At 45.0% G+C, this 144,179-nt stretch overlaps 1 protein-coding gene and 1 long non-coding RNA gene across 2 annotated transcripts; one reads left to right on the plus strand and one right to left on the minus strand.

The window, feature by feature from the left end:
* Window positions 1-27,011: 27,011 nt before the first annotated feature.
* LOC146805445 (uncharacterized) lies at window positions 27,012-76,963 on the plus strand. Its single transcript, XR_014967461.1, has 3 exons — window positions 27,012-27,057; window positions 32,333-32,382; window positions 76,499-76,963. It is a non-coding gene; the product is annotated as an uncharacterized LOC146805445 (long non-coding RNA).
* Window positions 76,964-107,785: 30,822 nt separating this feature from the next.
* Window positions 107,786-109,333, minus strand: LOC146805446 (endogenous retrovirus group PABLB member 1 Env polyprotein-like). Its single transcript, XM_085620506.1, has one exon. The coding sequence runs from the start codon at window positions 109,331-109,333 to the stop codon at window positions 107,786-107,788; it is 1,548 nt and encodes a 515-aa protein (XP_085476632.1).
* Window positions 109,334-144,179: the final 34,846 nt, after the last annotated feature.

Raw genomic sequence — 144,179 nt, forward strand, 5'->3', positions numbered from 1 at the left:
TGCGCGCACACATGGTGGCATGCTTTCACTTTCAACTGCGTTTAACATGAAAGCACGCCGTGTTTAAAGTGCACGCGACCGCGTGGCGGCGTGCTTTCACTTTAAACTGCATTTAAAGTGAAAGCACGTGTGTTTAACAAGACGGCGGCGGACTGTCCACTGTCCTTACATGCACGCGCATGCTGTTAGGTTTGGACAAATGGCGAGAGCAGCCATCTTTGTCCATCCCTGCGCGTACATGTAAGGCTTTCGGAGAATCGATTCCAAAAGGTACTCGCAATAGCGAGAGCAACGCATGCGCTGCTTTCGCTAGGCGAGCCCTAAAAAGTGGACCGCCTGTGCCAGGGCACAAAACAGAGCCTGATAGAGACCCGTTTTGAGGCCCCCTTTAAAAAACTGCTGGTGCTCAGCACCAGTGAGACCCCGCCCACTTAAAGCCCTGCAATCGGTCTATGCACGAGCGGTTGCAGCTAGGGTTGCCACCTAGCAGGTGTTAAAACGTTGTGACCAATATTTCAATATAACTCCCGGTAGAAAAATTTATAAAATCACATGAAGCCGGTATTTTCTCCTTATCAGAATATACTTCAAACAGTAAATACAATAATAAAGCACTTTAAAATGTGTTCTAGAGCTGCCATAATGATCCCCGATCGATAATTAAAGTAAGCAAAGACGGGGAACTACCATCTGAAAAGTAAATGCCGATGATTTTCTATAAAGTTCTATTTAAGTATCATGTCTGGGCCTTTGCAGAATTTTAAATCGTGAATGGCTGGTATTCTTCTCTGGGAAAGGTGACAACTCTAGTGTCACCTTTGACATCCACCTTGCTTTAGTCCCTCTGCCTTTGTTGGGCGTGGGGGAAGTCTTGATGCCACTGATGCAGCACCAAACATGGAACGATTTGGAATTGATTAGTGGCTTTCAGAGGTAAGAGCAGGTCCAGCTTACTCTGATTCTTCATCTCTTACAGTCATGGTTATTGTGTTGTTGCTCTGTGCCTCTTCAGGTTTTCACCTGCGAGTTCTCGCGCAGACCACAGGGGTTTCTTCCGGCCTTTGCGCGTGTGCGGAAGTATTTTCTAACACATTGCACTCCTCTCATGCGCAGGAGCATCTATGGTTCTTCTGCTCTCCGTGCCAGCGTGAGAGTTGGGATTTTCAAACTTCATGCATACGTGGTACTGTTTTGGAGGTATTTATACAGAATGTGGAAAAGAAAAATATTGTGGGACAAAATATTGTGGCAAATATATCGAGGACAAAATTATTGGGTAGATAAGTTTCTATAGGTAGTAACGTTTTATTATATATAACTCCACGTATACGTACCATGATATATATATCTTCAAGATACGTAGAGGTGGAGTTAAGAATAGTAAATCTATACTTACCTGTTTGGACTTACCTTCTCTATATTTTGGTCCTCGATATTTTTGACACGATATTTGTGATTTCGATATTCTGTCAATGATCCATTTTGGATGTTGGCTCATTCTCCATGCATGGTTCAAACTCATAGCTGTTTCCAATTAGGTTCAGCTCTTTTATATAATATTTTTGTCCCAAAAAGGGAAAGTAGTAAAGGCATAGAGAATGCTGATGCTAGGCTCCTATGGCTGCTTCCCGCTTTCCGATCTTAGGGATAGCCTCAAAATAGTGAAATACTCATTCAAAAAGATGCATTTTTTCCTTTCTCTTTCCTCTTCTTCTCGCACTGATTCCCTTCTCTTAAAAAACGTAAAGCTGTAAGTGAGGTTTAGGAAGAAAGCATAAAAGGACTGAGTTTCTGTGATGAAGGGGAAAGAAAAGAAGGGAGTGAGTTAAGACTCTTCTTTACATGATGACATTTGTACTGATATTTCTGACTCTGATTGTAGTGAGGGGAATTTATCTTTTTCTGATCAGAAAGGGAAATACATCTCCAAGGACTTACATGCCGTACTATAGCCCATGGCAGTGACAACACAGAATTTCCTTCAGCAGAAACTCCAAGCACTTCTGTGGAACCATTGCTTAGACAATTCAAGAAGGCTCCTAATGTGGGGCTGCCTATTCATCAATATGTTATTGATGTCATTCTGAATAAGTGTACATATCCTGATAGGATTAATTTGCCTTGATTCATGACTAAGCCGTATACTACAGAGGAAATGGATAAAAAATTGCCTGATGTGATTCATGTTGATTCTACTGTGGTTGGTTCTATCATAGGAGAAACCTATGACCGAGGAGAATATCATCAAGGACCCTCAGACGAAAAAGGTTGGTTCAGCCTTTAAGAAAGTTTATGCTGGTTCTCAGTTAGCCCTCCGAGCAGGTATTTATGAGGCCTGCACTGCCCAGTCAAAGATTTCTGACTTCAAATTCCTTTTTAAGGCTGTTCAGGAGAAACAATGTGCAGATCTAGTGGAGATATTGGAGCGCTAGGTAGCGTTTCAGTCTGACATCTCTTTTGATGTAGTCAGATCCTCTGCTTTGTCTACATGGGCATCAATTGCTTCTGGTCCTGAAGTATTCGAATACGGATTCAGCAACAAGGCCTGTGGCACTGAGAATGTCTTTCGAGGGAGTTTGTCTTTTTGGTTCGGAGATGGAAGACAAGTAAAAAAAATATTCAAGGAAAGAAAGCATTCATTTTTATCCAGTAAAAATCAGAAAACATATTACAGTTCCTCAAAGAGATCAAGCTTTTTCTTCCATCAACCATCCGGGAGGCAGCAAAATGTTGATCAAGGTTCAAGTTTCCGACTGGCCTCTTACTAGGAAAATTTCAAAAGAGACAAAAATCACATGTCAGAACCAAGGATCCTCGCTCCTGACAATAATGGTCCTCAGACAGACACTGGGCAAGACTTGCAGGTGGAAGAAATCATTTACCATTTTCTTCCACAATGGAAGAAATCCACTTCAAACTGTTGGATCTTGGACATAGCCAGCAGACGTTCCAAGATAGAGTTCAACTCTTCTCCACTAGAATCTGGTATCATTCGTATGCCTTACGCCTTACCCAAAATTTCCAATAAAAAGAGAGGCTTTGGAAGAAGCAGTGGCAGCTTTGATCTCCAAAGTGTCAATAACTCCAGTCCTTGAATTGGAGAAGGGTCAAGCAGCTAATTCCACTGTGTTCTTAGTTCCGAAAGAGAAAGGGAGGCTCTGAGATTTGCATAAACCTAAAGAGTCTGAACAAGTTAATCAAAGACATTCCTTTAAAAATGGAGACTCTTCGAAGGATAGTACCATTTATTCCCAAAAATCCCTTCATGTCAAAATAGACCTGGTTGATGTTTTCCTTTATATACTAATTGTATTGAACTTTCAGAAGTTCTTGAGATTTGCTTTCCAGAACAATGGTAGGAAGTTTCAGGTTCTTCCCTTCAGTTTAAATATATAAGGGGAAACAACGGTTCCTGTGGACTCATAAAAAATGATTCAAGCAATATAATTTGCACAATCGCAATAAAAAGAGGGTAGAATAATGTCAGAGGGCAAGGAACCACCAACAGATTTATACAATTATGACTTGTTTTATAAACAAAACAGACTTATTATATACATTGTTTAAATTTACAATAGAACAGATATTTGTGCACTGTGTCCCAAAGTGAAAAATGGAACCTAATCGTAAGTGACAGGGTGTATATTTATATACAAGGTTTCCATAAATCTTAAAAGGCGACCATTCTTGTATAACTTCTTTGTAAACAGCAACTGTATATAATAATACGCGCTGGGCAATGGTTCGCTCTTTCAGCTTGTCGGCGGCGTTTCGACCCTCTATCAGTACGGGGTCTCCTCAGGACTAGTGATGCAGGGACATCTATAATGAAATAATAAGAGCATAAGGCCCATGTACCGGCACAAATGCGAGAAGATAAAAAAGGGGGACATGGAGTGTGAATTACCTGGATTGCTTAATGCGCAGCCTTGTGAACTAGTGATGTGCCACAAGTGAGAAGTGAAAGGGTATTACTCACAAGAGGACCCGTCCGGGTACTGCCGGGGGGAAATGGGAGAGAAGGAGAGTATGGTTAAGGGAAAGCGGTGAGACAGGGCAGGATATGTGATGCACTTTGATTCAAAAGGTGCTCTTACCTCAGTGTGAGGAAAGGCTGGCAGTCAGGGGTACGGTTTGGCCGACCGGCTCTTTACATCAACTCGCTATAGCCATAGCGGTATGGTTAATCCCTGGTAAGTTCTGGAAACAGTGACAATGCACTGTGTCGGTCTATGGATTTAATAAAAGGGGAGGTTGGTTTCTAGAGAAGGCGGTGAGAGTAAGGTATTACGCTCTTCAGTCATAGTTATTCTTACCTGGATGATATTCTGTGCGCGATGAATCACAGCATCTGTATTCCCAAGCTGCGTGAGTCAGCTTCAAGGACGGTGCAATGACAGTGATCGCTTTGGAAGACTGCTCCTTTATGCAGGGTTTCCCGCCTTTCTGCATTGAGAACCGGCAGGCCTTGCTAGGGATAGGGGAAAACACCGTTCAATCCAGTGCTCGGTATCTGTGAAGGATAGAAAGTAAAGAAAGACCTCCGTGTTCTTGTGGCACAAGTGTAAATGCTGCGCTGCTCTTAAATGCAAGTGATATTGTGAGGCATGTAATATTGTGAGGCATTAACTAAATTCTTATGCAAAGGGAACAGACACAGGAATTTTGTGAATATTGGCAAGGTGGGACATGATCATGATCAAGGACAGTATCATAATTATTAGTCATCATTTACAAAAATCATATTTTTGAGAGAACTTCATATTACATTACATATGATTTGGTATAAATAAACCATTTGTTAGGAATAGTGTGAGAGATAAAATTAAACAGTGAACATTAAAATACTTCATATTTCATACCAAAATGGCATTTCACCTTTGGTCTTGGAATAGTACCCAAATAATCAATATTGAGTTCTAATTGGAGGGTGGTGACATACCCCCTCCATTCCTCAGCAGAGTTAAGGCCATCATCTATTGAGTTGACCCTGTCAATCCAACGACACTCATTGCGTTGTAGTATGTGTGTAATGTCACCTCCCCTCTCTGGTAGAGTAGCGACATCAATTACTTGCCATCTTAGTTCGTCTGCAGTGTAATTTTTCTCATTGTAGTGCGACCCCAGAGGGCATTGGGAACCGATCTACGTATGCGACTACGGTGTTGACTAATACGTGCTTTGACCGGTTGTTGCGTTTGTCCAATGTATGGGCGTCCGCAGGGACACCAAATACAGTACACTACATTTCGTATGTTACAGTTGGAAAAGGTTAATAGATCGCCATGTTCAAATGTGGCAGTGTTAAACGTGAGATCACAGGAGACACAATTGCCGCATTTGTGATGCGCTTTGATTTTGGGAAGGCCCCAAGCGCTGATACGTGTATTGGTATTGTTAATCTTGATATCTGTGGCAGATCTGACAAGATGATCTTTGATATTTTTCCCTCTCTTGTATGCAAGTGGCGTCTCTATTGTGGGGTCAACACTTTGGATTATGTTCCAATTTTTTGTGATCAGGTTGCACACTTGATTGGTGTGAGTGCCAAAGGTCGTAACGCATACAATCTTTTCAAGATTTGGTTTTGTTTTTGTTTTTAGCAGTTCCTCTCTAGGGCAATGCCAAGCCCGTTTAAGCCCGTTTAAGTGACTTCTTCACTAGTCTATTTGGATAACCTCTCTTGACTAGTTTCATTCTTAATATTTCAGCTTCTCGCATATAGTCAGCTTTATATGTGCAGTTACGCCGCACCCTCAAAAATTGGCCAAATGGTATGCCATCTCTTAAGGCACGGGGGTGTTGGCTGCGATAAGATAGAAGGGTGTTTCTTTCAGTAGTCTTTCTGTGGAGGGAGGTGTAAAGTGTGTCACTGTCATGGTTGATATTTAAGTCTAGAAATGCTATACTGGATTCATGTACCGTGTACATGAATGAAAGATGAGTTTGGATAGTGTTGAGGTATGTGATGAAGTTATGGAGGGGGTATGTCACCACCCTCCAATAAGAACTCAATATTGATTATTTGTGTACTAATCCAAGACCAAAGGTGAAATGCCATTTTGGTATGAAATATGAAGTATTTTATTGTTCACTGTTTAATTTTATCGCTCACACTATTCTTAACAAATGGTTTATGTATACCAAATCATATGCAATGTAATATGAAGTTCTCTCAAAAATATGATTTTTGTAAATGATGACTAATAATTACCTCGCCAATATTCACAAAATTCCTGTATCTGTTCCCTTTGCATAAGAATTTAGTTAATGCCTCACAATATTACATGCCTCACAATATCACTTGCATTTAACAGCAGCGCAGCATTTACACTTGTGCCACAAGAACACGGAAGTCTTTCTTTACTTTCTATCCTTCACGGATACCAAGCACCGGATTGAACGGTGTTTTCCCCTATCCCTAGCAAGGCCTGCCGGTTCTCAATGCAGAAAGGCGGGAAACCCTGCATAAAGGAGCAGTCTTCCAAAGCGATCACTGATATTGCACCGTCCTTGAAGCTGACCCACGCAGCTTGGGAATACAGATGCTGTGATTCATCGTGCACAGAATGTCATCCAGGTAAGAATAACTATAACTTAAGAGCGTAATACCTTACGCTCACCGCCTTCTCTAGAAACCAACCTCCCCTTTTATTAAATCCATAGACCGACACAGTGCATTGTCACTGTTTCCAGAACTTACCAGGGATTTACCATACCGCTATGGCTATAGCGAGCTGATGTAAAGAGCCGGTCGGCCAAACCGTACCCCTGACTGCCAGCCTTTCCTCACACTGAGGTAAGAGCACCTTTTGAATCCAAGTGCATCACATATCCTGCCCTGTCTCACCGCTTTCCCTTAACCATACTCTCCTTCTCTCCCATTTCCCCCCGGCAGTACTCGGATGGGTCCTCTTGTGAGTAATACCCTTTCACTTCTCACTCGTGGCACATCACTAGTTCACAAGGCTGCGCATTAAGCAATCCAGGTAATTCACACTCCATGTCCCCCTTTTTTATTTTCTCGCATTTGTGCCGGTACATGGGCCTTATGCTCTTATTATTTCATTATAGATGTCCCTGCATCACTAGTCCTGAGAAGACCCCGTACTGATAGAGGGTCGAAACGCCGTCGACAAGCTGACAGAGCGAACCATTGCCCAGCGCGTATTATTATATACAGTTGCTGTTTACAAAGAAATTATACAAGAATGGTCGCCTTTTAAGATTTATGGAAACCTTTTATATAAATATACACCCTGTCACTTAAGATTAGGTTCCATTTTTCACTTTGGGACACAGTGCACAAATATCTGTTCTATTGTAAATTTAAACAATGTATATAATAAGTCTGTTGTGTTTATAAAACAAGTCATAATTGTACAAATGTGTTGGTGGTTCCTTGCCCTCTGACATTATTCTACCCTCTTTTTATTGCGATTGTGCAAATTATATTGCTTGAATCATTTTTTGTGAGTCCACAGGAACCATTGTTTCCTCTTATATAACCATTACCCTGGTTCCGTTAGTGAGTAGGGTTCCCCTGTCCTTTCTCTTTTCCCTTCAGTCTAAAGCTTTGAGTCTTTACAAAAGTGGATGCTCCATTGGCTGCATCTCTTCATCTAAAGGGAGCGCACATTTTCCCTTACATCAATGACTGGCTGGTTAATGCTGTATCAGAAGCACCTCTACTTCAGTTTCTGGGAACCCTGAAGTTAACCTTAAACCTGCATTGACCTTATCTCGATGTACTGCAATACCAATTGATTCCATCAAAATAAATTACATTTATCAGAGCAACATTCAGGAATAACAGGGACACAGTCTTCCTTCCCACAGAAAGGGCAATTTGCCTTAGCAGTTTTGTCTTGAAACTAATATCCTGCCATCCTCAGCAAGGAAGTGGTTATAGGTTCAGTAGCATATGGCCTTGTGTGCATTTACAGTATAGTGGGCAAGACTGCACCTCTGTTCGATTATTTGGCATCTTTAGAAATTTTGGACTCAGAAATCCCTGTCGTTGAAAGTGATGGTGTCAGTGATGGAGGAAGTGAGATCTCACCTTCAGTTATGGTTGTGTCCAGGGAATCTGACAAAGAAAATTACAATGCAGTCGGATCCTCCAATGGTGCTTGTAATGAATGACAGCTCAATCGGATGGTGAACAAAGCTGAACTCCCTGGCAGTCCAAACCAAGTGGACCAGGATGAAGTTTTACAAATCATCCAACTGGAGAGAGCTGACTGCAGGGCTCAGAGCCTAATACTATTTTCAGCAAAAACTACAGGGAAACAATGTGTTGGCCAAATCAGACAGTACTGTGACAGAGGCTTATAAACGTCACAAGGCATCACTCACTGAAGAACACTCAACAAAGTGGCAGATGCTCTGGGATTATGATCAGAGATGCATCTGCTCTCCAAATCAGCAGTCCATATCGAAGGCTTGGATAATGGCAAAGCAGACAAACTGAGCAGAATTTGTTGTCTCTCACAGAAGATGTCACTGTCAAAAACAACCTTCCAGACAGAGTGCAAAATATTTGGTCAATATTATCTGGATTTGTTTGCCTCCAAGAACACCTTCCTTCTTTCCAGATTTTATTCCTGCTATCCAGAGGAGGGAGCGTGTGGGTGAATGCTCTTATAACAAAATGGCCAAAGAAGTAACTGTTTGCATTCCTTCCATTTCCTTTAATTCTGAAAATCCTTCTCAAGATTCAGAGATGGAAGGCAGAGGTGATTGCATTAATCCCATATTGGCCATGCAGATATTGCTTTCCTCTACTCAAAGCTCTGTCAGTCTCTCCTCCTTTGATCCTCTCTCTAGTTCCTTCACCTCTGAATCCATCAACCTTTCTTATTTCTCTCAGGTTATGCATCTCTTTCTGGAGGTTGAAAAGATGAAATGTAAAAGAAAGGGCTTCCGATACATCTAGCTGAAGCCACTCACAGTTTAAGGAGGTAATCTAACCATAAAGAGTACTCTAGGAACTGAGGTCTTCTCTTAAATGTTGTTCCTTACATAAGATGCTGGCACTATCTGCTTTTAAGGTACAGTGTTTTGTAATGAAACATTTCAGGGAGTTCGATAATACCTTCCCTGAGGCTGACCCTTTAGTTACTCTTCTATTCAGGAGTTTTAATATTTCACAACCTTTTTCTCATTTCCAAGATCATCATTAGAATCGCCCTTTGGTTCTTCTGACTTTGCAACATTCCCCCTTTGAACCTCTTGACTATACTGATTTGAAATTTCTGCCCTAAAAGGTGGGTTTCCTAGTAGCCATTACCTAGGCTCACAGGACTTGTGAATTATCTGTATAATTATGCCATCCTCCTTTTCTTCGCTTTCTAGAAGATAGGGTGATTTTAGACAAGACTCATCTTTTCTACTCAAAGTCAATCACATTTTTCACATTTCTCAAGAGATTTTCATAAGTGTCTTCTACCCTTTTCTGTCATCTGATGAGAAAAGATTGTTGTATTATTAAGATGTTAAATTGGCGTTATGAATTTATCTTAACAGATCCAGCTCTTTCAAGAAAATAACTAGTTTGTTTGCCACCTTTGGCAAATGCCAGCAGAGTTACAAAGGCTTCAAAAATGGCTCTGATTAGGTGGATAAAGGAGACAATTTTGTTGACCTATTTTGGGCAAGAAGACATCGCCCTTCTTAGTGTTCAGGGAAGAATGACTAGGGGGGTTTTGGCATCTTAGTCAGAGTTTCAAAAGTTCCTTAACATGATATTTGCAGAGCTGGGACTTGGTCTTCAAATCACACATGTATTAGAGATTACTGTCTTCAGAGTATTGGTTGCTTGATGATCTTTTCGGGTCTGGTGTTTTGTGGTCCTTAGCATTATAAAGTCCTGTTGTATGAAATAAATAAAAATAAAGATTTTCGTAAAGCGAAATCACTAATATATATTAAAGCTGAGATGTTACATTACTTATTATGTACGATTTCTTTTGAAATTAAAGACCTTTTGGCATTGGTATGCCTCATGTTGTAATGACTGGGACGACGCAGAGAGACGTAGAGGTAATGGCCTGATTACCGACTGGTAATGTTCATTACTCTTAATCATACTTGTTCTCACTCCAGTGATCAAACATCTTCCTTCTATATGTCTTCAGGCCTTTGATAAATGATTAAGGATAAACGTATGTGGCTGTGGAAGCTATGTCCTTTCTAGAGCCCATCTTAGGACGGGAGTACGGGATATTGTGATTCCTATTCTTTCCTTCCCGTCTTGAAGGTTGCATTTACCTCATGTTGTAATGACTGGGACAAAGACGAGTAGGACTTTGAGTAATGAAGAATATAAGTAAGTTAAAGGTCTTCGCCCTCCTGGGCACCCATCCAGCCCCCTTGCGGGGGCTGGATGGGTGCCCACGGGGGCGCAAACGCCTCTACGGCCTGGAAGTGCGGCGATTTTTATTTCCTGCATTTCCAGGCTGTCTTCATTTACTCCGAGCCCTTGAAGTGAGAACTGTGATGGAGTTCTGTGGATGTGGAGGTCAAAGAGGTTGCTAAAAAAAGTAAAAAGTAAGTGTTCTGTGTTTTCACAGTCATGTAAGTGTGTATAAAATAATGTAGTATCAACTTAATTGAATAATAAACTCAAGTTAAATTACCTGGTGATACATGTACTCTTTTAGGTTATGAAACTCCAGTTAGAGACTACCATCACTGCAGATGTCTGTGTGTGCTAAAGCTGAGCAACACATAATTGAACCCTAGTTAGTGCAGAGGAATAGTGACCTTTGTATTTATAGTCAGGGCCACTGGAATTATGTTTTTTGTGGCTTTGGCTTTTTGCACAGTTATGGATTTCCTGCATTTGGCACACAATCCACCATCTGCTGTATAGTTTGCAGATTTTAACAAAAGAAATTGTTTCTAGCCCAAACGGTTCAAAAGTTAGTAAAAATGCAGCAACACATGTTACCCAAAAGTGGAAAGCCCTTTGTAAAGGTTGACTGGTCACCTTTCTGTTGCTTATTGCTATATGGGGTGTTAAACTGGTACCTATGATTGGCAATATATGCCAGGACAGTGTTAACAAGTGTAAAAATAACAAAATAACACCGTAATGCTATCACAAAATATGCAGCATAATTCGTCTTTGCTTACTACATAATTTAGTCAACCCTTGTTAGAAATGGTGATTTCTGGTTGGCTAGGGCTTGCGCCAAAGCCAGGCAGAAACCACTACTCTAGTCAGGGCTGGGGAGTTACACGCCAAAGATAACCCCTGCTCACCCCCTTGGTAGCTTGGCACGAGCAGTCAGGCTTATCCCGGAGGCAATGTGTAAAGCGTTTGCGCGCGCACCCAGCAACAACATCCAAGGCCCACCACAAAGGAAACTCCACACAAGGTATTATATAAAAATAGCCTTTGTATTATACCAAAACACATTAGATAAAAACACACACTTTACAATGTGCCAACAGGCACGGGCAGAATTTTACAAGGGATTATATGTACAGGGGACAGGGCCACATGGACCACTGTCAGGAATTAGCACTTTTAGAACTTAGGATATAAAATTACTGTAGCACAAAATAACACATGTAGCACACAACCAGTAACTACTGGTAACAGGTAAGTACCACCTACGCAACCCTAACCACCTTAGGAAAATATTACGCAGGGAATCATGAACACATCAGCATAACCTATACCAGGAAAAATCCTCTCCTATGCATAGGCACAGCTAGAAAGAAACATAGCCTCCAGGCATTGCGCAGGCGCAAAAGTACACAGGTAACAATAATCCGGTACCCTAGGTTTGGGCACCACACAAGATAACTGTCCCTAGGCCAACCTGGCCTTGCAGGGGGCTCAAACACCCTGTGTCCAGCAGAGTCAGGGCAAGACTGCGCACGCAGTCCAGGCAGGCGCAAACGCCACAACCTAAACGTTGCAGCTGCCCACTAAGTGCTGGGCAGCTGGAGAAATGAGCCTGGGCACCACTGTGCCTTTTAAATCAACTGTCCCGCCCTGGAGCCACCTAGGCTCTCTCTGGGAGTGAATTATGCCGCACCTTGGAGCCTCACTGGGCTCTGAGAAAACACTGCCCCCCAAGACAGCGTGGGAGCTTCGTGGGCTCTAGACAACACTGTGCCCTGCTTGGGAGCGACCTCGCGCTCTTAACAAACGCTGCCCCTTCGTTGGAGCCTTCTCGGGGCTCAGGAAACAACTGATGCTGCGTTGGAGCCTTCTCGGCTCGTAAACAATTAGGCCCCGTTGTTGGATTCCCTCTGGACTCTTAAGTACCAATGCCCCCAATCGTTGGAGCGCACTCGGGCTCTTAGAAAACAATGTCCCCCTACGTTGGAGCGGCCCACTGTCTTCCGGGGCCACTCTTGTTATTAACAGTATGCCCCCGTGCGACGGAGCCCTCTAGGCTCGGAAGAGTTGTGCCCCAGACCGTTGGAGCGCCCCTAGCGCTCTACGAACCTCTGGCCTCTCCGGGAGCGACGGGGCACTTGCTTCGATGCTGCCCCCGTCGGAGCGACCCGCAACAGCGGCGCTGCCGTGGAGGACAGGGGGGGCAGAGATCACAACCCCCCCCCGGAGTCCCGCTTACCTGAGGCTCCCGGCCTCCGCTGCAGCACGTCCCTGTGCGGGGTGAGCTCCCGCCGGGGTCTTTGGATGCGGCGTTTCTTCTCGGTCCCGGCGTGGACTCTCCCTTCACCCGGGCCCCCTCCTGGGACCCGGGACTTGGATCGGAGCCGGCCGAGTTCCGGAGTCTTGCTTCTTCTTCCAGGTGCAGGAGCGCGGGGTAGGCTCCCGTCCGCTTCCTGTTAACATCCCGCCCACGTCCCAACAAAGGCCGCCTGACTTCCTGAGAGCCCGGCCGCGGCGGTGATTCGATACTACGGCAATAAGATGGGTAGGCTCCCTCGTTATAAGCAATATACGGCGGGGTGGGCACCCGCCGTGGGATACAATGAATAAGCGGGGTGGGCACCCGCCAACGGGCACAATAATGCAGGGTGGGCACCCGCTAGGAATCCAGGGCAAAGCGGGGGAATCCCTACGTCGGGGTTCCCTCCCTGGGTATCGTAGCGCCGCGCTGCTGGCCACAGATGCAGGCGCTTCTTCAGCAAAAAGGGCAGCGCTTCCCAGGCGCTTGCAGGCAAGGTCCCAGAACAAAGTCCTGGTAAGGTTCAGGCAGATAGGCAGGGGGCAAGGCTGGGCCAGGGGCCAGCTCACTGGGCCCTACAGGCAGGAAGGCAGTCACAAGTGGCGGTTCCTCCTGGCCTCCAGCAGCAGCAGCCCCCCTCAGATAGGATCCTAGAAGAGAACATTTTACTTGGGGTCACAGCCCCATTTTATACACAGGTTTACCTTGGTTTCAAGGTGCAGGGGAGGGGCGAACCAGTTACAACTGGTTCCTGAGCACTTTGTTTTGCTCAGCCCCTTTCCCTATTCACAGAGCAGGCCAGGGTCATCAGTCGCACCACAGGGGGCGGAGCCAGCATTGTGTTGGGAAAGCTCAGCCCTATTCAGGTCCTAGGTGTACTCCTCCCACCCATCTGGCTGCTGATCTCCCCATTCACCACTGGGTGACTCCTCATGACCCTGGGGATTCCCTAGCCCATCACATGACCTCAGCCAGCCAATCACGCGACAGGCAGCCACTGCACATTTATGCCAGCGTCTAGAAGTGGCACTTCCATACTAGCTACATGGACACCGCACACATCATCGCGCAGCATTTCATCACACGAGTCTGCACATACCAAACTCGGACCTGTACTCCCCACGCATCAGGAACCACCAGGGACACATACATTCCCCCATGCATTCCTATGGGAGGGCAGGCCAACCTCACTACACGCAAGCACTTTACCCTGGGACACAGCGGTAAAGTGCGCAGAAACCAAAAATCCCTAACACCAGGTCACCAGTAAAAGCAAAACGTTTTAGGGGTGAACCTGCCAGAAGGGCCAAGTCCAACAACCCTGCTGCACAATTTGGCCTTCTCCTGCCGCATGATTCTAGTGGCCCTCTTTATAGTGCTATGAGGTCCCAGCCTGTGGCAGAAAGCACTGTGAATATGTAAGTCATTATTTTAAAATAGTATTTACATAGTCTAAACTAGGCTGCTGCAAAATGATGCAGTGATTGAGATAAGCAAGTTCTTACAAAATGTGTTTTTTTAGTAATAAGTAATCAAATTATCTAATGCAGACACTTTTGTAAGTGTCTCCATTTTTCCAGATATCAGATAACACCCCTATATTACATCTCAAAAAGAATACGTCTTTGCCACCATGAAGCTTTAAGCAGAGCCACTGGTATTATTCAGCAGGAGAGAACCCTATTATGAGGCAGGATTGACTAAATTATGCAGCAAGAAAAGGTAAATTTTGCTGCACAATGCAAAACATTTTGTGGTTAGCATTACCTCATCATTTTATCATTTTAACCCATGGTAACGCTGTCAGGGGAAATATTTCACCTCATTAGTACCAGTTTAACATCCAAATACAGCAGTAAGCAACTACAAGATTACCAGTGAATGTTTTCAAAGGGCCTTCCACTGCTCTGGAACAGGGCCGGACCGGGAACCAAAACCGGCCCTGGCATAGTGCTCGGCTATGCTGCAAAAACGACCCTGTAACAAAGCGGCCCTCAGGGGCCCAAAACCGGCCCCAACCCCTGCGTTGCACCAGGTATTTCCCGGTGCCCGCTACGACCAGTCCGGCCCTGCTCCGGAACACTTTGCCACATTTTAAGTAACTTTTGCTTCGTTTGAGCTAGAATCAAGTTTTTTGTTGTTGAAATCTGCAGATTATGCAGCAGATTATGGATTATGTAGAAAATGTGGTAAACTCATAATTATGTGGAAAATCTGCTGCTGCAGAAATTCATAATTCCAGTGGCCCTGGCTTTATGTGACTTAATCAGTTAACAGCTGGTTAGAAGCTTGGTTTATTTTCTAACTTTCTGCACTACCACCACACCCTTCGCTTTCAGGCAGAGGCACCTCAAAGTCAGCATTAACCATTCAGGGGCAGTTTTTTGTGTGAAAGCTGAGTCCATGGGGTGGAAGGTAGAAGGCCAGCAGGGTTGCATTAAGATGCACAGCCCTAATCATCTTGACCCCTGGGGCCTCACAGTAATGGTCTAAGAGACAAAGGAAAGGAGTGAGATTCATAGATATTGTCAAAGAGATGGCCCAGAATAGGGAGCACTGTATGGGGACTCATTTTTATTTTTATAATGGCCATAAACAACTTCTTCAGAGAGATATCCCATTGTGGGGGACAAAATAAGTGGCCTTAAAAAAAAAAAGAAAAAAAGGACAATTCATCAGTGCAGCAGGTACTGCTGCCAGGTGTGTAAGTGGCCACTGCTGGTTATCATTAAGGAAGCTGATGCAACAGGATTGGGGCCCAGGAGATTCAGGGGCCCACTGCATCACAATTGTGACTGTCTACCTTTAAAAAAGGGGCATGAGAGCTTATTTTCCTTTCTAGCATTAGGACCGAGGTGATGGTCTGTCATGGTGGGGAAGAGGTAAAAAGATGCAGAGGAGATAGCCTGCTACTCAGGACTGGAGTTATCATTAGTGCAGGAGTTGTAGGTGCATTGGGGTCCAAGAGTGTGAGGGGCTCACATCACCCCAATTATAGGGAGCAGTTTTTTTTGGGATAATACTTGTTTTTGTTTGATGCAGTTGCTGTTTTATAAGTCTCATATTTAGTGCGGTTTATGAGCTACAGAAAAAGTACTCCTGAAATCATCTCATAAGTCCTGAACGTAGCCATGTCCCTCCCACTACCCCAATCCTTGCCATAAAGTTTTGGAAGAGGGCGCGACCTCAAAACATTTTGCTTAGGGGGGCTCAGAGCAAACAAGTTTGAAGACCTCTGCAGTAAGTAATTGGACCATTCCATGAAACAGGAGTCTTCCCCCATCTCTAGGTGGGTTCTTGCATCTTTAACTTTCCCTTTCTGACATAGTTTCTTTCATCCGCTATTGGCGTGTATAGCACTGAGCTGTGCTCTGGATAGGCTCATCGCATATAAACAATAGTGCATTTTTAGCAAATATACATACAATTGAATTTGTTAATATTAGCGCTTCTTTTTAGAGTGATTCAGAATTAAAATTCTGATGCAGTAAAAATAATCAGTTTGTTTCATTAATTGGAAGGCACCCTGAATACAAAACACAGAGGAATTCTTATCGATATAAAAGCATTACATGATTTATTTCTATTTGAATTATTAGGTTTGTAACAAAAAGTGACTGTTACACACATGATTATATTCTATGCTTCTAGCAAACCAAACCATCTAGAACTCGGCAGCCAGATTTATGCTCAATTTCCCACACATAACTCACATCATAACACACATCAGGGAGCTCAACTGACTCCTGATACAGAAACATGCTCATTTCAAAGATCTCACACCCACATTCAAGGCACTAAACAACATATGCCTCATCTACCTGAACAGTCGCATCTCCTTCCACCAACATCCCAAACATCTCGGCACTGCAGGACTCCTACTTGCACACATCCCATGAATACACAGAACCAGATCAGGAGGGCGCGCATTCTCTTACATCGCTCCTAAAGCATGGAATGACCTCCCACTCCACATCCGAGCATCTCCTTTCTTCTTGAATTCCACAAGATGCTGAAGACCTGACTTTTCAATTAATTCCCCTATCCTAAGAAGGGATAGGCACACACCTGCTCAGCACCAGGATATCATCACAGGTGATAGGGCACTTTACAAATACACATAACCTAACAATGTTCATCCAGTTCATTTTGTCCCATTTCAGTAATGGGAAACCATTTAATAACTTATCAAAGTCTCAATTTCCTTGCCACAAAATATATTCATTTTCCCAGTGATCCTTTCAAAATCCCCTCCTATGTTAGGACTATATCCTCAGTTTTTAATTTTTTTTATCCATCTTTATTAGCATTTTCAACATACAGTTTACAGCGTCTTTACCGTCACATGCCAGTTGGATAAACATCTTAACCTGAATAATATTGACTACATAATCTCTGCTATCACATTGCACTGTTACAGCGCATTCTAGAGTTTCATGCCCATAAGATGTTGAAGAAAAAACAGAGGAGAGTAAAAACAATAAGCCAAGATTGCGGTTGTCGTATTCTGTATAGCATTTGATGACGGGAGCGTCACAGCCAATTTGTGATTTACAACTCCCCTGCTCATTAGCATTTATCGCCTGTTTAAATCAAGCCAACAACCTGTATTCACGTCGGGTTACCCCAACAGCTCCGTACGTGACTAACTGGGAAGGTGCCCCAGTCTCTTCGTCAGCGCAGGATACCCACATATGCAGTGCTTAATTTGAGCCAGTGGTTTCCACTGCACCAGCATTTAGGGGCATATCATCAAGGGATTTATCTCTGCTTTTCTGGCTTTAAAAGCCAGAAAAGCGGAGATAAAACCAACGCCCTATCAGCAAGAGGGTGCTCACATGCATATTCGAATGTTAGCACCCTTTTACACTACGCCTACCTTTGTATCTCTAATGAGATGCAAAGTGGGCGTTCCTGACATACACTACATGTCAGGAGAGCAATAACGCATCTTTGAGCTATCAGCAAGGATGCCCTTGCATTTTAGCAGATGTTAGTTTTTGGAGAAAACCACTGTTTTCTCCAAAAACTAACGTCTGCTAAAATCCTGACTAAGTCACCCCTAACATTGGGGGTGGATTATGCTGATACGACCACAGGGTTGTATCAGCAAGGTTATCGCCCTTTTGCAGGGATCATCGCTGGGAAACCAGCGATGTTCCCAGCAAAACGGCGATAACATCGCTATCTCTGGAATTTTTATCGCCCTGGAGCAGCGCATTGATGATAACGCGCTACCAGGGCGATAAAAAGCAGAGATAGCCAGCGATAAGAAAATTATCGCTAAGCACGGCCAGCCATAATTATCGCTGGCCGTTGCTGATATGGCCCTTAATTGTCAACACCGGTGCTTATAGCCCGAACTCCGGTGCTTACAGCCCGAACTCCAGTGTTTATAGCCCAAACTCGAAGGTATTGAAGCGCTTTTCATGAGCACCAGTTAAGGACACATTCATTTTTTGTAGGCACAGAGAGATTTAGGGGCATATCATCAAGGGCTTTATCTCTTTAAAAGCCAGAAAAGCGGAGATAAAACCAACGCCCTATCAGGAAGAGGGTGCTAACATGCATATTCAGGAGTTAGCACCCTTTTACACTATGTCTGCTAAAATCCTGACTAAGCCACCCCTAACATTGGGGGAGGATTATGCTGATACGACCACAGGGTCGTATCAGCTAGGTTATCGCCCTTTTGCAGGGAACATCACTGGGAAACCAGCGATGTTCCCTGCAAAATGGCGATAACATCGCTATCTCTGGAATTTTTATCGTCCTGGAGCAGCACGTTGATGATAACGCGCTACCAGGGCGATAAAAAGCAGAGATAGCCAGCGATAAGAAAACTATCGCTAAGCACGGGCAGTGATAATTATCGCTGGCCGTTGCTGATATGACCCTAAGTGATTTGCCCAGGAACACAGGATGCTGGGATTACTCCGAGACTTGGACCTGGTTCCCCAGCTCCAAAGTCGGCACCTCTGGCTGTTATGCCACATCCTCTGCCCACTTGCAGGGCTTCATGGTTAGTGGTTAGTTCTGGTATAGTCGGCGCTAATAGGATCAATGGGCTGGTGCAACTTGCCTTCTGATGAGAGCCCCGTCACGTATTTTTTCACAAATTAACCACTGCGAGTCTCGACTATCTGTGGGTGCCTTCAGTTAATCTAATAGCCCTTCCCAATCCACTGCTATGGGTCAGGACTATAACTCATATTGAGATAGTTTAATTAAATCCTTCCAAACTTGATGGGAAAGCAAAGCTCTGTTATGGGTTGCAGTGCATGAACATTTTTTTATACACATTGCAATAATGTTGCATTTTATTGTGCATGGATGTTATCTATTTTGTTTTGAGAGCCCACTTTTCCATTTCAAACATTCCTATTTTTTAAACGTTTGCTTGCTGACTCATAACAGCCCTCCCAAGATTTCATTGTTTAGATATATTTTAAGTGGCCTTCATATCTCGAATCCGCCTTTGTTTTGAGATATTGATCTCAAAAGAGAACAAAGGACCAGACGTTTGAATGCATCAAACAGTGATTCCTTATCTATTAATTGAATTGAATTGTACATTTCTGTGTACGTAGCACTGTCATTTTCAAATGGTGAATGCTTTAAAATCGCTTTTTTAAAAGTTGTGGTTTCCTAACTGCAAATTTATAAAAAAAACCTCCAGCAATTCACATTTAGAAAATCACAATTTTAGCGAAAGTCACACTGGACCCACCTAGTGACATCACATCCAGGAAGATACCAATCCTTTCCACAGGGCAGGTCAGAGGAGCGCTCAGGAGAAGAGCTGAGTCACACAGGACTGGAGAGGCTGAGCAGATATGGCCTTTGAGCAGCCTGAAAGAGTGAAGTGTACCAGGAAGAGGAAAAAGTAAGGGGCATATTTAGTGACTTTGTGGTGGTGACGGGAGCTTCGCATTATTTACAAGGCAGCGTTAAGCCACTTAACGTGGCATAATGCTGCCATGTAGATAAGGCCCCCTTTCACGCTACATTTAGCGCGAAAGGGGCGGGCAATGGGTGTTGTTGGTGGGCGTTCCACCCAACACCCATTGATTTTGACGCTGCCACCTATTTACAAGGAAAATAAATGAAGGGCGAACCCAATATACCCTTGAGGGCTTGGGCAGATAAATTGGAAAGGTAAAAAATGCCAACAAGGGGTTTTGTTTGAGACAAACTATTTCCATGTATTTTTCAAAAACTTAATTAGTAGGTGTATGTGAGTAAATTAACACCAAAAAGGAAATCAATCAACTGATCTAATCATCGAATATAAACAACAAACACGGGGATTCTGTTTTGTGAATTAAACACAAGTCTTTTATATATATCAATCAAAGATAGAAAGGACTACAAGCGAAATAATGGTTTGAGCAATATTTCATGAGCAAAGGGTTCAATCAGATCCACATATCTTCAAAAAAACATCTATTCCATCGTGGTTTGGACAGAGACCAATCTCGTTATTGAGAAAATAATCAACTGTACATAATAAATAATCTGAAAATAGATGATATAGTCGACGTTTCGGTCTTGGGTGGTGTCAATCCGTCAGACCATCTTCAGGACAATTATTGCATAGCAAAGACTCTTTCTGAATCTTTAGCAATATCACGATGTATGTTCAAAATCGTGATCTAGACGTTTTACGTTGATGCGGATAGTCTTCAAAATATCTGTCCACCAGATTGTCTAAGCGCGAGGAAGGTTTTTTCCGTGTGATTTCACAGATGTCTTTCGTGTCAATCGAGAAATGCAAGGGGGTCCGTCCAAAACTGGACAGATATTTTGAAGACTATCCAATAAGTGTCCTGAAGATGGTCTGACGGATTGACACCACCCAAGACCAAAACGTCGACTATTTCCTTTTTGGTGTTAATTTACTCACATACACCTACTAATTAAGTTTTTGAAAAATACATGGAAATAGTTTGTCTCAAACAAAACCCCTTGTTGGCATTTTTTACCTTTCCAACCTATTTACAAGGGCAGCATAAATAAGAGACAGGCCCAAAATTAAGACCAGGGAAAACCTGGTCTTAACATGGCGAAACGAGGAGAAATGCTTTATTTTTACTCGTTGTTGCTGTTTCAATGTGTGCTGCGTTGAGCAGCACACATAGAAACAGCAAAATACCAATGATTGTCTATGTGCAGGAAGGTTCCCCTTCCTGCACATAAACCATCATTTTAAAAAAATCCAGTTTTGCAACTTCTATGTGTGCTGCATTAAGCAGCACCCATAGAAGTTACAAAACGGCATTTAACAATTGTTTATGTGCAGGAAGGGGGACCTTCCTGCACATAAATAATCTTCCCTTCAACACAGGCAGCCTTGTACTATGGTGCAAAGGTGCCTGCATTGGCGCTAGGCTGCTACATTGAGGAGCCAGCAAAGGGGAAAAGCAGGGCTGCACCATATTCTAGTAAATATGGTGCAGCCTTGCGTTTCTAAAGTGATGAAGTGTGTTGTTAGCCTTCTTTGCTTAACGACACACTTCGCCACTTTCTTGTAAATATGCCCCTAAGTTTGGGGAATGGACCCTGAGACTGAGAGAGGACCTACACTATTTAGAAAATCATCCCTCACTGTCCCAGAGGCCACATCACATAAAGCAAAAGATTCAGGAGTGAATAAATGCAGTAGGAGTCAGCACCCGTAGCACTGAGCAAAGTCTTAAACTGTACAATATTCACAATAAAACAAAGGAAAAAGTCGCCAGGAGATATCTGGCACGAGAAATGGGCATTCTACACAGTCACCACCTACACAATTGCAGAAGGCAATTTAATCCAGTGACTGACACCTCTGCAGCAGTACCATTAGATCAATCAATCAAACAGCATTTGTAAAGTGCAGCACTGTCACCCCTAGGGTATGTGGGCGCTGTGTCTCCATCGAAGAGCTAGGTCTTAAATCTCTTTCTGAAGTCTGCCAGCGAGGGGGTTGTACGGAGCTGGAGAAGAAGGTTGTTCCAGGTCTTGGCAGCGATGTATGTGAAGGAATGGCCACCAACGCACAGTGTCCCAATACATCCACAGGCATATGTAGCAGCAAGCAGGTAGCACAGGGAGATACCACAAGCACAAGCTGCTACAAGGGTACGCCTAACCCTATCTTGAGCACAAGGTGGGATCGGGTAATACTTAGAAGTTGTGCACATGTCCATCACGAGGCAGGAGGAGGGATCCCTATTAGAGGAGAATGTAGATTCTCCAAGTTCGTGTAGAGAGAATCTGGATTTTGTAAATGGCATGATGGAGGCTATCATTATGCATGTTAATTTAATTCCCAGCTACTTGCAGAACTTCAAAGTATTACATCACCAACATAAAAATTCCAGAACTTAGAATGTCCCATCTTCCTCTTTTAAGCTGCTCTGGTCCCATAACTCGTAACCTTTAACTTATCCAACCGATTAACATTATCCTCGTGTCCTCCTTTATTGGTTATCTAAAACAAACAATAAACTATAATTTAAACTGTTCTACAATGAGTCTTTGTATATATACAAGATACCTCGTAAACCCAACTCCCCCTCCAAACTCTTAGCTGGGAGGGTGGGTGGGATAATGCTAGCTTCTGTGTCTTTAATGAAATCCAGATTCTCTCTACACGAACTTGGAGAATCTACATTTCATGACAAGACCAGAGGCTACCATTATGCATGTTCAAAGCTGTGATAACACCACAGACGACACATGACTCATAGATTTCAAATAAAATTTTGCAAACACATCAGCATTTGACCAATCAGCCGCATGTAAAATCTCCTCCAAACATCCCCCTGACATGAAAACCTCACTTGCCATTGCTCCTCTCACTGAATGAGCACCATGCTCCTGCAGACTTACACCTGTCTCAAGCATACAACACCTCACCCATCTAGCAACTGACGCTGAAGTGACTGGCCTAAAAGGCTTCACATACGAAATCAACAACTGATTATCACCATACCTTCTGAACTTGCATGATCTATTCTCATACTCTCTCAAACATGTTACCAGACACAACTTTGGATGTTCCTCAAATTTCGGATAAACAATCGAAGAAGACATGCACTTCGTTCTCTTAGTAATTCTAAAATTTACCCCGTCTGGATTATAACATCTGTTTACTAACATCTAACACTTTAACATCAGAAACTCTCCTGAACAAAATCAGACACAGTAAAGTTGCCAACTTCCCTGACAACTGCTTCAGACTCAAAAACGTATTCATTGGCCACCCCTCAAACAAATGAAGAAGCCTATTGACATCCCACAAGCAACTGTATCTTGGCCTTGGCGGTCTCGTCAACTTAACGTCTTTCATGACCCTACAAATTAGCAGTTCTCAACCTATGGAACAACCTCCCACCAAATTATGACCTGCAGCAATTGCAGACCTATAACAATTAATAGTTCTGCAACTCAAGCCTTTCTGAAACAATGAAGATAAAAAATGTGACAATTCTATGGCAGATGCTTCCACGGGATCCAAACCCCTTTCCATGCACCAACAAACCCATTTCTCCCATGCTCCAAAATACTTCTTCCTAGTTCCTGGTGCCCAAGACTCCCTGAGTAACTCCTGAGCCTGCTCCGAAAGTCCTCTGAACTGCAGTCCTCTCCTGAAATCTTCCAAACAAGAAGGCTCAATGCTCCTTCCAAAACCAAAGGATGAAAAACTCCTTCTGCCCCTAGAAGAATGTCTTCTGACTCCGGTACTAGGAATGGCCCCTCTATCGCCATTTCCAACAGGCCTGGGAACCATGCCTGTCCTGCCCAAAAAGGTGTCACAAGAACCAGCTGATATCTCTGTCTCCTTACCATCAACAACACCCTCTGTATCATCGCAAATGAGGGAAATGCATACCCCCGAATCCTCCTCCAATCCTGCTGAAACACATCCACCACTTCAGCCTTGACACAAACAAATCCACCTCCAGCAGACCCCAAACGTGAAATATCCTCTGACAGTTTTGAACATTCAGCTTCCAATCGCTTAAATCTCTCAGATACCTCGAATCCCAGTCTGCCACAACATTCTCCTGACCTGGAAAATATTCTGCTTGTAACCCTATCTTCTACCCTTGAGAAAAACTCCAAATTCTCTTTGCTAACTGAGTTAGATTCCTTGACCTGCTTTTACCTAAGTGGTTTATGTAACAAACTGCCGAAACATTGTCCATTTTCAACAAAACATTGAAATTCATTAACTTTTTCCTAAAACTCCGCAAAGCATAAAGACCTGCTCTCATCTCCAAACCATTTATGTGTTCTGACTTCTCTTCCAAGGACCATTTACCACCTGTTTCCTGATCCTCCAAACATGCCTCCCATCCAAAGAGGCTTACGTCTGTCTCCAATACAAAATCTGGACATATTTCAAATATTGCCCGGCCATTCCTGGCCTCCAAGTTCTCCAACCACCAAATCAGCTCTGCCCGAGCTTCTATTGAAAGTAAAACGCGATCTCCATACCAGAAACCTTTTCTCACTGCTTCTGCCTTTAATCTCTGAAGCGGCCCAGGAAAAAACACCTGAATAGAAGAGGAAAGCAAGCCAATCACCCTTGCCAAACCCCTCAGAGTGACCAGCTCTTTCTTCAACACTCCTTTCATTTCTGACCTTATCTTTACCACTTTCTTCTCTGGTAAACTCAGTGTCTTCTCTACCTTGTTCACCACAAATCCCAAGAACTCTAAACATTGACTGGGCTTAAAAACGGACTTCTCCCTGTTGATCAAGAAACCCAATCCTTCCAAAAGATGCATAGTCAAAAGCAGCTGCTTCTCCAACTCCTCTTGACTCTGAGACATTATCAAAAAATCGTCCAAGTACATTGTCATGCGTATTCCTTTCTCCCTGAGAAACCTGGCAACTGGCCTCAACATCTTTATAAACACCATGGTGCCGACGTCAGTCCAAACGGGAGACATGAAAACTGATACAGCTCTCCCAACCAACTGAACTGAACAAATCTGTGACTCTTCCGCTATAGGAATAGTGAAATAAGCGTCCTCCTGCAAAATATTCCTCAAAAGATGTATACCCTCCATCTTGAAGTGTCTGTAAACAACATAATGATTCAACCCTCTCAAATTTATCACGGGTCTCCAACCCTTGGCCTTCTTCTTCACCAAAAATATAGTACTCACAAATCCCCGATCTTTCTCCACTACTTTCTCCATTGCTCCCTTCTGCAACATTTCCATCACTTCTTTTCCTACCACCTTCTGCACTTTTTGTTGAAAAACCAACTGACCTGGTTCGTTCAACTGCTTTGGCTCTTCTTCGAACTCCAAAACATAACCTTTTACTGTGAGAATAACCTATCTGTCCTTAGTTACTTTCTCCCGAATATCCCCCTACCTTGCTTGGGGTAGAACCAAAAACAGTCTTCGTACTCACTGTGTGATCCTTGAGTGAACTGAGCTCATCCCCTTGCTTGGAGCATCCTGCCTGCTCTTCCTCTCTGGGGGTAAAACCCTGTCTCGGACTGAAACCCCTTGAACGCTGCACGTCCCTGGGACTAATATTGAGCCCTCGTGTATGACCGGCCAGGGAAATGGGCCCTTACCCCAATCAAAAACACCCCTTCCAAAGACCCTTCGTAAAGACGACTGGGTCTTGTCCAGACTGGTGAAAGTTGAAACATACTTTCCAACCCCCTTCACCAGTCCTTCACCGAACAAGTACCCATTAGGGTCCTCTGAAGGCTCCTTTTTCGCAAAGTCCCCTAACTTAGTACTTATCCTCATTAGAATTGCTTTGCATCTTTTCGCCGGTAAAGCTGCGTTCGCGTTCCCAAGGAAACAAATCGTCCTCTGCAACAAACCTCTCAATAGCTCATTGTCTATCTGGACACTTTTCATTCCGGCCTCTTCTGCCATGTCCAAAATTCTAGCCAATGGCCCCAACACATCTAGCAAATGATCATGGCACTGCTTAAGTGCCCTCTCCAAGCCCTTCCTAGGGTCACGCCCCATTTTAAATAGAAACATGATTAAATCTGGATCCAGATGTGGCGTCATACAGGATTTACCATCCACCACAGGACAAGAGAACTATGCTCTCATGACAACTCTGGCCTCCTTTTCTAAAGGCCTCCTTATCCATAGATACAAAAAGTCAGCCAAATGAGGCAACGGCCACCAGTCATCACTTCTGGGGGGCCTAATCATTTCAGGACTGAACATGTACTCTCCTTGAGGATCCTTAACAATCCCTTTCTCCTTCCTTTCCTTCTCTACTTTGCCTTTATCCATATCCCATCCATCATCAAAATAATCATCCAAAATAAACTCATCTTCCTCATCCTCAAATTCCTGCTCCAAGACGCCCTGTTGTGATTTCTCACCAACTTTTGTGCCGCTGTGGGCATCCTCTTTTGTGCCTTGTTGGACACCTTTATCATATGTGGCGCAAGGCTCACCCTTATTTCCTGCCACAAATCCGACTACAACTTCAATATTCTTTGTCTTCCTAAGTCTCTTATCATAGCCTTTCACATCACTTCCCTCTTCTTCTTTCATAGACCAATACTCATCCTCTGAACACTCCACTGCTCTTCTTTTCCTTCTTAAAACGCTCTGCAAAACTTTTTTCACAGAGCTCTTCACCTCTTCCGGCACTATTTTCCTCAGATTGGCAACCCCCGAACCTGAGGACTGCGCTACCTCAAAAACACTACCGAGTTGAGCGCGCAGCCTCCCTTGCTCCCGGCTCACTGAATCAGCTGTATGGCAGTTGGGATACTAACACTCGTTTTTACCTTACAGTGATAGCGAGCACATGCTGTAGGCAACCAGTTTTGCACAACTTAACTTTCTCAAAATTGCCCTTCTGCATCGTCACGCACGTAAGCGCGCCAATGCCTCCCAGCCCAGTGGCGGTGCGTCCATTAAGGGCGCTGGGGCGTTGCCCCACAAGCCGCCCGCACCGGCAGCTCCCTCGAAATTTCTGACAATCATGTCAGTCACAGTCAGCATGAACTCGGACTGCCCACCCCCTTCAGATTCTGAAGGGGGAGGGCGGTCCGACGTCATGCTGCTGAGTGACTGACATGTAGCAGACCAGGGGTGGCGCAGAGCGCACAGCAGGCAGCAGTGCGCATGCTGGGTGAAGGAGGCGAATTTTCGCTCCGTGCCCAGTCATGCGCACTACTGTCTGCCGTGGCTGGCGCATGCCCATTAGGAGAGCGAGGGTTGAGCAAAGGCTCAAACCTCGGTCTCCTAATGGGCAGGCGGGCGGTGAGTCACCCTGCTCTAAGCCAATGCTGGCGCTGCTGGAGCAGCGTCTATTGGCTTAGAGGGGTTGCCAACCAGACCAGTGCAGAAGAGGCGCCAACGGGACCCGGCCGAGAAGCAGAGAGGCGCCGCGCGGACCTGGCCTGGTAAGTTTAGCTTAATTTTTTAAATTGTAATCCCCCCCCCACCACCCCCGGCGACCTCCTCCCCTCTCCCGCTAGTATTGCGAGTATATGTTTGACAACTTCCAGAAATTCTGCGCGTGAACTCCACTGCCTTAGAGTGCTGCAGTCTATTCCTCCTGCAAGGGTTCCCAGTTCCCTGCTCTAAAAGACAATCTATTTTCAGCCGAAATGAGCGTGCCTCTTTGCACAGGGTTCAAATGCGGATGCTTACATCAGGTGACGAAAGACGAAGCAGCAGATCAAATTGTATTATGTGCAGTACAGAAAACAATGATTGCTTCTAAGCAGGCCATTAACTAAAGTGGAGGTCAGCAACCCCTTTTAAAAAAAATTGCGACATAGACGATCTACAAAACATGGTATGAAATGTATAAAGACATAGCATGGGACAATACATTATGCGTGTACTGAGAAAAAAAGAGTGACGCAGAACAATTGTAGAAATGACCACTGTCCAGCGCAGTTTTGACAACTAGAAGTGTCTATTTTATCTACGTGAAGATATGCTTTACTATATCTGACCAATAGACTCGTTTACAACAATAACAGATACAACATAACAGACATCGTGTTGGACTGGCCTTTCAGGCAGTCTGGCGCTGAAAAGGGCAATTTGTAGGAACCGTTCTGGCCTCTTGAGCCGTTAAAGGAGCAGGACCAAAGAAACAGCCCACACACTGGCCCTTTCAACGGGCCACCGTGGCAGAGCCAGAGTGCCTGAAAGGCCAGTCCTACACTGAACAGAAATAACGAGTCCGCGTAACGTTAGAAAGAGAGTTCTCCTGTCAGCTTTATAATTTGCAACCCAAAGACACATATTGTGTACGGCAGGCACACTTTATTTATTTTCGATGAATAAGCACAACAACTTGAAACAGTGAACAAACAATGCGCGAGGCCTCATTGATGGGTTTTTATCAGTGTTTACTTTGATATAGCGCTAAGAAACCCTCGGGGCCCGAGGCAGCAGAGCGCTTAACAACAATGATTCACTTAGTGAGAGAGAAGGGATTTTTGTGCAACGTTTGCAGGAGATGATGTAAATACAACAGTGAGTACAAGGCAAGCGAGGGTTACATACACTCGTAGTCCACACCACTACAGCATTAAGGCTCGTAGCCGAGATGTACTTCAGCGAATAGAAGCACTCCGGAGTGACGCACGCACTATGAATGGGAAAATGAGTGAAACAGAAAGGCTTGAAAAGGATATATGCATGTGTGGTGAGCTATCCAGTCATAGGCATGGAAAAGGTACACAGAAGAGTGAACGGCAGCAATGAAGAGTATGTAGTCATTACAAGAAGTACAAGAGGGTGACACGTGTGAACCCTTCATCCTTTTGAGGGAGGTCAATGCCAGGAGATATTGTTTCTAGCCGCAGTGCAGTTAGAAACATATAGTCAGCAGCAACACGTGATAAGGCTGCAAAGCTGAACTATATCGTCGGCTCGTCACATGATCAGTGTTTGGGACGGTTGAGTGTCTTGGACTTGAATATTTGAAGTGCGGGGGCAGGAGTGTGGGAAGGGAATTTCAGGTTCAGAGGGCATTTCCTTAGAAGGTGCTGTCGAGGAGACTTTTTTATTAATGCAAGCGGTGTGAGAGGGAGGGTAGGCTTGCTTTTTAAAGTGCAGTTTTTATCCAATAGTTCCAGTTTGTGTGTGAGGTGGATGGTTGGATTTAGGTCCTTGGTTTATATGTGAGACAGTCTGAGGCTTATTCACAAGCCCCTTGCGCCGCCAAGGCGTCACTTTTTCCCATATAAAAAAGTGAGGAACCGGCGGCGCAAGGCGCTTCTCTTATAAGATGATTGACTTCTTGTGCTAATGATTTAAGGGTGTTAAAAATGGAAGAGATTCGGTCACATTTTCTCGTAGGAGTGATCAGCCCGGTTGTAGAGAGGGTTTAGCAGGACATAGGTAGGCCTGCCAATAGATTTCGCAGCCTTAGGTAGGTTGTTTACTGCATGTAGTTTATCTGTGGGAAGGATCGTTAAACTGGTTGGCAATAGGAAGAGCGCATTCTTTTGTATGTTACGTTTTATCCAGGGTGTGTTGGTTTAATATATATATGAAACCATTTCATATGCAATGATGTGTGAGAACGTTATTTTTGTTTATAGGTCTTTAAGCCTAAACAAATGTTTGTGACTCGTGCTTTATGTGTGTACTTGAAAGAGTTTGAGTGTGTGTTTGTACTTGTGTTGGGGTAAAGTTGATGGATATAAGGATGTTATTACAGATCCTGTCATAATACTTTCGCAAGTGCTTTATCAACCTTTCTGCTTCCTCAAATTTGCTTGAAAATGCTCCATTTATCCGCTCTTTTTTCAAAATTTTCTCGGAGGTGTTGTTAGGGCTCGCTCGCTCACCTCAGTGCATTACCATGATAACTTTACGCCTCACCACTTTCAAATGTCACCAGCCGCCACTGTCCCAGCCTACGGGCGCCCTCAAGGTAAACAGTTCCCGAGGCGCCCATCAGCTACAATGCGCTTGGAAAGTGCACGGCTCGTGCTGCAAGCACGAGACCCTTCAAAGTACGCTGCGACCCAAAGCTCAACACGCTCGCTCGCGGCTCAACAGTATTTCACTTTTACCTGCTTAAACTGTTTTTAACCTATAAAGAAACCTAATTCTCACTCCAACACCAGCCTAAGCCCGCAACACTGCCTAACTACATATTACCCATAAATTAGGTAATCCACATCCAGTCTCACATAACGTTTAAAAATTATCGAGAAACATCATTTAAGCAAACATTAATTATTAACAGCTGTTGTTTTAAACATTTCCTTAATAACTACTATACCTTAATGACACTTAAAATACATCACTTGCAAAACGATACTTGTCTGTAAAGGAGCAGCAGATAAAAGAGGAAGATGGCTGCTGTGACAGAGTTTATATATATAATTGGGACATTCTAAGTTCTGCAATTTTTGTGTTGGTGATGTAATACTTTGAAGTGCTGAAAGGAGCTGGCAATAAAAGTAATATGCATAATGCTAGCCTCTGGGCTTGTCATGAAATTCCTCTTGTTAGAAAAATCTACAGTGGCAGTACAGCAGAAACAACTGCTTGCCGTGGAGACATTAGAGAGTAAGGAGCATCTTCTATGCCGTGCGATCAGTGATGGCTTCTGTAGCATACCAACCAGCATTGACCCTCTCACGGAAGCTGCTACAGCACTTTGTAATTCTCTCAATAATGAGGGCATCACACAGATACAGCAACAGAGGCACATGCTTGCAAGTATCAAGGGATGTGGGAGACTGGTGAAGCGACTGGCAACAGCCACCAGTGTCCTTTCATGCCACACAATTAACATCAAGCGTGAGATGGCACACTGCAGCAGTGATGTTGCCAAGGGATTGGACAGGTATCACTTGCCATGGTATTAATGAAGACCTTACAAATGCCTTCTGGATAACTTATCACTGCGCAGGAGAGCAAGTGAATATCTCACATAAGCAGTCCATTAGTAGCTGAGCACCATACATGGCAGCGCACTAGTGGTTGCAGTGGGAACGCAGCTGAGATGAGGGCAGGGTCGTAATGTCCTATAAAAAAGATAAAGCATGAGGAATTCAGAGTGCTAAATACAGATTGCACAAGTATTGCCTCATTTGCAAGTTACAAATTTGGAATAGGAGCTATTTACCACACGTGGTAAATATCACAGTTCTGGGTAATAGTATTTACCACATGTGGCAAATACCTAATGTAGTCTGCCCAACATGTAATGAGGGCCTAAATAGGAGCTGCTTTTATGTTCTGCGTGATGACCACCCAGGGACGGTCATTGTGTTATGGGACACAGTGCCTAGTGGTGTGATGGGTGAGACAGATGTTCAAATTATAACTAGAATAAGGAATAACCAGTTTTGCAGCTGGGCAGCGGGGTGCTGAGTGCCTACACACCAAAAATGAGAGTACTCAGGAAGGCCCAGTAATCCATATGTTGACATGCGCCAGGTAAAGATGCTGTGGAATGAGTAAAAAGATACCAAAAGAGCAAGAATGAGGATGGGTGACATATGCAGTAGCCATGAACCATTTTATTTGATTTATTTATATATGCAATTATTTTATTCACTTAATTATTTTCATTTGTTATATATTTAACACAGATACAATGCCTATTGCTGAATAAATACGCCCTAATAAAGGCAGAAGAAAGTTAAAGAGCAAACAAGGCTGGCAACTTGAGCAGAAACTACACAATCTTTAAAAGGCCCATATTGCACCTACTCCCGCTAGGCTTGAGCAGCCAGAATTGCAGCTGGAGCTCATGTCCCAAGCACTTGTTCAAGCTCTCAACTCTCAAAGTTCTCAAAAGTGGATGAACATCAGTCAGGCAAGCCTTAGTTGGGTTGCAACTCCGACCCCAGCCAGACAGGCATCCTGCCCATAGGTTGCTACCTTGACAGCACCAGAGTGAATCAGCCTGCCTTGTGTTACCCTGCTGTCGTCATACCCCCATTCAAGCCTAATAATTTCTTAGACCCCAGAGACCCTTGTTCTTTCTAGTGTACATTAGGAGACATCCTCTTATCCTTCTGGAATTTCCTCCAGGAACAACTTCCACTTTAATTAGTAGTAGTGAATGCCATTTCTGGGTAAAAAGGAGACAATGTAATGACAGGACTCTATTCTACTTCCATTGTTTTGCCTAGAACAGCAGCATGGCATCCATTTTGCAGTTCTAAATTTGATCAGTCTCAGCCAAGCTCTTCTGTGACCTGTGAGTCTTGTGAAACACTCTTTTGTATATGAGGATTACAATGTAACACCCGTTCCATCTCCTGTGTCTGGTCTCTTCCCACTCTTCCTCAGCCCCACCATTAACTCTGTTCTCACCTCTACCAAAAGGCCTTTGAACTAAAACAATAGTAGCCTATAGGTATTATGCTCTATGCTGGGGCAGCTCCTAATTCAACCTCTCTGAATGCCAGATCTGGCCAGGAGAGTATGTGTATATTGTATTTTGATTGTGTTAACCTAGCCAGAAGGCACAGAGTACTGTACAGGGTCAAAGACAAGCATATAGACAACGAGTGATAGGAGAGGTAGCTGGGTTGTGGACAGTTAATGCATTCAGATGCAGTGTTCTTTAAAGATGTGAGTCTTCAACTCGTTGTAAATTGGAGCAGTGTCAAGGCAGAATGTTGTTCCAGATACTGGGTGCAGTGATGGAAAATGCCTGCTGTCTTGTTTTTTTCTTTTTTTTAGTCTGATGGTGTCCTGGTTGCATGCAATTGGACTGAGAACCAGCAGAGATGGTGAGCTTGTCTACATTATAAATGTTGCTTCTGGTCATGATGGCTTTGTAAATGATACTACTTCTATTTGCTTCTGGTCATGATGGCTTTGTAAATGATACCGCTTCTTTTAAAGTGGTGTGGGCTTGCAGTGGGAGCTGATGAAGTTCCATCAGGATAGGGGTGAGGTGATCATATTTCTTCAGGCCCTGGTTGGGTTGCACTGTGGTGTGGAGGACACCCTTAAGGGATGCCAATGTCGAGTTTGGGATGCCATGAGCAGAGCATTTCCACCATCCAGATGCGAAAATACGAGGGCTTGAACATAAGTCGTGAAGTCACTTTATGGAAGAAATTGTTTCACTTTTTTTTACAAGAGAGAACCAGTGACAAGAGGTCTTTGTTTGTTTGGCAGTGTGTTTCTTGATGGTGAGTCTGGTGTTGAGAGTGAATCGAAGTGACTTGACATTTGGTGAAAGTTGGGGTTCCAACCCTTCAAGGCTCATGTTATTGAGCTAGGTTTCTACTCTTTCTTGTTTGTTTTTCTTTGCAAATAATGCAAATTCTGACTTAGTATGGTTGAGCTTCAAGCAGGTGCTGACATCTAGGTCTGCATGATGTATAGTCAGGGTTTGAGGCGTTGAATGTCTGAAGCAGAGTAGGTTGATTGAGTCTCCTGGATACTTCAGCTTAGGTCTGCTCTGATGTTATGTTAAAATATTTATATAGCGCATGGCTGCCCCTGCAACGAGGCGTCCCAACGCTGAGGTAGAACACTGAGTTGGGGAGGGGGGGCAGAGCGAAAATTAGAACTCGGAAAAGAGCCAAGTCTTCACCAACCTTCTGACGGTCAGGAGATCAGGGCTGCTACGAATATGTAGAGGGAGGGAGTTCCATAAGGTGGGAGCCAGCCGTTTAACAGATCGACCCCCCGATCTGACCCTCCGTATTCGTGGGATTCTGGCAAGGAGCAAGTCTGCCGAGTGAAGAGCTTGTGTGGGTACATAGTAGGAGCATAGATCACTCAGAATTTCTGGGCCGCTGCCTGAGAGAATCTTTTGAGTGATACATAGCGTTTGGAAAATAACTCTTTGTTCAAGGGGTAGCCAGTGTAGGCGGTGGAGGAGGTTGGAAACATGACAGTGTTTAGGGAGGCCAAAGATAGCACGAGAAGCAGCGTTCTGAACACGCTGCAATCTTTTTATCACTGATTTGTTGGAACCCAGAAGTAGCATGTTACAGTAGTCCAATCTGGACAGGATGGAGGCTTGAATAATCTGCTGACGCGTTTGAGAATCAAAAATACCAAGTATAGGCTTTAGACCTCACAGCAGTCCGAAACATTTCCCAGCCAAAGATTTAGCGTGCACCTCAAAAGTGAGTTCTTTATCCATCATAATAGCCAAGTTCTTCACCACAGGTTTGGGTGCAGGGGGTACTCCAAGAGCGGGAGGCCATCATTCATCTCTCCAGAGATGGGAATCCATGACTACCAGGAGGATAGTGGATTTGGCTGAATTTAACTGAAAAAAATTAGCAGTCATCCACTCCGAGATGGCCTTAAAATCTTCTTTGAATTTTGCCATGTCCTGGCTGGGATTGTTGGACACCAGGGAGATGTCCCGGGCTTTGGCCATCAGCGCCAGTGGTCTCATGTAGACGTTAAATAAGGTAGGGCTTAAAGCTGACTCCTGGGGACCACCGCAACCTTATGGGTGTGTGCGGGAGGAAAAAGGAGGGAAAATTACTTGAAATGTCCGATCAGCCAGGAAGGACATGAACCAAGAAAGGGCTGTACTATTGACCCCGATCTCCTCCAGACGATGGAGCAGGATTTCATGGGAGACCGTGTCGAAGGCCGCACTCAGATCCAACAGAACCAACGCTGTAGTTCTGCTGGCATCTGAGGTGGTCCGTAGCTGTTCTATGACCGTCATCATAGCAGACTCAGTGCTATGCCGGGTTCGGAACCCATTCTGGGATGCGTCTAATATTGAATTTATTCCAAATAATGGGTTAGGATCGAATTAACATGTGATTCCATGATTTTAGTTAGGAACGGGAGCAGCGAGATCGGGCGGAAGTTTTCCGGACTTGGGGACCGCCCCCAAGGATAGGGATAGATTAATCAACTCCAAGCACTCAGTCAGGAGACACTGTTGGCATGTCCGAAAAACATCCATTCTCAAAGGGTCATCAGGTGACCCTGATTTTATTTCGAAAAACAGTGCTTCCATATCTGAAGGAGAAATAGAAGGGAGTGAGGCGAGAGAGTAGGTCTCAGGGCCCGCGGACACATTCCTCCCTACGGCACTGGAGGTGCTACCTGGATGAAAGCTACTGTAGATACGTTCCTCCTTCTCCAAAAAGAATTTGGCCAACACTTTGCATTGTGAAGTAGAGGAAATGATACTACCCGCAGCAGAGGGGGGTTTGACCAGGTCCTTCAAAAGAGAGAATATGGTTTTACTAGGATTTGTACTTGTAGTGATGTGTTAAATAATTTAATTACCGGGACTTAATTTGATACAGAAACATAATAAAAAATAGCTCAGTAAATAAGAGGCAGAATCCGTGGTATTAGAGGTTCGGAATGGGCTTTATTCCAATGGTCGATTCGAATCGGTTGCTCCAAGTTCCATCACCACGAAGGTTCAGGAAGTGAAGTACATACATTATTGATAATTAATCACTTTTATACAATAGGCATTACAGTGAAGCAAATGCGAGAGGCGTAACAATTGATAGTGTGGATAATATATTCATGCGTAGCAAAAAATAGGCGTAACTGGGTGTGACTTAAAGAACATCATCAGGTGTGATGTCATAATAGGGTGGTTACATGAAAGAATTTCGCAATGTCAGCAGAAATACTTGGCAGAAATGCGCGCGCATCAGCATGACGTGTGATTGACGTGCAACTAGGGGGTGAAGGGGACTTGACATTTAGCTCTACATGTGGCGACAGAAGTCTGGAGGGTCAAGTCAACCTAATCCCAAATCATATCTAACATCCTATGTTTAAAGAACTATGTTATCCAAAAGAGAGGTCTTCTTAGAGTAGAATCTTATTCTATACTGACTATACTGACTGTTAGTGCGTGTACAAGCGTCTAAGTGTCTACACTAGATGCGTGGGTAGAAATCTTCCATAGTAATAGGGCTATGAATTACTTGCATAAAGACAGAGAAGCCGGGCCTTTGCTCGGTAGCTGGAAGAATGTTTACTTAAACTACTAGACAGGAATGCATTGGGCAGGGAACGGAGCAGATAATTTCGAAGGTGAAATACAGTTTTTTTGGCAGGCAACAGGCTGATGTCAGGCTTCGTGAGCCGCGCAGAGAATGAGACAAAGTTCATGGTCACAGATGCAGGCTCAGACTGGAGCTTTCAGAGGCAGAAGGCAAGAAAAGTTTGATGACAGAATCAGGGCCTACTTGCCTGGACTGTAAAATGGCATAAGTGAACCATATAAAGCCGGTGGCCTTTCATACTTAGGAATGGAATATCCGGCCTATTCATGGCGGATCTGAAAGAGGACATGTTGACGGTGGACGCACATGTGTTTGCGTCTTCATAACTGGAACTGGAGGGAAACATACATGTACTTGTGATTCATACATGAAACCGTTGGGGTCCAAGATAGGGGACATAACTGATCAGAAAAATCCATATTTCCACATTCCCTCCTTGTCCCCTACTTGCCCGTTAAGAGATATCAATCTTCATCAATCCATTGATCTGTTCATATAGCATCATTTGTTCTTCTTTCTTCTTCCGGGATGAATGAAATCTTGGTGGTGGAATACACGATGTGGCACACAGACCACAGATCGCTGGTCCACATTGTAGACATAGACAGCAACTGAATAGTATGAGAAGGCCAATACCTAGGAAAGATAGGACCTTCCATCCAAAGGTAGATAATACACTCCAAAACCAACCGGACCAAGTCCAGGTGCCTGGGTTCTGGTGTATCTGGCTTACAATCTTATGAAGGCGAGTTATGGCTTTATATACAGATGGCGAATTTTCTGGTATGAAAATGCAACAGCTTGATCCGATGACCCTACAAGCTCCGCCCCTATCGGCCAGGATGACGTCAAGGACAAGACGATTTTGAAGCACAACAATCCGCATAGCAGACTGCTCTTCTGTTAAATTGCCTAAGGCGGAAATAGTTTCGTTCACTACTGCTTCAAGGGTTCTAGTTAATCTACGTATCAGCTTACTATTAGTAACTGTACCTATATAGGGAAAGAGACCTTTATTGAAATCTGTGTATTTTTCCCATGCTGTTTCAGTGTAATCGACTATTGGGAGATCTCTCCTTACTCTATTATATACTAAATGAGTATTTCTGTGATAATCAGGAGGAGCTAGGAAAACAGGTGGCAAAAGGAATCCAATGTAGCAAGTACCATCCCAATCTAGAGGCAAACGTACATAGGCCGTCTGACCACATATGAAATAGGAATGGCGGGAAGCTCTAAATGTAGACTTGCCTTGATCACTAAATTCTACTACAGTGGTGCATCTACTATGGCCCATATGTATGGAACCATTCTTTCTTACACATAATTCACCTTTTACTGGAAATATTGACATAGCGGGCAAAATTGGAGTAGCTTCAGATTCGACATTTAGGATCATAAGATTAAGCGTAAAATTACCTAATCCATACACTTCATTTTCTAGATCAGTTCCTGTTCTTGTGGGAAGTCCCTCCTTGTTAGGATAGCAGACTTTAAGTAAAACTAAGTTCAAATTTCCCCATACCCAGTTGTCTTGATAAACTGCAGAATTCGAATCTAGGGAATTAATTAAGCTAAACCATGCTCCACAGGAGCCGTTGTGTGTGAACGGGTATGGAAAGAGAGGTAAAATTCCTTTATAATTCTGATAGGGAGGGAGTTGGCCACATATCCAACAATTTGTAGCATTGCTAACCTGATGGGAATGATGTAACATACTAATAAACGTGTTATTGCGCAGCGCAAATCTATAAGACAACTCAAGCGGAGGTAATTCACTAAAAGAATGTTCAGCAGTAACATTGTAAACATGTCTAGAAATAGGATAATATATGTGCAACAATATACTTGCAGTAATTATTAAAAGACTTAAGGAAAACAAAATTAATAACGTCACTGTGCAATGACTACGCAGTGATTTACAGTACGCATGTCGTTTCAACATTTTTCGGGTGTGTTCTCTATTCAGGTCTAAGGGATACATGTCAGAGACAATTCAACCGCTTCACCTTGGAGAGGACTTAAACAATCAAATTGCTTGACTGATTAGACCTGAGTTTTAGTTTATAAAGTTCGGAATTACTCTTTTCAACAAAAGGAAGTTTTGAGTCAATGGGTGAAGACACACGAGGTGTGGTATTCACATCCGATGGTAGTCCATGAAATTTCTTGATATGACTTGAATGAATCCAGCCTTTCCTGCCCTCGATCTTCACGGCTGTCCTTGTGGTGAGCAAGACCAGCTGCGGCGACTTCCACCTAGGATCCAGCTGAGTCTTTCGATCAAAGTTCCTCACCAGGACCAGGTCTCCCGGAACTACGTCATGGGGTTTCACCTCAGTGTTGTCAGGAAAAGCTGCAGCTACCTGTGAACGACAAGATTGTAGTGCAGACATCAAGGAAGCCAAGTAATCTGTCAGAATATTACAGTCAATATCAGTTATTTTGCGTGGTATGGGCGTCCCCCACATATTTGGTGGTCTGCCAAAGATCACCTCATACGGGGATAGCCCTGTTCGAGAGTGTGCTACCATTCTCATGTAAAAGAGTGCAACTGGTAATGCTACTACCCAGTCGACACCTTTCTCTCTGCATATTTTGGACAATCTAATTTTCAGAGTTTGATTATGTCTTTCTACGAGACCTGCTGCCTCGGGGTGTCGGACACAGTGGAATTTCCACTGATAGCCTAACAAAAGTGAAACGTGTTTCATTAATTCGGATGAGAACGGCTGGCCGTTATCAGGGTAGACAACACGTGGTAAACCGTATCGTGGGAAGAATTCTCGAACCAACTGTTTGGCAGTAGTCGGGGCAGTGTAATCTGAAACCGGGTATGCCTCCGTCCAACGGGAAAGAGCACAGACAACTACGAGAACATATTTGAATCCTCGACATCGTTCCATCTGGATATAATCCATCTGGAGGACTTCAAAAGGGTGATCAGGAGGCTGAAATCCACCCTGTTCTACGGGAACGCTTTTTCCTGGGTTGAACTGGCAACAGATCATACAGGTACGAACTTTTTGTTTAGCTGCTGCTCGTAAATGTTTATTGAACCAAATGTGTTGAATGCTATCTAGCATAGCTTTTTCTCCTAGGTGCGCTGGACTATGTATGGTGTTAATAACGACTTGGACCATTGAATCAGGAAGGAACCACACAGATTTTTCCTTCATCATCCATCCTTGATCCGTTTGGATCCCTCCTAATTCAGTCCATTTCTTTATTTCGTCTGGTGTAGCATGTGTCTGAATATCAATTACGTCAAGAGTAGGATCTTTAATCGTCATGCAATGTGTTGGCGTCAGGACTATTGTCTTTGTCATGTCGGATGTTTGAGTTTGAGCAGTCTGTTTAGCTGTTCTGTCAGCTAGATCATTGCCTTGAGAAATGATATCAGTAACTTTCGTATGAGCTTTACATTTCATAATTGATATTGCAGTGGGTAGATGTATTGCATCTAATAAGGCATGAATGAGGGGTCCGTGCTGAATGTGGGCACCGTGAGAAGTTAAATAACCTCTCTCTCGCCACAGCACGCCGAAGTCATGTACAACTCCGAATGCATAACGTGAATCAGTGTATATGTTGACTTTTTTATTTGTGGCTTGAATACAGGCTTGTGTCAGAGCGATGAGCTCTGCGGCTTGAGCTGACAAGGTATTTATGCAATTTGTTTCAATGATTTCAGTATCTGTTGTGACTGCGTAAGCGGCCACTAACTCTCCTGTACCTGGTCTCATACATGAACCATCTACATACAACGTCAGGTCTGGGTCTGACAATGGGACATCGGTTAAGTCTTGTCTGGGTTTCGTCGTGATTGTAATAACTTCAATACAGTCATGGGCCAGTGGGTCTGTTCCGATCACAGGTAAAAGTGTGGCAGGATTCAATGTGTTACAACGTCTGATTTCTATATGTGGCTGAAACAATGTTAATTCATACCCTGTAAGTCGCGCTATAGTCAAGTGTTGTGTTTGCGTTCTATTTACAAGAACCTCTACTGCATGTGGTACTTGAACTGTCAATGGATGTCCTAACACTATGGCATCGCTTTGTCTGATTGCTAAAGCGGTTGCTGCCACTGATTTCAGGCATGCAGGCAAAGCCTGGGCTACTGGATCTAATGTACTAGAAAAATAAGCACATGGTTTGTGTGCTCCTGTTTGTTCCTGTGTGAGTACTGACAAGGCAGTACCTTCACGTTCTGTAACAAAGAGTGTAAACTGTTTACTGTAACATGGTGTTGCTAAAACAGGTGCTTGGCATAAGGCTGTCTTTAAGCTTTCAAAAGCTTGTGTATGTTCCTGAGTCCAAGGGAGAACAGTCGATGTGGCTGCCTCCTGTGTTGTCAACTGAATGAGTGGTTTTGCTAGAAATGCATACTGAGGGATCCACTGCCTACAATATGAAGTGAGGCCTATGAAAGCCCGTACCTCCTTTTGTGTCTTGGGTATTGGCATGTTAGCTATTAACTGAATGCGGTCGGGTGTAAGCTGCCTTCCCTCCTTGGACAGCGAGTGTCCAAGATAAACAACTCGCTGGACACAGAATTGCAGCTTAGAAGGGGACACCTTGTGCCCCTTTTCGGCTAGAAATTGTAAAACTGTCAGTGATGCTTTCTCACATTCGGGTTCGCTTCTAGCGGTGATCAGCAGATCGTCGACATATTGAAGCAAGGCAGTGTTAACTGGCATGTGGATACTGTCGAGTTCTCGTTTCAGTGCTTGGCTATAGATGCTGGGGCTTTCTGTAAATCCTTGAGGTGCGCGTGAGAATTTAAAGCTACGTCCATTTAAACTAAATCCGAACAAGTATTGGCTTTCTGGATCTATTGGGACGCTGAAAAAGGCATTTTTGAGATCAATTACAGTAAAGAATGTTGCTTCGGAATCAATAGCTGTCAGTAATGATGAGATATCTGGGACCACAGGGAATTGTGGCACAATGCATTTGTTTAATTCGCGCAGATCAATAACCAATCGATATACTGGCGGGGCCTTAGGATCTGTTCGTTTAAGAATCGGAATTATCGGGGAATTGCATACATTGGAGTCTGTTTCCACAACCACTCCTTGGGCAATGAGCTCGTCAATGATTTGCAGTAAAGCCACTACAGCATCTGGTGGTAACTTGTATTGTCGCATTCGTGGTAGTACCACTCCTGCCTTTAGTGTAACTCGATATGGTGTAATATTCATGCAACCAACATCAGTAGGGCCTTGTGCCCATAGATGTGTAGGTAAAGTCTGCAATCGGGGATCCATGTCTCTAGACACATAGTGACCTTTAAAATCACGTAAAAACAATCTTACTCCTTCCGGAGAACAACATATTATAGCTCCTAGAGCTTTCAGTGTTTTTATACCTAACAAGTTTTCTGGACATGATTTAGTAAGCAATAAATCTGTAGTTCGGGTCAAAGGTCCTATCGTAAGTGGAAGAGGCTGTGATACTTCATTAACAATAGGTTTTCCTGAAAAACCAAGGGAAATATTCTGTGAGCCTGAGAGGGGTGCCCCTGGAACTTCACTACGTTTTATGGTTGTTCGACTTGCCCCTGTATCGAGTAAACATTTTCTATCTTGGCCTAATAATTCACTGTGTACATAAGGTCCTTCTTGGTCTACAGGGACCTCAATAAGGGGTAAGTCAACTTCCCTCTCTAGGCTAGTTCATGCGTATCGTTGATAATCAGGATAGTCGTACTGTGCGGTCTGGTACAGCTGTCATGTCGTGGTTTGTGTGGCAGCAACAGGCAGCGCTGGTGCAGCTGGCACAAACTGTATAGACTGTGGTGGAACTGGCATGGACTGTGCATGCTGCGGGGCTCCTTGTTCATTCTGATCCTGTCTAGGTGGCCGTGGTCTTTCTTTTGTATTACCTATGGCGATATTATGTTTTAAAACTGGACAATCGTGTACGTAATGACCTGGCTGTTTACAATAGTTGCATGTCCCTTTTACAGGACCTGCTGAAACACTGGACTGTGTCATACCCTTTTTATGACCTTCAGCTGGAACTGTCTGGGAGACTAGCATTTTCATTTTCGTGTCTTTCATGCGTCTTTGTTCATGTTCTTGTTCCTCTCTAATTCTATTGTGATGGTACTGTAACATTTGTAACATTTGTGATGGGGTGTTTCCTTGCCAGGTACTCTCGAATTTTAATACTCTATTCTTTACTTGAGGCAAGGAATTTTCAACTAATTTTGTCACAAACAGATGTGGGTATGATTCGCTACTTGCTTTTATGCCACTATTTATACCAAAACATTTTTCAAATCGGGCATAGAAATCACTAGTATCTTCATCTTGCTTTTGTTTACAGGCTGAAATTGTACCCCAGTCTTCCTTTTTCGTAGTTAATAAACGTGGCAGTACCTGTACTAGTAAACCTGGTAGTGCTTTAGTTTTATCCCCAAGCCCTGCTCCTGCAGTTCGGGCCTTTTCTTCTGCTTCTAATGCTGACCATTCTATCTTTTGGTCTCCCACCTCCCACTCTTTTTCCTTGAGTTTTTCATAAATGCCAGCAGGCATTAATACCTTTAATATTGTCATAATGTCGGGATAGGTATACTCTCCCATGAGTAACATGTCTTTAATTTCTCGGTGGAAACCCGCTGGGTCTTTGTCATGACTGGGTACCACTTTCTTCATTTGTAACAATTCTATTTTCGATATGGGCGTGTATCTTGGCGTTGAACCTCCCTGGCAGGCGGTCTATGTGGGGCGGGATTAGCATACTCGGGAGCTGCGTCATCTAAATATGAGGAAAGAAAAACATCTTCTGCGGTTCTAGGATGCCCCTTAGGATGTACTTTTATTGGAAACAATGGGGGTGGCAAGTCTTTTGGTATTTCCGGAGTAGCCTTAGGTAATCCCTCGGCCAGGAGGGGATACATACCATTCATAAGGGCATTTCTTTGTCTGTCTATTTGTTCTGATTTCACTCGTGTACCTTCTTCAATTAATAGATTTTCTCGGACTCTATTTGAATTCTCTTTATTTTTCTCTTCCTGTCGGAGCGCCTTTTCTGTACGTCTATGAGATTCTTTACGCCATAACTCAACAGCGTCTTTCTGTGACTGTCTGACTTTCCTTTTCCATAACTCTTCCTCTACTTTCATAATGCACTCTGCATCCCAGGTCCCAGCTGCGGGCCACCTCTGACTTTCTGGTAATTCCTTAGTGTAGTCTACCCATAAATCAAGAAATAATATAGCGTCTAAGCCATGTTTATGATACATGAAGTACCCTGGAGTGTCCCTAGGAGGAATAGGAACAGCTTCTTCGAGTACCCCTTTTCTTGTTGTGATCTGTCTTAATTTCGAAAAGAGCGGCATATTGAGAACTGATCTGATACTTGATTTTGAACAAACTTAATACAGTAAACACAATAATGAACAGTCATTCACACCACAATATGCAGAACGTACTTAAAACATTTAACGTTTAACATTTAACTGAGCAACAATGATGATGACGATCTAAGGAAAACTTAATCACTAAACATAATACTCGACTTTAACTGAATTATTCTGAATTTATATACTTGATATACTAGATATACTGCTAAACAGTACAGATACACTGCTGAAACAGTGCAGACCGGATTTGTGTACCCAAACCCGTCTTGACCGGCACAACCTATGTGCACGTCAGAACGCCTCCCCAGTAATGGTACTCACCGGGTAGCTCGGAAACAGAAGGCCTCGGAAACCGAACTGAACTTGAACCGGACTGGACTCGACTCGAACACTTCGGAAACTGGACTCGACTCGGGACTTCGGAAACTGGTGGGCCTCTGTATACCTCGGATCTTGCTCTCTCAGCTAGGCTCTGGTCGGGATACTTCGCACTTCTCACCGCCTCGTCTGGGTGTTGATCGCAGCCTCAGTCGCCCCCGCTTGACCGGAGGGAGATACAGGAAATCCTGCTGGTACGCGTTATTGTCCGTCCAGCTGTGGCAGGAGACCGGGCCTGCAACGCACCACCGGCGCGTGAGATGAGAAAGTGTCCCTATTCGGGCGCCATTCATGTGGTAAATAATTTAATTACCGGGACTTAATTTGATACAGAAACATAATAAAAAATAGCTCAGTAAATAAGAGGCAGAATCCGTGGTATTAGAGGTTCGGAATGGGCTTTATTCCAATGGTCGATTCGAATCGGTTGCTCCAAGTTCCATCACCACGAAGGTTCAGGAAGTGAAGTACATACATTATTGATAATTAATCACTTTTATACAATAGGCATTACAGTGAAGCAAATGCGAGAGGCGTAACAATTGATAGTGTGGATAATATATTCATGCGTAGCAAAAAATAGGCGTAACTGGGTGTGACTTAAAGAACATCATCAGGTGTGATGTCATAATAGGGTGGTTACATGAAAGAATTTCGCAATGTCAGCAGAAATACTTGGCAGAAATGCGCGCGCATCAGCATGACGTGTGATTGACGTGCAACTAGGGGGTGAAGGGGACTTGACATTTAGCTCTACATGTGGCGACAGAAGTCTGGAGGGTCAAGTCAACCTAATCCCAAATCATATCTAACATCCTATGTTTAAAGAACTATGTTATCCAAAAGAGAGGTCTTCTTAGAGTAGAATCTTATTCTATACTGACTATACTGACTGTTAATGCGTGTACAAGCGTCTAAGTGTCTACACTAGATGCGTGGGTAGAAATCTTCCATAGTAATAGGGCTATGAATTACTTGCATAAAGACAGAGAATCCGGGCCTTTGCTCGGTAGCTGGAAGAATGTTTACTTAAACTACTAGACAGGAATGCATTGGGCAGGGAACGGAGCAGATAATTTCGAAGGTGAAATACAGTTTTTTTGGCAGGCAACAGGCTGATGTCAGGCTTCGTGAGCCGCGCAGAGAATGAGACAAAGTTCATGGTCACAGATGCAGGCTCAGACTGGAGCTTTCAGAGGCAGAAGGCAAGAAAAGTTTGATGACAGAATCAGGGCCTACTTGCCTGGACTGTAAAATGGCATAAGTGAACCATATAAAGCCGGTGGCCTTTCATACTTAGGAATGGAATATCCGGCCTATTCATGGCGGATCTGAAAGAGGACATGTTGACGGTGGACGCACATGTGTTTGCGTCTTCATAACTGGAACTGGAGGGAAACATACATGTACTTGTGATTCATACATGAAACCGTTGGGGTCCAAGATAGGGGACATAACTGATCAGAAAAATCCATATTTCCACAGTGATCAGGTTAGAGTAGTAAGCTGCCCTAGTCTTGTGGACCAATTTATGATATGCCTTGATTGCACTTCTATACTGCGATTTAGCCTGAGAATCATAGAATTGCCTCCAGGCTCACTCCAGGACGTTGCAGTTCTTCCTCGCTAGGGTCAGAGACTCATTAAACCATACATTAGCCTGTGCGCATTTAGAGGGTGTGAGTTTGAGCAGGACACAAGTATCCAAGGCTTGGGTAACCCACCCCTGAAAGAGCATACCGGCCGCTTCCATATTCGTGGACTTTTCAGGAGGCTTAGCGCTCAAGGCCGCAAAGAAAGCCGTCTGGTCCAGTTTATGCCAGGGGCGTTTAAGAGAGGGGTTGTGGTGTGACTGTAGTTTGGGGCTGGCTAGAGCTAGCCGCATGGAAATGAGAAAATGGTCTATCCAGGGCATAGGATGGGGTGCCTGAACTTCCAAAGACTGGAGATTGGAGAAAATCAGGTCCAGGAGATGCCCTGCAATGTGTGTTGATCCCAGGACCAATTGAGCGAATTGGCAGGCTGCCATGTCCCCGAGAAAACTGAAAACGTAAGGGGACTCCTGCAACTCTAAATGAAGATTCAGGTCACCTATAACATTAAAGTTAGCTGTCTGGAGGGCTAGTACGCTAATAGCATTCGCCAGGGCTTCTCTAAATATTTTTGAAGGTCCCGGTGGACGGTAGATAAGTAGCCCAGAGAAAGTGAAGTTCGCTGTCAGCGTGATTTTAAAGAGCGTGCTCTCACAGTCCAGAATGTCTTGGGGGACGAGGCTACACATATGGACTGCTTTGTGTATGATTGCGGTCCCTCCCCCTTTCCCCACTGTTCTATTCAGACTACTCATCACATATCCAGCGGGGAGGGCCAGGGCTGGTATGGCCACAGAAACCTCAGAGAGCCAAGTTTCCGTTGAAAATAGGACCTCAGGGGACTGTTCCTGTAGGAGGTCGAACACCTCAGTGAGGTGTTTGTTCAAGGATCGGCAGTTTAGACTGAAAATAGTGCAGGTCTGGACCCTGGGACATGCGTCTGTTGGGTGCATGAGAGGGTTGATCCCAAAGATGCACTGTCTGCACAAAATAGGGCAGACCTCCGGGGCCCAGCTGTGATCCCCATATACAGCCTCACCTTGCAGAGCGACTAGCGCTTCACATGAGTAAACTCGTCTATGCAACCCAGAAGGAGCAGAGAGCCTGGCTCCTGGCGACGTCCCGGCGCAGACGGGTGCCGATGGTCTTGCCTTTGGCGCACCAGCGGCGTTCCCGCTGCGCGTGTCCACTGTGCGCACGCGCTGCGGTGTGCATCAAATGCCTGGGGGATACAATTGGCTCCTCTCGGGCTGATCTCTGATTGGCTTGGAACTGGCCAATCAGAGCGAGGCACTGCCGGTGATAGAGCAAAGTCATTGCCTGGCCAGAAAGTTGTTGTGTCTACAGTGCTGTAATATATAAGAATCATGGGTATTCCCAAGGTACCTTGCCACAAAGTCAGTAAACAGGTTCCTGACATTACACAAACCTGTATGCTTGAGGAGTGCTGATTTTGTGATTCGGGTACAGATGTTCTGTGGGAGAGAGGGCAAAAAAGTTATTTCCCGTTCATACATCCAATCATTTGGGGGAACTGTGCGCTTTTATGAAAATCAAGCTTTGTTTCTTGAGTTTCCTGTGGTATATTTGGAGTCTATTAGTGTGGGGGCAGAGGCTGAAAATAGGAAATCTTATATAACTATTTTACATTATTAGTTCACCTTGAAGTAACAGCGTATGAAATATTTGGTACAGTTGTACACTGAAAGGATAGTTAAACATAACATGTTTTAATTTGATTTTAAAGCATAGATTAAACCCGCTTTAAATATATCAGTAGAATGTCAGAATCTTGCAATATTTATTCACTGGTCATATATATTCCACACAGTCTGGATACAGACCTATTAACTTTGTGCATGAACACACATATATTTCACTATGTTCGGAACCTGTGATCAGTCTGTCATTCATAAATCTCTTTAGTAGGTGCATTAACCCACTGAGCTTTCTCTTTGGGAACAAAGCATCCAGCTCCCAGCACATACAAAAATCACTGTAGTAGGTACATTTACCGGCTTGAAGTAGAATCTGTGACCTACAAACTGCAGCATGCTTCCACATCTCAGTCTATAAACACACTGTCACTAAAGGATTGCATCCACTGAAGTGTGGATTACATGTAAAACTATAGCATCAAGAGCCAGATTTCTCACAGTATTGTGTTGCCCTTGCGTCAGGCATGGCATTGCAAGAGCAAGGCAATACCAGAGTCAGATTTACCAAGCAAGGCTACCTTGGGTGGTCCTGTGGTGCTTGGTAAATCTGGAGTGACGCAAGGCAGTGCAGTTTTTTCTGCTTTGCATTAATCTACCCTGGGAAGCCGTTCCATGAGGAGAGCTGGGTGTCCGCACACATCCATCCATGGATTTTGGCGCATCCCTGGGGGGGGGCATACAAACATAATCTCCTCCTCAGGTACACAATTCCCTTCTCGTGGAGGGGTTTATGTGCCATGACCAATATCTTAAAATGAATCCTCTTTTTAATGGGCATCCAGTGAAGCCCTCAAGTGTGGAATCATGTGTGTTCTTGCAGCAAGATTGAGAATTAATCTGGCTGCCTCATTCTAGACTACCTGTACACAACTGAGAAGATAGTCTGGGAGGCCTAGATAGAGAGCATTCCCATAGTTAAGCCTTGATGTGATCTAATCTTGGGCCACCATTTTCCTGATTTCTACTGACAGAAAAGGAAAACATTTTTTTCAGAGAGCATGGGACCCCAAAGCAGAATCCCACCAGTGTCTGAATTTGGGGTTGGAAAGACAGGGCACTGTCAATTTTAATTCCCAGTTTTTTTACCGCACTTTGTTGTGTACCTGGGGAGGAATGTCTTGCGGTCACCAAGTTCTCCATGTCTCGGATGAAGAGTTTCCAAAAAACACAATCTCAGTTTTATCTGGATTGCTTTTTAGTTGGTTTGTTAAAAGCCAATTAACACATCGAAAAGACAGGACGTAATGACCCATCCATCGAAATCCTTCCCCTTTTCACATATAAAAAGCAACTGAGTGTCATCAGCGCATGTTATTACTTTTGCTCCCAGTGCCGCTACTAACACGGCTAGGAGACTAATGTACACATTGATTAGTGTACGACTCAGTTCCGACCCCTGAGGGACTCCCCAATTCAGGAATTGGGGAGGAGCATGGAGGAATCCACACTTTTGACACCTATTGTTTAGAAGGGAGGACAACCACTTCAGGGATAGGCCTTCAATCCCACTACTGCTATCCACGGGTGGCAATGGAGCGTGCTCCACCGGCACCGAGGGGTAAGAGAGGAATATTAAGGAAGTGGATACACCCTCCCAGTTAAACTATGATGACCATAAAGTATCCAGAACCATGAAGCTCAAATTGAATCCTACGTGGCGTACTCCACTGGATGCGGGATACGAGGCAACTCCTTTTTGTTATTTAACCCTCACACACCCTATTGGTGTCATGCTTCATCATCGGGTTCACCCTGACTCCGAAAGGTCAGGGTGGGCTCGACCATATTTCAGGGAGCACTTAAGAGATATAGGCCAGGGGGTCTAAAGATAAAAATCCTACTGTGTTCCCCAGGTATCCCTTTATTCGCGGGGACGTAGTGGATATTAAAATAAAGGTAAAAATAGGGTCATACGGAGGTTATGGTCCTATGACCCTAAAGACGTGCCAACATGTTTCAACCCTTGTCGATGTCCTGTAAGGTACTGGGCTTTCTTCAGGGCAAGACAGAGTTCCCTCCCTGGTGTTGGTAAAGGATTTTTCCTGTATATTTTTTTTGACGGAACAGAAGGCTGTTCCCTCGTGAAAATAATGAAGGTTTATACTTATCTCTACATCTGGATTTGAGCGCAAAAATTCTGCCTGTAAGAAGAATTGTGAAAGGAAACAAAGAGCAAACCATTTTTGCAATGCATTTTATCACAACTATCAACAGCCGCACTCCCATCGTGCCTGGTGTGCTTGCGTTCTCATCACACTGTGATCCGTGACTGTGTGAAGGAGCCGTTCATGGGTCTATTTGACCTAAACATGCCATTATGCTGTATGCGTCCCTTAGGCGCAATCAACTTTACTCGTGCATTGTGAATACCAAATTCATGCATGACTCACACATCATTAAACACACTCTTAACCTGTCCATCTCCATTGAATGATCGTGCCAACAGACCCTAGTCTGTGTATATCTATATATATATATCTCCCACAAAATGCCCATGCATTTGGATACGCACTCCTCCAGCCGGTGATTCAGTCAAAATCATTAATTCAAAAGGAACAGGCATTTTCACTCCGATTATTTCGTCCTTTTGCCTGACGCGTTTCTGAGCCTTCAAGCTCTTTCATCAGAGGCAGTTTGCTGCATCAAAAATGTTCGACTCCCACAGTTCCCTGCATTTCACTGAAACTTAAATAGCCTCCGGTGTGCCATTCATAGTAGAGATCTTAACAGTGCATGCCGGGGCTTGTGGTTCAATCAGAGGGAAGGTCGCACCGCCCTTCATGAAGATTAGAGGGGCCCGTCTCACCTGAATTGTTCGGTGAGAATATGGCGCAGCTGGTTCCTTATACTACATGTTGGAAGGCGGACCTCGGGGCAGTCGGAGAGACCACCCAGAGGGGCCCCCCCACTGTACGAAGTAGCCGAGCGCTGCTGAGAAGCCTCCTAGGAGAGGTCCTTCTCTTATACCGTACTAGCACAGTAACACCACCACACAGGACTCGAGGATGTTTATCAAGACGAGCAATTCTTTATCAGCATTTAGGAAGTTACGGTTATCGATATATACAAGGGGGGATCGAGGGATCCGCAAGAGTCTCAAAGTCTTTGGTAGGGACGGGGTAGCGGGACAGTCTTTAGTAGCAGCGGGGTACGAGGGTACCTTGGCCCAGTTCTTGATCCTCAAGCTGGGGGGACTCCGGGTCTCGGAGTGGTCGAGCCGCGACGGCGTCAGCAGGGCTCTGGCGATCAGTTCGTGGAGCTTGAGCCGCGACTAGGTGAGCAGGGCTCTTAAGGTGTTTCAGTTCAGCTCGAGCCGCGACGACGTCAGCAGGGCTCTGGTGAAGGTTTCAGCGAGGTTGGGCCGCGACAGCGTCAGCAGGGCCCCGATGTTCCGTGAGGTTCCTGGTCTCAATAAGGTGGAGCCGCGACGCAGTCAGCAGGGCTCGTAGTATAGTATCAAGCAAGAGTTCTTCTCCGTGGGGTCAGCCGCGATTCCATCAGCAGGGCTCTTGACTCCGGGATACAACTACCGTCCCTTTGCGGGGTTGCCCCAGATATAGGTCTGGAGCCCTTTGATGTCCGGACCCTTGCGCCTGGGGTGGACGGAGAGGCCGGGCTGGGAGAGGCCAGACGCCCAGCGGGAGAGGCGCCAGGCCCGGGGAGGCCGGAGGACGATCGCACCTAGGTGTTGAGGGACGGTGGGAATCCCATCGAAACTCTCCTCCTCCGGGAGTGGTGAAGTGGCCATGCAGTGCCCCCTGGCCAGATCTTGGTGCCTCGATGTCGGGGCTTCGCTGGGGCTGAGGCCGGAGGGAGCCGGGCTGCGTGGGCTGGTGCTTTTTGAGAGCCCACACTACAGCGAAGGCCTCCCGCTCGATGGTGCTCCACCGCTGCTCCCGGGGCAGCAGCCGTCGGCTGATGAAGGCCACGGGTCTGTCGAGTCCCTCCGAATCTATCTGGGACAGGATGGCCCCAATTCCATATTCGGAGGCGTCCGTCTGCACCACAAACTCCTTGCTGTAGTCAGGGGCCTGTAGCACGGGGGCAGTGCACATCGCCGTTTTGAGAGTCTCGAAGGCCGTCTGGCAGCGGGGGGTCCAGTGTACCTTCTTGGGCTGCTTTTTTGACGTGAGCTCTGTGAGGGGGCCGACAATGCTCCCATAGTCTCTGATGAATCGCCGGTAGTACCCGGTGAGGCCCAGGAAGGCCCGGACAGCTGTCTGGGTGGTGGGGGGCTCCCACGCCTGGATGGCATCAACTTTCGGTTGGAGGGAAGCCACCTGACCGCTCCCTACTTGATGGCCCAGATAGGTCACCGATCCTTGGCCTATCTGGTATTTGCTGGCCTTGATCGTGAGCCCGGCCCTTTGGAGGGTGGCCAGGACTGCTTTGAGGTGCCCCAGGTGCTCAGCCCAGTGGCTGCTGTATACGGCAATGTCATCTAAATAAGCCACGCTGAAGGCCTCTAGCCCGGCCAGGACCTTGTTCACTAGCCTCTGGAAGATGGCCGGGGCGTTCTTCATGCCGAAGGGCATCACCAGAAAGTGGTAGTGCCGATCAGGGGTGGAGAAAGCGGATCTCTCTTGGGCACCGGGGGTGAGCTGGATCTGCCAGTACCCGACGGTGAGGTCAAAAGTGCTTAGGTAGCGGGCTGCCCCTAAGCGGTCGATGAGCTCGTCGGCCCGGGGAAGAGGATGGGCATCGGTCTTGGTAACAGCGTTCAGGGCCCGGTAGTCCACACAAAATCGTAGCTCCGGGGGGGTGCCTGGGGCGGCGGCCTTTGGCACCAGGACGACGGGACTGGCCCACGGGCTGTCGGAGGGCTCGATGACCCCGATGGCCAGCATCTTCGCCACCTCAGCCTGGATGCAGGCCCGCACCCGGTCGGGTACTCTGTAGGCTCTGTGTCACACGGGGGGACTGTTCCCAGTGTCGACGTCGTGGACACACCATGGAGTCACCCCCAGAGTGAGGGAGAAGAGGGCCGCAAAGGGCTGCAACAGTTGCTGACAGTCGTGGTGCTGTTCCGGGGTCAGGGAGGAGGCGAGTTGGACGCCTTCGATGGTCCCGTCGTGGTCGCTGGTCCGCAGGAGGCCAGGTAGGGGCTCGGAGTCGCCTTCGCCACCATCGTCGGTCGCTAGCAGTAGGCTTAGTTCGGTCCGGGCAAAGTGGGGTTTGAGCCGGTTAGCGTGTAGAACCCGGAGGGGGTTCCGGGGAGACTCCATGTCGATCAGGTAGGTGACAGGGCTCTTCTTTTCCACCACCTTGAAGGGCCCGGTCCATTTGTCCTGGAGGGCGCAGGGGTCAACCGGTGACATGACCCAGACTTGCTGGCCCGGCTCAAACTCGATGGTAGAGGCGTTTTGATCGTACCATCTTTTCATGTCCTCTTGGCTGGCCTCGAGGTTGGCTTCGGCCAGGGCTCGGAACCTTCGTGTCTTGTTTCGTAGGGTCAGGAGGTATCTGTAGACGTCAGGAGGGGCATCTCGGGGCTTCGTCTCCCAGCCCTCCTTGACCAGGCTGAGGAGTCCTCGGACTGGATGCCCGTACAACAATTCGAAAGGGCTGAATCCCAGGGACTTCTGCGGGACCTTCCGATAGGCAAACAGGAGGCACGGCAGCAGGACATCCCATTTCCGCCGTAGGGGTTCTTCCAGGCCCTTGATCATGCCTTTTAAGGTTCTGTTGAACCGCTCGACCAGTCCATTCCCCTGAGGGTGGTATGGGGTGGTGAACTTGTACGTGACCCCGCAAAGCTGCCACAGGGACCGCATGTATTTAGAGATGAAGTTCGTACCTCGGTCGCTCACCACTTCTCGGGGGAACACCACTCTCGAGAAGATCCCCATTAAGGCCCGGCCCACTACGGGGGCTGTCACAGTTCGAAGCGGGATGGCCTCAGGGTACCTGGTTGCGTGGTCCACGAGGACCAGGATGAAGCGGTGACCCAGGGCGGTCTGGGGGTCCAGGGGTCCTACGATGTCTATTCCGACCCGTTCGAACGGGGTGTTGACTGCTGGGAAGGGCTGGAGAGGGGCTTTGACCCGTCCCCCCGTCTTGCCGCTGGCTTGGCAGGTCTGGCAGGACCGGCAGTGGTTGTCCATGTCCCTCCGCATCCGGGGCCAGTAGAAGTGGGTCACCAGGCGGCTGTAGGTTTTGTCCTGCCCCAGGTGCCCGGCGAGGGGCACATCATGTGCCAGGTTAAGGAGGAACTCCCGGAATCGGAGGGGGACCACCAGCACTCGACTGGCCCCCAGTTCTGCAATCTTCTGCTCGCTGTACAGTAGTCCTTCGGCCCAATAGACCCAGTGGGTTCCGGTCGGGTCACCGTTGGCCTGCGCGGCCGCTTGCTGCCGGACTTCTTCAAGGGAGGGGAGGGTCTTCTGTTCCTGCAAGAACTGTTCTCTGGTGGGGCCCCCGTCGTGGCGCCATTGGGCAAGCTCCGGGAGTGTGCCGAGAGAGGCGATCTCGTCCGGGGGGGGCACCGTGGATCTGGCATCGGTGTCTGCTTCTTCCTCGCTGGAGGCAGGTGGTGGCACGGGCCCCTCGGGCTCGACGGTGTCGGCGGCCATGGACGAACGGGGGGCCTGGGCGGCCATGGACCGGGTGGTGGCGCAGGCCCATTCGGGTAGTCCTAGCATTCGGAGATGCTCTCGCCGCTCCACTTGAGCCCAGGGGGAATTCTCGAGGTCGTTCCCCAGGAGGCAGTCCACCGGAGCGTCGTCGCGGACAGTCACCTTCAGCATGCCCGTCACCCCTCCCCATTCGAAGGGAATTTGGGCCATCTGGCACATGCTCTCGCTGTTGTCGGCCATCCGGACGGGGCATAGCACATTCGGCAGGATCTGTTCGGGGGCCACCAGGTGGCAGCGGACAGCGGTGACACTGACTCCGGTGTCACGGAGGGCTTCGGCCCGTCGTCCATTGATAGTGACCCACTGTTGGTACTTCTGGGTGTTGCTCGGGATGGGTGTTCGGGGCACCATTTCTCGGCTGCCCAGGCAGACCAGGGACATGGCCGCCGGCTCCCACTCAGTGGACCCCCCGTCGAGGGGTTCTTCCTCTTCCTCCCCTTCTCCCAGGGCGGCAGCCGCTAGTTGTCGTGGCGGGGGCCCGCTGGTCCCACTTCGTCGGTTCCGGGGGCAGGCAGGGTCGCTGGCATAGTGTCCTGGTTGTTGGCAGCCATAGCAGGTTATCGTGGGCCGGGGTCCGGTTTTGGCTGGCGTCGTCCCTCTTCGGGCTAGGTTCGGGGAGGTGTGTTGCTGAGGCGGCCCCCGAGGCGGACTCCGGGGCGACCCGGCTGGGATGTCCCGATTCCTGTTCGACCCTCCTCCCCCGCCGCGCTGGCGGGGGGGGTCCGGTGGGGTTTCGCTGGTACTCCCCCATCGAGCTCCGAGGGACTCGGGTGTTGACCCATCAATCGGCCTCGGCGGCGAGCTTCCACGGCTCGGTCAGCTTGCTGTCGAGGAGGTGTTGTCTTAGCTCCACGAAGCAGTTGTTGGAGAGGTGTTCCCAAATAATGAGGTCGACCAGCTGCCCGTAGGTGGTGACCTTGCTCCCCTTGATCCAACCTTCTAGGGCCCTGCTGAAAAAGTCAACATACTCTACCCACGTGGTACCGGGGATTTTCTGGCAGTCTCTGAAACGCTGGCGGTACATTTCCGCGGTTAGTCCATAGCGGGTGAGCAGGGCCTCCTTCATATGGTCGTACGAGGTCATCACCTCTTCCGGGAGCTGGAGTAGGGTGTCTCGGCCCTCGCTAAGGAACCAACCCCATAGGCCGGCACCCCAATCCTTCCGGGGTACCCGATCGGAGGTCATGGCCACCTCGTACGCCTTAAACCACTGCTGGATGTTGTCGTTTTTATAGTACTCCTTGACGACATCTTTGGGAATATGGACCTTGGCTTCGGTGGGCGGCAGACCGTCTTTATTGCTGGGGGTGCCGGTCTCCCCCTTCTGGGCCTTGAGCTCGAGTTCTTTGAGGCCCCGCTCGTGTTCGAGGGTCAGCCTTTTCTCCTCCAGCTCTCGATGCCGCTTCTTCTCCTCTATCTCCTCTTGTAGCCGTAGCTGTTCCATGGCCAATTTCTTTTCGGCCAGCAGGAGTTCGCCGTCCAGCCGAAGTCGTGCAAGCTCTAGCTCATGGGTCCGGACCTTCTCCCGCTCTCGTATTTCTTCCGCGGAGAGGCCGGTTTCCAGGCTGTTTCTCCCTCCGTTCGCTGGGGTCGGTGCTGGTGGCGTGGCTGCATTCAGGGGCAGGGGACCTTCACTCTGGGAGGGACCCGCCTCGGACTCTATCCAGGTTCTCAGGGCTTTCTGCATCTCTTCCTTGGTACCTAGGCCGGTGGTCGCAATGCCCTTGTCCTTGCAGAACTGTTTTAACTCTTTGGGCGTGTACTCTTCCAATCGTTCTGGTTGGAACTCCATGGTCGCGGTGGTTTCCTAGTTGCTCATGGTCTCTGTTCGTCTGGATGGATAGCGAGTGGGTTACTTGCTTGTACGATCTGCGTTCGGCTCGGATCCCGTCGCTGGCCACCAAATGTTGGAAGGCGGACCTCGGGGGAGTCGGAGAGACCACCCAGAGGGGCCCCCACACTGTACGAAGTAGCCGAGTGCTGCTGAGAAGCCTCCTAGGAGAGGTCCTTCTCTTATACCGTACTAGCACAGTAACACCACCACACAGGACTCGAGGATGTTTATCAAGACGAGCAATTCTTTATCAGCATGTAGGAAGTTACGGTTATCGATATATACAAGGGGGGATCGAGGGATCCGCAAGAGTCTCAAAGTCTTTGGTAGGGACGGGGTAGTGGGACAGTCTTTAGTAGCAGCGGGGTACGAGGGTACCATGGCCCAGTTCTTGATCCTCAAGCTGGGGGGACTCCGGGTCTCGGAGTGGTCGAGCCGCGACGGCGTCAGCAGGGCTCTGGCGATCAGTTCGTGGAGCTTGAGCCGCGACTAGGTCAGCAGGGCTCTTAAGGTGTTTCAGTTCAGCTCGAGCCGCGACGACGTCAGCAGGGCTCTGGTGGAGGTTTCAGCGAGGTTGGGCCGCGACAGCGTCAGCAGGGCCCCGATGTTCCGTGAGGTTCCTGGTCTCAATAAGGTGGAGCCGCAACGCAGTCAGCAGGGCTCGTAGTATAGTATCAAGCAAGAGTTCTTCTCCGTGGGGTCAGCCGCGATTCCATCAGCAGGGCTCTTGACTCCGGGATACAACTACCGTCCCATTGCGGGGTTGCCCCAGATATAGGTCTGGAGCCCTTTGATGTCCGGACCCTTGCGCCTGGGGGGGGGGCGGAGAGGCCGGGCTGGGAGAGGCCAGACGCCCAGCGGGAGAGGCGCCAGGCCCGGGGAGGCTGGAGGACGATCGCACCTAGGTGTTGAGGGACGGTGGGGGTCCCATCGAAACTCTCCTCCTCCGGGAGTGGTGAAGTGGCCATGCGGTGCCCCCTGGCCAGATCTTGGTGCCTCGATGTCGGGGCTTCGCTGGGGCCGAGGCCAGAGGGAGCCGGGCTGCGTGGGCTGGTGCGTGGAGCAAGCATGGGGGGGGACCCCGAAGGGATGAGGGGTCCCTGTGCGGCCTGGAAAAGGGGGCCGCTGAGGCAGGTGTAGGAAAACGGGTACAATCCAAAGGGGACCTCGAAGGAAGGAGGGGTCCCAGGCGGCCTGAAAGGGCGGCCCCTGTAGGCCGGTGCGGGGGACGAGCACAATCCAAGAGGGTTAAGACCACGCCACGAGGCCGGGTCCAACACTACAGGAACAGGATTTTTACCCTGAGGCCCACTGGAGGGTTTTCATTGAGTCCTCGAAAAAGGTTTGGAAGTGCACATAAATCCACTGGAGGTAAATAATTAACTCTGATTGAACCACAAGCCCCGGCATGCACTGTTAAGATCTCTACTATGAATGGCACACCGGAGGCTATTTAAGTTTCAGTGAAATGCAGGGAACTGTGGGAGCCGAACATTTTTGATGCAGCAAACTGCCTCTGATGAAAGAGCTCGAAGGCTCAGAAACACACAGGCAAAAGGACGAAATAATCGGAGTGAAAATGCCTGTTCCTTTTGAATAAATGATTTTGACTAAATCACCGGCTGGAGGAGTGCGTATCCAAATGCATGGGCATTTTGTGGGAGATTTATACACGGCGAGTCCAGGCCGTGGGAAGGTCGCACCGCCCTTCATGAAGATTAGAGGGGCCCGTCTCACCTGAATTGTTCGGTGAGAATATGGCGCAGCTGGTTCCTTATACTACAGGAACAGGATTTTTACCCTGAGGCCCACTGGAGGGTTTTCATTGAGTCCTCGAAAAAGGTTTGGAAGTGCACATAAATCCACTGGAGGTAAATAATTAACTCTGATTGAACCACAAGCCCCGGCATGCACTGTTAAGATCTCTAATATGAATGGCACACCGGAGGCTATTTAAGTTTCAGTGAAATGCAGGGAACTGTGGGAGTCGAACATTTTTGATGCAGCAAACTGCCTCTGATGAAAGAGCTCGAAGGCTCAGAAACGCGTCAGGCAAAACGCGTCAGGCAAAAGGACGAAATAATCGGAGTGAAAATGCCTGTTCCTTTTGAATAAATGATTTTGACTAAATCACCGGCTGGAGGAGTGCATATCCAAATGCATGGGCATTTTGTGGGAGCTATATATATATATATATATATATATATATATATATATATATATATATATATATATATATATCGGAAAATAGCTGGTGCATGGAAGACGTAGTCGACATCCAGATTTCCAAAAAACACTCGCTGACACGGACCTGTGGTAAGTGCTTGATTTAATTAAATCGTGAGGCTGTCGTCATAACGTTTCAGCTCCGTGTAGCCTTGATCACATGACAACGTCAGTACATTACAAAGACCAATAAATAGCCAGAATTCAGGGTTCAAAGTGCATCAGTTGATACCAGGTGACTTGCGTCTTTCATAGAGATAAAGAAAACACTGTTACATTTACATGTTCATGTGCAATATAATGCTAATGGCTTAATCCCCATAAAAAGAATAGGATGTAAGAATGTGCAAATTGTCGCAATATTACATGATAATAAATATATAAGACAATAAATAGATAAATAGGTTCTAAAAAATTATTTAAAACATATACAATCTATTAAAATTCATTGCTTGAACATCCCCCGTGTTGGTGAAGGTGTATTCAACAATTGTGGCTTAAATGCCTGAACATGATATGCCTCTAGTCCCAACAGTAAGCAGACTATTTCGACCATATAATAAAATATAATATTATAGTATGATCTTGATATTGACATAAATGCCTATTATATCATTAGGCTAAAAATGTAAACTTCCAATTGAGTGTAAGTTGGGGCTATCTTGTCTCTATTACAATGGGGAAGCGCCTAGTGTATATAGATCCATTCGTATCAACTACACATGTGTCAGACGGTCTCACTTGGTATACATCAGGGTTGAACTGGTATCATAGGTAAAACAAGAAATATGTGTGTGCACAAGTGGTGAAGAAATTAAATTGAAAAGTGACCAAACAAGATGTGCCTCATCCAACGAATCTGTGTGTCTATAAATAGTTGGATAAGAATCACTAAAGATAAAGCTAAAGCTAAAGCTAAAAGCACAAGGAAAATCATGATCGTAGATCTTAATAAATCTCATAGATAAAATGATCAAATGATATATCAGAGTACACTGTGGCAAATCTAAGAATAGTAAAAGGTTACAGCTGGTATTGACATAAAATCTACAATAATATTAAATATTAAACATTAAATATTAAATATTAAATATTAAATATTAAACATTAAAAAAGATCATGATGAGCCATCACAACACAAAATCACGGTAAGCAAGTGTAAAGGTCCTCGGTTGTGTTGAGCCCCTTAGGATGTTTAGTATCGAGGCGTAGTATGTATTGGGTTTCTAATCTACGCAGTTTAGCCTCCCTGTTGCCACCCCGTCTGCTTGCAATAATCGCATCAATGACGTAAAAACTAAGTTGGCGACTGTCACAATTATGGGTCTCCCTGAAATGTCTTGCCACTGGGTATGTATTATCTTGATTATTGATTGCCCTCAGGTGTTGGAGGATGCGTTTATGTACTGGTAGCTTGGTGCTTCCAACATACCTTAACGGACATGGGCAAGTTAGGATATAAACTGCGAATTCTGTTTTACATGTGAGTAGTTTGGTGATCAGATGATCCCTGTCACTGAATCCATCATGATAATTTTTGGTGTTAACACCTTGGAGACAGGACTTACATGTTTTGCATTTGTAAAACCCTGAATTAGACTGTAGCCAAGAAGTTTTTTCAATGATTTCTGGGTTTGTGTCAACAAGAAAATCACTCATTGAGGGAGCTCTGCTAAATGTAAGTGATGCCCGTGCAGGTAGAGACGCACCAATGACTGGGTCATTGAGCACTATGGGCCAATTACTGTTGATGATCTTGTAGATGTCCCTATGTTGCTTACTATATCCTGTGATAACCCTGAATGTGTTCTGTTTTTCTTCATCAGGAATGTGCATTGAGATTGCAATCTGGCTATCTTGAGTGATCGCATAGGAGCTTAGTAATTCCTCCCTAGTGTGCTGCATAGACTTGCTGATGGCACTGTCAATGACTTTTTTAGAGTAACCTCTCTCTTGGAATCTCAAGCTACTGGATAGTTGAGCCTTTGTTAAATCTGCTGGATTACTACAAACTCTTCTGATGCGTAGCATTTCCCCATAGGGGATGCTAGCTATCAGATGGGCCGGATGTGAACTCTTGGCATGTAGTAATGTGTTACCTGCTGTTTTTTTGCGGAAAAGTTTGGTTTCCAATTTACCTTTATAGACATATACTTCTGTGTCTAGGAACGTGACTGACGACTGACTCATAGTAGCTGTGAAGCTTAGATTGTAATCATTACTGCTGATGTCATCAATGAATTTTTTAGCTACTTCTGCGTCACCCCGCCAGACAATGAATAAATCATCGATAAATCGATGCCAAGCTACCACATTTCTGTTCATTACTTCTTTGAATTGGGTCATGAGGACCAGTTCCTCCCAAGCCCCCATGACCAAACAGGCATAGCTTGGTGAAAAACTGGCCCCCATCGCTACACCTTGTAATTGACGGTAGAGAAGGTTGTTGAACATGAACACATTGTTGGTTAAACAGTACTGTAGCATCTGCAATAACATGGTATTATGGTCCTTTTCCTGGTCACCTCTTTGTTGCAGGAAATGCAAAATTGCTGTAAGACCAGTCTCATGGATAATGCTCGTATAGAGAGCTGTGACATCCAGTGCTAACATCCAGTAGCCTTCTTCCCATTTGATTTGCTGTATTTTGTACAAGAAATCCCCAGTGTCCTGAATATAAGAGGGTAGTTGTTTGACAAAGGGCTGAAGGAAATAGTCAATATATACTGATGTCTTCTCCAGAATATATATATATATATTACCTACTGGCGGTCACCAGTAGGTAGTTATAGTTAGGACCCCTTTTCCATAGGAAATCCACAACATTCTATTTTGAATAACTTTGGCGCCGGTCGATGAATCCTCGCGAATTTCTCAAAATAGGTGGGGCGCTACGCTCCGCTCCTACCCTGAAAGTCTCGGGGGGATTCGTCAAGCGGGGGCTGAGATAAAAGGGGGGTCCCAAAACGCGTTTTTCCCATGCATTTTTCCATAGGACCTTTAGACAGAGCTACAGCCCGAACGGCTGAACAGAATTACTAGAAATTTGGCAGAGAGGTAGTCCCTATGTCAAGGAAGTGCCTTTTGTAGGTTTGGTGTAAATCTGTTCAGTAGATTCTGAGAAAATAGCTTTTAAATCAATATATATATCTGAGCCCGCTTACGGTACGCTTACCGTACGCTTACCGTACGCGTACGGTGGCGTGCGCGAGCGCGATTCTGATTGGCTCTTAGATCTTAGTAAACATTCGAATCGGCCGAAACCAGGAAGCGGCGTCCGCCATTTTGTCTCTCGCACTGAGTGTTATTTATCAAACATGATGCCCAAAAACATGTTACGGGGCTGTTTTGACAACTCCCTCCCACATAGTCATGTTGAGGGAGTCCCCAAACATCCCCCAAGAGCAAAAACGGTTTTATTTTTTTTTCGGCAATTTCGGCGAGTACGCTTACCGTACGCTTACCGTAAGCGTACGGTAAAAAATAGAAATAAAAAAACCACTATCCACACTTACCCCACCCCCTGTGCTTTTGGTGGCCGTATGCCACCAAATGTACAGGGCTTATTACATCAGTAAAAAAACTATATTTTGGCAACATGAAATTATAAAATCGAAATAAAAAAAACACTATCCACATTGACCCCACCCCCTGTGCTTTTGGTGGCCGAAGGCCACCAAATGTACAGGGCTTATTAAAGTTGATAAAAACCGTGCACGGAACGCACTGCGTTAAGTGGGCGCGCACGCCTCGAATGGCGTAAAGTAACTTAGCATTTAAAAAACCGTACAAATTCACTGAAAAAACCATAGGTTTCACACACGTTATAGTTAGGAATTAGCATTTAAAAAACCTTGCAAATTCACTGAAAAAACCATAGGTTTCACACATGTTATAGTTAGCGGAAATTTTACTGATAAAAAACCAATGAAATTGCCCCGTTATAGTTAGTGCTGGCAACTATAACTCACGCGACCGCAATCTTCTGCTGATGACATATGTGTCTTTATAAAAAAAAAATATTTGTAATATATGTATAGCTAAAAATGTATGGAAGAAGACATGGGCAAATAAGTGTCTAAATACAGTATTAGCATCAGCAGAGGATTGCGGTCGCGTGAGTTATAGTTGCCAGCACTAACTATAACGGGGCAATTTCATTGGTTTTTTATCAGTAAAATTTCCGTAACATGTGTGAAACCTATGGTTTTTTCAGTGAATATATATATGCGTAGGGGTGATGTCCTGCCCTTTCTAAAAAGAATAAAGCCAGTGAAATACTCAGTCGGGCTTCGCAGTTTTCTTTGTGTGCTGTGGTGAAAGCCAAATTACGGGAAGCTCCATACCCGTTTGCGAAGCCGCCCTGAAGGGTTGGGGGCTCCCGTCAATTGGAGAAATGTGATGGATTTAAACTGGGAGCATGTCCCACGCGCCTATGTGCTGACAGAGTGGATTTCCCGAAGATTCTGCACAGTGCGTGGAAGGGAGTACAGGAGGAGGGAATTCTCCTCTTGCCGATTTGGGACTCACTGGCCTGAATTTTTTGAGTGTGAGAGACCGTGTGGGCAGCACATCTTGTGGATTCCATTTTGGAAGGTAACTGCTGCGCTTTCATTATGTGACAATTCCTTTGTGAACAACAGAGTGCACCCGGATATGTACTGTGAGCAAGGACGCTATGCAGCTGTAATATTACCATCATATCACAGAACACAGTATTCAACTAAGGTTTCATTCAAACTGCGGGATGCAACACTATTGGCAACATTTCACAACCACCGTAGTCTGCAATTGTAACCAAGGTGCACTATGGGACTGGTAGTATCGTACCAGGTCACGTGACTGTAATGTGTTGAAATGTGAAAAACGATTTATTGTGATGCACCTCACCTGTGACCAAGGCCACAACCAACGGCCGAAACGCGTAGGCGTGATGTCCAGCCCTTTCTAAAAAGAATAAAGCCAGTGAAATACTCAGTCGGGCTTCGCAGTTCTTTGTGTGCTGTGGTGAAAGCCAAATCACGGGAAGGTCCATGCCTGTTTGTGAAGCCGCCCTGAAGGGATGGGGGCTCCCGTCAATTGGAGAAATGTGATGGATTTAAATGGGGAGCATGTCCCACGCGCCTATGTGCTGACAGAGTGGATTTCCCGAAGATTCTGCACAGTGCGCGGAAGGGAGTACAGGAGGAGGGAAGTCTCCTCTTGCCGATTTGGGACTCACTGGCCTGAATTGTTTGTGTGTGCGAGACAGTGTGGGCAGCACATTTTGTGGATTCCATTTTCGAAGGTAATTGCTAAGCATTCATCACGTGACAATTCCTTTATGAACAACAGAGTGCACCCGGATATGTGCTGTGAGCAAGGACACTATGCAGCTGTATTATTACTATCATATCATAGTACACAGTATTCAACTAAGGTTTCATTCAAACTGCAGGATGCAACGCTATTGGCAACATTTCACAACCACCGTAGTCTGCAATTGTAACCAAGTTGCACTATGGGACTGATGGTATCTTACAAGGTCACGTGACTGTAATGTGTTTAAATGTGAAAAGCGATTTATTGTGATGCACCTCAACTGTGAAGAAGGCCACACCCAACGGCTGAAACGCGTAGGGGTGATGTCCTGCCCTTTCTAAAAAGAATAAAGCCAGTGAAGTACTCAGTCGGGCTTCGCAGTTTTCTTTGTGTGTTGTGGTGAAAGCCAAATAACAGGAATCTCTATGCCCGTTTGCGAAGCCGCCCTGAAGGGATGGGGGCTCCCGTCAATTGGAGAAATGTGATGGATATATATATATATATATATAACCTTAGAAATTCACTTAAAAAACCATAGGTTTCAGGGGTGTTATAATTAGTTGGACATTTCACTTGTACAAAACCAATGAAATTCCCCCGTTATAGTTAGTTCAGCTAACTATAACTCGCGCCCCCGCAATGCACTGCTGATGACGTCACATATTACATCACTCATGACATGGTCAGTGACATCACTGATGACATCACCGATGACATCTCAAATGACATCACTGATGACATCATCCAGTGACTGTGTGTTTCTGTAAAGTTTAAATATGTTTAATATATATAGGGAAAGGTGTATTGAAGAATGAGTGGGTGTATAAGTGTCTGAATGGATGATTTAGTAGGTGCATGACTGACTCTATAAGTGAGTGATTAAACGTATATTACTGAATGCATGTGTTAGTGACTAAACTGTGTGAATGTCTGTATCCATCTGTCTGTTGGTGTGTAAGCGGCTGCATGGGTTTGTGAATAGCTACATGAGTGTCTATATGAGTTATTGCTTGGTTGTCTGAGTATCTGTATGGGTGCCTGAGTGTTTATGTGGGTGGGGTGTGTGTGACTCTGTGCATAGATGTGTGAGTGGGTGATTCACTGGGTGCATGGTTTCAAGAGTGCATCTGTGATAGACTGTATGGGTGGGTGAGTGTGTGTATGGGTGTGTTAGCGAGTGAATGTATATCTCAGTGGTACATTTGTGAGTAACTACATATGTGAAAGGCAGTATATGTGTTAGAGTAAATGGCTATAAGTGAGAGTGTGTGATTGTGAGAGTGGCTGTATGGATGAGTGTGTGTTTGTAACAGTGATTGTATAAGAGCATAAGAATGTGCTAGTATTTGTATCAGTAAGTGAGCTGGTGTGTGTATAACTGTATAGGTGAGTAAATGGGAGTGTGATTAATTATTTGCATGAGCATGACTGACTAGGTGTGTGAGTACCTCTATGGATGAGAGGCGATGTGTGAGTGTATGAGTGCATATGATAGTCCTGTACTGAGTGACCGTAAGTATGAGTGACTGTACGGGTGAGTGAGTGGATGTGTGTGTAGAGCTAAGAATCAGTGAGTGGGTATGTAGTTATTGGTGTTGGAGTGTCTATGGTTTTGAGAATGGGAGTCTGTAATTTAGAGTGAGTGTATCAAAAGTTATATTAGGGTGTGAGAAGATGCATGAAATTATCACATGGATGATGTCATCAGTGATGTCATCAGTGATGTCACTTGAGATGTCATGAGTGATGTCACTGACCATGTCATGAGTGATGTAATATGTGACGTCATCAGCAGTGCATTGTGGGGGCGCGAGTTATAGTTAGCTGAACTAACTAGAACGGGGGAATTTCACTGGTTTTGTATGAGTGAAATGTCCAACTAACCATAACGCCCCTGAAACCTATGGTTTTTTCAGTGAATTTCTAAGGTTTTTGAAATGTGAATTTCTAACTATAACGTGCCTGAAACGTTTGGGTTTTTCAGTGAATTTCAAAGGTTTTTTAAATGCTAATTTCTAACTATAACGTGCCTGAAACCTATGGTTTTTTCAGTGAATTTCAAAGGTTTTTTAAATGCTAATTTCTAACTCTAATGTTCCTGAAACCTATGGTTTTTTAAGTGAATTTCTAAGGTTTTTTAAATGCTAGTTTCTAACTATGCCTACAGAGGTAGGACATGTGAAGAAAGAAGAAAAAACGCACAGAAAGAAGCAAAAGAAATGCAGAAAGAAGCAACAGAAGTCCACAAAGACGAAGAAAAGTGCAGGAAGAAGCAAGGCATGTGCAGAAAGAACCAACAGAGGAGCAGAAAGAGGCCTTGTTGCAAAATCATCCTGGGCCCACAACTTTTTGCTGACTGACTAACTAGGCCTAGAGCCAGTGCTATGCTAAAAGACACTTTTAGCATAGCAAGCAGGCCCGCCTCCTCCCTTTACCACTGTGCAAACGCGCCCTGTGGCGCGTTTTAAGTTGGGGGATTAAGTCCCCTTGAATCCTGAGGGTCCCTGGGGTCGAACTAGCCCACCAGGTACCTCTAGTAAGTGCCACAGAGCTGCGTTGCAGAGAGGTGTAAAAAGGGGCATGGCCAGGGCCACCTCTCTGCAACGCAGGCCTCTGGCGCTTACTGGAGGTACCTGGTGGGCTAGTTGGCCCCCAGGGGCCCTCAGGATTGAAGGGGAATTAATTCCCCAACTTAAAACGCGTCACAGGGCGTGTTTGCACACATGTCACCTCAGGCCACGCCCCCTCCCTTTACCACTGAGCAAACGTTCCCTGTGGCGCGTTTTAAATTGGGGGATTAAGTCCCCTTGAATCCTGAGGGTCCCTGGGGTCCAACTAGCCCACCAGGTACCTCCAGTAAGCACCACAGAGCTGCATTGCAGAGAGGTGTAAAAAGGGGCGTGGCCTGGGCCACCTCTCTGCAATGCAGACCTGTGGTGCTTATTGGAGGCACCTGGTGGGCTAGTTGGCCCCCAGGCGCCCTCAGGATTGAAGGGGAATTACTTCCCTAACTTAAAACATGCCACGGGGTGCATTTGTACACATGTCTCCTCAGGCCCCGCCCCCTCCCGTCACCACTGTGCAAACGCACCCCGTGGCGTGTTTAAAGTTGGGGGATTAAGTCCCCTTGAATCCTGAGGGTCCCTGGGGTCCAACTAGCCCACCAGGCACCTCCAGTAAGCGCCAGAGAGCTGCGTTGCAGAGAGGTGTAAAAAGGGGCATGGCCTGGACCACCTTTCTGCATCGCAGCCCTGTGGCGCTTACTGGAGGTATCTGGTGGGCTAGTTGACCCCCAGGGACCCCCGGTATTGAAGGGGATTTAGTTCCCCGTTGTAAAACGCACCACATGGAGCGTTTGCAGAGTGTTGCTGGGAGAGGGCAGGGCCTCCGGCACGATCGCGGTGTTTTGTATTATTATGTTTTTTAGAAGGGGGGCTGTGTGGCCCCCCTTCTTTTTTTTTTTTTTGGGCCCTGGGGACCCATCGCCCAGGGCCTTACCCCCATTTAAAAATAAATAAAAATTGGAACACGAAGGGGACCGCGTGGGCCCCCCTCCCGTGGCCAATTCCAGCCCCGGGGACCCCATCCCCCGGGGTATTGCCACATAAATATATTTTTTTATGGAGGGGGCTGTGTGGCTCCCGTCCTGAGGCCTCTATTAGCCATGGGGACCCCCTTCCAGGCCACTTCTAGCCCCGGTGGCCCCATCCACCGGAGCTGGCCCTCTCCATTGGGGACCGTGGGGGGAGCCTCAATGCCCCCACGGTCCCGCCAGCTCCCCACATCCTGCAGGAGCCGGCATTGCTTTTCCACATGTGGAAAAGCAATTCTGCTTTGCTTCATTGAAGCAAGAGCAGGTTTCCCTGCTCTTGCTTCAATGAAGCAAAGCAGTTTGCACTGAGCTGCGCGGCTCCCGCCCTGTCATTGCAGACAGCAGTGTACCCGGGGTGCCCTGCAGGAGCCGGCCCTGGGGGGTGGCGGTCCTCAGGGCCATCAAGGGCTCCAGGAGGGGGGCCGCGCGGCCCCCTTCCACCTAATTCACAGCCCCGGAGAGGTGGTGGTCCCCGGGGCTCGGGGTCCGTAACGGACCCCCGCATTTGAATATTAGTGCCCCGGGGAGGTGGCGGTCCCCGGGGCGTGTGGGGGGGCTCGAGCCCCCACACAGGTGTATGGTTTTTTAAATAAAAAAAGCCCTGGGGGGTGGCGGTCCCCGGGGCAGCGGGGGGCCATGTGCCCCCGCAAAATAATTAATAAAAGCCCGGGGGTGGCGGTCCCCAGGGCTTGGGGGGGCCTTGTAGGCCCCCCACACATAAAAAAACAAAGCCCCGGGGGGGGGCGGTCCCTGGGGCTGCAGGGGCCTGCCTGGGCCCCCGCAATTTCAATTTTGCATGCCCCGGGAACTTTGCCCACCCGCGGGCTAAATAATAACGAAGCGCAGGAGCCCACGCTTCGTTTTTTTATTTTCGCCCAAAATTCGCGCTGGGTGAGCGAATCTCACTGATTTTTGTGTAAAAAAAATGCTTTTTGTGGTCCTGGGGGTCCTTGTGGGACCCCCTGAGCAAGCCTAGGGGGTCAGGGTGTTTCTACCCTGGTCCCTTTTCTTGTTTTTCGCATTTGTTTTTCTGTTGTATTGTGACTCGGTTCTACAGAGTCACAAGATGGCTGCCAACACTTCCTGGTTTGGAGTATTGCCAGCCAATTAGAATAAAGCTCGTGGTCGGGAGGGTCAGCGGATCCACCGCGGCCATAGATATCGAAACATTTCTTTTTTGATTTTCTCAGCAACTACTGAACGGATTTACACCATTTAACAAAAAGAGTTCTTTCTCAAACAAGGGCTACCTTTTTGCCAAATTTGGTGTAATTCCGTTCAGCAGTTCGGGCTGTAGCCGTGTCTAAAGTTTCCTATGGAAAATAACATGGAGAAAACACGTTTTGTGACCCCCATTTTTTCTCAGCCCCCTTTTACCGAATCACCCCAATACTTTCAGGATAGGAGCTGACCGGAGAGCCCCACAACTTTTGAAATTTTCGCGAAGATTCGTCATCTGGCGTCAAAGTTATTGGGAAAACCAAAAACGCTTTTCCTATGGAAACTAGGTCCTAAATATAAGTACCTACTGGCGACTGCCAGTAGGAAATATATATATATATATATATATATATATATATATATATATATATATATATATATATATATATATATATATATATATATATATATATATATATATTCACCAACGGAGAAGAAATGTCGCACTCCAAGGAGTTCAGTAAAAGCAATTATTTATTGAAGACACCAGCTTCATTTCAACTTAGTAGCAGAGCCCCATAATGCATTTCGACTTCCATCTTCTTCGGATGGTAATTGCTCACAGCTGTTGCACACATTGTGCTTTTGTGTCTATGTTGCTGAGCATTCTGGTAATTATAGTTTTCGCTCAGTGTGTTTCAAAAATGCCCCTTTCATTATTAAGATTATTAAGTTGCTTACTCCTAGGCCCTTTCTCCCCTCTTGTGTCCTAGGCCGCATCGGTGCTTTGCAACCAAAGGTGATAGCCTCATCTGTATGATGAAGTTGTCCTTTTAAAATAAAGTCTCGCTAGGCGGAATTGGAAGTCCCAGACACTCCGGTCCGATCGTCTCTAAGCGCTGAGTGCACTCCGCTGGAGATTGGTATCTCCCCGACCACTTCGTAAGTATTCAGACACCGGGCGCTGCCGTCTGTTAAATTTATTTACCGCAAAAGTGGTCCCAACTGTGACGCGCTCTTGCTTCTGGTGCAACATGTAGGGGGCCCGCCCTTACCCGATCTGGTGGAAAATTCACTTCCCTCGGAGACCGGGCAAAGGGGTAGCCTTGTAGTTAAACGCTGTTGGGAAGTAAACAGGTTTTTAGCGTTATGACTACATGCCACCTTCTAGCCTAGCAATTTTTCACCTTGTGTCTCTGCATTCCCACTGTTGTCTCACTTACTACTTCAAAAGTCCTGCCCCACCTTCAGCCTATTCAGCGCCCGTGTCTCCCGGCATTTGCATTTAACATGTTCGGCTCCTCGGGTTAAATACCCCGGTATTTCCTCGAGATCGAGTATTCTAGGCGTGGTTTTCGCACGGTCGTAGCGATACGAAGGGTCTGTTGGCATGATCATACAATGGAGATAGACAGGTTAAGAGTGTGTGTAACGATGTGTGAGTTACGCATGAATTTGGTATTCACAATGCACGAGTGAAAGTTGATTGCGCGGAAGGGACGCATACAGCATAATGGCTTGTTTAGGTCAAATAGACCCATGAACGGCTCATGTACACAGTCACAGATCACGGATCACGGTGTGATGAGAACGCAAGCACACCAGGCTCAATGGGAGTGCGGCTGTTGATAATTGAGATAAAATGCATTGCAAAAATGGTTTGCTTTTTGTTTCCTTTCACAATTCTTCTCACAGGCGGAATTTTTGCGCTCAAATCCAGATGGAGAGATAAGTATCAACCTCAATTAGTTTCACGAGGGAACAGCTTTCTGTTCCATCAAAAAAAATATATAGGAATAATTCCTTTACCAACACCAGGAAGGGAACTCTGTCTTGCCCTGAAGAAAGCCCAGTACCTTACAGGACAGCGACAAGGGCTGAAACATGTTGGCACGTCTTTAGGGTCATAGGACCATAAGCTCCATATGACCCTATTTTTACCTTTATTTTAATATCCATTAAGTCCCCGCAAATAAAGGGATACCTGGGGAACGCAGTAGGATTTTTTATCTTTAGACCCCCCCTGGCCTATATCTCTTAAGTGCTCCCTGAAACATGATCGAGCCCACCCTGACCTTTCGGAGTCAGGGTGAACCTGATGATAAAACATGACACCAGTAGGGTGTGTGAGGGATAAATAACAAAAAGGAGTTGCCTCCTTTCCCGCATCCAGCGGGGTACGCCACAAAGGATTCAATTTGAGCTTCATGGTTCTGGCTATTTTATAGTCATCATACTTCAATCCCACTAGCCTGAAGGCAGGTCTTTCACTGAGGACAGTGTCAAAAGCCACAGTTAGGCCTAGCAAAATCAAAACGGCTATGTCCTCATTGTCTAGCGTGCCTTTGAGGTGGTTGATTATTTCTAACAGAGCTGTTTCAGTGATACAGTTGGCTGTGAAACCTTTTTACATTTTTGAGAATGCTGGGAGAAGGGAAATAGGCCTATAGTTTGCTTGAACTTTGGGATCGGCCGTAGGTTTTTTAAGTAAGAGTAAGATTTTATTTCGTTTCCATCTAGTGGGTACAGTTCCGGACGACAGTGATTCATTAAGTGAAGGACGGGGCCCTCTAGGGCCACGCGGGTACTTATGACCACCTGCTATGCCTTCCCAAAATGAAGAGTCGGTCAGACAGTAGATAATAGAAACTTACGTTTATTACAGGTATATTCTCTGCAGAGGAGCCTATTCAGACCTGCACCCTTAGATGTCTGTCGAGGGGACTGACTCTCCAACGTTCGCTAATAGATGATAATCCCTTCAGGAGACTTCGGCCACGCCTCTGGTGCAAAAGTACCGGTCTAAGCCGGGCACGAACAAAGGAGGCACAGAGAGATGAGATAACACCTGCCAGATGGACTCACCATCAGCGGCCCAAGGCCGCTGTGCAGAGTCTCAGCATCTCCTAACGTGGGAGCAGAGCTACATGTATACAATGGAATGCAAAAGCAAAATAATTGTCTTGTTAGCAAGTAAAGTTGCAGCCTTGAACAGAGAAATATAACAAAATACAGTGTTCTGCTGAGGCAAGCGAATCTGATTCTAAGGCCTAACACGGGCACAGTAGAGGCAGTCTAATAAGGGTTACGAAATACAAAATGGAGTCACAGTGGCAAACGAAAACTTGCATGTTACCGGGATAACTCAGCGGGCTGCATAATGTAATCATAATTACATGTATTTTAGTCACACATTGCTCACCTAATATAACATGGTGAGTGCAATATGGAAACGGGGAATGTTGAATCTAACAGACCCTCCTTTTAGCATGTGTGGCTAAAAGCTTTATTGCTATCCGGTAGGGTCTGTACAATTCTAGTGGGGAGGAGATAGTACATAGTCATCTATTGGTCAGAGTGAGTTGAAAGCAAAGGCAAGCATTTCTGTAATCAAACAGACCTTCATCAATGAGCATAATTGACTGAATTTCCTGAAACATCATTTTGGAGACTTTATTATCATGACCGGAAATTCTAGGAGTTGGTGTAAGCTTAGTCATGCAATAATTGCAGCATACTGGAAGGCAGTGAATACACAGGCAACAAGTAAAGATAATACCTGCAATACCTATCAAGATAAGTAGAATCTTCCAACCCCAGGACGCTAATAGACCCCAGAGCCATCCTGTGAGGGACCAAGAGCCATTGTCCTCATGAATTTCTGAGGCAAGTGAATGCAATTTCTGTATTGCCGAATAGACAGTCGGGGCACTATCTGGTATGTATACACAGCAGCTGCTCCCTATGACGTGACAGGCTCCACCCCTATCGGCTAAGATAACATCTAAAACCATTCGATTTTGAAGCGAGAGAAGTCTCGTAGCCTGGAGCTCAACTGTAATATTAGTCAATATACCTGCAGTAGTATTAATGACACCCTTGACTACTCTGGCTAAACATAGACAGGGCCGGACTGGCCGTAGTGGGCACCGGGCAATCCCCCAGTGCGCCGCACGGGTGAGGGACGGTTTTGGGCCCCTGGGGCCATTTTTGTTATAGGGCCCTGTAACAAAATCGGCTGAAAACCGTCCCTGGCAAAGAGCTTGGTGGCACCCCCAACCCCCCGCGGGGGGGGGGGGCGGCCAAGCACTTTGCCAGGGCCGGTTTGGGTTCCCAGTCCAGCCCTGAACGTAGAATGTTACGGCTATTGAACATGGGGCCCCAGAACGGTACAATACCATTCATTATATCAGTGAATTGTTGTAGGGAGGTATCTCTCTGATCAATTTCATCTGGATCAACAACTCTCTAAACTCGATGCAAATGAAGATCCCTACGATGTAACTTATGATCTTCGTGATAATTGGACGGTGCAATATAAACGGGAGGCAGGAGGAAGCCACGTGTAAGCTTGCTCCCCACAGATGAAATATATATTCGGGGGTGGTAGCAAGGGTGGACTACTGGTAGTATTCAATTGATATGTGTAGTTACAATGACTGTGTCCTACTGAAACATTCCCTAACCCTTGAACACAAAAAATAGCTGTTGCATTTTTCACGGGGAAGGGCATAGCTTTCTCTTCAGTGATATTACGCTCCTGGAAACATTTAAAATATTGAGTGACATTGAATCCTTGGAAGTCTAGTACTTCATTTTGCAACCAAGTGACATTTTCATGAGTTGTAAATACATTCATACATGCGTCAGGATGCAGGGTACCCTCCTTTCCATTTATCCCAGGCGTATATCCCTGATGTATCACTATATAATCTAAAACCGCCTCATAATCAGCCTATGTCACTTTCATCGTATCTGCATAGTAATGCATGTATACCATAGAAAGCAGTTGAAACCCTGCTTCCCAGCTACCTAAATTTGATAAGGGCAACGGCACCAGTAAGTCATTTTTATGCATAACTGAGGGGAGTAGCCCACACACCCGACACTTCATGGCATTAGTGGTGCTGTGTGCCTGATGGAGCATCTGGATAAATGTATTCTGGGTATAAGTCTGTCTATGTCTTTCTTTATGCGGGGCCAATGTAATAAACAAATGCTCAACTGGAACCGGGGTAGTCTCTAGCAGAGTATGCACAGGGTGTTGTTCCACTAAGTACCAGAGTACCCCAAACAGTGTTATCATCACCAAGAGAATGAACACTACCACCACTACCCTACTTCCAGTGTACCAACTAGACCACCCAGGACTACTGTGCTGCATTGGAGAAGCCACCAAAGGCTGCTTCTCCCTCATCATTGTACGACCAAACGGGTACCTAGAAAGTACTTTAGGAATTGGTGCCACTGTACAACCAGCCAGAGGGGTATTCTTCTTTCCTGTGTCCTTCAAGAGCCTCACAGGCAGGCTCCTATCGTTCATCAAACGTTGTCTCTCTCACAGTGGAGCTGCACAATTGCAACCTGACTGAAAACAATCTCGGCCCTTACTAAAACAATCCTTCTTCGCTCAGGATAGGGTAACCTCCCTTCGGGGCAAAAACCCTCTCCGATCCTCTCCAGTGTCTCAGGCAGTGCACCAGTATTCTTTACTCTAATCTAAACAGACACCAGAGGCTCAGCACCTGCACCCTAAACTCAAGTCCTTCCCTAACTCCTGCGTTGCCCTGCAGGTGCACTGTCCTTCCGTCGGAGCCGCAGATTTTACCTTGTGGGCCGAGGCACTTCTTCATCAACAAACAAAGATAAGGGCTCCCATTCAGTTGGGGATCGAGACTCAGGTGCTTGTGCTCCAGGGAGTGGGGTATCCGAGCGGCCCTTAACTCAGGGGGAATCGCCTCGAATATGGCCTCGTCGCTCTCCTTGTCGGTCTGTGCCCCTCTCAGCTGGGCGTCGGAGAAGGGAACAAAGCGGGGGACCAGCTCCCTTTCCTGGTCAGCAATCCTGTCCTTCACCCAAGAATCGTATGGAAGCGGAAGACGCACCCTATTCCGGCCATCCACTTTTACAGCTGTCCGAGTGGCCAGGAGCACCTGGGTAGGGCCTCTCCACCTCGTCTCCAATCAGGATTTGAGCTGGAACTGTCAGATGAGCACAACATCTCCAGGCTGGATCTGATGTCCGGGACCCTCTGGCAGTGGTTGTAGGGCAGCAGATGTCTGCTGGTGGACAGAACGCATATTTTTAGACAAGGCATATAAATAGTCAATCAAAAGAGGATATTCTATTTCAGAAAAGCGCTTTGGTCTTGGGATACCCCATACATTAGCAGGGTGCCCGAAGACCACCTCATAGGGTGACAATCCAGTCCTAGAATGCGCAGGCACCCTTGCAGACATTAATGCTAGGGGCAACGCATCTGGCCATTGCAATCCTGTACTTTCATGTATCTTTGCTAGTTTCAGTTTGAGAATACCGTTCTACTTCTCTACAAGGCCTACTGCCTAAGGGTGATTTGCTGCATGGAATTTCTGCGTAATTTACAGGCCCTAGCACACCAGATCAATAGCTTTGGCACTGAAGTGGGTCCCATTGTCACTTCAGATCACGCGTGGCAATCCTTAGCGTGGGAAGTACTCCTTTAACAGTGCCTTTGCTGTTGCTATAGCCATATTCTCCTTAGGTGGGTAGGCCTCAACCCACTTACTGAAAGTACAAACTACCACTAGTAAATACTTCAAGTTATTTACTCAAACCATTTCGATGAAATCCATCTGGAGAACCTCGAAAGGGAAGGAAGGTGGTGCAAAATTATCAGCAGGTGTAGGGGTGCCTTTTCCAGGATTGTGCTTGAGACAAATGATACAGTGTCTCACCAAGTATGCTGCAACCTTAGGAATGTTCTCATTCTGCCATTCTGGGTCTAACAGCTTGCAAATGCCCTTAGCACTAATGTGCACTGGGCCATGGGCCATGGTGACTACAGGAAAGACAAAGGCATCCGGCAACAACCATCTTTGTTTGCCTGACAAATCAGTCCAACACCCGTCCTCATCCAAGCGTCCTGTTCTCTCATCCCACATTACCAATTCATCTGCAGTCCCCTCTCTTTGTATTTCTCTTACGCTTTCCACAGTGTTCTCAAACATCCCATTGTCTAGAACCCATCTAGCAGGACCTTCCACAAACATTTTACTCATCTTTGACCTAGCTGTCTCCTTAGCTGTCTGGTCCGCAAACGCATTCCCCCTCCCAACATCGTCCACAACAGCTTTATGTGCGCTGCATTTTTTTATAGCCAGTTTGTCAGGGAGTGTCAGTGCTGATAACAATCTGAGTATTAGGGGGCCGTGCTGTATTTTCTGTCCATGAGATGTCAGGAACTCCCTCTCTGCCCTGAGACGCCCGAAATTATGTGCTACCCCGAAAGCGTACTGGCTGTCAGTGTAGACATTAACAGCCAGTCCTTCACTCCACTCACAGGCCCTTAGGAGAGCAACCGATTCAGCAGCTTGGGCCGACTGATATGGGATACGAGATGTCTCAATTACAGTATGTAATGTGGTGATTGCATAGGCTGCATTAGTAGTGCCATCCGTCAGCTTTAAACAAGAGCCATCAACATATAGTTCCCCTTGGGGGTCAGATAAGGGAACATCAGTCAGGTCTACCCATCCGTTCGTCTCTTCTTCGGTCCGAAACAAACAATCATGGACATCATTGACCTTTTGTTCCGAAGGGAGGGGTAGTAACGTGGCTGGATTCAAGGTAGCGCATCTTTTTATGGTAATGTGCGGAGCAAATAGAGTCAGCTCATATCCAGTAAGACGTGCACTAGTGAGGTGCTGTGTCTTTGTCTTGTTCAATAGCGTGTCCACAGCGTGAGGTACCATCACTGTGAGGTCAGTATCAAGGACGAGCCATGCCGATCGTCTGATAGATACCGCTGCAGCAGCTCTCACACAGCTCGTAGGCGCTCTGGCAACATTATCCAAAAGGCCTGAAAAGTAGGCGCAGGGTCTCTGCTTACCACCGAAACCCTGTGTTAGTACAGAAAGCGCGCAACCATCGGCCTCGTGTACATAGAGCACAAAAGGGTACCAAGCACAGGAGCAGAGCAGAGCGCAGTCTTCAATTGTTCAAAAGATTGCTGGCATGCAGGTGTCCAGGGCAAAGGCTCATGTACGTCTTTGGTGGTGAGGTAAAGAAGGGGTTTTGATAGTAGGGAGAAATTTGGGATCCAGTGCTGACAATACGAAGTTATCCCCAGGAACGCGCGTACCTCGCGTTGGATCTTAGGAACAGACAAGTTAGTTATAGCAGGTGTTATTCTGCGACCTCCTGTCGACAATATTGAAATTTCGATAGGGACACCTTGTCTCAGTGATGTGCCAAATGGAGCAGTAATTTAATTGTGGCCTCTTTACAGCCCTGCTCAGTGTCTGAGGCCACTAAAAGATCGTCAACATATTGCAGCAATACATTACCAGATGGAAATTTCTGTGAATCCAATTGACTTTTCAAAGCCTGGCTGTAAATACTAGGGCTTTCCATAAAGCCTAGTGAAGCACGACAGAATCTAAAACGCCGACCGGCTATTGCAAACCCAAAAAGATGGTGGCTATCGCGATGGATGGGGATGCTAAAGAAAGCATTCTTTAAATCAATCACTGAGAAAATGTGATGGTGGGGAAATCATAGTCAAGATCGTCGTGATGTCAGGCACCACAGGATATTGGAGAACCACAATTTTGTTTACCTCTTGCAGGTCCATCACAAAACGGTAAACATCAGGATGGGTGTCTGGACATTCCGAAGGGGCCTTTTTAAGAATAGGCAGAATGGGGCTATTGTATACATTTGCTGCTGTCTCTGCTGGAGCAGGGTTTTCTGTTTAAACCCGAACATCAGCTTATATTTTTGTATGTCTTAATTAAAATTACTAAAGAATAATTACTAGATATTAATTTTGTCGAGTGTTCTGACTAATCAACTTTACTAATGAAAGAATTACACGTAAATACGTGAACTAAGTTGGTGAGCAAATTAATTAAATACGTGTGGCTAAAGTGCTATTTGTTATGTGTTTGCGCTTTAAAATAATATGCTTTAACGCTTCTTTATGTCGCAAATGGCTAGAAAAATACATACACAGAAGGGTATTAGTGGGAATTAACACTGTATAATCAATATGATGTAGTAACGTTGTTTTGTGTTTCTTTTAATTAAGATTGTCCATTTTGGCCTATTGGAAAATGGCCGACATTTACAGCCTGCATTTGAGTAGATGAAATATGAAGAGAGGCCTCGCTGAATATGGTTGAACATGACCTCGGCCTCTGTCTGAGCTAAAAGTTTCCGAAAGGACAGCAGCTCTGGGCTCATCGCCAGATATCCTTGGAAGAGAACAATTGTCACAATGAACATTTTGATAAACTTGCGGTGGCTTCACAATAATTCCGGAGAAGAGCATCCATGAATGTTGCGGATTTAGTTTGTGCTTCTTTCTTCCGTGTTTTTATTTTTGAGATATTCGAGAGCGGAGATTTTTCTAAATGTTGCGAGCCAACATCCTTTCCTGCTCGCTCTGCTCAACGGACGTTAAGAGCTTGTTTGTAACTTTTAATGTGTAAGTTTTAGTATAAATATTGTTAGACTAGAGAGGGTCTAAGGCCACTTCTTCTTGAACCTATGCTCGAGATGATCGATGCAGATTGAGAGGACGGCGACTCGGGAGACTTTACTGAGAGACCTGTCCTGACCTAAATACGATATTTAGCTAGAATAGGTAACTATGAGAATAATGATTTTGCTATTGAATGACTTTTCATTTGAACTAATTTAGATAAAATAACCTTTTGTTTGAATTATAGTGTCGGGTGGTTATTTCTTTGTCAATTTATTGAGATCTCAAATGTGTTCTTATTGTTTAAATCATGACTCGAGACAAATCAATTAGGTTGCATTGACCTCAGATTAGATGCAGATTGATTTAGGAATTCTCTCGTATATTCAGTGTGGATAGAGTAATAGAATGAATATTGGTGTGATGGGCCCCAGCGTATGGTGAGTGTATGTGCGTATGACTGTGAAATTACTCTGTCCGTGGAAGTAGGGAGAATTTATAAGCTCTGATCTGCAGCAGTTTCCTGGTAGCAGTATGATGGTTTTGATTATTGTCTTGATCTGATAGATTGCTTGTACATAGGCTTTTGGATTTATTGATTTATTGATTGATGTTGATACATGTACTAACACTAAATGTTGAAGTCGTCGTATTGAGTTCTATGTAGTGAGTACGGCTTCTGGGACGTAGGGAGTCGGTGACGGTTCCGTAGTAGGGCATAGGGAAGTGAGTGCTGCTCTTGAGAAAGACGGGATTGTTGGCCCTGTACGTATGCAGGGAAAAGCGTGTGACACTTGAAGTTGCGCGTCACATTGTCTGAGTTCGATTCAGTGACATCGTCGTGTGTTACTATTAGAGACATATTTTCTGTATAAGGGGAGTGTGTATGGTAGCGAAAGGTTATCTGTGAAACTCTGGTCTTAAGTCCCAGGGATCTGTAAGGTTTGCCGTTAAAGCTTACCGCTGGAGAAGTAATAGGTATTCTCTGAGCTTGTTTGAAGGACTGGGCAGAGGTAAGCACTGCTTGGTTAACGTGTGTTATAATTCTGTAGTGGGACAGACTGTTCGCTGTTCTCGGGAAAGGCAGGATTCTGTGTAAATGTGCTACATTTTCTAGTGTGAAAGTGCGTGAATGTATGAGCATTTAGTTGATTGAGAGACTCTTTGAAACATTCCGAGAGGAAACAGTTAATGAATGCATGTTAGAAGGGCAGAGTAGAGGGATGTGCTACTGTGTCAACGAAAGTAATAATTTCGTGGTAGAGCAGAGGTAAGCGCTGTTCTAGAGACAAGCGGGATTCTTGTGAGAAAGGTCTTTACTATTCTATGGTTAGCGAAGCAGACAATGGAGATGTTTATATGTTGTAACTAATAGATTTTGTAAAAATCTGAAACGGAGTCTACTGAGAAGGCTTTGTAAAGGAGGGGTAGACGAGTGACAGGAGACAGGAGTAGAAGCGACTGCAGCGACTACTGACGTCAGAAAGACCGCGCTGTGATTGGACAGTGGATTAGAACAGTGCTCGCGCTGTGATTGGTGCGTTGGTGTGAGCCGCGCAGGGATTGGAAGAGGTACAGGGTGACGTAGACGCTCCAGGATTGGTGCGTTGGTGTGAGTCGCGCTGTTATTGGTCAAAAGATCGTACAGTTGCGGAAAGGACTAGAGGGTTGTGATAAACGCAAAAATGTATTACCAAACGGAGGAAAAGAAGAAGAAATCCTTGTTCGGTAAAATTAAAAAGTGGTTCGACAAGGATAAGGACATAATAACTAGAGAAGGTGAATTACTACCTCCGACAAGAACCCCTGCATCCTTCATGGTTGCGAAATATGGGTATCATACCTGTATTTGGTTAGACAATTGGGCTAAGTACACTAAAGAAGATGGTGTTTTAGCATTCCCGGAACATGGTTCATTTAATTTGGCCGTGTTGAGAAATTTAAGGGAAAAGATGATGTGTCTAGAGCCAAGACCAAGGCGACACAGTTCGAGGCATTAGTAGAATGGGAAGATGAGGTGCATGAGCGAGAAAAGCAGAGGAGTGGAGGTAATTATAGGTATATTTTTGGGAGGAAATATGATCGTGAAACTCATCATGATCGAATGAGGAGATGGCGAGATGCTAGTATGTCAGAGTGATTGTATCCTATGAGAACTGTTGAAGAGACGGAAGGGAGGAAAGGTACGGAAAAGGTACAGGATGCAGAATTGAGGAGGTATGGGGCTAATGATTATGAGGATAAAGTCTTAGATGACATGATTTACAAGAGACCACCTCCATATAGACCAGAACCAGAAGTGAGAACACCAGTTGCTACTCCAATAAGAGATACTTTGCAGATCATTAAAACAGAAGTTGCGACACCTGATTTGAAAAGTGGTAGCTCTTTCACGGAAAGGGAAAGAGAGAGAGAGCGAGAGAGAGAGAATACAATCGGGGATGAGAAAACGAGAGAATTAGCAAGAACCACATCCGAGTTGACAGAGAAGATTAGGGAATTGACAAAGAATTTAGAAGCTGATACAGTGCCTGTAACCATAGGTCCGGTTATGCCTATTTTTGATAAGCAAAGAATGGGTGAAAATGGTTTGACAGTTCCATATGTGGGAAATGGACAAGTTAGTTCAGGGTCAGGAATGAGGACAGAAGAGAATCATTTGAGACAGTTGAGACATGATACATGTGGTAGAGAGTTAAATGTACAGCCTTATTCAGGATTGAATACTGGTTGTGTGGAAGGATCAATTTTGGAACCACAGAGGATGGCAGAACGAGTGAATACAGTGAAAAGGTCTACAGAAATAACGGCTGAGGATTTGAATGATTGGTTGAAAGTTCTTCAAAGGAAGGATAAAGATTCTCAGGCAATTGATGTGGCCAGGTTGCGCATAGAATTGGAGGAACTTATAGCAGGAACAATTCCTACAGAAATGTTAAAAAATCATCATGATGGAGAGTTGTTATTCATGTGCAAGAGTATTACATGGAGGGCTAAGAATACACATGACAGGTTGAAAGGAATAGCGAGTGAAATGGGAGTTGACATGGATAAGGTGAAAGCTTTGCAGAAGCCTTACCGAGTGGATTTTTCTGATAAAGATATCGAGAATCTAAATGATGTTGGCAGAACAGGGCAGATTAAGGAAATGATTTCCTTATTGCGAAAATGGGGTGATGTGGAAAAGTGGAAGGATAGGTGGTACAAGAAAAGAGAAGATTCAGTGGACAGAACTTACTCAGCATTTCCCATGAGAGAAAGGGAAAAAACAGTGGATGCTTATCCTATGAGAGAGATTCCTGGAGGAGGATATGCACATGTCCCATGGACTAGACAGGATATTTTGTCATTTACGAATGATTTCCCTCGACTGAGAGAAAAGCCTGTCGAGTGGTATAGGCAGGTAGATAGGTTTGTGAAATTGTCAAAAGTGCTGTGGATTGACTTGAATAGTCTGTTTGATATAATTGTTCCAGCAGACTTGTGGGCAGAGTGTAAAATAGTTGTAGATTGGCCTGCTAAGGAATACCCGAGAGATCAGAAAACAGGAGCTCCAGACCCGGAGGTAATGAAGAAGTACGAGCAGGTTATTGTGTTCCTGAAGAATAAGGTACCCCCTAAAGAGACAGACTGGGTTAAGATAGATTGAACACATCAGGAAGCAAAAGAATCAGTTCATGCTTTTTAAGAAAGGCTGATACTGGCTTTTAAACAGTTCAGTGGAGATGAACACCTGGGTGATAAGGATTTGAGTCATTTTGTATACAGATTTGTATATGGCTTGAGACCTGAAATCAGTGAGATGATTCGAGAGCATACAGTTGATTGGCAGAGTAAAAAGATTGATGAAATCTTGAGACATGCGAAATACTTCAGTGATGAAATTGAGGCGAAGCAAAGAAAGCTGAAGGAGAAAGCAATGTGGGCACAGGTGAAGGTTGCAGAAAGACAAGAAGCACAGCTGGTTGAACAAGCAAATAATCCAGGAAATAGGCCCAGATATGGTACAGGGAAGGGAAAGGGGAATCTAGAAGAGGCCAAAAAGAAGCTCCCGTGTCACAACTGTGGACAATTGGGGCATTGGAGATCCGAGTGTACGAATCCACCATTAGTGCGTAATGAGAATAAATCCTTGAATCAACAGGTGCAGAACGAGGGGTGTAATCATCAGCAGCAACAGCAGAAGGTTGTCAAACAGCAGAATCAAGAGCCAAAACCGCCCTTGCCGCAGAATAGAGGGTCCCAGAAATATAACCAGGACTCAGGATTCTACAATGATGAGCAGGTAAACAAACCGAGACGTTCAAACCCGGTACAACAGTACTGGTTAAAGAATGAGGGGAGTGAGTCTGAAGGGGACTACTGACGGTGCCGAAGAGAGGAGGAAGAGTGCATACTTGGAGCAACTCTAGAAATAGACCAGGCAGGACCATTTGTAGATGGGAAAATAAATGGGGAAAGTGTTACTTTTTTAGTAGACACAGGAGCGACGAGGTCAACTGTCAGGTCAGCAGATATAAGAAATCTTGCTCTCTCGGACGAAGCAATCCAAGTGGTTGGTGTAGCTAATACACAGATTAAGACTCGTCTTACTGAACCAGTAAGGGTAAGGATAGGGAAATTTTCAGATATGCACAGATTTGTGGTGTGCGATACTAGTCCAGTGAACTTGTTAGGTAGGGACTTATTGTGTAAAATGAATTGCACAATTTTTTGTACTCCGGATGGAATAGCTTTTGAGACACCGGATGAGGATGTCTTATACAGGATGACTCTAGATAATAGAGAAAGTGAGATTGTTGGAACATATGCTGTATTTAATCCAGATGATTTGCCTCAAGAGTTGAGAAACACAGTAAAAGCAGCAGTTTGGGATTTTACCGGAGAGGATGTAGGATTGATGAATAATGTAGATCCAGTAAAGATTACAGTGAAAGAGGGAATCACTTACCCTAATATCCCACAGTACAGATTGACACCAGAGATAATTGAAGGAATAACTCCTATAATTGACAAGATGATTCAGCAGGGTGTTTTGAGAGAGTTATTGAGCAGCCCATGTAATTCGCCGATAATGGGGCTGAAGAAACCTAATGGGAAGTTCAGGATTGTACAAGATTTGAGAAAGATTAATAAAATTGTGGTATCATGCTGTCCCATTGTGCCAAACCCATCAGTGATTTTGTATCAGATTCCTCATGATGCTGAATGGTACACAGTAATTGTTTTGTGCCATGCTTTCTTTTCAATTCCATTGCATCATGACAGCCAGCCGATTTTTGCATTTCGGTTTGGACAGCGTATTTTGGCATGGTGCCGTATCCCACAGGGGTACACAGAGAGTCCTTCAATATTCAATCAGTTGCTGAAGAAATCATTGGAAAGTCTGATCATGCCTGAAAGTTCAGTACTAGTACAGTATATTGATGACCTACTTGTGGCGTCAAAGACACGTGAAGCTTGTGAAGTAGATACCATAGCTTTACTGAATCATCTGGCTGATGGAGGGTTAAAGGTATCTCCAGCAAAATTGCAGTTTTGCAAGAAAGAAGTACATTATCTTGGACACAATATTGAAAAGGGTCTGAGAAAAGTGACCAATGACAGGATCAAAATTATCAGAGGAATGAGAGCCCCAATGACCCAGAGAGAAGTGAGAATTTTTCTGGGAATGGTGGGTTATTGTCGTCAGTGGATAAGTAATTTTTCCCTGATAGCAAAGCCGTTGATTAAATTGACCAAAAGTGAAGTAAAAGACCCATTGGAACTGAATGCAGAACAAATGGCAGCATGTGAAGAATTAAAGAGCAGATTGTGTGAAGCTCCTGCTCTGGGAATGCCAGATTATGAGAAGGAGTTTGAACTGTACTGTAGTGAGAGAAATGGATGTGCACTTTCAGTGTTAATCCAGAAACATGGACGTCTGAGAAGGCCGATTGCGTACTTCTCATCAACACTTGACCCAGTAGCTGTGGGTTTACCAGGTTGCCTGAAAGCAGTAGCTGCTACATGCAGAAGCTTGGAACAGAGTGAGGGTATAATAATGGGATATCCTGTACGGGTATTCGTACCTCATGATGTGGCAATTCTTTTGACAAGAAGCAGAACTCAATATATGTCACATAGTCGGCTGACTAAATATGAGAAAATCATTCTGGGAGCATCAAATGTGACTCTTGAGAGGTGTGTGAATGTGAATCCAGCAACACTCTTGCCAGATGCTGAAAATGTGAGTGTGAGAGATGATGTTGATCATGATTGTTTGGATGTGCTTGATTACTGTACAAAACCAAGACCAGACATAAGAGATCTGCCACTGCCTGAGAGTGATCATGTGCTGTTTGTGGATGGATCGTGTTTGAGAACAGAAGAAGGTGCGCTGAGTGCAGCATATGCGGTGTGTAAAGTTTCAGAAGTTATGGAAGCTTCATCTTTGAAAGGAGTTAGATCTGCTCAAGTAGCTGAATTGGTAGCATTGACAAAAGCTTGCAAGATTGGGAAGAATTTGAGAGTGACTGTAATGACTGATAGTCAGTACGGATTTGGAGTGGTTCATGACTTTGGCCAGCTTTGGCTACAGAGAGGTTTCTTGACTTCAAGTGGAACTCCTATAAAGAATGCTGAAGTGATTGGGAAATTGCTTGAGGCGATACAGCTGCCTAAAGAACTAGCAGTTGTAAAATGTGCTGCTCATGGACAGGGTGATGATTTTGTTACTCTTGGTAATCGCTTTGCAAATGACATAGCACAGTATTGTGCAAAGAACAATCATTCGATTAACAAGGGAAGAGAGAAGGAAATGTCTTTTTGTTCTGTGATGTTTACTAATGTCCTGGAAACATGGGATGAGGTGAAGCAGTTGCAGGATGAAGCAGGAGATGAGGAAATGAGAGATTGGATCAAAGCAGGTTGTGCTCCAAGAGAAAAGGATCATGTTTGGATCTATAGGGATGGAAGACCAGTCATGCCAAATTCCATGTTGTCAACAATGGCAAGAATGTATCATGGCCAGGGACACCTGGGGAGGGATGCTAAGATTAGGTCTTTCAAACAAACCGGGTATAATGCAAAGTTCAGGCTGATTGCAGAGAGCATCTGTCAAAGATGTTTGATTTGTCAGCAGTTCAATACTGGAAAGAAAACAGTGGTGAGCCTAGGAACAATAGGCAGAGAAGGAGGTCCTTTTACCAGAATGCAAATAGATTTCATTGAAATGCCTCAGGTCAATAGATTGAGGTATGTTCTAGTGATAGTCTGTTTGTTTTCAAGGTGGGTGGAAGCATATCCGACTAGGAGAAATGATGGAATAACAGTGTCTAAGTTGCTGTTAAGGGAGTTGATTCCTAGGTACGGGTTCCCAGTGACAATTGAGTCAGACAGAGGGGGACACTTTTACAATGAGCTCATGAGTTTAATTTGTGAAGCATTGAGCATACAGCAGAAGCTACATTGTGCATACAGGCCAGAGGCTTCTGGCGTTGTTGAGCAAATGAATGGCACAATAAAGAACAGAATTGGCAAGATGTGTTTAGCCACTGGAATGAAATGGCCTGATGTCTTGCCTCTAGTGCTAATGACTATTAGATCTACTCCAGACAGAACTACAGGGTTGAGTCCACATGAGATATTGATGGGACGTGCAATGAGACATGCATTTGTGCCTGTCAATAAGCTGATGACTATAACTGATGACATGATTTTGGATTACTGTAAAGGCCTGGCTGACGCAGTTCATTCTGTGTTTCACCAGGTTGGAGGAGACGCCACTACACTTGAAAAGAAGCAGGCCCATGATCTGAGTCCAGGGGACTGGGTGAGAATAAAAGTGCACAGAAGAAGGAATTGCTTGGTTCCAAGGTGGGGAAGGCCAAGACAAGTAATTCTGACTACGACAACTGCTGTGAAGTGTGCTGGAGTGAAGAACTGGGTTCATGCAAGTCATACTCTGAGAGTTCCAAATCCAAAGGATGAGTATTTTGAAGAGTCAGATTCCAGTGATGATGCAGACACGGAAACAGTGAGAAGAAAAAAGAATCCTGAAAGGGGGGAAGGAGAGTCAGAAAGAGAGTCAGGTGATTCTTTTTTCTTACCAAGAGAAGCTTCAAGAGGAACATTGAGAACCTCAGAGGAGAGTTCGGATTCTGTAAGAGTGCCTGAAGTTCCAACAAGCAGTGGAGAAAATAAAGAGAAAGAGAGAAAAGAAAAGAGCAATTCCACAGAGACTACACCGGAGTCAGATGAAGAGATTGAGGATCCACCTGAGATTACTCCTGAAGAAGTAGGGTCAGAAGAAGATAGAGAGGGACAGATTGCGGAAGACCCCCGAGGAGGTGTAGGGAACATTCCTGAAAAGCTAGGTGAAGGGACAAGTAGACAGCAAGAAGATTGCGTGTCGGAGACCCGAGGAGGGACAGTAGTAGGGAAATCTCAATTGGTGGAGAAGAAGACGGCGGAGCAAAAGAGGATCGTTGATGAACAAGAGGCAAATGAGACAGAATCGGATGAGAGTGAGAATGAGAAACCAGAGGGTCGAGTTCTGAGAAAGAGAACTTGGATCGGAGAAAGAAACAATAGAGAAGTGAAACAGAAAAGGAGTGTAAAAGGAGATCTTTGGCCTAATAAGATAAAGAGGCTGAGGTATCGACTGACACGAGCGAATTCATCGAAAGCTGAACAGGTGAACGAGGTGTCAAGTCAAAATCAAGCAAAAGAGGAAGAACAGAAGAAATCAAAGGAACCAGAGGAGATCAAGAGAATCAGGAAGCCCAACCAGAAGTATAGGTCACCGGAATGGACGTATGTGGCACTGTCTGAAGAAGAAGAGGCAGAAAGTCAGGGAAATCCAGAGGGGACCTTACGGAGAGTGGTTGAGGAGGAGAAAACTGTTGGAATCCTGAAAGTTTTCTTGACTGACATTGGAGAAGAGTCAGATGCTCAGGATATTGAAGATCTGATACAATTTGATGTTGCTGAAGAAGAAGTGAAAAGTGATGAAAATCCAAATTGAGTGAACTGAGGGAGTCACTTGGAGAAGAGTGAAAAAGAAGAAATCGAAAATTAACAGATTGAAATAATCTAGTGTTCTAGAGATTCAGTAGTGGAGTAGTAGAGGCTAAGTCAAAAGACACAGCCAAAGTAGTAAAATGGCTAACACAGAGAATAATCAAAGTAGATGTACCTGTCTGAAAAGATGGTGCAGAATGTGCTGCTGTTGTACAGGATTATTAATGCTACTATGGAGTGTACTTGCTTTATTAGTTACTTTTAGAGTTACAATAGACACTTTTGGAATACATACTGAGAATATGACTAACATAGAGAAGAGTTCACAAAAAGTAGTTCCAACTAGAATTAGTAATATATACATACATAAGGATAGGTCAATTAATGATTTTTCTAGCAATGTTTTTTCAAAATTGTTGTATGAATACGTAAAGACAATGGAAGTAAGGGATTGCTACATCTGTATGCAATTGCCTGCATCCGTTTCAGAGGGAGTTACTTATCATCATCTTCCAGCTACGTATGGAATTTCATGTAGTGTGTTAAGTAGTGTTTTTTATTTGTTAGGGAAAATAGATTATGGGATGTCTAATAAAGATAACATTTTTGGGCAATTGCCTATGAATAAGAAATTGAATCCTGCTTAAGAAGCTAACATTTTTGGTGAGATTTTTATTGAAACAGAAGAATTAACATTAGATTAAATTTTTAGAAACAATTTAACTTGTAGTTTGAAAGAAGAAGAAAAAGCTTTCCTGGACATGGTAGAGAAAAGGAGAATGAGTATGCATGAAAAGGCAGGAAGATATAAAATGAGTGAGACAATGTGGGACATTGAGATGGGAAAGGAGTTGAAGAATGGGGCCAGTCCAACTTTGGCTTTAGATGCACCACAGAAGGGTAAACTATGCATTACTAGAAGGAAATCCCAATATGATAGTTATTTTGTTGGGACTAGTGAGTGTCATGATACATACTTTATTGCAACAGGATGGGGATTTAAAGGTGGAGAAGATCCAGTTTTCCCGGGAGTGTATTATATTTGTGGGAATAAGGCTTATTACAGGTTGCCTGACCATTAGTATGGCACATGTTATGTTGGCCTGGTCTTTCCAAAGATTTTTCATATGGATAGAATAGAAGATGCAGAACAGAATAATCTACTAACACGCTTTAAGAGAGAAACTTGGTCAGAAATTGTAGGAGATATTTTTGGAGCTTTGATTCCAGCAGTGGGAATTTCATTAAATGCATATGGAATTCGGAAGCTGTCAACAGTAGTGGATCGCTTATCGACAAGCACCGCTGGAGGGTTTCTTTTGGTAAATACGGAGATGGTTGCCTTACACGCCATGTCTATGCAGAATCGACTTGCCCTTGATATTCTATTGGCCAAAGAGGGTGGAGTCTAAAGATCTAAAGATCTAAACATCTAAAGGTCTATATCAAAAATATTACTGATTTGCATGAAGAATTAGTACCACTGGAAGCTGAAAGTATCTGGACTAAAATGGCTAATAAGATGATTGCTGTTAAGAATTTTATTGCTAAGATAGGTAGTACCGTTTTTGGTAAGATATTGTTTCCATTGACATGTGTGATTGTTGCTTTATTAATTCTTAGATTAGGATGTATATGCTGTAGATATAGGAGGAATAAAAAGAAAATAGTAAAAGAAAATGTTGAAAAGAGACAAAAGAGGTCAAAAAGAGACCCACAAGAAATAGAATTAGAAGAATTTAGAGAGAGCATGTACTTAGAGACGAAAAGAGATGATGAAAGAGAAACTGGAGTGTAGTATAAATGCAAAAAGACATTTGAATTTCTCCTAAGAAATGGGGACTACATTTTTTGGGTTGGTTTTTTGTGGTGATGATGTATCACCAAAGGGGGATTGCTGGAGCAGGGTTTTCTGTTTAAACCCGAACATCCGCTTATATTTTTGTATGTCTTAGTTAAAATTACTAAAGAATAATTACTAGATATTAATTTTGTCGAGTGTTCTGACTAATCAACTTTACTAATGAAAGAATTACACGTGGGAATGCAATTGCATGGCTTAATTAAATACGTGAACTAAGTTGGTGAGCAAATTAATTAAATACGTGTGGCTAAAGTGCTATTTGTTATGTGTTTGCGCTTTAAAATAATATGCTTTAACGCTTCTTTATGTCGCAAATGGCTAGATAAATACATACACATAAGGGTATTAGTGGGAATTAACACTGTATAATCAATATGATGTAGTAACGTTGTTTTGTGTTTCTTTTAATTAAGATTGTCCATTTTGGCCTATTGGAAAATGGCCGACATTTACAGCCTGCATTTGAGTAGATGAAATATGAAGAGAGGCCTCGCTGAATATGGTTGAACATGACCTCGGCCTCTGTCTGAGCTAAAAGTTTCCGAAAGGACAGCAGCTCTGGGCTCATCGCCAGATATCCTTGGAAGAGAACAATTGTCACAATGAACATTTTGATAAACTTGCGGTGGCTTCACTATAATTCCAGAGAAGAGCATCCATGAATGTTGCTGATTTAGTTTGTGCTTCCTTCTTCCGTGTTTTTATTTTTGAGATATTCGAGAGCGGAGATTTTTCTAAATGTTGCGAGCCAACATCCTTTCCTGCTCGCTCTGCTCAACGAACGTTTAGAGCTTGTTTGTAACTTTTAATGTGTAAGTTTTAGTATAAATATTGTTAGACGAGAGAGGGTCTAAGGCCACTTCTTCTTGAACCTATGCTCGAGAGGATCGATGCAGATTGAGAGGACGGCGACTCGGGAGACTTTACTGAGAGACCTGTCCTGACCTAAATACGATATTTAGCTAGAATAGGTAACTATGAGAATAATGATTTTGCTATTGAATGACTTTTCATTTGAACTAATTTAGATAAAATAACCTTTTGTTTGAATTATAGTGTCGGGTGGTTATTTCTTTGTCAATTTATTGAGATCTCAAATGTGTTCTTATTGTTTAAATCATGACTCGAGACAAATCAATTAGGTTGCATTGACCTCAGATTAGATGCAGATTGATTTAGGAATTCTCTCGTATATTCAGTGTGGATAGAGTAATAGAATGAATATTGGTGTGATGGGCCCCAGCGTATGGTGAGTGTATGTGCGTATGACTGTGAAATTACTCTGTCCGTGGAAGTAGGGAGAATTTATAAGCTCTGATCTGCAGCATCTCTTCAACTGCACCAGACTAGATCAAATCATGAATTATTTGTAATAAAGCCTTTTCTCCTGCCTGGGATATCTTATATTGGGGAATTCTGGGCAGCCTGGCATTGTCTTTCACCTGTATAGAGACGGGGGGTATCTGTAGCAGCCCCACATCCATGTCACCGGTAGCCCACAACGAGCGTGACACGTCTTGGAAATTCGGGAGGGAGGGGGTCATCTTTCGCAAAGCATTGTTTGGCCTGAGCAACTCGCGGGACTACAGTCATGTGAACACCATCCAGGGAGCAATATATTGTCGCATGTAACCTTTTTAACAACTCCAGTCCCATTAAGTTCCCTCCACAATTTGACATCAGTAGAAATGGTGAATCAACTGTAAGAGGACCAATAGTCAAAACAAGAGGCTTGGCAATGGGGCTAATGACTGGCATACCTGAAAAACCCTCCAAAATATTATTTTGGCCAGACAGAGCTGCCCCCGGGACCAGGGTACGGAAAACAGAGCTATTCATAGCCCCTGTGTCAACTAGGAATTTTTCGGTGGAGCCTTGTAAATCCGCATTAACGTATGGTCCACGCTGATCTACAGGCACCGGAACTGGTCCCTCGCCCTGCCCTTGGCTGTCCTAGCTGTGAGACAACTCCGTCACTTCGTCCATGTCATAGTCATCGTGATAGTACTGCCTTCCCAAGGGTTGTCAAAATAGTTCCCGCTCTGCCTATTGTTAGTCGTGCTCTCTGACTGCGTCTCACCTCGGCCTCCGCGTCCTCTTCCCCCAGAACCTCTACCTCTAGTAGCCCTACCTCTCTGGAACAATTCCGCACACTCGTTTCGCCAATGTCCCTCCTTTCTACAGTACACACATGGGTTGGGTCCCACGGGTGTACCTGATGCGCCACCCCTATTGGACCTGTAGCCCCGTGGACCTGACCCCGAAACCATGTCCTCTACCACCTCCTCTTGCAACCTGCTGCATCAACACTCTCGTTTTCAAATCTTTCGTTTTCTTCTCCACTCTTTCCTTGTCCTCATTCATTCCATGCTCATAATACTGAGCCATACTTAATATGAATGATGGGGAGGATGTGTTCCAAGTACTCTCCGAGGCCTGCTGTTGAGCGGCAATCTCGGGGAGTAGATTAGTAACCAACCTGTTCACAAAAAAACGAACACCACCCTCCTGTGATAAATCCTGACCACTAAAATCTAGGAACACCCCTTCTAATCTGGTAAAGAAATCCGACACACTCTCATCCTTCTTCTGACGACACTCAGTCAACTTATCCTAGTCCACTTTCTTCGGTGGGATAAGTGAGTGCATGTAGGCGATAATACATCCCAGCAGAGCCAGTAGCTCTGCCTTCGGCTTCTCACCGGGCTTGCGCTCCTTAACCCATGCTTTAATGTCGTCCCATGTGCCACCCAGTTCCAATGCATGGTCCTGCGTATGGACTTGTCTCCATACAGCTAACGTCATCACCATGAAGGAGGCCGCTTCGGTCAATTCCTTAGAATACGCAGTGGGGTTTTTTCTCGGGACCTCACTCCTTTTCCAAGGGGTATAGATCCATTGTTCTTGAAACCGAGCATCGACTCGCTGTCTTATTACAGTATTTGTAGAGTCACACAATTCTGGTATTTCAGGATGATAAATAGGATGGACTTCCCTCATGGGGTGTTGCATACCCGGCGACGGAACTTTCTGAAGTAATCTGCCTCGATAACCCACCAAGGTGGACACATTACTAAAAACCTAATTCGGGGCCATGTCTGCAACATATACACGGTCTTGTATGTCATAGATATACTGAGGTGCGGTACCCTGAAAACACCGTTCCCACAATTGTATCAGAGTGGCTGACATATGTTTAGGCTGTCCGGTTTTAGGTTTAAACCTATAATAACTGATAAAACCCCACCAAAAGGGAAATAGCCCTCACCAGTGTAAAAATATAAACACTGAAAAAACACCTGCACAACCACAAACTAAATGCCATTCAAAGAAAGCAAATGGAGAGTGAAAGAGTCATTTTTTTCTTCCAGAAGGGGCTAATACAATTTAACTTTGTTATTCAAGCTAGCCGCAAGATAGACTGGGCTAACATTATTCTGCTTGAGTTTTGTTGTTTAGGGATGTCACTAAAAATATGGTTTCTTCTTCCTTTTGCTTTTTCAATTTTGTGGTCTTTGGTCTAAAGATGCAGGGTTTAGAAGAATGTTTTAGGTCTTGTTTAATTATTTTATAAACTGTAGAGAATCAGGAAAAATCTAAATCATATTTGATATTTTGGCTGCATTTGATTCTTTCACTGATACATAAAATGGCTGGTTTCATAAGAATTGTTCCCAATTTGTGGCATCACATTTGCACACAAAGAATGGGTAGAAACCCTTGGTGCATCAGCCCCCAGTTTCTAGTGAGTCAGTATTGATAGTAGATGAATTGTCAACACCTCAGGCTTTAAACATTCAATGCAAGGTATAGTGACAAGTATATGTGAAAAGAGTGCTATCACCAAGCATCTGGGATAGAGGTGAGAACATGACACCAGACTTTTGGAAAACATGGAATGCAGTGTCAGTTGGAATGCTGCTGCAAAAAGGTTCTTTCCAAGTTCAACAAAGATTGGAGTGATAATGTAATATATTTGCAGTGATTCAGCTAGGTATATGAAAAGGTTGAGTGATGACCTGTCAAAATCGAGACCTGAGCTGAAGTGCTTCCTACTAAGAGATCCTTGCCACTTGTTAGATGGCATGCTGAAAGCATATTTACAATCTTTAGAGTGTATGAAGAATGCTATTGACTTTTCAGTCCCTTCTGGTGCACTGTTTTGTTATGCGTCGGAACTAAAACGCAAATATTTTGAATTTTGTGCTCTCCACGGCATTAAAAAAAAAGTCATCCCAAATGTGTAATTAGCTGGTGATTCTCAATCATAGAGGCTGTGATTGCTATATTATCCACGTGCCAACCGTTTACAGAATGTTTGCTGAGCAATGATGCCAAAGGCAAGAAATGTGAGGCTCTTTGATCGCATATTGATAGTGATGTAGAAAAAAGTACACTCTACTGCATTCTTAGATCTTTACAGGAAAACATGACTGCTGTAGAGGACATAATAAAAAACTAGAGTTTTAAAACACCCTTGTTTGCCAAGTGTTTAGCATAATTGTGTATATGTGAAACATCACCTTGAGAGTAGGGCTGGACCACACCTTTAGTGACTGGCACTGCAAAATGTTCCATGTTAAAGTGCTTGCCACTTGGTAAGCAAAGCAATGTTGAAGAGCAATGCAGGAACTTTTATTTTAAAATGTATGGAAAATGGCTTTCAATGATGCATAGAAATGTCCCTTCACCAACCATGGCATTTGAAGACAATGAAAGCTCACTGTGGCACTCTGTACAAGTTCTAGAATCCTTCCATAAAGGGGAATCTTCTCCGTAGTTCAAAAGTGCTGCTTCATTTCTGACCGCTTCAGTAACTCTGACGGCATAAGCACCCAGTTCAATGCAAATATTGCAGAACCTGCCCAGAGAATCGCAATCTTCAAGTGCACCAGTATTGGCATGGAAAGCTATGTCAGTGTCCAGAGTTAGCAAAGTGTGTACTGCCTGTTTTGGCGTTGCCTGTCTCAAGTGCCAATGTTGAGAGGGCCTTTTCACAGAAAAAAGTTTACATAGAAAGGAAAGAGCGAGCACACATGACCAAAGACTCACTGAAGAAGTATTGTATGGTGTACTACAATAAGTTTGATTTTCAAAAATGTATTTTGACCTCATATACACTGTACGTACACGGTCTATATGCCATGCACTATCAGTGCAGAAAACAAGCAATAAGAAAAGCAAATGTTCCATAAACAGTGGAAAAACACAGTTTCTGTTGTTTTTAATGGTGTGAAAATGTGTAACCACCACTGTTCCCAATAATGTGTGTGCATGCGCACCCGGAGACACCTCTGTAAAATGTAGCGCGCAGTGCTGTGTGTGAAGCGCGCACACACAGCACATAAAAGAAGAACGCTCGTGCCGCTGCTTTTAAAAAGCGAGCGGCACAAAAAACAGGTATTTCTTTCATTTAGAGCTTTTGTTTGAGCATTCATGTTAATTGCAGCGCTGTCACGAGCTGCAATTAACATGAGTACTTTAAACAAAAGCACACAATCTGCCCATCACCCTGCAGCTGCGCTCTATTAAGAAAAGAAATTCCGCCAGTCTACAAACAGGGCATGAAAAGCACACGTCATGTTTGTAGACTTGCTGAATTTCTCTTCTTAACAGAGCTGGGCTGCAGGGTGATTGTGAGCCTTTGTTAAAGTTTTCAGGTTAATTGCTGCTCCAGACGGGCGCTGCGATTAACCTGAAATCTTTAACAAAGGCCCACAATCACCCCGTAGCCCAGAGCTCTATTAGGAAAAGAAATGCAGCAACTCTACAAACACGGCGTGAAAAACACGTCATGTTTGTAGACTTCCTGACTTGCTGAATTTCTCTTCTTAATAGAGCGCAGCTTTGCATAGTGTGCCACCCTACTTTATTTTCCTGTTTCAGTCATTGCATCCAGATATATGATACATCAAATAACATTGTACCCAGGGCTTTAAGTGGGATGAAAAAACTGGGGGGTCTCGCAAAGGGGCGCGGCCAGTGTAATTGAGGGCATGGCTTAAGACACATAAGCTAAAAATCTGTACTTAGCATAGTCTACCGCCCGACTTGTATTGTGCTGTTTCTGTCATTGCATCCAGATATAATATACAGCAAGTAACATCGTACCTGCAAGTCAGGACTATTGGCTTTGTCAATGGTTGTTAGTTGCATAAGATAAATAAGCAGCAACTATGGCTTGTACGTAATATTGAAAAGGCTTCAACTTAAAGCCCTGGTGACACCACGACAATGTTGCTGCTCTTGAGTTTCGAAAAGAGAAGGGAAATCCAGAGAGAAAATGACTCTCTTCAAAGGATTTCCCATCCCCTACAAGTCGGGTGACCAGATCGTGCTACCCAAAAACCGGGCCATTTCGTAAAAATAGAGGAAGGACTACCAATTTACATCAATAAAGTGGCAAATAATGACAGTCCTCATAGAAACACAGAACAAGCACTAAGAAAATAAATAAAATGTAATTTTTAAAACCAGCCTCATGCTTGTTAATTAAACTGTTTACTTTTAACAGCTGCTTACTAGCCCTGCTTTGGAACACCTAAAAAAATGCCTCTGACTGTTTTTAGTTCACCCTCTCAAAAACACCGGGACATGAGCCACTTTTACCGAAATCTGCCAGTACAACTGTTGAAAAACCGGGACGGTCCAGACAAATCCGCGGCTCATGGTCACCCTACCCACAAGGCTCACCTGGCATGACGTCATGCCCTAACTTCTCTACTAGTGAGAAGTGAGCAGTGTGAGCACGCGCACATTGATGTGCCTAGTGTCACTGCAGTCTGGAAAAAAATGGACCGCCTGTGCCAGGGCACAAAACAGAGCCCGGTAGAGACCCGTTTCGAGGCCCCCTTTAAAAAACTGCTGGTCAGCACCGGTGAGACCCGGCCCACTTAAAGCCCTGATCACACCTACAAGTCAGACTATTGACTTTTTAAGTAGTTGCTAGTTGCATAAGATAAATACGCAGAAACAATGGCTTGTATAAATTAAATCCATTTGAATTTGAAAACAGCTAAACTCTCCAGGCATCTTTCTAGTTGTGATGAGGCTGCCAATGACAGAGACTTGCTTGAGGGTCTGTTATGGTCACGCTGGTAGTACAGTTTTAACAACCCCTTTTGACAAAATGTGACATTTTAACAAGAAGCAGTTTGACTGTTCATGAGATTCGCTTTTTTGTACTTGCATATACTAGGGCGAAAGGGGGTGATCTGTACAAAACTCAGCTCTGAAATTCATCAGGTTAAGCAGACTGTCTTGTGATAGGAGCTTGCCATACATCTAGTAGTGCAGCTTCCGTACTGTGGTTGTGACAGAAAAGTGACTAATGGGAATTCAACAGTTGGCTTGCTTCTAAATATTTTTCAAATTGTAGGGTGATTATTCTTTCCAGGCATAATGGGGTCAGAGGAAGGAAGAAAGGGGAAATGTTTGTTTTAAAGCTCTGGTGACACCACGACAATGTTGCTGCCCCTGAGTTTCAAAAAGAGAAGGGAAGAAAGTGTTAGTGAAGAGAATACTCCCGACAGATGGATCAGTCATTTACACACTTGCAGCTGCCATCTGCTTAGACCTGCATCTTGGCAAGATTAAAAATCTTGGCAAAGCCTAACCATCCTTCCACCCTTCTTAGTTCGTTCAGGAGAGCACGGTTACATAGAGCAAGCATTTAGAAATGACGTGATGGTGAAAAAGGCTCCTTATAGAACCCCCCAACTTCGATATGCAGAAACGCTACTTCTGAAGCATTGCCATACCACACTTGCTGTCTTCTCCGACATATCTTTTGTTCTTTTTTCTTCCACTCCCCAGCTTCTCTCGCCGTCTCCTTCTCTTCTTTTTCTTCTTCCTCATATCAGTCCCACTCCACGTTTACCCACTTTCCCCTTCTTCCCATCCTATTCTTATCTCCATTTCCCTCTCACTGCCTGTTCTTTGCTTTCTCTCTTACCGGTTTTCCATTCTCCGTTCTCTCTCCCAGTTCTCTAAAGCCACTGGCTGCCTTTCTCTTTCCGTCCCTCTCTTACCAATTTCTCCATTACCCCTTCCCCATTTCTCGTCTTTGTGCCCTGACTTTTTTTCTACTTTGTTCCTCTCTGCCCCTTTCTCCGCCACTAAATCCTATTCCTCACTAGTCTCCTCTCCTTTTCCTTCAGGCTATGTTCCAATTTTGAAAGCACATACCACTATCCCTGAATATTACATGGAAGCACATTTAGAATTTGGACCAGTGTGCCTCTGCAGTGTCGGTGACCTGGCCAAAAAGGACATGAAAAAGCTGACATTGGATCATAAATCCAAGGCTGTTCTAATCAGGGGCCCCAGAAATAAGTTTGGCCCAGGCACTCAAAATCCTTAAGATGTCCCTGTGCATTTGTTAACGTTTTCAAGTTAATCGCAGTACCCATCATGAGCTGCAATTAACATGAAAACCTTAACAAATGCACACAATCACCCCGCAGCCCAACCCTATTAAGAAAAGAAACGCAGCAACATAGCTGCCAAGGTTTCAAATTGCAATGTGGGATGTTTTCATAATTTCACTGTAATTATTTGTGTCATTTGAACAGGGCCGGCTTTAGTGCTGGTGGCGCCTGGTGTGACAATGTTTGTTGGCGCCCCAATGACCACTTCCACCACAGATACTCTCATTACCAACCTTTAACAGTGACCCTCAAGTCTCCATAACCTCTCTGTCTTTCATATTTATTTTGTTTAATAGCGCCACTCATCCCATTGTAAGGTGTTAAGCACTTAACATCGCATACACATTACACAGAGACACTGAATCATAGTGTGTAAATCAATGTATAGGAAATGTTACTTCAGACAGAGAAATAAAATGTCTCTTCTTAACAGAGCTGGGCTGCTACGGTTTTAAGCAAACGTTTGGAGTGATATTTGGCGCTGCACACATGCGCGGTGTGTTTCCTGGAGCACATAGCCATGGCTGCAGCGCACAGAGACCATACACTGCCGCACACAGAGGAAACAAATTAGAGGGAACATTGGTAACCACTGATAACCACTGTTTTTTAAAGGTATTGAAATCACTTGAAAACACTGAACAAACCCCACCAGAATTTACCAAAAATAGAAACTGAAAACAGGAAAGCCTAAATATGTTTAAGGGCATGTTTCTGTATAAAGTGCTCGTAATCTTTCATCACACTCCACACATCCTCCACAGTATAAATCGGGTGCCGAGCCCACTGAGCTTCCTGATTCGCTACCATCTGTTTCTCCTCAGTGTCCACAGCAGAGCGCACTAACACTTTATTCATGCGATCCTGCACTACTGCCTAGTTGGTGTCAGGAAGTCCACGTGTGGGTATCTCAGTGTGCAACGATGTTTGGGGCGTAGCACCCACAGAGGAAATAGTAGCTGCGAAAATGGGTACCATCACATAGCGGGTCAGAGTGGGAGGTGTAAGGGGAAGGGTAGTGGACGAGACGGAACTAGAAGACAAGGCAGGAGAGGGAAGGGACAATACATGAGAAGTGACGGTGTTCGTTCCTGTTACCGGTAGGAATGCAAGGGAAGCAAGTGGGGCTGAGACTGATACAACAGCGCCGGGGATATTGGAGGGAGCAGTCCCAGAGGCTAGGGCTGGGGAAGTGGGGACCACAGAGTATATCTGCTGCGGGGCTTAGGGTGGCGGGGGTCGAGAATCCAGAAGCTCTTCAGCTAGCTCATCGCCATCCTCCCTAGCGACATAACTTTTATCGGTCTGCAGTCGAAACTTTCTGTCTTTGCACTCTATACCTTTCTCTATCTTTTCTCTATCATAGGCTATTGCCTTCTGTGTAATCGTTTGCGTCTCTTTCCTTCTAGCTACCTTCTCTGCTCTCATGCCCCATTGCTTCACTTCCCTCTGCCACACCGTTACAGAGTCAAACATGGACTGTCTACTCTTTTTAGCAAACAATTTATCCTGCAGGAAATTAATTTTCTGTTCATCAAAAGAACCAGTAAGTGGCCATTGCAGCTCAGCATTGTCCCTCGTATATTTATTCCACAATGTGCTAAACTTAAAAGGGCCAACACCGCGTTTGACATATATGTCAAAATTCGGAGTACCCTCCGAAGGGGTGGGCTGGCTCTCTTCCAACTGCGCTTTAGGAGACTTCGGCCACGCTTCTGGTGCAAAAGTACCAGTCTAAGCCAGGCACGAACAAAGAAGGCACAGAGAGATGAGCTAACACCTGCCAGATGGGCACACTATCTGCGGCCCAAGGCCGCTGTGCCGAGTCTCAGTGTCTCAACGTCTCCTAACATGGGAGCAGAGCTACATGTATACAATGGAATGCAAAAGCAAAATATTTGTCTTGTTAGCAAGTAAAGTTGCAGCCTTGAACAGAGAAATATAACAAAATACAGTGTTCTGCTGAGGCAGGTGATTCTGATTCTAAGGCCTAACGAAACCTTGCATGTTACCAGGATAACTCAGAGGGCTGCATAACGTAAACATAATTACATGTATTTTAGTCACACATTGCTAACCTAATATAACATGGTGAGTGCAATATGGCTGAAAATAGGAACTCTTATATAACTATTTTACATTATAAGTTCACCTTGAAGTAACAGCGTATAAAATATTTGGTACAATTGTACACAGAGAAGATAGTTAAACATAACATGTTTTCATTTGATTTTAAAGCCTAGATTGATTACGTGTTAAACATATCAGTAGAATGTCAGAACCTTACAATATTTATTCACTGGTCATATATATTCCACAAAGTCTGGACACAGAGTTATTGAGTTTGTGCATGAACACACATATATTTCACTATGTTTGGAACCTGTGATCAGTATGTCATTCATAAATCTCTTTGGTAGGTGCATTAGCCCACTGAGCTTACTCTTTGGGAACAAAGCATCCAGCTCGCAGCACATACAAAAATCACTGTAGTAGGTACATTTACCGGCTTGAAGTAGAATCTGTGACCTACAAACTACAACATGCTTCCACATCTCAGACTATAAACACACTGTCTCTAAAGGATTGCACAAAATAATAATTAAAAAGACAGTACATATTAATCAAGAGGAAATTGATTAACAACAAATTACAATTATGACCAGCATAATAGGGACAGACACATATGTAAGACACAGCTTATGTTCTTTACGGATGCACATAACATTAGACTCAAAAACACAGCTCATAATACATTGATTCAATCAGTATTTGACCCGTCTGTGTTAGTCCTTGGATTGTCCCTATTAGGCTGGTCATAATTGTAATTTGTTGTTAATCAATTTCCTCTTGATTAATATGTACTGTATGTCTTTTTAAAATTAATTGTTTTAAATTTTATTGTGGATCATTGTGACCTGATATGTGATTTTAACTGTTTTAGAATAATACAGATAAACTTCTCTCAATAAAATGTTTTTGTAATATATGTTTTGGATACAGTATTCAATATTCTATTATATTGTTAGTTACTATACACGGACATTGGAATTGTTGGATCAAGGGAATTCCTTTTATTTTGGTTATAAGTACCTCATTTCCCTTGAGTCCTTTAAGGCGTCCCTCTCCTTTTTCTCTATTCTAAAGGATTGCATCCACTGAAGTGTGGATTACATGTAAAACTAAAGCATCAAGAGCCAGATTTATCACAGTATTGTGTTGCCCTTGCGTCAGGCATGGCATTGCAAGAGCAAGGCAATACCAGAGTCAGATTTACAAGCAACGCAAGGCCACCTTGGGTGGTCCTGTGGTGCTTGGTAAATCTGGAGTGACGCAAGGCAGTGCAGTTTTTTTTGCTTTGCATTAATCTACCCTGGGAAGGCGTTCCATGAGGAGAGCTGGGGTGTCCCCACACATCCATCCATGGATGTTGGCACATCCCTGGGGGGTGGGGTGGAATACGAACATAATCTCCTCCTCGGGTACATAATTCCCTTCTCGTGGAGGGTTTATGTGCCAGGACCAATATCTTAAAAAGAATCCTCTTTTTAATGGGCATCCAGTGAAGCCCTCAAGTGTGGAATCATGTGTGTTCTTGGAGCAAGATTGAGAATTAATCTGGCTGCCTCATTCTAGACTACCTGTACACAACTGAGAAGATAGTCTGGGAGGCCTAGATAGAGAGCATTCCAATAGTCAAGCCTTCAGGTGATCAGGTCTTGGGACACCATTTTCCTTATTTCTTCTGACAGAAAATGAAAGCATTTTTTCAGAGAGCGTGGGATCCCACCAGTGTCTGAATTTGGGGTTGGGAAGACAAGGCACTGTCAATTTTAATTCCCAGGTTTTGTACCGCACTTTGTTGTGTACCTGGGCAGGAATGTCATGCAGCCACCAAGTTCTCCATGTCTCGGGTGAGGCACCATAAAAACACAATCTCAGTTTTATCTGGATTGCTTTTTAGTTGGTTTGTTGAAAGCCAATTAAACACATTGAAAAGACAGGACTTAATGACCCATCCATCGAAATCCTTCCCCTTTTCACATGTAAAAAGCAACTGAGTGTCATCAACGCATGATATTACTTTCGTTCCCAGCGCCGCTGCTAACACGGCTAGGAGACTAATGTACACATTGATTAGTGTACGACTCAGTGCCAATCCCTGAGGGATTCCTACAGTCAATTCAGGAATTGGGGAGGCGCATGGAGGAATCCACACTTTTTGACACCTATTGTTTAGAAGGGAGGTCAACCACTTCAGGGGTAGGCCTTCAATCCCACTAGCCTGAAGGCAGGTCTTTCACTGGTGACAGTGTCAAAATCCACAGATAGGTCTAGCAAAATCAAAACAACTTTGCCCCCATTGTCTAGCGTGCCTTTGAGGTGGTCGATTTTTTCTAACAAAGCTGTTTCAGTGATACAGTTGGCTGTGAAACCTTTAAAAAAAATTGAGAATGCTGTGAGAAGGGAAATCGGCCTATAGTTTGCTTGAACTTTGGGATCGGCCGTAGGTTTTTTATGTAAGAGTAAGATTTTATCTTGTTTCCATCTAGTGGGTACAGTTCCGGACGACAATGATTCATTAAGGACTCTGTTTACAACCGGATTGATCGCCGGAGCCACTTTAGCGAGAAGGTCGGGAGGACAAGGATCAGATGGGGACCCTGACTTAAGTCCCTTAATGGCCATTAGAGATTCAGCCATTGAAATATAAGGGATGATAGGTAAAGTGAGCATCTCCAGATTTCTTCTGTTTAGATCACCACCTCAACAAGGCTTTCTTCTTCTATAGTATTTAGCAAATTTGCTTGGATTGTAAATATTTTATCAAGGAAATACTCTGCCAGCTGTTTACGCCATTCAATGGAGGAATGTAGATGATTAGTTGCCACCTCTGGCTTCATAAAAGATTTCACGATCTTCAAAATGTCTTTGGATTTTTTACTTGATTGTTTAATTTTCTTTTCAAAGAACAGTGTTTTCTTAAGCTGTACCTGACCATAGTACTCCTTCAAAGCTAATCTACATATATCTTTGTCCGTCATATTATATTTTTTCCGCCAATTTCTTTCAGGCTTTTACAATGTTTTTTGTACAACCGCAGGATTTCACTAAACCAAGGGGCCGACTGTTTTGTTCTAAGGGATCGTGATGCGGTTAGAGGTGCAAGGTCATTGATATTGTTGTTTGTCACTGGCCCTATAGGCAAAACCAGTTTAAGACCTCTACAATACCCTTGACCAACATGTCCGCCATAGTTTCAATTCTAGTTTGAAATTTGGAGTTCATGAATGTTTGATTCAAACAGTTATGCCTAGGTGGTTATAGTTAATGACAACCTCCAATTCTTATTTATAATTTTTTTGCCTGACTTCTTACACCTTTACAAAAATTGATTTTTATTTTTAAAAAAAACAGGCTCCAACTCCTTATACAGACAGCAGCTCATGTGCTTGCTTTCTTAAAAATGAGAAAGATTTCCCCATTATTGCATGACTGCGTAGCACTGACAGGGTCTATACTGATATTTATCCTTTGGGGAATATGCAGATAGTGGCTCTTGGACAAACTCAAAGCATTTAATCGCACCCAAATGAAATCTTCCGGATGAGATGATGGAATTGTGAGGATCAAAGGTATTAGGGCCAGATGTACGACCATTTTTTGCAGTCGCAAAGAGGAAATCGGCCCGTTTGCGACAGCAAAAAAGGGTCCTGGCATGTACAGATGATATTTTGAGAGTCTGTGACTAGCAAAATAGTGTTTGCGATTCTCGCTATTGGGAAGGGGCGTCCCTTCCTAATAGCGAGTCACTATGGAATGTGCCATTATTTTGTGACAGCATTTGCGGTCGCAAAACACTCGCAGTTTACCACCTACTTCAAGTAGGTTGTAAGTCACTCGCAACTGGGGAGGGGTCCCCAGGGGAACCCTTCCCCTTTGTGAGTGTGTGTGAAAATATTTTTTTAAGAGCAGCCAGTGGTCCTAAGGACAGGCAGTTTTTAAGAGAAGGCAGTGGTCACAAGGACCACTGCCTGCTCTTAAAAGATGAAACAGAAACGTTTAATTTTCCATTTTTAAAATCCTTAAAGGAAAATGGGCTGCATTTTAAAAAAAGCAGTCCCAGAGATGGTGGTCTGCTGAACCCAGCAGGCCACCATCCCTATGAGTGCTGGCAATTCGTAATGGGCTTGCAAATAGCACCTGCCTCATGAATATTAATGAGGCAGGCAATTTGCGACCCCATTAGGAATCGCTAACAGTTTCTGAGACACTGTTGTAAATTGCATTTTGCGAGTCTCAAACTGCGAGTCGCAAAATGTAAGGGTCGCACATCTGGCCCTTAGTCTGTTAACTGGAAACTAGGACCCTTGGAAAAAGTAATTAGCTAGCGCCATTAGGTGTCTGAATGAACCCTTAATCCTGGAAGACAACAAAGATTTTTTTTAAATGGCCGGAATGAAGAATATGCCCAATTAAACCTTTAAACCTGTACCTACTGCATGATTTTACATCAATAGTTTGAAAATACAGCTACTGTTACTCAAATATGAAGAGGCCCCATTGCTCACATTCTGCACAAAGGTTTGGAGACAGTGCATACCCAGTGCCTAATTTGAGCTGGTGGTTGCAGGTGTGGCCCACTTGCCCTCACTTTTTGGGGACTGGCACTTGTTTTTACTCGTCTGACTTTCACCCAGAGCAAGAGAGAGAAAAATACATAAGGGGAAAGAAGGAGAAAGAGAAAGGGGGAAAGAGTGACAGAGAAAGCCGGAATGAAAAAAAACGTGCAAGAGCGAGATAAAGGGATTGCGAGTGTCTGGTGGTGAATGAAGGAGTCGCGAGGTGAAATCAAGACTAGGCAGACTTGGTGTTAGGCACACCGACATTCAATAGGGCCAACCGCGGTCATCTGAGCAAAATTTTGGGCCCTGGCAAATATTGTTTTACAAATTAAGCACTGTCACACGTGCCAAGTTTCTATCACTAACAGGTGTGTTATGGGTGAGCTTGACCTGCACGTTTTCTTCCTTTCATCTGAATGGCCATTTCTTTTTTCTTCCTCCCAGAGGCCCTTCTCTTCTTCAGCTGTTGACAGACTCCCACAAGTGCATGGAATGAAAACAATCTCCAAAACAGAGGTCAGAGTCTATCAACAGCAAAGAATGCGAGTGAAGGCAGAAGTGTCCGCTTCAGCCACAACAAAGTCCAGGCACGTTGGCTTGGCAGGCCTGTAAATAGAACATTCCAGAGGCAGTCATTCTGCCAGCCTAACAATCAAGGCCGGTGCAAGGATTTCCCTAATCAAAGTAACATTTTTCTGCCCCCTTTCTCCTTCCGTTAGCATGGGGCAAATATTTCCTACTTCCTGGGTAAGTTTCCTACCCTAGATCCTGACGTCATGAGTACGCATAGAATTGGCTTGCCATAGACATTGCCCTTCATCCTTCTAAAAAACATCTCCGAACAGGCAAGGCAACTCAGGGGCATATTTATAAGTGCATTGCGCCACAGGAACGTCACTTCTAAAGACGTTTCTGTGGCGCAATGCTCTGTTCCATATTTCGAAAGTGGCATGAAACCACTTTTTGTCGCTTAACACTGCTTTGTAAATATGGTACCCTTTCACGCAGGTATCTTTGTGAAAGGGGCGCGGAATGGATGTTATTTCTTTGGGCGTTCGGCTGAAACACCCATTGCTTTTTGACGCTGCTCCAGATTTACAAGGAGGTGTAAATCTGAGGCAGCTCCAAAAACTAACGCCATGCATGAGTAGGTGTTAGAATGGTGATACAAGGAGAAATACTTTTCGCCTCAGTTAAAGAGCAAAATGACATGAATGATTGTTTATGTGCAGGAAGGTGTCCCTTCCAGCACACAATCATTAAATAATGACGATTTGCTACTTCTGTGTGTGCTAAGTAACAAATCACCATTCTTGATCATTTATGTGCAGGAAGGGACACCTTTCTACACATAAAAAAGCAATCCCTGCAACGCAGGCACCCTTGCACTATGGTACAAGGGTGCCTGCGTTGGCATTAGGCAGCTAATTTTAGCGCCAGTGTTAGGGAAAACACAGGGGGGTGCTGTATAGGTTGTCAATACGGCACATCCCTGCGTTTTGGAAATGGGGAGCACGGCGCTGCAAATTTGGCGCAGCTCCGCGCTCTGACATTTCCTTGTACATATGCCCCTCAGTGTATTAATGCATCTACTGTAATAATCCCTGTACAAGATGCAGGATGCAACTTTGATTCCTGAAGTGGTGGACTTACCCCTTTCCTAGGTTAATAAGACCAGCATGGCATGACTCTGTTTGTCAGCCTCATAAATGAGAATAGTAACAATTGCTAATAGCACATCTCCCACTTCCTTGTTCTGTTCATTACAAATATGAGGCATGTTGCCCCCGCAAAAGATATTTGAATCTACAGCTTGAACCTGCACCAATAATAGCCCAGGAACACTAACTGATTTTTTGTCTATCTTCAAACACATCCTACCGGAAGTGGTGGAAGGCATCTTGCTCATGTCTAGGCAACTGAGCAGATGTTGCCAGCCTCTCCATGACTTCTGTGGAGTTTTCAGGTCCGAGACTCAGCCTGTGATACAGGGCCAGGTAAGGGTTGTGGAGGGATGGTGGTGTGTTGGTGGGGGCCTAAAAAATGCCAAACAGCAACGGGCGGTAGGCTGCTCAATGTATGCCAAACACAGCTCTCTTAATTTCACATTGCATCAGGTAGGTAGGCGCCTTTTATGGTCTGTTGTGGCCTCAGTGCCCTAAGGCTAGTATTTGTTGAGAATGCTCCATTAGCGACTAGTGTCAGAGAAATGTAGTGGGTCAGTGCGGGGTGTCTTCTGCTCACTGTTCTGCTCACCGGTCTTCTGTTCCTCTGAGCACAGGCTGAAGCTCCCAGCTTCCCTTATGGCCAATCCAGATGCTGCTCTCATATGAGAGCAGACTCAGGATTGGGTGGATGGGCTTATTTTTTTCTCTATCTGGAGCTGGGAGCCTGTGCCTGCAGGTCTCTCCACCCAGCAACACAGCTGGGTTGGAGAAATGTCAGTGCACATGACGGTCTGGCCATCCTAAGACAGCCGGCCAAACCATCATGTGCACTGACAGCAGTGCCCACCACTCATCCTCCCCCTCCTGCAGTGATGAGGCCTCACTCTGAATTTAGATCATTTTATTTTTCGTTTGCCTCTGAGGGCAGTAGGGCGACGTTCCTCCGCCATAGCGGAGATGCCGCCGCTGGATGGCTCCTGCAAATGTGTGGGTAAGCTGGCAAATGAGATGTAGCAGCAGGTCCTACTCCTGCTATTCTCCCCCTCACTCAAGTGGCATCAGGGTAGGTCTACACAACTGGAGAGGATCTCTCTGCACCAGGCTGCTGCTGAATTGCAAAAATTCAAGTCGAAAATGGCGGCTGCTGCACTTACTGAAGATCAGAAAGGCCAGGGATTTCCTTCTTCCAGGTATGAGGATGAGCAGAAGGCTGAAGAACATAGTCCAGTTTTTAGGTCAAAAGACTTGGCTCATCGGGTACTGTCTCATTTCAAAGGAAAAGGTAGTTTGCCTTCATCACAACTCGTTAGGGAAGAAAATGAGGCAATTTTTGGCTAGTCCAAATTGCTATGAATCTCTGGCTTCACTCTTTACCATTTCAGAAAGAATGTGGTTTTTTTAAGGAAAAGGGACACTGAAAACGTCACCATGCTCAAATTTACAGCTCAGATGTATCCGTTTGAAGGATGTGGCACTCATCAATTCCATTCTCTCGAAGCAAGATAGGTGTGTGTCAGGGCTGTGGAAGGGATAACTCTTATGACCTCTTTGGATTGCAAGGTGGGTGCCACTTTAAAAGGGTTTTATATTGGCTCTGATTTTTCTCAGGGGGCTGATGCATACGCAACATATGTGGCCAAGACTTTGTAACGCGCTTCTGAATCCTTGTTTGAGTGGAGGCAGGATGGATTGAATTGTCCCAAGGTGACTGTCTGAATGGAGCAGCAGGTGGATTTTCTGACATAGGTTTCCTTTGACTCCACTGAGCTGCAGCATTAACCGGGGTTTTCATGGCGACTGCCAGATGGAATATCGGGGTCAAAGAATGGCATATTGGTGCTGGTCATAATGCTGTTTTAATATATCTCTAAAAGATGTGTAGAAAGCTATGAGGTTCTACATTCCATGTCTGCTATCCCTTTTGAGGTTCTGTGGTGTAAGCTAAGGAGCTAGCAGGCCTGGAAGGAGCCACCACTGCGTGCTCAGTAAATGAAACCGCTTCTTCTTCTTCTCTTCATCTAGCTCCAGATGGTGACTACAACAATTTGGTGACAATTTGAAGCTAACAGTTCAGCAGGATACAACCCAGATGGTGAGGAAGAAAGGATGAATCCGAGCACAGCTGTGGAGTGACTTAGGGCCTGATTTAGATCTTGGTGGAGGGGAATACCCCATCACAAATGTGACGCATATCCCGTCCGCCGTATCACAATCCAATTATGTCCTATGGAGATCTCGTGATACGGCGGACTGGATATCCATCATGTTTCTGACGGAGTTTTCCATCCACCAGTAACGTAACTAGTGGCGGCTTTCATAGGGCGTGCTGCTTGGTGGTGGGGCGGGCAGGGGCATGGTGGGGATTGAAGGACTGGGCTATTCTAAGGCCCAGCGGTGCCAGGGGACAACACCTGAAAACTTCGTGGGTTACCTGTTCCGGCGTACAAAACACAGAGACTCGGGACACTTCCGGCGGCGTCAAAGATCAGCGTTTATTTACTGCAGGGATACAGAAGTCACAAGAAGTACACAACGTATAGGTTCTGGGAGACTGCTTCAAATTGCACAAGTGGATCGCTCTTTTTATACACATTTTGGCCATAGAACAACATGGCAAACAAAGGTTACAATTCAGTTCCCACAGTAAACTTCAAAAGGGTCGCATTCATGTTTCAGAAACCCGGAACATAATTACAGCTACATTGCCGGTTCCCAACTGTAAAAACAGATCATCCCCACGTTAAGCACATTCCATTCTGACTGTAAACACATTAAGAGAAGGGACAGAAACAGATGCACAGGAAGAACAAGAATGCACAACAGATTAGAAAAGAGTGTAGAGAGTAATAACGGAAACCAGATCGCAGAATCAAAGGCCTCGTGACTAATGCAGGCATGGCTGAAACAATAGACCAGTACGGCAAGATGAGCCCTAAGCGGGGCCATCTGCCTCTGCCGTGTCATTTCCCTCATCATAAAAGACACCCTCAAAGAAACACGTGTCCTCCGTAAAAGCTTGGGAATCCCAGGGTCACAAAGCGGACAAGGTCCGTTCGCTGGCTACTTGAGGGCAAGAGACAAAATGGATGCCGCATCTAAAATGGAACCCGAGGGTTCGAATGGACATACCTAGAAATGAGACGATCCGTACGTAGTAGCGTAGCGAAAACGCGTACACCCACTAAACTCGTCATTTGCGGTTCGCTGATACCAGATTCGTCCATATTCAAACACACCCAAAAAGTGTCGTTCCGATTCACACGGAACCTCAGACGCTCCTTTTGCCCTCATGTAGGCAAGCTCTAATCGAGATCGGAGTCGATTTCGATATTCATCAGATCGTTCAGCTGTTGCTGGAACATCATTCTATCCATCAATGTCTCCTTGGTAACAGATGGCCGTCTTATACACGCTGTAGCACAAAGACTACATAAGGCAGGTCCACACTGCACACAAAGACAACACGTGAATAGAAACGCTACAACAACCCCTACGATCATCAGAATCTTCCAACCCCAAGTGGATATCAGGCCCCAAAACCATCCTAGAAGTGTCCAATTACCCTCGTCCACGTGTATGGACTCGGAAATCTTATGCAACTTCGAGATGGCTTGGTAAACAGTTGGAGCGTTGTCAGGAATGAAAATGCAACAGTTCGAATGGATAACTTTGCACACACCACCTCTATCTGCAAGAACAACGTCAAGAACCATACGGTTTTGCAACGTCATAAGTCTATCCGCCTGAAGTTCTGCTGTTAAATTACCAAGAGCGCTCGCAGTTATGTTAGCAGTCATCTCTATCACACGGGTCAACTGTCTCAGGTTTCTACTATTAATCATAGGCCCCCAAAACGGCAAGAAACCCTTAAAGAAGTCTCCTGCTTCTTGACCAGCAGTATCCTCTTCACTAATAACGCCTCTCACAATTCTAGTCTTGTGATAGTCCGAGGCAACTGAAAAGGTCGGTGGCAAAAGATTCACGATATAACAGGTACCCGAGAAGTCACGGGGCAACCATGTATATGCACGTTCATAACATACGAAATAGGTACCCTTGGCAGTCAGAAAAACAGGGGAAGAGAGCATCGGTAGAACATACGTATCAGTGCAAGCACTGTTCCCGAGTTGCGCTCTCGGATTTCGACCAAGACCCTTCAAGCAGAAATTACCGAGGTGGGGTACGATCCATATTGGAGACGAGCTCTTGAGCTGTCTATCACCCACTGACGTACTATACTCGGCTTCACTCAGGTCCTTATAGGCTTGCACCTCTTCATCTGGAATAAGCGATGCGTCAAAAACATCTCTATCTAAATCCGCAATCGCTATTACCAAAGGCTTGTGGTACGGACCAGGACCAAAGTTTGCAGAGCGTGGCTCTCGACTGGGGTAGGAATCTAGTGCACTACGGAACATAGTTTGGAATGCTCGAGCTGACCCTTGGGAGCTATAAGGAAGAACCAGATACGGAATACCCCTATCCATGGTATGTGGCATTAACCCACACACCCAACAGTTGGTAGTATTCATTACCAACTGATGCTGATGTAGGAGCTGAACAAAGGAGTTATTAATGAATTCCGCACGTCTAACCTGTTCATGTTGGGGCAGAGGATGAAAGGAATGTGGAGAAACAGTGGTGATAGAACTTGGTTTAGGAGAAAGAGTAGGTGAAATGGAAGGCAACAACAACTGTATTCCGAAATACACTCCACCCACCAATAGCAGAGACACAGTCAGAAACAACAGAAATACCTGGAACAAAAAACACTTCGTTCGTACAATTTTATGCAATTTTGATCTTTGCGCCGACATCCTTTCTACTTCCAACAGCTTAGAGAATGCCATCATCTAAAAACCGTCCGTGACGTACTTGACGCACTTCGTTCTGAGTAGCGATTATCAATTCCCAGGAGTTCCCAGGAGTCGACAAAAAGTAACCGACCTAGTGTCAGAAACCTGCTAAACAGAAGGGAGTACCCGCACGGCCCTACGGTTAACCCGGATGATAGGTTTTCCTAAACACGCAGCTTAATACAAATCTCTTCAGCTGTGAAAAGCATACATAAAAACTCAAAAATTCAGAAAAGGATGTAATTGTTCGTAATGTTCTTGGCAACGGGAAAGGAAAAATATAAGGAAAATTTTATTAGTCTCTGTTACGTGGACGAAGAAAATATCGATCTCTTCCAGGTCGAGTCTGCTCGTCAAACAATTGTTCAGCTGGTGAAGCAGTGTTCAGTCGATTGGATGACGATTCAGACCTCGAATTCTCTTCAACTGACGACTCAACGGATGTGTCTGACTGCAATGGCAATGAATTGTCTCTTACAGGCTGAGCATCGCTAAACGGCACAAAACATAAAGGGGTCTCAGTTTCCGTTGCCGCTATACCAGTTCTCACCCAACTATCTGTTGGGGAAGGGATCGGCACCTTTTTGGTATGGCCGGCGTGTACCCAATTCTTTCTGCCTTCCAACCGAACTGCAGTCCTTGTGGCCAATAGCACTTGATAGGGTCCCACGAATCTCGGCTCCAGGTTACGTTTCCGGCCAAAATTTCGGGTAACGACCCAGTCACCCGGTTGGAGCCGATGTCCAGGACCCTCTGTCTGTGCTGGCAAAGCTTCAAAGACCTGTTGATGAATTAACCTTAGTTTAGTAGTCAGATCATGAAGATAATCAATTAGCATTGGATACTCAAGACTGGCAAAAGCCTTGGGTCTCGGAACTCCCCAAATATTTGCAGGGCGGCCGAACACAATCTCATATGGGCTGAGCCCTACTCGAGAGTGTGCAGTCGCTCTGGTTGATAGGAGAGCCAAAGGCAAGGCATCAGGCCATGATAAACCAGTCGTAGCCATTATCTTTGCAAGTTTCAGCTTCAGGGTACCATTGTACCCTTCAACCAAACCCGCTGCCTGGGGATGATTGGCACTATGGAATTTCTGTCGAATTCCAAGGCCCTTACACACACTCTGCATCACACTTCCCACAAACTCGCTTCCATTATCTGACCACACAATCCTTGGCATTCCATACCGCGGAAAGTATTCCTTCAGTAGGACTTTCGCTGTGGACAGAGCAGTATTATCCTTAAGAGGATAGGCCTCGATCCATCTGGAGAACGCACAAACCACGACTAAAACATACTTCAGATTATTGCATCTCTCCATATGGATGAAGTCCAGCTGGATAACCTCAAAGGGACAGGCAGGAGGAGCAAAATGACCAGGTGGCGTGGGGGTGCCCTTGCCAGGATTATGCATCAAACACACCATACAATTTTTAACCACCCTTTCAGCACACTTAGCAATACCATCATTCTTCCATACAGGGGACAATAACTTACATATACCTTTCGCACTAATGTGTGACAACCCATGAGCCATAGTTACGACAGCTAATACATACGCATCCGGTAACATCCACCTCTGGCGTTCCGACAAATCAACCCAACATCCATGCATGTCCAACTTTCCCGTACTTTCTTTCCACTTGGTTCTTTCAGTTTCAGTGGCCTCATTCTGAATTGATTTCACACTTTCAACAGTGTCTTCACACATACCAGTCTCCGTCGGCCATCTCACTGAACCCGTAACATACATTCGGGTTGCAAGATTCTTAGCCGTTTCCTCAGCAATCTCGTCTGCAAATGCATTACCACGACCAACATCATCCGTAACCTTTCGGTGCGCACTACATTTAACAATCGCTACCTGTTTAGGCAATGTAAGTGCATCCAAAAGATCATTCACGAGCTGCCCGTGTTGGATCTTCGTACCATGCGACGTCATAAATCCTCTTTCTCTCCACAATCGCCCAAAACTATGTGCAACACCGAATGCATACTGACTGTCGGTGAACACATTCACTTGTTTTCCTTTAGACAAAACACACGCTCTTGTTAGCGCAATCAATTCTGCTGCTTGCGCTGAATTCTGACTCAATCTCGCGGTTTCCACAACCGTGCTCAATGTCACTACAGCATACGCAGTTGTCACATCACCATTCGGCAACTTAAAACATGAACCATCAACATACAAAGTGCCATCGGGATCTGTCAACGGAGTGTTTTTCAGGTCTACACGACCCTTCGTTTCTTCCTCAGTTCGTAAATAACAATCATGTGGTGGTACATCATCTAGTTCCATATTAATCGGCAACAATGTCGCGGGATTCAGCACATTACAACGCTTGATCTGTATATCACTTGCCAAAAGGGTCAACTCGTACCCTGACAACCTTGCACTTGTCAGATGTTGAGTTTTTGTCCGATTCAGGAGAGTGTCAACTGCATGCGGAACCATCACTATGAGCATATTATCCATGACCAGACCTGCAGATTGTCGAATAGACACTGCAGCTGCCGCTGTCGCCCTCAAGCAACTGGGCAACGCTCTAGCTACCGGGTCTAAAGTCGAGGAAAAATACGCACATGGACGCTGCTTACCACCGAATGGTTGCGTCAGAACGCTCAACGCACAACCCTCTCTCTCGTGAACGTATAGTGTAAACGGCTTACTGTAGTCAGGAGTACCTAACACAGGGGCCGAACACAACGCATCACGCAGTTCAGAAAAACTTTTCTGACATTCTTCCGTCCATGGCAAAGGAGTCGAAACATCCTTGCACGTGAGAGCTATCAATGGTTTCGCTAACAGTGAAAAATTTGGGATCCACTGTCTGCAGTATGACGTGATACCTAGAAAGGCACGCACATCTCTCTGAGTTGTTGGCACAGTCATTCGAGCAATTGGTGCAATTCTTTCAGGGGTCAACCTTCTACCCGCCTTTGACAATAAGTGACCTAGATAGGTTACTTCTTGACAACAATATTGTAGCTTAGAATGTTGGAAGGCGGACCCCGAGGAGTCGGTGAGACCACCAAGGGGGGCCCTCGCACTGCACGAAGTAGCCGAGCGCTGCCGAGAAGTCTCCTGAGAGATCCTTCTCCTATCACGTACTAGCACAGTAACACCACCACACCGGACTCAAGGAGGTTGTCTCAAGACAAGCAATTCTTTATCATCAATAAAAGGTTACGAGTTCAATATTTACACGAAGGGATCGAGGGATCCACCAGAAGTCTCAATGTCTCTTTGGAAGGGTAGGGGTAGCGGGACAGTCTTTGGCAGGAATGGGGTACGAGGGTACCTGGGGCCCAGTTCTTATCCTCAAGCTGGAGGACCTCCGATCTCGGAGGGGTCGAGCCGCGACGGCGTCAGCAGGGCTCTGGCGTACAGTTCGTGGAGAGCCGCGATTCAATCAGCAGGGCTCTCAAGATGGTTTCTGCTCAGCTCGAGCCGCGACGTCGTCAGCAGGGCTCCGAGGAAGGTCTCAGCGAGGTTGGGCCGCGACAGCGTCTGCAGGGCTCCGATGTTCCAGGTGGTTCAGAAAGGGTTCACAAGAGGGAGCCGCGACGCAGTCAGCAGGGCTCATGATGGTTCCGACAAGAGTTCTTCTCCGTAGGGTCAGCCGCGATTCGATCAGCAGGGCTCTCGACTCCGGGATACAACTGCCGAGCTGTGGTGGGGTCGCCCCAGATATAGGTCTGGAGCCCTTTGATGTCCGGACCTTTGCGCCCGAGGGGGCGGAGTGGCCGGGTGGAGGTGGCCAGACGCCCAGCAGGAGAGGCGCCAGGCCCATGGGAGTTTGCAGGGCGATCACACCTCGAGAGGGGAGGACAGTTGGGGGTCCCATCGATACCGTCCTCCGCCGGGGGCGATGAATGGTTCCTGCGGCACCCCCTGGCCAGTCCGTGGTGCCTCGAGGTCGGGGCTTCGCTGGGGTCGAGGCCGGGTTGAGCGGGGTCGCGCCGGCTGGTGCACGGGGTGACGTAGATGCCAACAAGATGGCGGAGCCATGAGGAGCATGCGACCACGTGCAGTTCCGGGTGAAGGGCCTTGGAGCAGTTCAGACGGGTGGCCCGTGAAGGCCGGGGCGGGGAACGGCCACAGTCCAGGGGGGTCAAGGACCACGCCACGAGGCCGGGTCCAACATAGAAGGTGACACTTTATGGTGTAAGTCACATAGATGCTGTAACAGTGACACTGTAGCAGTTTTGCAAATCTGTTCAGTGTCGGCAGCTACCAACAGATCATCGACGTACTGAATCAAAGCCGCACCAGCCGGCAACACAAACGCATCAAGTTGGCCCTTAAGAGCTTGGCTGTAGATCGATGGACTCTCACAGTAGCCCTGAGTTGCGCGTTTGAACCTGAAGCTGCGACCACCTAATGAGAAACCGAATAAATCTCTGCTTTCCTCAGCAATCGGAATGCTAAAGAACGCATTCTTAAGATCGATTACCGAGAACCATGATGCAGAAGCTGGAATCAGAGTCAGCAAAGCTGTAATGTCAGGCACCACGGGAAACTGTGGAACAACAATTTTATTGACCTCCCGCAAGTCAATAACAAAACGATACACAGGAGGCTGAGAGGGATCAGTTCGTTTCAAAATAGGCAACACAGGACTATTGCACACGTTACCCCGCGTTTCCTCGATAACATCTTTATCGATCAAATCGTAAATGATCGCTAAAAGTGCTCGTTCACCATCAAGAGAGATACGATACTGGGGAATGCGTGGCAATCGCATGTTTGATTTCAATTGAACAACATAAGGTGGTATGTCCAACAGGCCCACGTCATTGGGACCTGTCGCCCACAAAGAATCAGGAAGAGAACTCAATTCCGGTGGGAGCTTATCAGTCGACAAATACACAGGAGAGATCACTCTCCGTCCTAGCGTAAGCTCCACTCCCGCAGGGGAGCAGTACAAAGTCGCATATAACCGCTTCAATAAATCCAGGCCCAAAAGATTCTCACCACAACCAGTAGTCAAAATCAAAGGAGCTACCAACTCTCGAGACCCAATTGTAAGGGGCAAAGGGCTAGAAACCGGATTGCTAACGGGGGCGCCAGAGAATCCAACGGAAACATTCGTCAAGCCAGACAATGGTGCGCCAGGGAGTTTCGAATGCATGATGGAACTTTTCGCTGCACCAGTGTCCAACAGAAAAGGATCAACTACGCCCAATGTGGCAACTGCGACATAAGGCCCTCTCTGATCAACCGGAACTGATACTACTCCCTTTCTATGTCTATGGCTGTCCTAGTAAGTACCGTCCGCATCAACATCATGCTCGACGTAATAGTCGTCCACATGATACTGTGCAGATCTTCCAGACGAGGGATCGCGCCGATCAAAACAATTTTGCGAATCAGATGAAGTGGCAAGACGCTGGTTCTGATTCTGAGTAACACCACGACCTCTACCACGTGATGCTTGTTGAGGACCACTGCGACCTCCTCGAGCCGAAACACCATTGTTGCGGTCACGCAGCACTGGACAATTAAACTTCAAATGACCCTCACCCCTACAATATGCACATTGATTATACCCCAACACAAAGCGAGGTGTAGAGGAGTCAGTACGCAGCTGTGACCTAGAAAACTGCAATTGTGATCGATGTGACTGCTGCGAGTCATTTTGATTCGAGCGCGGGGGATACGCTTGCTGCAATAAGACCTTAGTTTTAAGATCCTTCGTTTTCTTATCTGCGCGTTCGCTTTCTTCCTTCTCCCTATTTTCATAGTATTGGGCCGTGGCTAAGATCTGAGCAGTTGTAGAAACGGCCCACGAACTTTCAGAATTCTTCAACTTGATGCTCAGTTCAGGCAACAAATTCGATACAAATTTATCAACAAACAATCGCTGACCTCCCTCAGAGCTCATATCCTGACCACTATGGTCAATAAATGCCTCCTCAAATCTCGTAAAGAAATCGGAGACACTCTCATCTTTCTTTTGTTTACACGCTGACAATTTGTCCCAATTCACGCGTATGGCTGGCATAAGTGTTTTCATAAGTGTAATTATCCTCTAAGGCAAATTTTCAATGAGCTGTGCAGGTTTAGCCCCACCAACTTGCTGGGCGTCAGCCGCCACAAGAGCAGCCCAATCACCGCCTAACTCAGCTGCGTGATCCTCTTGACGGATTTTCGCCCAAATCGGTTGAGGTACTACATTACCAAACAACATGTCAATATCTGCAAGATTCATAACAGTAGCAGCCACTAATTGGGACAACTCCTTATAATAACCTGCAGGGTTTTTACGGGGGTCGGGCAAAGTTTGCTTCACCTGCAAAACTTCCGATCGCTTCCATGGGAGGTGTATCCAAACTCTCTGAAAGTGAGGTGGAATAGCAGGATTAGCATTAGGATTACCTGGCATCCACACTGGGGGAACTTCCCGCATAGGATACTGACCAGGTTGTGCCATCCACTCCGCAGTTTCATCCTTAAACAATGCTCGAGGTTGTACCGCAGAGCGAAAAGATAATAGACGCTCTAGAGCATGTCGCACGTTATCACCTACAATCGTACCAGTCGAAAATTGATTCTGAAGCTCAGTGATCTCGGACGGTACATTATCTACCGCATCATCATCCCACTCTTGTCTTAAGAATTTACACATTTCCTCATACACGAATCTTTGTGTGGGCTCATTAAACTGGGAAAACGTCTCGAAAACTATACGCGATGAATACTTTGCAGGATGCCTAATCCATTTACGCGCCATTTTCACTAACGACTCACGTTCCCTACCATCAGGAATTTGACTGCGCCTCTGAGCAACATCAGAAAGATTTGACCCAAGTACTGGTCCAAAAAACGGAGAATAGAGAGTAGCGACAGCATTAAATATTCGACTACGAACAGAAGGAGATGAAGAAGAAGGTACAGGAGCAACAGCAGTAGGAGTAAACGAAGAAACAGTAGCCGTAGTCGGGTTAGCAGGAGTAATGGTAACGAGAGGCTGGTGAGGTACCGGTAAAGGAGCAGTAGGGAAAGGAGCCGGCAAAGGAGGATGGACAATCTGTGGCACAAGGGGATTCGGAAGAACAGGAGGAACGGCGGGCTGACCAGCAGCCGCCAGAACAACGGGTTGAGGAACAGGAGGAATCACCGCACCCACAATATCTGGAGCATAGGGAGGTGGTGATTTCAAGAGATAAGATAATAGGGGATCCTCTATCACCTCCTCTCCCGGTTTATCAGAACTAGACGGCAATGCCGGATAACATCTATCCACCGCCATATGATGAAGTCTAGCACTAACTTCCTGCTCCTTCTCATCTTTGTCCCGCTGATACTGTTCTGCATTTCGCATCACCGTAATGACACCTTCTCTCTTATTTTTCTTACTCTGTTTGATTTCTTTCTGCTTGGCCACTTTGCGCCATAATCGAAAGGAATCAAACATGGCCGGCCTAGCCTTCTTTTTAAACAATTTAGCTTCAAGATTATCTAGGATTGCAGTTTCGAAACTACCATGTGATGGCCAACTAAGAACACCATCATTTTTAGTGTAACAAATCCAATATTCATTATATACAATAGGACCCACGCCGTGGCGACTATAGAGCTCATAAATTGGAGTTCCAACCGGAGGTATCGGGCATGAATCCTCTAGTCGGGAATCCGTGCTGCAACATTTAAGGAAACCAAACAAAGTACTACGGCCAGGCATCGTGCACACTAACCGAGTTTACAAACTTCAAGGGCTATCGAATGACGATGTCCTCGCAAAAAAATGCAAGACCCTCGGTTTTTGGCAATTGCAATCGTCAAATAAAACCCAACAACTAAGAACCAACAACTAAGAACCACAAATGCAATGGAACCATGCAAATAACAAAGTAACCCGGGAGCGACCCACAAATACTTAACTGAAAGAGCAATGGCGTCACCAGGAAGGCCCGTCTATCGTCTCGCCGTACAAAGGACTACGCCAGGCGCCAAAACAGGTCGACAGTCAGGGCATCAGTCCGTCGCAGCCGTCAGGAGGCGGGAATCTTCGCGGGAAAAGTCTTCGGGCCACTTATTTCGACAACTGGATCGATGAAGCGGGGTGCACCTTCCCTCGGAGATTTCACACGAAGTTCCTCACGATCGTCGGGCTTTGGACCGGTACCGCTGATGTCGCCCCACATTGGGCGCCAACTGAAGGACTGGGCTATTCTAAGGCCCAGCGGTGCCAGGGGACAACACCTGAAACCTTCGTGGGTTACCTGTTCCGGCGTACAAAACACAGAGACTCGGGACACTTCCGGCGGCGTCAAAGATCAGCGTTTATTTACTGCAGGGATACAGAAGTCACAAGAAGTACACAACGTGTAGGTTCTGGGAGACTGCTTCAAATTGCACAAGTGGATCGCTCTTTTTATACACATTTTGGCCATAGAACAACATGGCAAACAAAGGTTACAATTCAGTTCCCACAGTAAACTTCAAAAGGGTCGCATTCATGTTTCAGAAACCCGGAACATAATTACAGCTACATTGCCGGTTCCCAACTGTAAAAACAGATCATCCCCACGTTAAACACATTCCATTCTGACTGTAAACACATTAAGAGAAGGGACAGAAACAGATGCACAGGAAGAACAAGAATGCACAACAGATTAGAAAAGAGTGTAGAGAGTAATAACGGAAACCAGATCGCAGAATCAAAGGCCTCGTGACTAATGCAGGCATGGCTGAAACAATAGACCAGTACGGCAAGATGAGCCCTAAGCGGGGCCATCTGCCTCTGCCGTGTCATTTCCCTCATCATAAAAGACACCCTCAAAGAAACACGTGTCCTCCGTAAAAGCTTGGGAATCCCAGGGTCACAAAGCGGACAAGGTCCGTTCGCTGGCTACTTGAGGGCAAGAGACAAAATGGATGCCGCATCTAAAATGGAACCCGAGGGTTCGAATGGACATACCTAGAAATGAGACGATCCGTACGTAGTAGCGTAGCGAAAACGCGTACACCCACTAAACTCGTCATTTGCGGTTCGCTGATACCAGATTCGTCCATATTCAAACACACCCAAAAAGTGTCGTTCCGATTCACACGGAACCTCAGGATAGTAAACTTGGACATACGACAATTAAATAAATAAATTAAACTATTTACCTTGCACGCGCTGCATCGCCAACTCAGCGATGCAGCGTGTGCAATTTAAATAGTTTTATTTATCTATTTAATTACTTTCCTCCGTTCCGTCGTATGTCTGAGTTTACTACCACCCATCCTGCCCCTCCCCTGCCTCACCGCCCCGCAGCACACCCTTTGCGAGCCGCCACTGGACGTTACAAAAGCCCCAGCGGTGCGGGGAGGCCCTTGAGGTCCAAGGGGGGTTCCTCAGCAAAAGTGGTAGATGGTGGGCTGGAGAGGGGGTCCCAATTTGTACTTTGCAGGGGGGCTCTCTCAAGCTTCGTTAAGGCGCTGCCATACGCCTAAATCTAAATAATGCCCTTTGTAAAGGATGCATTACCGGAAGCGGCCGAAGAAAGGAGCAGTTTCTACAAACCAATGTCACATTTTCTATGGAGGGTGAGCGGTAGTCATTCTGGAATACCTTAACAATTACTGGGGCAGGATCTGCATTTTTACAAGTTTCACTGACAACCCGAGCGCATGCCTAAAGAATCTGTTAAGCAACCAGCATAAACAAAGATTGAGTGAACTATGGACGTCGAGTAGTTACCCTAAAAAGGATCCCTTACCATTTGCTGAAGAATCGGATCCATCAATGAAGGAAGTGCAGAGGATGAAAGGGAAGAAAACTGTGGATTTGGCGGCTACAGATGAAATGCTTACTGAAGTTGATGTGATCAACAAGAAACCAACATCGCATGGCAATGGGACATTTGATGACTTTAAAGGCAACAATCCAAACAATGTTTCTCGTAAGAGTGGTCTAAAGAGGTGCCATAAGTATGGTAATATCTAGATTCAAAGAACTATTTTGCCATCTGTAAAATATGTAGAAACGTGGAAGGAGACCTTTTGCCTAAATATGTAAAGATGGAAATAGAAGTAGGTTGGTTTCCAAAGTAAGTTACGAGAGAGAATGGACATGGTATTGAGTGTGGAAGAGCAAGGTAGCATAGGTCAACCAAAAGTGACATTTCATATTAAAAAGGCTTGGGTTAGCTCTAATGGTGGATTCAGGCTCTATTTACACTATAATTCCGGAACTAATGATTGTGGAGTTGTGGCCTACTAAATCTCAATAGACACCAACCCTAAAGAATATCAGGGCAGTAGCATTGATGTAGTAGAATATAAGTGGTCTGACATCAAATTCAGGGAAAGGAGCATTAAAGGAGCGGTATATGTAGGATGTGGCCCAATGGCTAGAGCGGTTGACCTCGAAGCTGGTGAAGTGGGTTTGACTCTCGGCATGGACGTTCAACATCCTATGATTCTGGGCAAATCACTTAATCTCCCCGTGCCTAACAAAAATGAATGTGTCCATCTGTAACGTAACTGGTGCTCATGTAAAGCGCTCTGATACCTTCGGGTCGAGTTTGCACTATATAAAACTATAAAAAACTAAAAAAAGAGTGACCGCCTAAATTAAGGTGGATTCACCAGTATTATTTACACATCATTATCAGTTACAGAGCCTCGGATCACCTAGTGGCAGTTGAGAATACCAATCTGAAAGAAATTTTCTAACCATAAGGACTGCTTTGTAGGCAAGCTGGGAGCATTGATGGAGTATATGCACGGAATAGTATTAAAGGAAGGAGTGATGCTGATAATGCAAAAAGCAAGAAGTGCCTTAGTAGTAATAAGAGAAGAAGTCAATGGATTGTTGAGGAAGATGATACAGAAAGGTATAAATGAGCCTGTAGGAGCCACTGACTGAGTGTCACCGCTGTACTCACTATGAAGAGAAGCGATAAGTTTTTGCTTTTTTATCGATTTCTACTGCCTTAACCAAAAAATTGTGTTAGATTGCTTCTCATTGACATTAACGAAATAGTGTTGTTATTGGAAGTTGGTACGTTCTTCTCAAAGCTGGATTTGAGACTCGCATAATCATGAATTGTTTTCCAATGCAAGATGACAGAGGGACAAGAAGTGTAGAATCCGTGAGGTTCTATATTTTCTGTTTGCTAGCCCATTGCAGTTCTGTGGTACCAGTTAGGGATCCACCTGGCCTGCGATGAGCAACCACAATATTGTTGTCATGTCTTTGGTAAGACACTGAATTAGAGAGTTAGGAAACATCATATGTGGAGGAGGTGGAGGACAGGGAAAAGGAAACTACAATCATGGAGGACAGAGACTTTCTGAGTTGGGCGCAATACAAACTGCGACAGCGACTGCAGAGCCGATATTTGACTTCCAGGTAGGATGAGGCAGACCTCTATAAAGATTTAGTTGACCCACAGAGTATTGCCTAACATTTGTTGTTTTTACTATGTCACTTTTCCTATCAGTTCGAAAAGGTACTTCGATCTCTCACCTATGTTGCTTTTTTCCTTGTTGGTTCTCTTCGTTTCTAAGGGGCATATCAGCAAGGCGAGGCGATAGAATTATCGTCGCTTTTTCGGCCGTTTTCGGCCGAAAAGCGGCGATAATTTTATCGCTTAATTAGCAAGTTCACGCTAATGAGTGAAAACATGCGTTAGCGCAGGAATTCCTAACGCCCAGCTTTGCATCTCTAATGAGATGCAAAGTGGGCGTTCCTGACCTGACATGACAGGAGAAATGTCGCTAAGCGACAGTTCTCCTATCATCAAGCCCCCCGCTATGAATCATAGCGGCGAGAAAAGTAGCGATAACCCCTGTTATCGCTACTTTCCTTACGCCTGCTTCAGGGCTGACTTAGCCATGATATCCTATGGAAGGTGGATATCATGGCTAAGTTTGTGAGTCCCTATCAACAAGCTAACACCACTTTTCGTGAGATTATCGCTGGGTTTCCAGTGATAGTCCCACGTTAGGCAGTTAGCGCGAGGATTTTTACGCTTTTTAGATAAGCGTTGCTAATAGCACGCTATCTCAGCGATAAAAATCCACGCTAGCCGGCGATAATTATCCTAGCTCTAAGTGCGCTTAGCGATAATTATCGCCGGTTGTTGCTGATATGCCTCCAAGTGTTTCCCTTCCAGTGATTTTCTGTGTCCTTCTTGGTTAACCAATGTACTGAACTTTTGCTTCAGACCCCCTTTCTGTGTATCCAGCACAATGTTCCTTGCTGGTACCATGGAGCTCTATCCTACTTTGGTTTTCAGGTAATGTTGCAGGTTTTCCTCAGGGCTACTTACAGTGCGCGACTTATGGCTTCACCAGTTGAGCATTCCATGTGTTTCCTTCTAAATCTATTTTTTGTAAAAACACTTGATTATCACCCTGAACTTGTTGGGTTCTCTCTTTCTATCTTGGCAGATAATTTGTTTTCTGTAATGCTATGTCGTCGAGTAACTCAGACAGTCCAGTCCTCTTGTTTGAACACCCAGCCAACAGGAATGTCTCTTTCTCTCTCACTCACATACCCCCTTGTCCCTTTCTGATAAGTTCTCTACACTGTTCTGAATTATATTTAAAAAGTGGGTTAACCTACAAGGTGAGAAGGTGGGATTGACCTCTCTGTCCAACAAGAAGCGATACGAGTGTTGTGACAATTGTGGACTTAATAAACTTTACTGCTCCATTACTTCGGCTCCAGATAGCAATTACAACGGATTGCTAGTTCCGATGCCATTTTATGGTCAGACGTTATTTGGAAGTGACTTAAATGATATAGTTCAGAAGGCCTTTTGAAAACAGTACATTTGGTTCCAATTCCAGGGATAGTCCAAGACTGACTTTTTCAGAGTAAAGTAGCCTGGTCACTGACTGAGAGGCTGTGATTTGAGTTCTATATCCTTTTCTGTAAGCCGTCTGGTCCCAATGGGACAGGTCTTGTTCTCAGACCTCATTCCTAACTGCCTGTTGATCCTGACTCCAGAGGTTGCATTGTGTTTAGTTCCCAGTGGCTATAACATAGAGTTCAGAGTTCTATGCCCCTCAGACATCACTGCTGTTCACAAGGATCCAGTTAGGTGGCAAGTCCTGGAGATCGGCATTCATGAACTGGGAGACAAGAGGCTCTGGTGCTGGTTCTGCAGAAAGAGAGAAGCTTTGGATTCTACTCATTAATTGTAGTGGTACCAAAGGTTACTGGTAGTTCACCATGTTGGATCGCATTAATTTGAACTCTTGGATCCCAAATCTCATGCTCAAAATTAGATTTTACAACATGTGGGGCCAGATGTAAGACGTCCAAAATTGCGCTTAACAAATTGCAAGTCTTTTGCGACTCGCAATTTGCGAGGCACTATTTTGAATGTACAACAGTGTGTAACACACTGTTAGCGATTCCCAATGGGGTCGCAAATAGAGAGGCTCATGAATATTAATGAGCCTGTCGCAATTTGTGACCCCATTGAGAATGGCAGGCCCTCCCAGGTATGGTAGCCTGCTGGGCTCAGCAGACCGCCATGTCTGGGACTGCTTTTAAATAAAGCTTTTTTTTTTTAATGCAGCCCGTTTTCCTTAAAGGGGACCCCTTCCCTTTTGCGACCCAATTACCACCCTCTTGAGGAGGGTGGCTATTTGCGAGCGTTTTGCACCCGCAATTGCAGACATAAAACATTCTTACATAGGGTTGTGCTCGCTATTAAGAAGGGAACGCCCTTTCCTAATAGCGAGTCGCAAAACCCTATTTTGCGAGTCGCAAAAAATCGCAAATCGCAAAATAGGGTTTGTACATTCCCCATGCTGTTTTTGCATGCGCAAACGGGTTTGCAAACCCGTTTGCGCATGCAAAAATGGTCGTACATCTGGCCCGTGATTCCTTAGGTGCACCCTTCCTAATTACTGTCTCTATTGATCATCAAGACAGCTAGTTACATTTGGCCATTTGGAGGCCTTGCATGAAATAATTCAGTTTTACCCTGTGCAGCAAACATTAACAATTCACTATGTTACCCTTTAGACTCTAAACTGCTTCCAGGATCTTAACCAGGGTACTCTCTCCTCCAGAAGGGATTTTACATGCAGAGACCATCATGGTTCACCCATATTTAGAAAACTGGTTCATTCAGGTCCCCTAGTGTCATTTCTTTAAGCTTACCATGCAGAGAATTGTCCTGGTGTTGCTCTACATACTGCTGTTATTTTGATACATTTGCACGTCTCTCCATCCCAGTTGCTGGAGATTTTCATACGCAACTGCAGACGATTTTTGGAGTGGAACTCTGGACCCTGACTCTTCGGTTTAGGTTGTCAGCCCTTTTTGGCATTGGTGTGCCCTGTAGAAGGCATTGGCTGAGGGTGCAGTGTCACATGGCTTCTACACTCTTCCTGGACCAGTGAGCACACAACCATCTGTAGCTTTTGGTGCACTATCTTTTAGCTTCCTGATGCCAGTACCTGAAAAATGATCACTTCCTGGGTATTCCTCGTGTTCAGAGTCTTCAGCTGTGGTGGTGTCTGCATCCCTGGCACGTGAAGAGTGATATTGACCTGGATCCTCCTCCTCCTTGCATTGTCATGACCGATGCCTGTGCTGCTGACTAAGTGATAACTTTCACCAAAATGGAGGAGGAGTTGTAAGGGGCTGCAATCTTCCAGCTGCAGTGGAACTGCAGGCTGTTCAGTGGTATCTCTTGGCTTATGCTCCTTTCCAGCAAGACTGACAGACAGTACTGTTACCAATCCTAAGTTAACCGTCCAAGGGTTGAGGGGTGAGGGGGGTTGCTTTCAGAGCCCAGTATCTCTGGTGGGGTAGATCCTCCCTTTGGCTGCCCAGGTCTCTTCTTCATCTTCTGGCCATGCACCTAAGGAATGTGAAGCACTACAGTGGGTAATCTCAGCCATGTGCTCCCTTCGTTACAGGGTTTGTGCACCTCAAAGAAAGTCATATGCTGATATTTGGGTCATCCGACCGTGGACTTGTTTGCCAGGCAGTTCAACAGGGTGGTTCCCTGCTTCAGTATTAGATTTCAGGTTTCTTTGGTTGGGGAGAAAGGGTGTATGCTGTGGAGTCCCCTTGGCCCGGGGTCTCTTGTAGGCCTTTTCCCCGTTTCCCATTTCTTTTGATCCCTTAGATTCTGCACAAGATCCAGTAGGAGAAGACGGGGATTCTTAAGGTGCTGCAATATTAGACTCCCAGGAGGTTTTTCCTTGTGGCTAAATATGGCTTTGGCTCCAGCGTTGCTTTTTCTTGTAATTCCCAGTCCTCTCGCTCTTTAGTGTTGTCGGTTCTTCAGCTATCTTGGCTGCGGTTAGTGGTTTGGGACCTTAATTACTAGGTCTCCTTCATTTGGGTCACTCTGGTGAGACTACATTTGCTCTACAGCAGTCCAGGTGCCTCTCCCTGGGTCAGGTTTATGCTCACAGCAGATCTTTCCACTCCTGGTGTGGTGTGGCCCCCTTGAATGGATTTGTTATAGGTTATGGTGCCTTACTAATTACATGTGCCAGCGACTTCTTAGGCTGTAATTTAGAGTCTAATAATATTTTTGAAAGCATACTTTCATAATGCTAGAGTAGGGCTAACAAAATTATTTCTTACAGAAGACTATATACACAGATTGCATTCTGCAATAATAAAAATGTGTGAGCCACTAACAGCTTGAAATGAAAACATATACCAAAAGGCGTCTAGGAGCTCTAAAAGAAGTCAAGGCTTCTACGCAGAGTTTCTGTAAAACTTCTGTATGATCTATGTCTGCAATGCCACACTGCACAGCAACAGGTCACTAGGCGATCAAAGTAACAGGCTACTAAGAGCTCTCACTCCGCAATTGGTTACCAAGCACTCGCACATAGTAATGGATGGCCACACCATCTTCTCCAGGCAAACACTGCATCCAGGCACCACGACTACATAATCCTTTCTCTGGCAATGAGTGATGAGGACCATTTACACACTTGAAAAATATGTCACTCTCAAGGACATTTCTGTGGATTACAGCAGCTCGGTCATGCAGGTCATATCAAACTAGGGTAGGCAGAGTGACTTACATAGCTCAGCAGATCTGTGAACAATTGTAGGCTAGGATTCTCACTAGCAAACTATAATGTTTGGTACTTTTATTCAGATTTTGTTTTCCTTTGTTAGTGTTTCAATTATAATCATGATCTTTCTAATCCATATATTCTACAGTAAATTTTGAGTGTCGAAGATCCTCACTAACCAAATTGCCGATAGTGTGTGAACTGATTTGGGGGTCTGAAACTTGGTAGGGCACTCTAATACCATGCATGTTTCCTAGCAAGTCTGCTGCCCTCCAAACACCTTTGGTCCTCTGTTTATAGCTCAGTAAGAGTGCGCGTGTGAGATACCTGCACATTTTCCCTATCCTTGCAGAATCATGGCTATGCCCACATTGCTGGACTCAAAGGAAATCTAACTGAGGTGTATAGTTTCTGTCTTGTCGTACTCCCAGGATTCTGAGGGCCATATTATCAAGAACGACGCAAATATTATCGCCGCTTTAGTGGCAGGAAACTGCCGCTAAAGCGGCGATAAGGGGCTTGATAATATGCCCTAGAGAATTCCAATAGAAGCCCAGGTTTGTGGTCCTTCACACCAAAACCTGGGCTTCTATTGGAATTCTCTGCGGCATATTATGAAGCCCCTTATTGCCGCTTTAGCGGCAGTTTCCTGTCGCTAAGGCAGCGATAATGTTTGCACCATTCTTGATAATATGGCCCTGAGTTTCTTGCTGGAGGGATTCTATTAGGGGTTAAAAGTCACTAGCAATGCCGTTCACGATCCCTGAAGAAGTTAGAGGTTCTGGATTCTTTGGTTCCTCAATTTTTTTAAGTTTCTTTTTGAACTGTAACCTGTCTCTAACAGTCCTTGTTACTCCATGGGATTTACAATTGTTTCTACGGGGTGCTGAGAATGCCGCCTTTTGAGTTTCTTGACCAGATCCTTTGGGTGTTCTCGTCTATGCCATGGTTTTTCTGATTGGCAATTAATGTTTGAGAAATTTGGGGATTTGGACTCCGTTGTGTGGTATGCTCCTTACGTGCTTCTCCTGCCAAAGGGTTTGACTCTTTGGGCCCGATTCACAGAACTAACTTAAGATAAAATCCTAAACTTACTACCATTTTGGTATTCACAGAAGGCACTTGCTCATTTTGGTATTCACAGAAGGCACTTACTCATTTCGGTATTCGTAGAAGTTAGGAGTCCTAACTTTAGGACTCCTAAATGCCTTCTGTGAATCCCGAAAGTCTTAAAGTTAGGATTTTTCTCAGTTTAGGAGTAGTAAAGTTAGGACTCCTAATTTTACTACTCCTAAACTGAGAAAAATCCTAACTTTAAGACTTTCGGTATTTACAGAAGGCATTTAGGAGTCCTAAAGTTAGGAGTCCTAACTTTACTACTCCTAAACTGAGAAAAATCCTAACTTTAAGACTTTCGGTATTCACAGAAGGCATTTATTTAGGAGTCCTAAATTTAGTAGTCCTAACTTTACTACTCCTAAACTGAGAACAATCCTAACTTTAAGAGTTTCGGTATTCACAGAAGGCATTTAGGAGTCCTAAAGTTAGGAGTCCTAACTTTACTTCTTCTAAACTGAGAACAATCCTAACTTTAAGACTTTCGGTATTCACAGAAGGCATTTAGGAGTCCTAAAGTTAGGACTCCTAACTTCTGTGAATACCGAAATGAGTAAGTGCCTTCTGTGAATACCAAAATGAGTAAGTGCCTTCTGTGAATACCAAAATAATAGTAAGTTTAGGATTTTGTCTTGTTAGTTCTGTGAATCGTGCCCTTTGACCCTGGTGCTTCCTGGCTTCCATCTGGATAGGGGGGGGGGGGTGATGACTTGTTCTTGCTGGGGTTAGATGTGAGGAGGTTCTAGTTGTATTACTTGGAGCGCACTGCAGATTGTCATGCTTGTGAGGCTTTTTGTATAACCTTGGGCTCTTTAAACATGATTTGAAAGCAGCCAGAGCTTTCCTAAACAGGTTGATCTGCTCTCCCATTGCCAATGTATATGAAATGAAGGGGGTGTACTTTTGCCTGCTCTGCAGGAACCGTCCAGTGGGAGGAGACACATAGCCTCCTCTTCCTAGTTACATTCAGAATGCATAAGGCATTTCTTGCTGAGGATGTTCAGGATGTGCTCTTCAGCTTCCAGGCTTTTATGGGAGTCAGCGGGGTAGGGACTATGGCCAGGCAAGTGAACAAAGACAAGGAAAGAAAGGCTTCTACGATGAAATCAAGGGCTTCAGGGGTCTGCCATGTGGCAGAATGCTGCAAGTTTCTAAATAATGTAACAAGAGGGAACTGGGTCCAGTACAATTATCTTAAGTAATCCATACTTTATTTACATGGGTACGGAGCTGCAAAAAATGTAGCAGCACGAGTCACATAAAGCAAAACATGTTTATACCTCCTATTCTGCTGAACAGCTACTTAGGAAAAGTTTTCAAATTAGGGAATTTGGTTTAAAATGTTCCTCATCCCATGTTATTGATGTAACACACTATCTTACCTCAACAGTGTTCAAATGCCAATCCATTTGAAATGAAACATAGGTGGGTCGAATTAAATTGTCTTGCGCCAACAGTGATATATTTCGAAGCTAACTTCGGTGAATTTGCACATCTTGGTTCTTTACCGCAGTTGCAAGGCAGGAATGTTACTTCTGCACCATCTATTCCCCTCTACACCACCCCTTCCCCCACCGCGTTGGAGTCCCCAGTGGAAAGGACTGCGCAACCAACCAGATTCACTTATCATGTTGTTTCCTCTGCAGAACTGAAATACATTAAAATGGTCAATGACAGATCTTAAAGCACTGTTTACTCCCCACCCCCACACATTTATAGCCCGGAAACTCCTGGCTTCATTGGTGTAGAGAGATGGTTTTATTAGTATGGTTTTGATAATAATTAAGGCTCGCTGTTTTCCGTTTTTACGGATTTTCTAAAGATAAATAGACAGAAAAACATGTATTTTCTTGTCTGTATTTATTTTTAAATGTTGACAAAAACGGAAATTGGGTTGTTTTTTGAGAGAGTCTAAATACTGTCTGCCAATAGCTGTGTGGATTGATAGGTAAGGGGTAAAAAACAGATAATAATGTTAATAAAGAGGCTCAAACAGCAGTATATACGCACCAGGTTGATACTGAACTTTGCATATTCTCATATAAGTGCATTGATATATCTTCTGTAGGTGTTCATAGCAATGAAATCTGGCAGGCATTCAAGCCGGAGTGCATATTTATCGGTTAAATAAATGTGGAGATTTTCTAGTTTCAGTCTCATTTTTTCACAAAACCCAAAATAAAATAGATAAAGATAAAGCAGCAAAAAATGAAGATGAATAAATACAGATAAAAGCAGAAAAAATAAATATGGGTAAATACAGGTAAAAGCAGCAAAAAAACAAATATGGATAAATACAAACGAAATGTCAAACAAAATAAATACTATAAAACCGGGAGCCCTAATAATGATTGACAGCCATCACTAAAAAACAGAGATGGGGGTAGAAAAGAAGATTCCCTGTCTTGCTTCAATAATGTTGGGCACATGTGTCTAAATAGAGGCATTATTATTCTAATCATATCTCATCATATCCTCTATAGAAAATATACAATTAGCGTATGGTTCAATGGAACGATGCAAATGGAAATTCCCTCCAAGGGGGGATCTTGTTAATGCCATTTAAATTGCCTGTTAATTACAATAATGCACTCAAGGCCCCTGCCTGCAGATTAGCGGACTGTTTCTTTAAAGGCCCCACTTCTGCTTTGAACTTGTTTTGCATAGGGCACTTATCGCTGAGCCGAGGCACAATGGAGGCCCGCTTGGCAGCCACAGCAAAAGGCTGGCCTTTTGAGCCGCGCACAAAACAATATGTCATCTTGAAAAGTCAGCTAAGAGCACCCTGATAAAATGGACTTTCCTTAACGAGGCAGATTCCATTCTGTTGCAGTATTTTCTTGGCGCTGTGTGATGTCGTCTCCGGTCCTGCGGCTCAAAAGCTTTGCGTTTTCTCTGAGTTTTGGTCCTGACGTGACTTTTCTTCTTTCAGGCTTTGTTGGGGGGTTGGCGGTAGTCTGGGATTGTGCTCGGTGAAAGGCCGAGGTCGAGGGCGCGCCGGGATTTACAGCCTTTCTTTCCCGCCAAGCATATTTTGGAAGTAAGACGCAAACACCGGGGAGTACATTTAAAGAATTTCCCTACTATTAGGTAGTAGTTTTCGACCTGCAGGTCTAGTGCTATGCAGAGGCAGAAGGACAGCACATTGACTCGTTAATCAATGGAGGGGGTCTCGGGTCACACATGGAACGCGGGTGTTGAACCACAATACAGTTTCATGATGCGCAATGTGGACACATTCAGAGTTGCGTAATTTTTTTTGTCTAAAAGTACCACCAGAAATGATCGCCTGCAAAGCCAGTGAATCCCCAGGGTATCGGCTCGGTTAATTTACCAGCGTCTGACAAAAAAAACCGCCTTCCAATGCCAAGTGAGACTACACGCAGCACGATCGAAGCTGTTTTGTAATTAACTCGCCATCCCAGACAAGCAGCTGCTACCTCATGATCTCAGAGGTGACTTTTTTGTTGTTGCAGATTTATATAGCGCGAATTGACCTGAAGACTATAGCGCTTTACGTGAGCATCAGTTACGTTACGCGTTCGTTTTTGGTAGGCACTGGGAGATTAAACGAATTGCCCAGAATCACAGGCTGCTGAGCCCACGTCGAGACTCGAACCTGGTTCCCCGACCCCAGCCCCAAAGTCAGCAGCTAAGGCCCGACACATGACTTTTTCAGCTGGGCACGGTCCATGGGCCCTGTTGAACCTGGCAATGTGTCAATGGACACTCCTTTCCCAGGTCAAACAGGATTACTTTAGAAGCAATCCCAGAGTCATTGGATGATCATCCAACTACTCTAGAAGTCATTTTCACATCATCAGACATCATCAAGCTCTTGAAGTCATCAGCAGAGTTTAGAAACTTGAGCTCGATGACTTCTGGATGACTTGAAAATGAGCATCTGATGACTTCACAAGGTGTGACTATTCCTGATGACTTCAGGAGGATTTAAGAATGAGTATGCGATGACTTCACAAGGTGTGACTATTCCTGATGACTTCGGGAAGACTTAAGAATGAGTATGCGATGACTTCACAAGGTGTGACTATTCCTGATGACTTCAGGAGGATTTAAGAATGAGTATGTGATTACTTCATAAGATCCAATTGTGCTTGATGATTTGAAAATAAACATCCAAATCTCCACAAGCATCATTTCTTCTTAACATGATGAGATTGCTCCTTATGTTTTGAGAATGATTATACTTCTAGTGCAAGAGGTAAACACCCATTACAACTAATCTTTAACCACTACTACCATCACCCCGCATACCATCACAATGCAACTACCATTACTCGGCAATGCCATTACAACGCATGGCATTACAATGCATATGCATTTACCACACATGCTTTTACAACAAAATTTGTTGTAAATGCATGAATGGTAGAAGCATATGTGATTTATATGTAAGTATAAGGTATGTATAGGGTTTGGGTTTTGGAGTGTAGGGTTATATGTTTTGGGGTTCAGGGGTAATTTTAGGGTTAAGGCGTTTGGGGTGCTGGGGTATTTATAGGGTTCAGGGTGGGTTTGGGTTTTGGGGTGTCTGGGTATTTTTAGGGTTCAGGGTGGGTTTAGATTTTGGGGTGCAGGGGTATTTTCAGGGTTCAGGGTGGGTTTAGGTTTTGGGGTGCAGGTTTATTTTTAGTGGTCAGGAGTAATTTTCGTGTTAAGGGCATGTTTGGGTTTTGGGATGCTGGGGTATTTTTAGGGTTCAGGGTGGGTTTAGGTTTTAGGGTGCAGGGGTATTTTTAGGGTTTAGGTTTTGGGGTGCAGGTTTATTTTTAGTTGTCAGGGGTAGTTTTAGGGTTAAGGGCATGTTTGGGTTTTGGGGTGCCCAGGGTATTTTTGGGGTTCAGGGTGGGTTTAGGTTTTGGGGTGCAGGGGTATTTTTAGGGTTCAGGGTTGTTGTAGGTTGTGGGGTGCAGGTTTATTTTTGGTGGTCATGGCTAATTTTAGGGTTAAGGGTATGTTTGGGTTTTGGGGTGCTGGGGTTTTTTTAGGGTTCAGGGTGGGTTTAGTTTTTGGGGTGCAGGGGTATGTTTAAGGTTTAGGTTTTGGAGTGCAGGTTTATTTTTAGTGGTCCGGGGTAGTTTTAGGGTTAAGGACATGTTTGGGTTTTGGGGTGCCCAGGGTATATTTGGGGTTCAGGGTGGGTTTAGGTTTTGGGGTGCAGGGGTATTTTTAGGGTTCAGGGTCATTTTAGGTTTTGGGGTGCAGGTTTATTTTTAGTGGTTATGGGTAATTTTAGGGTTAAGGGTATGTTTGGGTTTTGCGGTGCTGGGGTATTTTTAGGGTTCAGGGTGGGTTTAGTTTTTGGGGTGCTGGGGTATTTTTAAGTGGCATGGTGGGTTAGGGTTTTGGGGTGTAGGGGAATTTTTAGGGTTCAGGGTGTGTTTGGGTTTAGAGGTGCTGGGGGATTTTTAGGGTTCAGGGTGGCTTTAGGTTTGGGGTGTAGTAGAACATTTAGGGATCAGGGTGTGTTTTGTTTTTGGGGTGCTCAGGGTAATTTTAGTGTACAGGGTTCAGTTTAGGTTTTGGGGTGCTAGGGTAGTTTAAGGGTTCAGGGTGGGATTGGGGGTGTAGGGGTATTGTTAGTGGTCAGGGTGTGTTTTAGGGTTCAGGGTGGATTTGGGGTGCCAAGGGTAATTTAAGATTTTAGTGGGCATGGGTATTGGGGTGGTATGGGTAATTTAACAATGTTAGGGGTGTTTAGTTATTGGGATAAAAAGGCCTATTTTTGTTTTTAGTTTTAAAAAAAAATAATTAAAATTAAATATATATATACATATCATATTTAAAAATATATATATATTTACCATAAACACTTTTACAAACTTTATGCATTCACCGTGCACGCCTTTGCGTTGTCATGGCATGCGTGGTAAAGGCATATGGTCGACCTCGGAGATGGGTATCTGGTTCGAGCCTCGGCAGGGAGGCTGAAAATACTGTGATCCTGGGCATATCACTTAATCTCCCGGAGCCTAACAAAAAAAGAATGTGTCCGTCTATAACGCACATGGTGCTCAAATAAAGTGCTCTGATTTCTTGAGGTATATTTCTCCCTATATAAAACTCCCCCCCCCCCCAAAAAAAGAAAAGAATATATATATATATATATATATACCACACCACTCCTTTTGGTATTTGCGCTGTTTTTTTTGCTGCTGTAACGCGTTTTGGTGATATACGCCTTGATTACACATTACGCGTCAGTTACAATCACCATTTTTTAATAAAACAACACTCGCCAGTGTTAGGTTTTCCAATATTTCATAATTCCATTGGCTCTTAGAATAACATGTATCTGTTTAATACGCGTGGCTGTTTGATTAATTGAGTTGAACTACAAGCGATGCTTTGAAACAATTGCAGGTTTCTTATAGACCGCCGCATTCCGTGATTGTGTAAATAACTGAACCTCCATGTGAATAAAAAAGTGCAACCTCTGCCTTTTAACATATCTCGTTCTCGTGTAAAGCGCCATGAGGCCAATCGCGTCAAGTCCACGCTATATAAAGCTGAAGTTAAATGCTTCACTTTCAAACAAATTAAAATGTCTGCGCTGTCTGCTTCTGCGATAGTTAGATGGCTCAAATAAGAAAAAATAAAGGCTTATAAATTAAGATACTGCAAATGGCACTGCTTTATAACTGCCAGGTAAGTATTTCACCGTGCTTTTGCTGCAGTCCATTGTTTGTTTCTTTTACTCAATTGCATCGGAGCGGAAGCGGAAGTCCTGCACTTTGTACTCCTCACGTGTATATCTCAGAAATAAGTTTCTGTTCACCAAAAGCTGTGCCTTAAAATAAAAATAATAATAATAAAAACACCTACTGAATTGTAGGCCAGCTGAAGTACGTGTGGAAATCAGTAGGCTATTTATCATTTGCAGGCAGCACTGTGTGCTTTGACAAACATTGTATGTTCTTTGCAAAAAGAAATTGGTTCTGGAGTACATTTTTGACATGACCAATGCGTATTTCTGGCACTAATGCATCATTTTTTGATCACTGTTACACATGGTGCTTATGAATGTCAATTAGCCGGCCAGAAACAAAAACGTTTACTTTTAAAATCATGTATATATGATGGCATATATATTAATGCTTTGTTATCTGCAGGATGATATGCAGCAGCTGGTAGAGGTTCTGTTGAACCCTATTCATTATGAAATTGTGTGCTGAGATGAGCATTGGGCAGGGATCAACCGGAAATTGCAGATTTATTTGGTAAGATATTCCAAATCAACTAATTACCCTTCTGGTAACGAACATTCAGGTTAAAGCTGCAAATTATTTGTGTGAAAACAGTAACTAACATTAAAAATGTGTTTTGACTTATAAAACCTTAAGGCCTAAGTGGTCCCATAGCGGCTCACGTTATTGCTGCAGTGTTCCTTTTATGCTGTTTTGTATTGCCTTTTTACTCCTTCAGTCAGTTCTCTTCAAATAAGCAGGCAATCCAGGCCTTAAACTAGAAATCTTCATGACAGCACTGAAAGCGCACAGTGCTTCCAGCCTTACTTCGCACTTTCATCTGCATCCCTGGTCCAAACACTTGCTTGTCTGCATTCATGTACTGACCGCAAGGGAATTTGGGACTTTCTTTTCCAGACAGGCATTCTGCAAGCGTAGTTCAGTGGACCTTCTGCCAATATCCTTCTTGAAGGCAGCATAAGTTGAACCCAAGGTAGTTTACTCCCTGTTTGCACAGGCTACATCTAGTGGCTTACAGACTCTGGTAACTGGGAAACCACTCTTTACCTTTGTACATCTGTAATTTATCCTGAATGTTGGAGGAGCAGTGATTAAAGGCACAATGCTGTCAAACTGTGGTCAATGTGTGGCGGAGATTAAAACCTAAAATTCGCCGTCTCTTGAGGATAAAAAGCCGTTTTTTACAATAATATTGAAACTCTAGGACTGTTCTGAATCTAATTTGCCCCTTCACTCTTAAAGTTGAGAAAGGGATATTTTCTTTCTTCACCTTCCATCTGATCAATGGCCTAAGTTCAAATGTGAGCCAGAAGCATCAGAAAAGCAGTGTTAAAACCTCTCATAAGGCACCCTTTATGGTGGAGGGGAATCCAGTGATTTATGAAGGCAGCTAATCTAAAAGAAAATCTAAAGTAACTCAATTGTAGAAAGTGTACTAATATAGCCTTTTGTTATCTTTTCAGAATGTTATGAAACCTTAGTGCAAGCTGGCTTCCTCTCAACAACCAAACTACGAGAAGGGCTCTTGTCGTAAGGATCTGCAATTGCAAAAGAGGACAAAATACTCTGAATCTGGCAACACACAATAGAGCTGCTTCTTTTGTTGACTTTTTAAAATTCTCTTTCCTTACTTTTAATGTTATCCTGAACAGTGTACTATCTCTCTTTGAGGTCATGTACATACTTTGGCGAAATAAAAGCACACAGTGAGAAGTAATTTCAGATCCATTTATTTGAACCAATTCTTTGTTCGGTGTATTGCCACAGGTCACCATATCAAAACTTAGAGTGACGTCGTTTAGCTGAAATGAAGACCTGTCACAATTAGTATGGGGAAAGGTCATACGTTGCAAGGCTGCTACTCAATGCAAATGGTATTCTTGCCAACACCAACGCTCCTCACAAATTCATTTTATATCATTGTCCTTGTTTAAAGAAGGATCCTGTTTTAAACCCATACAGTTTTCTTTTTTAAAGGGACACCATGTTTCACCCAAGTATTTCATTTCAAATTTGTTTTTAAATTAGACTTGAGTAATCCAGGATGAAGGAAAGGACATTTGGAAAGTCTGTATTTAAACATTTAGGAGTGATCTACAAGCATCGAGAACATTTTATTAAACCATTCTGAAGTAATGCCCATATGCAATAGCCAAGAGTGCCCATTCAGTGGATACTCTTGGATGTTACGAATTGGGATTACTTCTAAATAATTCCACTGAGTACTCTTGGTTGTTAGGCAGTGATGCCCGTAGTATTTTCCCAATACCCTCGTGTACATTAACTCCAATTCGAAGTTGTCATAAAATCATACTCCAGTAATGCATAATAATTCTGAAGATGTTAGCAAATCATCCAGTGGTTGTAAACAGTAACCATGAGGTTGTCCTGAAATCATCCGGTAGTATTTCAAACTCATCTTGCACTTGTCAGTTAGTATTCCTTGAGAAGTACAAGATCATCACGCGTTTTTAATTGAAGTAATCAGGACACCATCCTGGAGTAATTCACACTCATCCTGCAGTTGTCAATTAGTATTCTTGGAGTTGTAAAGGATCATCACGCATTTTTAATTGAAGTAATCAGGACACCATCCTGGAGTAATTCACACTCATCCTGCAGTTGTCAATTAGTATTCTTGGAGTTGTAAAGGATCATCACGCATTTTTAATTGAAGTAATCAGGACACCATCCTGGAGTAGTTTTTGTGATTACAGTAAGAGTCATCTCATTTAAATATTTCTCCCTGTAGGGAAACTTCAGGATGGCTTGGGATGACTTCCCCAGATAATTACAGGAATAGCCTGGCTGAAGTCATCGGATGACCCTAGAATGAGTCCAGGATGATCTTCCTTTTTGACTTGGGTTAGTAGCAACAATGCCTTAAATGGTCAGTTACTGCAACGTATTACGTACCTGCACTTCTTTATTTTGAAAGGAAGAGTAAATGCACTTCTCAGCACTTGCCCAATACTTTCAATGGCAGAGTACTGGCACTTTTAAGTAGCACACAGGTACTCCAGTTCATTGAGTACCTGCATTTTTATGTTTCCATTTCAAATACTGGGTAACAGTGGTTCAAGGTTTTCAATGAAATCGAAAGGACGTATGCTAGGGCCAAGTGTCCAAGTTAATTGTGGCAACGGTTAAACCCTATATTTATTGGTCTGACCTCATGTCATCAATTGTTCAGAATAAACACTTGAAAAGGACACTTATTCCTGCTTAACACATATTGGCAACTAGCACAGGATCGAAAAGCCCGCAGCCGCTGTTTGGACCCTTGAGTTGGTTCTGGCTGAGGATATCCTCGCAGGAGCTGGCAGCCTTATTAGGAAACCACTCCAGACTGCACTTTTCTCCATATTGAGGGGGAACTAATTTTTAAGGGAGGGGGGGGTCTTAGTTTTATACTCCACTGGAGGCCTAATAATGCCAACCCACTCATACGTTCCAACGGTGCAGGCCTGTGTGTGCCAGTGGCTTGGTATGATTACAGGGCATATACAATTTTCATGTCTGGCCCCACAATCATTGGTGGGTCTGTGTGTCAGAGTGAGATGCAGGTGCACAGGAGGCAATCAAGAAATGGTTTACAGCTCCATGGCAATTCAAGTTGTGTGATTACCTCATTTACATAACAAAGACACACTGCACTAGCATTGTGTGGCTCAAAATATCATATGGGTAATAGCCGACACTGTCCCACACAGGACAAATGTTGAAGTCTTTGCAAGACATATGGACATTTGTAAGTTGTCTGTAAAAGTAGTAATAGTCCAATTAGGATCTACAAAGTAGATGTTGATATGGACAGATCTTACGAAAGACGTATCAATTTGATTTTGAATGTGGAAGCAGGCCCAAGTGTGTGGCTGGTCAAAGGTCCTCCCTGTGAGGTGCACATGGGTGATTTTGCTTTGCAAGTAATGCCAAACTCAGGTTCTTCGATAACTATTCCTACCTGATAGGACCATATGAGATCACTGGGGTAAGGAATTTGCTTTAACAGAATCTAATATCAATCCTACGGTCTTCAGTGATCATGATATTGATATATTGGGTTTTTTCGTAAGTATGCTGGTGTGTCTTGGCAGGAGAATGAGCACTAAAGTTTATGTGGCCACTAAGGGCATAAACGTTGGTTGGTAGAATTTTAGAAAAATGGGTTTGCTACTGAAACTGAAGACTTAGAACCCTGTTGTGTTAGGCGAGATGCCGATTTCGTGTTATGAGCATATTTCAGACTAACTTGTGTGGCGTTGAAAAGATTTTAAGCATGATGAAGTTTTGCAAGATAGTATGGGTGTTCTGAAGGGATTCATGCATCACATCAGGCTAAAACCTCGCCAATACCTTTTGTTCATAAGGTTCATTTTGTTCCTCCGAGCGTTGGAAATAAACTTAAAACCTTATTAGATAGTCAATGTTTCAAGGCATTATTCAAACTACAAATTTTTCAGAATGGGTGTCTCTCATTGTGATTGTCCGAAAGAGATTAAGCCACCTGACCCTGCCACGCTTGTCATTCATTCCAAGCCCGCCGTGAGGGGAACGGCCAGCTTCAGGTTTTCACCTGCAACGTCCTGTCAGCCCTTAACTCCGCCGTGAGGGGAACGGCCCTGTAAAACTACCACCCCCAGCATCCCCAGCGCCCGACGCCTGCCGCCGCAGTCATCAGGCAGCGCCGGGGCGCTATTTGAGGCGGGGAGCTGCCTCGCTGCGGGGGACGCGCCACCTGACCCTGCCACGCTTGTCATTCATTCCAAGCCCGCCGTGAGGGGAACGGCCAGCTTCAGGTTTTCACCTGCAACGTCCTGTCAGCCCTTAACTCCGCCGTGAGGGGAACGGCCCTGTAAAACTACCACCCCCAGCATCCCCAGCGCCCGACGCCTGCCGCCGCTGTCATCAGGCAGCGCCGGGGCGCTATTTGAGGCGGGGAGCTGCCTCGCTGCGCGGGACGCGCCACCTGACCCTGCCACGCTTGTCATTCATTCCAAGCTCGCCGTGAGGGGAACGGCCAGCTTCAGGTTTTCACCTGCAACGTCCTGTCAGCCCTTAACTCTGCCGTGAGGGGAACGGCCCTGTAAAACTACCACCCCCAGCGCCCGACGCCTGCCGCCGCAGTCATCAGGCAGCGCCGGGGCGCTATTTGAGGCGGGGAGCTGCCTCGCTGCGCGGGACGCGCGCGGGCCGCGCCCGGGCGAAGCCCGGGCCAAGGGCGGGCCCGTCCTTGCCCGTCACTGCCCGGTGGTGGCCGGGGCGGGGCCACCCCTCTAAACGGTGTCTTTCAACATCGGTATCCCCAAGGTACTGTGGTCTTTGTTTTTTAACTTATTGTAACCTTTTATTGGGTCATCATCCCTGGTTGTTAAACCCTGTTCCTTCCTGCAACAGTTCTGCGGAGCTCTGCGGCAGTAGGCCCCCCCTCGCTGGTTGGCTACCTTGTCTTTACTCTGAGAGTGTAATGTAGTCACTGTCCATTGTCTATTGTATAATAGGGTCCATTTCGAGAACTTGCAAATCTACCGGGCGTAGCCTGTGCCTGCCTGTGTTTGGTCAAAGCCGAGTTTGTCCACACCCTCTGGCCTTTCGTTCACATTTTTTTGTGTTCGTTACCACCGCAGGCATCTATTTATTACAATAGTCCGGGGTTTGACAAAGGTACTGCCGTTTTTATTCCATTTTAAAAATGCCTCTAAGGTCAGGTAAAGACCGCACTGTCCAACTACAAACTTCCAAGGGAATAGTTTCCGGCCCACTAGATGCCTTTATAACTAGAGCTACCGGGATCCTAGAAAAAGAAATAGCACTGACCGAGAAAAGGCTCTCTTTAGATTTAGTCAGTGGTAAGCGTTCCTCTATAGGAACACTGGCTTTAAGCTCTAGCCCCGCAGCCCAAGCTCCGTCTAATTATTCACATTCCATAACGACAGATGCACTGATACATGTTGTGGGAGATGGGGTGGATTCTTTACATTTGCCACATAACCTTGACTCGAGCCCTGATGTTATCCAACACAACGGGTCAAACACTAGTGGCATGGACAGAGGGGACACAATTAATAACTCGGTGTCGAAGCAAACAGAAGTGTCTGACCCTGTTATAAAAAAAACCAGCAAAAGGAAATATACCCAAAGCAAACAAGGGGGGAGAGTACAGAAGTTGCCCAAACTAAATGCTGCTAATCAAACCAATGCTGCTGCACCTCAGTCTTACAATGCTACATACCCTCCCATGGTACATCCCAACGTATTGTGCCCCTCTTTAACCACCATTGGTTCATCAGACCCGTGCCCCACTTGCTGCAACAGCGATGAAATCCTTCTGGTAAAAATGGAGGCTATGTTCAAAACCCTTTTGCGCCCCGTCCTGGAGCAAACAAGGTTGATGACCATCAAAATAGAAGCATTGGAATCTGTCGTGAACTCGAATAAGCGCCTACTCCATAAGCTAACTGCCCCCCCCTTAGTAGCGGGGGCCCCCATCTCTCAGCCAAATATAACTAACAACACAGATAATGTGTGCCCGGGTACCACAATGGGGGTAGTAAAAATATCTTCGGCACAGGTGGTCCCCAAGGATATAGACAACACCGCCGGTGCTGATACCCTGGCGCAGGAATCTAGAAAAAACGCCTCCATGACAACAGTGCAGCGAGCTCAAACCAGGAGGGTGGACGATAGGGTAACAGTTGCACATAGCACCCCATCCTTGCCCCTTTTAGGAAAGCCAAATACTATCCGTAACCCTACAATTCATAACGGGAGAAATATTGTTAAGGGCGCCCACCCTTGTATTGACCTACCCCCAGAATCCAACCAATATACCATTGTGCTAACTGGGGTAGTGCCCGTTAAGGAGGGTGTCAAAGAGACAGATAGGGATCTACGTAATAAAGTAGTATATTGGCTGAATAAAAATCGCCCTCTCCCGCCATCAATTTCAACTGAAATCCTATTAGTGAGGAGAGTTGATTGGGTGGGCTTTGGGACCAAAGATTTAGAGGGTGATTGTATTTTAGTATCGTTTAAGGATCCCTGGGTAGTAGAGTCTATTCGAAGGGAAGCAAGGTATGCAAGAATGGGGGATGTACAAACACTGGATCTTGCTTATTTTTACCCCGATAGACATCCTAAACCTACACCAGGCCCCCGCCATAAGCGATTACTAGACAAGAGGCATCTGATTGTGAGAACACCTTGTCACTCCCAACATCCTCAACTCTTCAATCGATACGGCCCTCTTTCTGATCTTGAGGCTGTCGATTGACTATATTTATCATGCAAGGAGCACAGCATAGTGGAGAGCCATAGGAATGTAATACCTGTGCCCGGCGGGGTGGATCTTTCTATGGGGCATGTTGTTGGGGGGGGCCCACTGTCAAATCTTATGGAGGGGTCCGTTGAAGCTACCACAGAGGACATTTCAGAGGAAATCAAGGGGGCGGTTGGTGCTTGTTTGACCCCAAGACTCGAGTTACGGGCTGAACCTGAGAAGGTGGTGGAGATCTTAGTCCCCACTGCGCCAACGATCCAATCATATCAAAATAATGTAATGTCTCCCCATGACTCTCTTAAGGTGGCCTCCTGGAATGTGGCTGGGATCAAGGGCCGGCTACTCTCCGAGGAGTGGCTGGAGTTCATAGATTCCTTTGATATCATATTACTCCAGGAAACCTGGGCTACGGCCCCAATCCACAGGGTTGGGTTCATTAATTTTTGCAAACCTGCGATCAGAGGTAACAAAGGGCGCGCTTTAGGGGGCCTACTGATCTGGGTGAAGCAATCCCTGGGAGTCCAACTAACAGAAATTTTCCTGGAACATCAAGACCTCATGGGCATCAAGTTGAGCAAAGCCGCCCACAGGGACCTGTTCTTCATTAACATTTATGCACGAGGCCTACCTGGAGGCCGCTGCCCTGGCATTGTCGATGTAGTTGATAGGTATCTTGACAGTTCAGGTAGTGATAATTTGCTTATCCTTGCGGGCGACTTGAACTGTACCTTTGAGCCGCTCCAGGCAGTCGGGGACAGTTGGGGGTCCTCTGAAGATGCAGTTTGGAACATTCCTGACCTGTCAATAGATAAAATCGCCAAAGGGACAGAGGCAGCTTTGAATTGGATGGCCCTATGTTTGACCAGGGGCTTAAGGGCAGTTAATGGCCGCTCCTTATCAGATCAATGTGCCTGCAATACCTTTGATAATGGTTTAAGGAAAAGCCGTATAGATTATATCTTGCTAAAGTTGGAACTTTGGCATTATATGATCGATATGGAAGTGGTATCCCGCCCAGAAAGTGACCACAACCCCTTGTCGCTTAGTTTAAGGTTTCTGGGATCTGATAGATCGAAGAACCCAGATAATGTTACCACAGGCGATCTCACCTTGACCAATGACAGAAGACGGCTGAAATGGTCTAGGATAGTGGGTGATGCCACCCTCCATGAAAGTATTACACAATTGGTTACCCACTCGATGAACGAACTTACGGCCATTGTGCCTGAGGGGGTTGGCCTTGATCATGTCACCAAGACCCACGAAGGTTGTTTTGAACAGCTTAAAATTCTTTTATCCAGTCCATACCTGGCAGTCCCGCCAAAAAAACTATGTTCCCGTCAGAAATGGTATAACGGAAAATGCAGGGAGGCTTACAGCCAATTAGTCAAGGCGGTCAAGTCACGGGTTATGGTAGATATCAAGTTAGCCAGGGCCCAGTATAAAAAAATCCAGTGGGAGGCCAAAAGAGAGTGGGAAGATAGGCATTGGTCCGATCTTCTGGATGCATCGACATCCAATAACCAGACGAAATTCTGGGAATTGGTCAAATGGGGCAGGGACCCAGATTTGAAAATACCTTCTAATCATGTCCTCCCCGGAACTTGGGTGGATTTTTATGCAACCCAATTTAGGTCTGAGACCTCTGTACCCTTTACCCTGCTAAGTGATGAGTACACACTGTTGGACCACGGTGGGGTCCTGTTGTTTTCTGAACAGGAAACAGAATTAGCATTGGGTTTGACTGAGTGGGGGAAGGCTCCTGGGATGGACCTAATCCCCGTTGATCTGTTTAAATCCAACCAAGGACTCTGGATCCCGTACATTACTAGGCTAGCAAATGCAATTGCCCAAGGAGCTAGAATCCCAATGAGCTGGAAGGGGGCCGAGATCCTCCCAATATATAAAAAAGGGGACCGGTCCAACCCGGGCAATTACCGCCCGATCAGCCTTATTGATTCTCTCCAAAAGGTCACCGCTCGAATGATCTTAGGCAGAGTTCAGGGATGGATGGTTTCAGAGTGCATTTTGTCCCCTATGCAAGCAGGCTTTAGAGTTGGTATCAGTACTATCGACCAGGTGTTTAGATTTTGCCTGATGTACTGGAAGGTGGTGCTGTTAGGTGGGGGGAAGATTTTCGCCGCTTTCATTGATCTAAAGGCTGCTTTTGACATGGTTCCGAGGGTCAAACTGTGGTGCGTCTTGAGAGACCTAGGTTTACCCCTGGAACTTCTGGATTTAATCGTTAAATTGCATGAGGACAATTTTGCCAGGGTTCGATGGGGCAGTCAAGGACAAGTGACGGACAGTTTCCCAGTAACACGCGGGGTTCGTCAGGGTTGCGTCCTGGCGCCCACTCTCTTTTTGCTATTTATTGACCAGGTAGTAAACTTTTTCAATACTTTTCCAACAGACGCTCCCTCCCTGGCCGGGAAGAAGTTCCCTATGCTCATCTTCGCTGATGACACTCTGCTCCTCTCTAAGACCAGAAGCGGTTTACAACGGGCATTGAACCGCTTCGAGGAGTTTTGTGTCATCAATGACCTGAAGGTTAACGTGAGCAAAACTAAGTTCATGGTATTCACAAGGAATACTTCGGTTCGGAGCTCGGTAATGATGGGCGGTGCCAACTTGGAACAAGTAGACCACATGTCCTACCTAGGGGTTACATTAGATTTTCGCCTGCGATGGAAGGAGCAGGTAGTTGTACAGCAGCTTAAACTGGCCCGCCTAACTGGCTGTCTCGTCAGGGAACAAAAGAGATCCATCACTAAACGAGTGCACCCCGCGCTAAAAATCTACGATGCAAAGATTAACGCTGCTATTTTATATGGAGCGGATCTTTGGGCGTACACTGATCTATCTAGCCTGTTTAAAGCACAGTGCAAGTTCCTGCGGAATTTAGTGGGGCTTCCTCAATCAACTCCATCTATACCCCTTTGTTTGGACTTGGGATGCAATCCAATCAACGAGTTGGCGAGGTACAGATTGGTTGCCCTTTGGAGACGGATTTGGTCTTCCCCTGACCTTGTCTCATTTGCTAAGGAGCTTGCCGAAGTTAGGTCCCTGGAGGGATCCGGGAGAATTCCATGGCTACGTACGGTTAGAACCATTTTGGTCCAAATGGGTCTGGAACAGTTGTGGTTGTCTCCTGGAACTAATGTGTTTCCCTCCAAACCAGAATTTAAAGCACTGTACTGGGCCTCGGTCCGACAAACCCTAGTGTCTGCTTCCAGCTCCACTAGTCTAACTGGCAGGTTCCTGGCTAACAAGCTGGACCCTTCCCGCGAGAACTATTGGGACATTATTACCAGGCCGTTGGATAAGAAACTCTACCATCAGTTTCGGGTGGGTTCTCTGCCCCTGAATACATTTGTTAAAAATTGGGGCACAGGAATAACCGAATTTTGCAAATGGTGCCCTGGCCACAAGGAGTCAGAGGGCCACCTTTTATTTGCCTGCCCCAAGTACCACGACCCTCGCAAAAAATGGTTAAAACCTTTGTTCCAACGCTTTACTTGTGGTAGGTCCGCTGAGGCTATTCGGGTACTAAAGACCAATACTTCAGAGTTGTTTGTGGTGAGCACAGCGAAATTTTTGGGTTGGGCTTGGATTATTAGAGCCCATAAATAGCAAGGAGTTGCTTGATCATACGATTCATTTTTAAAAGTTTTAATCTAAAATTGGATATTGCACAGTATTTTA

The sequence above is a fragment of the Triturus cristatus genome, chromosome 8 (genome assembly GCF_964204655.1).
Source record: "Triturus cristatus chromosome 8, aTriCri1.1, whole genome shotgun sequence".
Taxonomy (NCBI): domain Eukaryota; kingdom Metazoa; phylum Chordata; class Amphibia; order Caudata; family Salamandridae; genus Triturus; species Triturus cristatus.

What these genes read in the sequence shown, in the direction of transcription:
- LOC146805446 (XM_085620506.1), bottom strand. Translation starts at nt 109,333, where the DNA reads ATGGCATTCTCTAAGCTGTTGGAAGTAGAAAGGATGTCGGCGCAAAGA.